Genomic DNA, 144179 nt, shown 5'->3' with positions numbered 1-144179 from the left:
ATTATTATCTTCTCCTATTTTCTATATAAAAATATCTGAAACTTTGCACATACTCTAATGTTGGCTCATGAAGAGTAACAAAAACCAAGATTCTTGCAAGTTACAAATTAAGAACAAAAGCCCAGAGAGTGACCAGTAATTTCTAGAATCTGACTCATTCTATTATGCTTGCTTTCAAAAATTAAAGTTTATTGTCCTTAATTATGAATTAATAGAGTAAAAACATTATTTTTCGTTTTGTTTACACATTTGTTTTAATAAACTCATGGGTAGTTTTTGTAACTTGTCATATTCCACCTCTGAGTAAAATAAAGGCAGCTATTTCTCATGGTATTGTAGCTAAATTACAAATGAATTGGAACACTAACAAATGAGAACATTGCAGTTATCTCACTATATTGTCATTCAATTCCTCTCTCCAAATGTTTGCTTTATTACTCAGTTCTTTTGGAAAGGGCACAGAGGCTATTTAGATATGTTCAGCAGCCCAGACTTTCATTTTATATGGGCAAAATAAAAATGTAGCCACTCAAGTCCAAAAATGACAGATAGAGGACACAGTTCTCAAGCCTAATTCTTTATGAATATTCATATATAGTCCAAATTCAGGTACTAACGTGTCAAGAACTGTGAAAGCTCTAAAATTGTTCCATATTTGTACTTACCAACAGCTTCATACACTGGCAGAACACAGGAAACTTCTGGGTCCGGAGATGAAAGACTGTCTACCTCATAAGAGCATAAGTTTGGTGTTCATTTTGGTGCCCATCTTTCTCCCACCTTGTATTAGTTTGTTTTCTTAATTAAAATTTTAAAACTTTATTTTAGGGTGAGAAATGGCTTAGCTGTTAAGGTGCATGCCTACAAATCCTAAGCACCCATGTTCCATCTGTCTCCAGATCCCAAGTAAGCCAGATGCACAAAGGTAACACAAGTACGAGGTTGCAGATATGCAGGAGGTGGCACAAGTGTCTGGAGTTCAATGACAGTTGCTGAGGACCTGGTGTGTCAATTCTCAATCTCTCTCCCTCTCTTAAAAAATATTTTAAAAATTTACATAATCCCCTCCAACCACCCTCCCTTGCTCCCCATCCTCCTCCCCCTCCACTAAGCCCCTTCTTTTCCCCTATGATTCATTCCCCTTTTTGTATTGATGCCTTTTTTGTTTCCTTCTTTCTCTCTTTCTTCCATCTGTCTCTGTCATCCATGACAACCTGTTAGTGGTGCAATATTATGCAGGTTTTGTTTAGATACCAACAGCCCCACTGTGAGATCATGAATACAACCACTTTCTGTCTGGGAGAGGATGTTCCAAAGCATTCTTCCCCATAATTTGGCTCTTACATTTTCTTTTTCAGCTCTTTGTTATAGTCCCTGAGCCGTTGAAGGGTGTGATAGAGATATCTCACTAACACTCAACTGTCACTCCTCAGTACTTTGATAAGTTTATTTTGTCAAATTTTGAATCTCCCTGGCAGTCACCACCATCTGAAAACAAAGAAACTTCTTTAAGAAAAAGTAAGAGCAGCACCAGTGTATACACATAGACATTCATATTTAGAAAGTAATCTGGTGGCCATACTATACCCATTTAGCCAAACAACAGTATCAACTTCCTCCCTCAGATCTGTGAAACTACCAGAAATCAGCTTTTTACCAGGCTTTCTGTATCAGCATGAATTCTTTACCATGGAGTAGGCCTCAATCAAATCAGAAAGCAGCTGGTTACCCCCATAACAGATGTGCCACAATTGCACTAGTGGGCTCATCTTGCTGGGTGGCCAGTTGTTCAACTTGTAGGGTCCACTGCTGGTTAAAGCCAGTAAAGAGTTTTCTCTTCAAGCAGGCTGCATAGCACTTTCTACTGCTGTTTGCTTCCAGCTCGGTTCTAGCTTGATTTCTCGGAGTCCTACAACCAGAACATGTGGTGTGTTTAGCAGTAGGGTCTTGCCATCTAGTTCTGGTGAGCAACCAAGGCTCTTGCCATGAATCTATATTATGTTGGGGAACTCAGGGGCCCCACTGACCAATAACTCACTGGGTAGTATCCCAATCCTGGCACAAAAATTCTTCTGTGACAACCTATGGCTTTTGGGAGGGGCATTTATGCCCCCATAGGTACTTCTCAAATGTTCTATTTTATTTTAACTTACTTTTTATTTTGCTTATTTATTTTGATTTTGGTTTTTGATTTTCAAGGTAGGGTTTCACTCTAGCCCAGGCTGACCTGGAATTCACTCTGTAGTCTGAAGTTACCCTTGAACTCAGGGTAGTCCTACTTCTGCCTTCCAAGTGCTGGGATTAAAGGTATGTGCCACCACACCTGTCACTAAATATTTTTTTATTCGTGATCAGAAAGAGAGACAGAGAGAGAATACGAGTATGTTAGGATCTCTTGCCACTGCAAACAAACTCCAGATTTGTGTGCCACTTTGTGCTTCAGGCTTTCAGTGAGTACAATTGCCTTCAGCCTCTGAGCCATCTCTCCAGCCCAACTTATTTATTTTTTAATTAACTAAAAAAGAAGTGGGTTTCCATGTGAGTTATTTATAACCTCTTTAAACTTGATTAACCCTCTTCCTTAGTTACTTTTATTGCTGTGACAAAATACCCTAAAGAAACATTCAGAAGGATAAAAGATGTAACGTGACACATTATTTCAGAGGGTTTAGTCCATCATGGCAAGAAGTCATGGTGAAACAGCTCACATCATGGTGGTGGGAGTGCATGGCAGGCTATCCTTCACTGTTTGGTAAATGGGAAGGAAAGAAAGAGACAGGTCACATACCTTCTCACCTCCCAACTGGGATAATACGTGTACCTCCAGTTAGGCCCACCTCTCAAAATTTCCAGAGATTCCCAAAGTAGTGCCTGCAAACACTCAAAACATAAGCCAGTGGGAAGACCTCACTGAGTGGAAGTAATGTGGAAGTGTTGAGGTTGATGAGTATATAATGGTTTTATATCACACATAGTCAAGGAATTCTCAGCTTAAGAATCCTGATTCTTTTATGATGCCCTGCCAGCAAAAGCACTCTGACATTTGCTTTAGAAAAACACATCATTAGCATTATACTAGATAATAAGCAAACCTTCTCTCGGCAACATAGTGGAATACTGTACCAATCTTTCTATCCTATATATGTATGCATTTTAAATCCTTGAAAGATAATTCACACCATAAGGCTGCCATTACCCCTACTAACCAGTACTGAAGAGAGATCTGTGGACAACTGCTGGTCAACCAGAAGGTTTATTATGAATCACTCCATCAAAGTATGCCCCAACTCATCTGTGAGTGAGTGGGAGATTTATTTCCTAATGATCCACTTCCTCCCAATTAGATCATGAACTTCTAGAATGAAAATATGGTTTGGTTCATTTTTATATTTCCCCAGTGTAACCAACAACCCTTCACCTAATAAATATATGGCAGTTATTTAATAAACGGGTAACTGACTAGCACCTCACAGCAAAATTTGCTTTATCATCTATCTACAGATGTAAAACATGTTGCATTAGGGAGAAATTAGTTTTAATATTCATATATCATTATATTCTCAAATAAGCAGATCTTTAATAGATAAGAGTGCTCAGAGGTACAAAAGCCTCTAGACAAAACTTTTCATCCAATTTTGCTTAAAAGATATTTTATGATTATGTTTTAGAATAGGGAATTTTTGCCAGGTAAATTGGTTAATTACTGTTCTGTGAAAGTAGCTGAAATAGTTCATTGGCCTATGACTCCTTTCACTATTTATAGAATCCACTTAATGGTAGGTAGTTAAATTGAACAAGTTTAATATGGCCTTAGGAAACTTTTGAAAGTGATTACTTAAAAATACTGAGTTGGCCACTAGCAAAAGAAATCAGAACACTTCCACATCCAGTGCCCTAATTGGGTGTTGATCTCTTCAGATTAGATTCCATTCTTGTGGATGATCTTAAGGATAAATAATTACTGGTAACAATTATCATATATGGATGTTACTATGTATAATGACAAAAGGATTAGCTTGTCAGGTCTTCAAGTTCTGAGGAAGCTACTTAAGCATACTTAAGCAATATGGAGCTCAGAGGCAGATCCTGAAGGTAACCCCAAGGTCCTGGTCCAGAGAAGAAGGAGAAGCAGAATAGTTAAGTTTCTATATAATCATGGCTCTCAAGATGAACCCCCAAGACAAGGCACAACTAAGAAGGAATCCACATAAACACTGTCTGGGGAGTATGAGCTATGTGGGTATTCTTCCAAAACTGTAGTGAAATTAACTTATTTCTGATTAACTTTTGAGTAAATTTGTACTCCTAACAGTGTACATGAAGCTAACACATCAAACACAAAGGTTCCTCAAGGACTTTGTTGTTTACTGCTCTTTACTAATTTCTTACTATTTCAGTCTTTCTCACCTCCACCTAAACCCTGGGGACACACAAATCAGAGAGCATAAGAGAATAATAACTTTAATCCTTGTGTGTAATCTTAATACTAAATATAAGCATTTGTTCCATTATTACAACTGTGAACACTTTTATGGAGATGTCACATGATGTTACCATTTGATTGACTTCCCTAAAATGTAAAAAAAAAAAAAAGAACAGAATTTGTTGTATTGAAAATGAATTAATAGCCTGGCATGGTGGCACACACCTTTAATACTAGCACTCAGGAGACAGAAGTAGGAGCATTGCCATGAGTTTGAGGCCACCCTGAGACTACATAGTTAATTCCAGGTCAGCCTGAGCTAGAGTGAGACCCTACCTCAAACCCTCCCCCCGCCAAAAATAACAATTAATCTCCTAGAAAAAAAGCAGGTTACTCAGATGTGGTCTCTTTAAGTCAGTCATTTGCTTTATCCCCATATTTAAATGCAATGAACATTTCTTGTATGTTGCCCTTCCCTGAGCTTTCACCAAATTATTCTTCCCATGCTACCTCTTGTTCTCTAATTCTTAGTCTCCCATCCCACATTGGGTCTCAGATAATGCCTGAACTTTATGGTATTCTGAAAATTAACCTTGTCTCTGATCAACACATAAATACTGAGGTGCCAATTGTAGTTAAGTATCCAGTGAGTCTCCTGTTCAGTAGTTCAAAAGTTCAAATGTCAAAGAATGTCCAAAGGGAGGGAGGAAACTATATGAAATTACACTGCTATCAAAATGATCTACCTTCAAAATAGCAGCTTTAAATGGAGTATATCCAATTATCATAAATCTACTGTGGAGGGGTTCTTCCTTTATAATAAGTTCATGCTTTCATCAAAAATGTCAGATGAAGAGAGCTACTTCTGTGGTTTGGGTGAGTTCTAAAAAATTGTAATTAATTTCTAACTCGATCAGTAGTTTTTGTACTGGTGCTATTTTATCAGACTCACCAAAGGTATTATCTAATTTAGAGGACCAGAAGAATTGAGAATTCTTTGGCTTGTCTTTTTTGTCATTATGGAATAAGTAATGTGCTAGTAGTTCTGATTGGCTCTACCTCTGTGCAAACGCATCTTCACTGGAAGTCTTGGGGGAAAGAAGTGCTGACTCTGCCCTAGAAGACCTGATACAATGCCAAACTGATGACTCTCACTGCTCCCCTCCCCATGTCTCTCAGCCTTCCCCCGCCCTCTGCCCCATTTGTCAGCTGTGTAATTGCCTCCTGTCTGCCATAACTTCCAGATTTGCCAATCTTTATTTTCCCACTTATGGAGGCCCCAGTCCTCACTCTTTGTCTCCTCTGATGCACATTGGCAGACTCTGCTTCATCCTTTAGGTTCTTTGCTCTGCTCAGGAACCCTCTCCCCATACCTAGGAGAACCCAGCACAACTGGCTACCTCCTTTTCAACTTACTTTGGCCCCTAAACGTCAGATTTGTATCTTTCTTAAATCTTTCTGGTATCTTCCTGAGCTTTTACACAGTTTCATCATTGTTTCCTCTTCCCTCCATTTCTTTATCCTTTATATTATTTATATTAGTTTTACTTTCACAATACCTTTCATTTTCCAGTAAAATGTTTTGACTGCCTATTTATATATGCAGGATCTTGCCCATATAATATCAGTACAAATTATTCCTATCTAAACTTTGCATTTACACACACACACACACACACACACACACACACACACACATTCTGTGGCATCGGATATAAGTTACAGGAGGAAAGCTCTACAGTTACAACAGATATCCCATTCTACTAGAACATAGGTCTGCTAATCTAGCACAGCTGTCATAGGATATATGCTAACGTAAAACTGTGTATGTAGTATTTCTTCTCACTGCTGAAAGAATGGGAAATTAGGAGGAGCGGAGAGAGGAAATTTCAGTTTGAAATAACTGATACAACCTCCCCAATTCTTTCAGAACCACCAGAACTCTATGCTAGAATATTACCCTGATCTAATTACAGAGGTCAAGACAATTAGGAAAAACAGTATCATACTTTCATAGTAAATTACCCAAATCTTCCACTGCTGAGATGCTTTGCAAATTCCACTCATCCAGGCCCTTTGAGTGTAGTGGGGGATTTTTTTTAATATAAAGAAGAATGGAAAATAATCAGAACAAGAGATTAAGAGTCAGAAATCTACTCATGCCTTTTATGTAGACAGATCTTTTATTTGGGTTTGTGCTGTGTTGATTCACATGATAAAACTGGTTTATGATCATATCAGTTCAGGAGATTTCCCTTCTCTCTTAAAGAATGTGAGGCCGCTAAGCTAATTGCTTTTGCAATTCAATAACAGAAATGTTTAAGTCAGCTCTCCCTCTCCAAATAACTGAAATTCAAAAAATAGGAGGCATAAAAAATAGAAATGCACTTCACCAAAAGGACAATTTGGGGTGTATAAAGGAACAGTTTGTACTTTTGCTGAGTTCAGAAAAGATTCATTTAGAGGGCGACTATGAAATCGAGTAGCGAACCAGCAACTTAGTTAAATTGCTGGCTGGAGGGCAAGCCTGCTCTCGCTGCAGCTTTTATCCTTCCCATCACTCATCCACAGCCTGAGCGCCCAGCTGCAGGGCCCGTGGAAGTCCTCCACTGCCATCTACAGGAGCTGTCACACCCAAGCTCCACATCCTGGGAGAGCTCTCACCACCACCACAACTTATTTTGTGTGCTCTCTTAACTGGAAGATTGTAGTTAATTTTTCATTAAGAGTAATTACTCTGTGAAAAGCCTAGGTCACTGGTTAATTAACTTCAACAATAAGCAAACTAAATAAACTTAGAGGATTTTATTTCTTTGGGGAAGGAAATTTGTTCTTAAATCCAAAAGGGCTCCTGTTTAAATAAATTAATAAATATGCAAATCATTGATTCATTCACTGAATTGTTCCTTGCTTTCAATGCACAATTGTGCAAGAGCAAACACTTATCTAGGAGTAGTAAGATTTCCTCAGTCTTAGTTCTGAAAATATTCTCCAAATAGTTAATTTTCTTCTAAGAACATACACATCTATATGAATAGAATACCCTAAAAGTAAAAAAGCACACTTGTTTTTCCAGTATTTGATTGGGGATTGGAGGTTACATGGCACAGTTTAACACAAGGTAGTTTACATAGAGTCGATTCCCAAATGGCATTCCCTCTCCCCCAACTCCAAGTGCAGATAATGCTGAATTATTTTAAAGAAGAGCCTCCTGCAAGGTTACTTTCAGTGTTCATTCACACCGTTTCTCCCTTAGACATGGCAGGATCAATTTTTCATAGGAGGCCAGAGATGACTACTGAGCACGGCAAAGCTCAGCAATCACTCCAGGGGAAGGTTAAGATGCCGTTGTCTCTGCTCTGGTGGCAGGTCTGCATGCTGGGGTTGAGAAATCACATACAAGGGGATGAGGAAATGCTCCAAATCCTCTCCTCTGTTTTCCCTGCACAAACAAATGTTCCAAGGACAGTGACTTCCAGATGTTTCAAAGGCCTGCTGACAAGGATGCAGAGGACACAGAAGATGTGGGCTTCCTTCCCCAGCTTTTCAGTTGATCAACCACACGAGCAATATGAATATATTGAAAGTGGTATGAAAATCAGAGAGATAATTAGAGCTCATTTCTACTCAAAGCAACAGTCTGAAATTTTCATGGAATTTACACAAGTAGGAGAAAAATCAGATTTGACCTTATTTCCTTCTGAAATGACTTGCTCACCCACTGAGGGTCCGTCTTCTGAGTGGGAGAGAAGAAGGGCACAGTGGTCTCGTGTAGGCTTACTGCTCCTGCCTGCCATCATTATTTTTCATCTCTTTGTTTCATCTTTTGAAATTTATTTCACCTCACTCTAAAGTGTGCATCTGTGAAAGGAACTCTAAATCCCTTTTTTAGGATGAAGTGAGAATAAAAATAAATAGGTATATAAATTTTGCTCTTATACTTTATGATTGTCTTTACACATTATTTTCTTAATCTCTCTCTAGAACCTTATGAATGGATCCAGAGAGAGAGACCAAAGCCCATCAATTATGAGCCAGTCACTTTCCATGATTGGCCTGGTGAGCGTCAGTATGCAGCTTCCTTACTCAGAAGAAAGTTCACGTGTATAACGTGCTGACTATAACCCCTGTTCCAGGAACTTTCACAAGAAATTAAGACCACAACATCTTCTCTATATTGATTTCCTGGGGCTGCCATGACCAGTTAATACCAACAAGGTGACCTGGATCAACCAAAATTTATTCTTTCATGGTTCCAGAGGCCCAAAGTTTGAAATGAATGGATTTTCAGAGCCATGCTTTCATGAAAGGCTATAGGAAAGGATCATCTCTTGCCTTTTCTAGCTCATTCTATCAATCCTCAACCTTCCTTTGCTTGCAGATGCACCCCTGCAATCTCTGCCTCCAGCTTTCACATGGCCTTCTCTGTCTTCACTTCATAGTCTTTTCACTGAATTTCCATCTGCTTAGGATACCAGTCATTGCATTACTGGTCACTCCAATGCAGTACGACCTCATCTTAAAGTAATTGCATCTTCAGAAAATCCATGTGGTTTGCAAAGGTCACATTATAAGGTACCAAGTGGGCATGGAGTTTGGGAGAGCATTATAGAACTGTGGTAGTTAACCTCAGTTGTCATTTTGACAGGATTTAGAATCACCATAGGAGCAAATATCTTGGAATTTATGTGAGGGATTCTCAAGATTAGGTTAGTTGAGATGGAAAGACTCACCCAAACTGTGGGTGGCACCAATCCATGGGCGTGGTATCCTGGACCTGATAAAAAGCAGAACGGTAACTAAGCACCAGCACTCAAGGCACTCAGCTTCCTGACTGTCTACCAACTGTGACCAGTGGCTTCGTGCTTCTGCCATGCCTTCCTCATGGTGGACAGTAACCTCAAACTGTAAACCGAAATAAGCCCTTCCTTGCTTAAGTTCTTTTGTCAGATATCCTGTGGCAACAATAAAAAGAGGTAACTAATAAAAGTACCTAACTTACAGAGATACTGTGATGAGGAGAGCACATACCAAAGTGGATTTAGTAGAAACTCTTATTAAAACCAAGCTATTCTTTCCTTTCTTATGACTGTCCATAGTAATGATCCTTCTTTCAGGACCCCAAATTCAAATTATTTTTCTTTTGTCATTTGTTTTCATTCTCATATATTTCTTTTTGAAAAATACTTTTTGGAGTGTTTTGAATGTTAAGCTTTTGTTCCTTTCCCCAAAGTTAAAAAAAAAAAAATAGATGGATATACAAATACTAAACAATACTTTTCTCCAGAAGATGAGGAACTTCACTGATTGTTTTGAGGATGGTAGAGGATAAGAGGTCTTGTTAAAGCTAGAAGAATCTACTTCAGGACCCAGTAGCTCTTTATGTCAGGATGTCCTAGACATTCTGTCCCCCACACGTAGCAGTAACCAGTGGCTGCACAGTTCACAGGCCATGCAGAGGACATTTGTAAGCATGGCCTCTCTTCATCGTGTGCTTATTCTCTGAATTGAGAGCCCGCATGTGTCAGGAAGGGCTGGAACATTCATCTTTTATAGGCTAAATTTGGAACCAAGGGTTTGATTTTTTTTTTTTTTCTTCCCATCTGTGAGGCAGCCTAAGAGTCATTTAAAGCTAATCCAAGTTCTTGTCATCTACGCCAACACCAGGAAGGAACAGGATAAGGCTGGCACTTGAGAGTGATAAAATCAGAGTTCTGTTAAGAATAGTCTTTCTTCACATAAGAGATGACTGTGTTGTCTCTAGTTGGCAGGGCTTGTTCTTCAGTTGAGAAACACTGCGTTGCAAATACATCACAGTGAGTCAACATCTTGGCACTGGCTAACGAGAACAGGACAGGATTGGGATGTTTTCCCTCTAGTGTCTGTACCTGGCTATGTCCCATGAGAACTGGGAATTATTAGGGGTACTAAGTATTCCAGGTGGCAAGGAGAAGCCAGGAAGTCATTGGGAAGCTTTTATTTTATTTTATTTTATTTTACTTTATTTAGTACTTATTTACTTGAGAGAATGGGTGTGCCAGGCCTCGTACCACTGCAAATAGGCTACAGACCCATGAGCTACTTCATGCATCTGACTTTATATGGGTACTGGGGAATTGAACCTGGGGTATCAGGCTTTGCAATCAAGCACTGAACCATCTCTAACCCAAGAAGCATTTTAATATAAGCATTTCTAATAAATTTCTTACAACGATACAAAGAAAGATTGTATCTCCAAGGCTAATGACTTTGAGTTCTTTCCTCATTTGATAATTCACATAAATTTTAATTTATACCTTTTTCTTATTTTCCTAGAATAAAAAAGTGGTTTCAAAATCATGTATTCTGCAGGCCCCACAAAAGCTGGACATGCCATTCATTTGTTCTAAAGAAATAAATGCCTAACTCTCTTTTCTAAAAATAGCGCCAAGGTAAGAGAAGAAGACCAACAGGGCTGGAAACATGGGACATGCTGCTGGTGTGGCAGACTTGACCCAGAGGAGGTTCAGAGTGCCTGATTGCAAACTTTAACATAAAAGGACGTGAAGTATAAAGAAGGTGGTAGCGGTAGCTGAAGAGAAAGGACAGTTACCGGGTGGTCTTCCTCCAGAGCTTATAATGGGTAGTTCCACCCTTTGCCTGGATCAAGAGTTAAGTAAGGGCGGGAGGGATGGCTTAGCAGTTAGGGAATTTGCCTGCAAAGCCAAAGGACCTCGGTTCGATTCCCCAGAACCCACGTAAGCCTGATGCACAAGGGGGCACATGCATCTGGAGTTTGTTTACAGGGCTGGAGGCGCTGACATGCCCATTCTCTCTCTCTACCTGCCTATTTCTGTATCTCTCTCCCTCTCTCTCTTTCTCTCTTTCTCTCTCTCTCTCTCTCAAATAAATAAAAATACAACAAAATAGTAAAGTATGACATTGAAGCTCCAACTGTACTTCAAATAGAATTTGTGAGCTTCCATCATAGTATTTGTGGGGGGAGGCAAGAGGTCCTGAGAATGGGGCAGGAGCTACTCCTGAGTGAGTGTGAACTTGGGGCCAGGAAGATATGAATGATGAATTCTTAAAAAGATTTGTGTTCCCACTCCCCACAAGAGCCTTTCATGACTCCTATAGCCTGGAAAATTCTCAAGTAAGAGACTCCATCCTCCTGAACATTAACAATTGACATTCTTTTGAGGGGAAGACAGCGTCTCCGCCACACTCATGCTCCATGTTTCTGTGACCCCACGACTTTTCCTGCTACTTTTGTATAAAGGGAAATAAGACAAGATAGTTGAAAACATCTAAAATGCAAATTACAACCCAGGTGATAATGAGAATGGGATCTTCTAGGAGGCGGGATGTGCTGGCTTATTTCTAGACATGACCATGAACACTGGGCCTGCTAATTGCAAAAGTAAATACATTACGTCCAACAATGAGATTCATAAGTGTATATCCAAGTCTTTGAAAAGTACTACCTTAAGGCAGGGCTATGATTCTATTAAGAGCCTACATTTTCATGAAAAATAAAATGCTAAATTGTTTAAAGCCTTCACTTTTTCCAAGTGTATGGTGATGCTAAGGCCTCCACACAGAAGAGATGAAGGCCATTTTTCATTGGCTGGACAGTGTGTGATGGTGCTAAGAACTCAGAACATAAACAGATGAAGGATACCAGAAACAGCTTTAGAGAACTATTAGATGGACAGATATATTGAAAAATCTATCTTATTATTAAATTCTTTTTAACATTCTATTTACTTATTTCAGAGACAGAGAAGAAGCAGACAGAGGGGAGCACCTCTAGCCACTGCAAACAAACTCCAGATGTATGTGCCACCATGTGCATCTGGCTTACATGGGTCCTGAGGAATTGAGCCCAGACCCTTAGGCTTCTCAGGCAAATGCCTTAACCATGACGCAATCTCTCCAGCCTCTATTATTAAATTCTTAATAACAATGACCTTGGTTTATTCATGTTGGTATGGCCTACTTGTAATATGATCTTATATATATATATATATAATATGATCTATACATAGTAGAAAAATAGACATTTGCCAAGTGAAGAAATTAAGTATAACAGGTTAGGCTTAATTGCACAATAGCAGGTATCAACAAATTGGGTCAATGATTGTTAGAATAATCCAGGGTACATTTTTTAAATGCATTTTTTAAAAACCTACCGAATGAGAGAAAACATTTGCCAGCTATACATCCTACAGAGGATTAATATACAGACTATACAAGGAACTCAAAAAACTAAATAATAAGAAATCAAACAACCAAATAAAAATAGGCCATGGAACTAAATAGAGAGTTCTCAACCGAAGAAATACAAAAGTCCTATAAAAATCATTTTAAAAGTTCTACATCCTTAGCCATCAGGGAAATACAAATTAAAACTATTTTGAAATTCCATCTCAATCCTGTCAGAATGGTAATTATCAAGAAAATAAATGCTGGCAAGGATGTAGATTAAAAGGAACTCTTCTGCACTGTTAGTGTAAATGTAAACTGGTATAGCCATTGTGGAAATCAGTGTGGAGGTGCCTGAGACAGCTAAAAATAGATTTACTATGTGACCCAGCTCTATAGTTCCTAGGCATATGTCCTAAGGACTCCTCATAGTACCTTAGAGATACTTGTCCATCCTTGTTTATTGTCGTTCTAGCCACAATAGCTAGGATATGGAGCCAGCCTAGATGTCCCTCAACTCAGGAGTGGATAATGAAGATATGGTACATTTATACAATGGAGTTCTATTCAGAGGTAAAGAAAAATGAAATTATGAAATTTGCAGGGAAATGGATGGATCTGGAAAGTATTATACTTAGTGAGGTAACCCAGGCACAGAAAGCCAAGAGCCACATGTTCTCTCTCATATGTAGATCTTATCTACAAATGTTTGGACTTGCATGTGAGTTAGAATAAAACTCAGTAGCAGAGGCCAGTAAGCTAGAAAGGGGCTGTAATGGGTAGGAGGAGAAGGGAGGACTTAAGGGATGGTATTGTATATATTTAAGTAGATGAACAGATCACTGGGAGTGAAATGGCCTAAGTAAGTAAAGGAAGGGTGGTAAGGAGGGTTAATCATAACCAAAGAGTGGGCTGGAGAGATGGTTTAGTGGCTAAAGTGCTTGCCTGCAAAGCCTAAGAACCCATGTTTGACTCCCCAGGCCCCACATAAGCCAGACACACAAAGATAAGGAAAGCACAGGGTCTCACATACCCACTAGGTAGCACACACATCTGGAATTCAATTGTGGTAAGTCAGGCCTTACACACCAATTCTCTCTCTCCTTCTCTAAAATAAAAAACAAGAAAAAAAATCTAAGAAGGTATGAATAAGCTGTATGTAAACCTACTTTTTTGGACAATGGCACACCAAGAAGCCATAGATTGTTACTAGAAAAATTTCAGTGCCAGGGATTAGATACTTTCCAGTGAGTTGTTGGTCTGATGTTCCCAAAACATTACAGGCCTTTCCAAGGCTCTTGGTTTCCCATGAGGAATCCATGGCAAGACCCTATCACTGAAGACTCCGTATGCTTAGGCTGTGAGGTCACTGAGAAATTTGAGCTGAGCCGAAAACCTCTTCCCTGTAAACCAGCTGACAGAAAGGTGGACAAAGCTATGTTGCATGCAGCTCTGTGGGAGAGAGAGAAGTCATCAGTGGAGATAAACAACAGTGGACACCACAAGCCTTAAGTGTGGCCAGCCAGGCCAAAGGAGCCAACAGGTGTAATAATGGCATGTCTGTTACGGAGTGTGGTGGTTTGATTCAGGTGTCCCCCATAAACTTAGGTGTTCTGAATGCTCGGTTTCCAGCTGATGGAGATTTGGGAATTAACACCTCCTGGAGACAGTGTATTGTTGAGGCGGGCTTATGGGTGTTATAACCAGCTTCCCCTTGCTACTGTTTGGCACACTCTCCTGTTCCTGTTGTCCAACTTGTGTGGGCCAGAGGGTGATGTCCACCCTCTGCACATGCCATCATTTTCCTTGCCATCATGGAGCTTCCCCTCTAGCCTGCAAGGCAAAATAACCCTCTTTTTATCCCCACGAGCTCCTCTTGGTAGGGTGATTTCTACCAGTAATGCGAACCTGACTGCAACAGTAAAGTGGTGCCAAGGAGTGGGATTGCTGCTAGATACCTGACTGTGTGGCTTTGGCCTTTTAAAGCTGATTTTCAAGAGGAATGTGGAGGGATTTGAAATCTTGTCCTAAGAGATGTCTTGCAGGGCTGTAAGTACAGCTTGATGGACTATTCTGCTCAGAGTTGCAAGACCTGAACGCAATAAGAACTATGGACTGTGGGGTTTGGATTATGAGGGTGAGAAAGAGCTTTGCTTGTGCTGAGCTAGAGGCAGTTTGTGTGAAAAGTTTGCTGTTATGCCCATATCCTGAGAAGTTGTTCAGGGTTGCCTTGCATAGAAATGAACTGGTATGAGCAGAGGGATATGGGACAGAAAAAAAATCGCGTGAACTGCTGCCCATTTAGCTGCAATTGAGAGGTTACAACCTTTGAGATTGGGCCAGTTTACCTGCACTGGGGCAACAGGAAGAATGTAGACTCTTTTGAAGGGGCCTGAGTGCTCAAGGAGTGTCTTGCTCTTTAAAGTCAGCTTTGTTCCCCCCTGGATTAACAAAATGGCACCCTACCTGGTATTATGGAGTTCAAGAAATGCAGGAAAGAGAGGGTCATTGAGTTTGCAACATGTTCTTATGTTTTGGAAATGGCCATGGGCAGTGAGAAGCAGGTTTGCTAGATGCCTGCATGGAGACCTGATGGGGCTGTGAGGGTGAACTGTGGATTGCTGTGGAGACCCAGTGGAGATGCCAGGACCATGAGATGACTGCTAAGGAGAGCTCCCAGCCAGATGAAGCTTTCCAGGACTGTGAGCAGCCTAGCTGGAGGGGTGAAATTGGAATACCAGAGATTTGTTGCTCATTAGAATTATCAAACTTGGAGATTTGTTATTGACTAGAGTTGTTGGACTTGGACCTTTAGAGTTTGATGTTTACTTTGTTTAAATCTTGTATTGGTTGAATATTTCTTTGCTATGCCTAATGCTATCTTTTGCAATGTGAATGTTTATTCCATGCCATTATGCGTTTTTTGAGGTTATTTTTTGGTATTATGGCTCAGTTAAAAGGCCTTGGATTATGGGGATGTATGAACATCATTGGAATTGATAAAAACTATGGGGACTTAAAGTTGGATGAATGTACTACATTTTATATCACATATGGTTATCAATTTATGGGGGTCAAGGGTGGAATATGGTGGTTTGATTCAGGTGTTCCCCATAAACTTAGGTGTTCTGAATGCTAAATTCCCAGCTGATAGAGATTTGGGAATAACACCTCCTGGAGGCATTGTATTGTTGGGGGCAGGTTTATGGATGTGATAGCTAGCTTCCCCTTGCTAGTGTTTGGTGCACTCTCCTGTTCCTGTTGTCTGCTTTATGTGGGCCAGTGGGTGATGTCCACCCTCTGCTCATGCCGTTGTTTTCCCTGCCATCATGGAGCTTCCCCCCTCGAGCCTATAAGCCAAAATCAACCTACTTTTTTCCACAAGCTGCTCTTGGTTGGGTTATACCAGCAATGTAAACCTGACTGCAACAGGGGGAAAGCAACCACTCTCTAATTGGACTGGAGGCCCACTCTATGGGAGGAAATACATGCCTGATACTGAAAATTATGACCGGGGTGGTCATGAGCCCTAGGGGTATAACACATGCTGGTGTTTGGCTAAATGCATATATTATGCTCATCAAACTACCCAGTAAGCACTTCTCTCAATGAGTATACACATATGTTAATGCTACTCTCACTTTTGGTTAGAGAAGCTTCTCTTTTCAGAAGGCAGTGACCTCTGAAGTCAAAAGTCACCATAGTGCTGAGAAGATGTGACAGAGGAGTGCTCAGCACTGAAACATCTCTATTATTCCTTCCAAGGCTCAGGGTTCATTGCTGAAGAGGTGGCAGGAAGAATGTAAGAGCCACAGGAAGGGTAGAACTCCATCCAATGCACTCTTTCTCACACAAAATGGCCTGGGTTTCCATGACCTTGTGGTGTCTGGTACTACCTACACAAGACCCTCATAATAGGAGGAAATTCTGATGACACCAAAATAGAGACTAATTGAGAGGGGGGAGGGGATATGATGAAGAGTGTAGTTGTGAGGGGGAAAGTGAGTGGGAAGAAAATTATCATGGTTCATTGTCTATAATTATGGAAGTTGTCAATTAAAAATATTAATGCAATGTCCCACAGACCAATGAAATCTGGAGTCACTAGGGTTGGAATGCAGGCATACATATTTCTCAAAATTCATTAGCTGCTCCTGAACATCAAAAGCAGTGATCAGCATTAAACTGAGTAGTGTGTCAAGGTGCCTTCCAAGGACAAAATTGTGTGCTCTATAAAAATGACCATTGTCTTTAGAGGGTATATCACTATACATGACTAAAACTCTTTTAACTATGCCAAGACCTATTACATAGTTTGCAGGGATCATTGCAGATGAAAATGCATGGCTCCTTACTCAAAACAGGATTTTAAATTATTAAGTTTCAAGATAGCAACAGCAAGCATTGGGTCATGTGTAATGTCCTTATAAACGCAAAGCCATGCGTGACAGCCCATATACCCACAGGGCCAGCTCTGTCTGTAGTGTGCAGTGCTAGGAAATGCCCACCGTATTATCTCTATCTGTGTCACTGTTACGGTTCTTTGTTCTTGTGCTAGCAAATGGAATGACTCTTGGAATGTTCTCTTGCTCCAAGACATTTTAAGAAATAAAAGACGTTGACGATGGCCTAACTTTATATCTAGAGACAGAATTTCTTTCTAGTTGCTACAGATATAGCAGAAATCAAACAAATTCCATCTGATTAAGAAAAAGTGACTTGGATTTCTGCATGACTCATTTTTTTTCCTCCTCTATAAATGAGACAATGTTGCCCCCTTCAACCCATTGTGGTGAGAATTAATTGAGAAATGTGAATTTCAAAAGTATAACATATGGGGCTGGAGAGATGGCTTAATGGTTAAGCACTTGCCTGTGAAGCCTAAGGGCATTGGTTCAAGGCTCAATTCCCCAGACCCCACATTACCCGATGCATAAGGGGGCACATGCATCTGGAGTTTGTTTGCAGTAGCTAGAAGCCCTGGTATGCCCATTCTCTCTCTCTCTCTTTCTCCTTCTTTCTCCCTCTGTCACTCTCAAATAAATAAAAATAAACAAAAAAATTTTTAAAAACGTATAACATGGGCTGGAGAGATGGCTTAGCGGTTAAGCGCTTGCCTGTGAAGCCTAAGGACCCCAGTTCAAGGCTCAGTTCCCCAGGTCCCACGTTAGCCAGATGCACAAGGGGGCACATGCGTCTGGAGTTCGTTTGCAGAGGCTGGAAGCCCTGGCGCGCCCATTCTCTCTCTCTCCCTCTATCTGTCTTTCTCTCTGTGTCTGTCACTCTCAAATAAATAAATAAATAATTAAAAAAAAAAACGTATAACAAATGTGTTATTTTTCACTGGTCCACCATGGTTTCTCTGAACCAATTTTAGGACCATATTCAGCACTTTCTTCTTTCAAAAAATATAATCAAAACCATAGTTTATTAATAAGTCAACATTTTGCAGAAGCTATGAGTCTCTGTGTTATAGACCTATTCATTCAGTAGATAGTAAAAATCTCATCAACTTCTTCATTAGACATCTTTGTTCTTCCCTCAAATTTTTCTCTCCCTTGACAGCTCCCTCATCTCACATTGTTTGCTTCACTAAATCAATCTCCTTAAAAGACTTCATCTTCTGCTTCGGTTTGAAAGCAGAGTTCTACAAAGTAAAAGATTCCTAATCATGACCATCTACTGTCTCCCCAGCATGTCTTACGGACAGCTCAACACTACTACCAACCTAAGAAATTTTTCACAATATCCTCACCCCCAGAAAGATAGCCAAGGTTTAAAAAAGTTGGGTTGGAAACAATGAGTTGCAGCTAAATGCTGCTTCCTTCTTTCTCCCCACCCTTGTCAGTCTCCATCTGAACACCTAGACGAGAGAGCTCCCTCATTGTGAAAGCCACTCTGCTTTCCAGCAACTTTTACTTGCTGGAAATTTCTGCTGTGTGTCCATCCAAAATCAACTTGCCTGTAATTTGGCCCTCACAAAGCAAATAAAGGCTACCTGAACACAAGGAGGGGAGGGGAGGGGAGGGGAGGGGAGGGGAGGGGAGGGGAGGGGAGGGGAGGGGAGGGGAGGGGAGGGGAGGGGAGGGGAGGGGAGGGGAGGGGAGGGGAGGGGAGGGAAGGGAAGGGAAGGGAAGGGAAGGGAAGGGAAGGGAAGGGAAGGGAAGGGAAGGGAAGGGAAGGGAAGGGAAGGGAAGGGAAGGGAAGGGAAGGGAAGGGAAGGGAAGGGAAGGGAAGGGAAGGGAAGGGAAGGGAAGGGAAGGGAAGGGAAGGGAAGGGAAGGGAAGGGAAGGGAAGGGAAGGAAGGCAGACCAAACCAGGGCCTCTAGCTGCTGCAAACAAACTCCAGGCTCATGTGCCACTTTATGTATCTGGTTTTATGTGGGTACCGGAGAACTGAACTTGGGTCAGGCTTTATAAGCAAACGCTTTAACCACTGAGCCATCTCTTCAGCCCAAGTTGTGGGTTTTGATGATAACAATCAAAAGGCTACAGATAACAATAGGCTCTGCTCAGGCAGAGAAGTGCAAAGGAAAAAAATAATCCCACTTTTAGTGACCTAGAGCAGATCCCATCAATTAAAGTTTTGTAGCCCTGAGCTTGAAGCCAACAAGGAGATTAGCCTCTGGAGCTACCTGTCTGCTGGAGAACCCTGGAGTTCCAGCCGTGGGCTTGATATTCTTGGTTTGTTTACTCCAACTGGGTGATGAATACTCAGGAAACAACAGTATGGAGACAGGTCCACTGCCTGTACAGACCCCAGTGCTGTGGTTGTTTCCACTTACCCAACGTGCCTGGGACTTGAAAGCATGGAGATAGGCCCTCCACCTATGCAAATCTTCATGCTCTGCTTACGTCCACACTGCCAACGCATCAGGGGACACACCACAGCTAGAACATTAGTCACCACAGGGGCTTGGGGAGTCTCTGGACCATTAGAGAACATGCCCACCCCACAGAATACAAAGCAAAGTATGCCTAGCAGAGGCCTGTGTTACTCAAAGAAGGAAAATGACCAAGGTGAAGACAGATTTGCAGGACATTAGAAACTTGACCAGAACAGGCTTAGTAGCAGCATCAGCTAATACAAAAGCCACCCACATATTCACACACAATTCTTATAACTAGCAGTTTCCAATCTTTGAAGACACAGAAGGGTGGTAAGGTAATGCAATATTCAATCATTTCTACAGTCAGTGTGTGTTCTGTTTTCATGGTTTTTATAACCCTTAGCAGTACTTTTACTTTATTGCTTTTTTAATTTATGTTTTCATCATTTATCCCATTTTATGTATTAACATAATTTCTTTATGCATGGTTTCATTATTAAACAACCTTTTCCCTTGTTCTTTTTTTTTTTTTTTAACTTTTGTCTTTGTGTTTCATCTTTTTTCCTTTCTACTTTTAGAAGTGTCTTCACTTTACCTTATGAGTTTTTTAATTCCACTCATATTTTTTATATTTAGTACCTTTCATATTTACCTAACTTCTAAAAAATATTTTATTTATTTATTTAATTATTTGGGAGAGAGAGAATGGACATGCCAGGGCCTCCAGCTGCTGCAAACAAACTCCAGATGTATGCGCCACCTTGTGCATCTGGCTTATGTGGGTATTGGGGAATTGAACCTAGGTCCTTAGGCTTTGAAGGCAAGCACATTAACCTCTAAGCTACCTCTCCAGTCCATGAACATTTTTTGTTCCTCAGGATTTTTTTAATTTTTGGTTTTTTTTTAGAAAGAGCAAGAAAGGGAGAGAGAAATTGGCATGCCAGGGCCTCAGCCACTGCAACCAAACTCCAGACGCTTATGACTTGTGCTTGCTTTGCCTTTTGTGCTTCTGGTTTATATGGGATCTGGAGAGTCAAACATGGGTCCTTAGGCCTTGCAATTAAGTGCCTTAACCACTAAACAATCTCTTCAGCCCTCAGGAATTTATTTTATTTTATTTTTAATTCTTTAATTTTTAAAAGCTCTTATTCTTTTTCCCTTCCACAATATATTTCTCCACTCCTTTTTTCTTTCTTTAACTTAACCATTCTACTCTAATTCTCCACTTTGCATACCACCTTACTTTATTTCATTCATTTGCTATTTCCACAATCCACTATTACCCTAGACAATTTTTTATTTAATAGTATGTTCTACAGTAATTTTGCCAGTTTTGCTTTTATGGTCATTAGTGATATATTAGTGGGATTGAAGTGATTTTTAAAATATTCCTGTATCTTATATGGTTTGATGTGTCACTGTTATACCAGTTTGTTTTCTCTTCTATGAATGGTATTGGGGAATGTACTTTCTAGAGTAGACTGGAAGAAATATCCAAACAAACATGTGTAGATCATAACACAGAAAAATAAGAAACATGAAAAAACAAAATAACATGATTCCTTCAGAAGATCATTGCTCCTCAACTACTAAGCTCTAAGATACTGAAAGAGATAAAATATCAGATAAAGGTTTCAAAGGTTTACTGGAAAAAGAGATCAATGACCTGGAAGAGGATATAAGCAAGCAGAATACAGGGGAGGAAAGTCAGTGAAACAGGAAAGAGCAAAATGGATGAGAAAAACATCAGATTGATGAAATTATCCAAAATATAGAAGGAGGCTAGGGATACAGATCAGTAGGTACAAAGTTTTCCTAGTATACAGGAAGCCCTGGGTTCAAACCTCAGCACAGAATAAACCAGGTATGGTGTTGCATGCCTGTATTTGCAGCACTTGGGAGGTAGAGGCAAGAGGATTAGAATTTAAGATATTCCTTGGCTACATAGCAAGTGTGAGGCCAACCTAGGCTACTTGAGACCCCTCCGTCTCTCTCTCTTTCTTTTTCTATCCCTGAAACCACCTTATTATTGTCCTCGGTGGTTCCAGCCCTGGCTATGGCCTCCACTGCCCCACTGAACCATTTGTAACTGCCATCACTGCCATTTACTTTGCTGATTCACAGCTAATAATTGATAAGAATGTCTTGGCCAAATACTCAATGTAGTATGCCTGCAACACTGTGAGCGGTAGGGTTTGTCTGCCTCACTGGATTTCAGGTCCCATAGGGCTGTTAATCTGGACTTCCAGTTCTGTTGATGCCAAGGTGGTACTGCCCTCTACAGCCCCCTCATGACACTGAGGTGCACAGATAAATGCAGGGCTTCCCTCTCTTGGCTCTTTCTGTCTTTGGCTGCCAACCGGCAGCTTGCCATGTGGGTATCAACCTGGAGTGCTTTGGAAAGGGGAAGGGCAGGACATGTGATTATCCCCCCACACTGGAATGAAAGGCTTTGCAGGTGTCTTGCCCAGGCTCAGGTTGGCAGTCAGCTTCCTGGTTGAGATGCCAGAAGGGTTTTGGGGACCTGAATAAACTCCTCTTCTAGACCCTAATCTTGCAGACTCCCCCACTATTGCTCTTGCATGGGACCTTCTGGTATGAAACTCTGCTCCACGGGATTTGACAGAATGAAACTTATTTGGAGAAGAAGCCCTAAGGGGCGAGGTGAAGCCCCAGCAGGCAGTCTCAATCATGAGTGTAAAGAAGGAATGATTTTCATGAGAGGAATAGCTGAACAAAGGAGAACAAGAAAGGATACCATCATAGCCAACACAGAAAATAGCAAGCCCCTAATACTAATAGAGGAAAAACTAAAGAACCAATGATGATCTGATCAACTAGAGAAACAACAAACAACATAACAGAATTAGAAAGCATCTCTCAGTAATAGCCTTGAATATAAATAGCTTCAACTAGCCCATAAAAAGACACACTGGCTGACTGACTAGATTAAAAGTCTAAATCCAACTATCTGTTACCTCCAAGTAACACAAAAAGAGACCACAAATTTAGAATCAGAAGATGCAAGTCAATATAGCAAGTGAAGAGAAGCTGAAAGCAAGCTATCATGGCTATTCTGACATCTGAGAAGTGGGCCTTCAAGCCAAATTTAATCATAAGAGATAAAGAAGGACATTATGCATGAATACAGAGAGCGTTCGTTTCATTAAGAATATTTAATAGTGTAAATATGTATGTAACAAATTTTGGAGCTCCTAATTTCTGGAAGCAAACACAAATTGACATAAGAGGTCAGATGCTATGATAATTAATCTTAGTTGTCAACTTGACAGAATGTCCTGAACTGTATGAAAAGGAAAAGGTGAGGTGTACACCAGAATCCATCATTCTCTGCTTCCTACACGTGGATGCAATGTGACCAGCTGCCTCCTACTCCTGCCTCCAATTCTTTTTCACCAAGATTGGCTATTCTCTTAATATAAACCCTCCTTTCTTTTTTAAACAAATATTTTATTTTTATTTATTTGACAGAGAAAGAAGGAGAAAGAGAATAGGCACACCAGGACTTCCAGCCACTGCAAATGAACTCCAGATGTGTGTGCCCCCTTGTGCATCTGGCTAACACGGGTCCTGGGGAATCTAACTTGGGTCCTTTGGCTTTGAAGGCAAGTACCTCAACTGCTAAACTATCCCTCCAGCCCAATCCTTCCTTTCTTAAGTTGTTTTTTGATAACTTAAAAAAAAATATCTGCTGGGTATGTAAGGTTATCTTGGGTAGATTAAGGTTAGGTGCTGTAGATGAGTGAGACTATGTGGTGATTTTTTTTTTTTCTGTGATTGGGTAAGTTCACTGAGAATGATCTGTTCTAGGCTCAACCATTTTTCCTCCAATTTCTTTGTGTCATTTTTTCTTACTGCTGTATAGAATTCCATTGTGTAGATATACCACATCTTAGTTATCCATTCTTCTAGTGATGGACATCTGGGTTGATTCCAGTTCTTAGCTATTATGAATTGTGCTGCTACAAACATGGTTGAGCAAATCTCTTTGGCCTGTTATTTGAAGGTTTTAGGGTAGATGCCCAGTAATGGAATAACTGGGTCTGTTGGTATCTCTATAGTCAGCTTTTTCAGGAGTCTCCATATTGCTTTCCAAAGTGGTTGTACCATCCTACATTCCCACCAACAGTGGATGAGTGTTCCTACTTCTCCACATCCTCTCCAGCATTTATTTTCGTTTGATTTTTTGATGTTTTCTGTCCTTATTGGGGTAAGGTGGAATCTCATAGTTGTTTTAATCTGCATTTCTCTGATGATTAGGGTTGATGAATATTTTCTTAAGTGGTTGTTTGCCATTTGTGTTTCTTCCTCTGTGAACTGCCTGTTCAGCTCTTTGTCCCATTTTGTGAGTAGGGTGTTTGATTTCTTACTGTTTAGATTTTTGAGTTCTTTGTAGATTCTAGAGATTAGGCCTCTGTCAATTGGATAACCCATAAATATTTTCTCCCATTCTGTGGGTAATCTATTGGCTTTGCTTATTGTATGCTTGTCTTTAAAGAAACTCTTCAGCTTCATGTGATCCCATTGGTTGAGTGACTGTTTAAGATCATGAGCTACTGGGGTTTTGTTCAGGAAGTCTTTTTCCATTCCTATATCATGGAAAGTACTTCCTAAATTTTCTTCTAGTAATATTTGAGTTTCTGGTCTTATATTGAGGTCTTTGACCCATTTGGATTTGAGTGTAGTGTATGGGGAAATGTGTGGATCAAGTTTAAATTTTCTGCATGTGGTTATCCAGTTTGTCCAGCACCATTTATTGAAGATGCTGTCTTTTTTCCAGCCTATATTTTTCAGGCCTTTGTCGAATATCAAGTAGCTATAGTTGCTTGACCCAAAGTCCGGGTCCTGAAGTCTATTCCATCGGTCTATACTCCTGTTTTTATGCCATTACCATGCTGTTTTATTACTATGGCTTTGTAATATAGCTTTAGATCAGGTATGGTGATGCCACCAGAGGTATTTCTTTTGCTGAGGATATGTTTGGGTATGAGAGGCCTCTGCCTTTCCATATGAAATTTGAGATCATTTTTTTCTATCTCTGTGAAGAACACTGTAGGGATTTTAATTGGAATTGCGTTAGATCTATGTATCGCCTTTGGTAGGATTGTCATCTTAACAACATTAATTCTGCCTATCCAGGAGCATGGGCGGTCTTTCCATTTTCTCAAGTCCTCCTCAATTTATTTTTTGAGTGTTTTTATGTTTTCGTTGTATAGATCTTTCACTTTCTTGGTTAACATTATTCCAAGCAAGCATCTCATGGACTAGACCCTAGGATGGAGGGGGAGGGAGGGAGGGCATTGAAGTGGTGGGAAACACTAATCTAGACCCAAATGGCAATGGTACCATAAAATTCTACTTCCTAAAAGGCAGACCAAATGGCTGAACCTTCACCAGGCCCTTACAGGAAACACCTAAACCACAACACAATGGAGAGGGTAGGATCAAGTCTAACCTAAATCTTCTACATCCTCCCCCCCTCCCTTTCACCCTCCATCCCCCCCCCCCCTAGCCCTTATATATTAGTTATCTTTTTCCTCATTTCCTTAGTGGGTACTGACCTGTAACTCCCAGTACTAGCATGGGGCTATCATCCACAATGAGCTTTTGATCAGAGAAACCTACAAGGTATCCTAAAAGAATGACATATTTATGTCAGAGTACTTGATGACCCACCAAAGATCAGTGGTAAGACCCTATTGCTGAAGACTCCATATGCAGCTGACACATAAAATGGAACAGCATGGCTGGAAGCCAGGAGAGAGTCAGTCCCCAGACAGTCAGCGTGTCTAGTGCCAGAAGGTGCTAGGTGCTACATGGGCAACTGGGAGAAATGACCAATGTCTGTCCAAGCAACTCATGGTCTAACCTACTTAGCAACAAATAACCTGTTGTGATGCCCACACAAGTGCAATAGTAGCACACAGCCATGGTGGGGAACCAACTGCTCTTGATTTGGCTAACTGATCCCCTCAGTGGTGCGGGACCCATAGCTGGAGCTGGGAAACAAGTCAGAACCATATCCAAACATAAGCCCACTCTCCAATATCAAGCTACCATCAATCATGGGGTACAAGAGGGCCTACACCTATTAAACTCTGTATTAAAAAATAAGGGTTATCTCAATTTTCTGGGTGCTAACTTACTCTCTGTTGGAGATGCTGCTTCTCTTTTTCAGATAGATACAGGTCCTAAGGAGAGAGCCACCCCATCATACCTCTAAAAGGCCCCGAATGAAACTAAGGAAAATTGGCAAAACAAGCAAAGGTGCTATTTTCCTGATGAACCAGATACCAGCACAAGGGGGAAGGAGACCAACACAGAGAAAAATCAACTCCTACCAAATCAGAGAGCCAGAGCCTCAGAGGCCCCCAACACCTCATCGATGAAGCAGACCAAAAATAAACCCAACATAGCTCAGGGAAATTTTGCAGAAGAGGGGGTGGAAAGAATGTCAGAGCCACATGTAGGGTCATGATATGCAGAGACATTTATCGTACCAATAACTGTGGGCTAACTCCACAATGCACGACCCATATACATCAACAAGGAGGAGCCACTGGAGAGGGGGTAGGTCATGGATGAGCCTAATAATGGTACCAAACTGCCTGTATTTGCTGAATAGAAAACTAATAAAAAAAATTTTTTTAAAAAAAAGCAAATCAAGTCCAAAAAAAATTATTTATTTGAAAAAGAGAGAATAGGTATGCTAGGACCTCTAGCCACTACAAACTCCAGACACATGCAACACCTTGTGTTACATGGGTACTGAGGAAACAAACCTGGGTCCTTAGGCTTTGCAGGCAAACACCTTAACTGCTAAGCCATCTCTCTAAGCTGTAAGTTACTTTTGTCAGGTATTTTGTCATAGCTATGAAAATGACTATTAATATAGGTCCTAGTTCAATAAACTGGCCATTTTATTTTTTTTTAATTTAATTTATTAGTTTTCTTTTCAGTAAATACAGGCAGTTTGGTACCATTATTTAGGCTCATCTGTGATCTACCCCCTCCCATTAGACCCTCCTTGTTAATGAAAATGGGTCGTGCATTGTGGAGTTAGCCCCCAGTTATTGGTATGATAAATGCCTCTGCATATCATGACCCAACATGAGACTCTGACATTCTTTCCGCCCCCTCTTCCGCAAAATTTCCCTGAGCCATGTTGGGTTCCTTTTTGGTCTGCTTCAGTGCTGAAGTGTTGGGGGCCTCTGAGGCTCTGGCTCTCTGATTTGGTAGGAGTTGATTTTTCTCTGTGTTGATCTCCTTCCCCTTTGTGCTGGTATCCGGTTCACAGGAAAACATCACCCTTGCTTATTTCGCCAGTTGTCCTTAGTTTCAGTTGGGCCCCTTTTGAGGTATGTTGGGGCAGCTCTCTTCTTAGGATCTGCATCTATCTGGAAAAGAGAAGCAGATTCTCCAATGGAGAGTAAGTTAGCACCCAGAAAATTGAGATAACACTTACTTTTTTGATAGACAGTATGGTAGGTGTAGGCCCTCTTATACCCCGTGATTGATGGTAGCTTGATATTGTAGAGTGGGCTTGTGTTTGGGTATGGTTCTGACTTGTTTCCCACTTCCAGCTATGGGTCTAGTACCACTGAGTGGATCAAACTGGCCATTTTAATACCCTGTTTTCATCTCTAACTATCATCAAAGGTAAAATTCAACAAATAAACATCAAAATGAAACTACACCTTTAATCAACTATACAAATATATGCAGAGTACTCTATCCAACAGATAAAGAATGCACATTCTTTTCAGAAGCTCATGGAAACTTCTCTAAAATAACCACATTTTGACCATAAAGCCAGTTTCAATACATACAAAAGAATCAAAGTAATTTGTCATATCTTGTCAGAACATATTCAAATAAAAGTAGAACTCAGAAACAAGAGAAACTATATAAATATCAGTGCACTGTACCATACATTCTTGAATGGCCAATGAGTTGTTGAGGAAATCATGAAGGAAAATAAAAAATATTTTGAACCAAATGAACTGAAAGCATAATTTATCAAAACCTTTGGAATATGGCTGGAGAGATGGCTTAGCTGTTAAGCACTTGCCTGTGAAGCCTAAGGACGCCGGTTCAAGGCTCGTTTCCCCAGTACCCACATACGCCACATACACAAGGTGGTGCATGCATCTGGAGTTTGTTTGCAATGGCTGGAGGCCCTGGTGCACCCATTCTTCTCTCTCTCTCTCTCTCTCTCTCTCTCTCTCTCTCTCTCTCTCTCTCTCTCTCTTTCTCTCTCTCTCTCTCTGTCTATAGTTCTCAAATAAATAAACAAAAAATAAAAAATAAAATAAAATAAAATCTTTGGAATCTAGGTCATCCTGTTCCAAAGGGAATGTTTCCAGCTATTAATGCTTGTAATAAGAGATAGAAAGATTTCAAATCAATCATATGATGACACAACTCAAGGTCCGAGAAAAACAGAACAAGCTAAACTCAAAAACAGCAGATGGAAAGAAATAATAAAAATCAAAGCAGAGGCTGGAGAGCTGGCTTAGTTAAGCGCTTGCCTGTGAAGCCAAAGGACCCCAGTTCAAGGCTCCATTCCCCAGGACCCATGTTAGCCAGATGCACAAGGGGCGCATGCGTCTGGAGTTCGTTTGCAGTGGCTGGAGGCCCTGGCGCGCCCATCCTCTCTCTCTCTATCTGCCTCTTTCTCTCTCTCTGTCACCCTCAAACAAATAAAATAAACCAAAAAATATTTAAAAAAAAAAATCAAAGCAGGAGTTAATGAAATGGATACTCAAAGAACAATATATAGAATCAAAAAAATTTGTTATTTGAAAGAATAAGTAAGATTGATAATCCCCTAACCAAACTAATGAAAAGAGAGAAAACTGTTACACGTTTGAATACAGAGGCTCTAGGACTTTGCAGCTGGTATTTCATTATTTCTTATCAGCAGCTTCGGGCACAGTTTAGGAGGGGAGGGAAAGAGCAGGCCACAAAAACGCTAGAGAGGGACATGGCTTCCAAGTGGCAAACCCCACCCCTGAGTTGTGGTGCTTGCTGAAGAAGGTTAAGGGAAGACGGTAAAGGAGAGACAGATCTGAGCCAGGAAGTGAGGGGAGAGAAAGAGAGAGGGAAACATGAGAGAAACAGAGAGGACCGGTGTGTGTATGTGTGGAAGGAAAGCAGGTGGGAGGCTGAGACAGAGACAGACAGAGGGGGAAGAAGACATAGCCAGGAAGAGACACGTGTACCTTCAAGGGAGGAAAAAGAAAAAGAGTGAGAAAAGAGAAGAGAGAATCTGGGGGTGTTTATACCCATGCCTTTATGGGAGAGGGTGACTGAGAAGAGAGGAGCTCGGGACAGTGTGGTGTGGAGGTGTGGGCTTGGATCTAGAGGTATTCTCAATTTCCATGCCAGAGGGTCCCTCCCAGATCCTGGAATGGCCAGGCAATAGGGGAGAGGGGACAGAAAGAGCCCAAGACTGCAAAAAAGACCCAAATTAATATTAGAGAGGAAAAAGAAAAGGTTGCTGCAGACTCCAATGAAAGATAGAGACTCATCAGGCAATGCATAGAAAACCTATTTTAAAATGTTGGAAGATCTCAAAGAAATAGATAAATTTCTCAACATATAGGACCTACCAAAATTAAATCAATAGGATAAGAACAGCTTAAGATCTGTAACAATCAATGAGTTGAATCAGCAATTAAAAGACTCGCAACAAAGAGAAGCTGAGGAATGGATGGATTTGCTGCAGAATTCTACCAAACTTTTCAAGGAGCAATGCCACCAATGCTCCTTAAATTGTTCCATAAAAGCCAAGGGGAAGAAACTGACAAATTCATTCTATAAAGCCAGCATTACCCTGACACCAAAACCAGCTGAGGCCACACCAAAAAAAAAAAAAAAAAAAAAGAATAAAACTATGGGCTACTATTTCCAATGAACATAGGCATGAAAATTCCAAATAAAATTATTGCAAACAGAATTCAAGAATACATTAAGAAGATCAACACCATAACAAAATTGTATTTATTCCAACAATACAAAGTTGGTTCCACATATGCAAATCAGTAAGTGTAAAACAAGATCTAAATGTTCCTAAGGACAGAAGTCAAACAACCATCTCAGTCAGTGCAAAAGATGCCTTTATGATAAAAGCCCTAAAGAAACTCGGCATAGAAGGAAGGCACCTGAACATAAGAAAGGTTATAAGCCTATAGCCAACATTGAATATGTGTGTGTGTGTATGTGTGTGTGCACATGCATGTGCAGGCCAGAAGACAACCTTGGGTGTTGAGGTGTTTTGGGTGAAATAATATGTCCTATAGGTTCATGTGCTTTGAATCCCCTTTGGGAGATCAAGCCTTGCTGGAGAAAATTTGACACTGACTGCAGGCTTTGGGGTACTGTATCCCAGCTCCAAGGCCAGTACTTAGACTACGTGCTACTTGCCATTATGGAAATACAATATACAACCGTTTAGCTCCAGTGTCATGCTTTCCCCACCATGGTGAAACCTCTCTGGGTATCATAATCTGAAATAAAACCTTTCCTTCCTTACCTGCTTCTGGTGGGGTGTTTGTCCCACAATGAGGAGACTGCTACAAGTATTGTCTTTCTCAGGTGTCATCCATCTCTTTTGTTTTCAATTTTTTTAGACTTTAAAATTATTATTTTGCTTTATTAGCAAGCGGAGAGAGAGAGAGAGAGAGATAAAGAAGAGAGACAGACAGAGAGAATGGGTACACTAGGGCCTACAGCCACTGAAAATGAACTCCAGAATCATGTGCCACTCTGTGCATCTGGATTTTTGATTAAGTCTCTCATTGGCCTGGAGCCCAACAATTAGGATACAATGACAGGTCAGGGATCTCCCTGTCTCCACCTCCCTAGAACTGAGATTACAAGTGCATACCACCATGCCTAGCATTTTGATATGAGTTCTGGCAATTGAACTCAGATTCCATGATTATAAGCAATACTTTGCCAACAGGGCTATCTCTTCAGCCCAGCAACCTAATTTTTGGCAAGCTATCAAAACTATACATTGGAAAAATGGTTCTTGGAAAATTGGATTTCTACATATAGAAGAGTGAAAGTAGATGTCACCCTGCACACACCCACACAATATCCCTTAGTTCCAAATGGATCAAAGACATTAATGTAAGACCTAAAACTTTGAATCTGCTATGGACAAACTTAGACAAATATCTTTGTGGTATAGGCAAGGATTTCCTGATAAAGATTCCAATAGTCCAGGAAGTTACCCAAGAAGTAACAAATGTGACTGCACGAAATTTAAATTTTGCCTAGCAAAGGAAACAATCATGTGACGAGACACCCTACAAAATGGAAAAGAAAAATCTTTGCACAGTAGGCAGGGAGTTAATATCCACAATATCTAAGTAATCTCAAAACTTAAGCACCTAAAAAGCAAATCATCCAATCACTAATGGGCTAATGAACTGAATAGGCAGTTCTCAGAAGAAGAAATACAAATGCCCAATAAATGCTTTTAACAGAGTTGAACATCATTAGACTTCAGGGAGTTGCAAATTAAAACTGCTTTGAAATTCTGCCTCACTCTAATCAGAGTGGCCATCGCCAGGTTAACAAATGTCAATAAATGCAGGTGAGGAGATGGGCAAAGAGGAACCTGTATACACCACAGGTGGGACTGTAAACCAGCGCGGCCACTATGGAAATCATGATGAAGGTTTCAATAGCTACAAATAGAACTACCATATAAGCTAAATATACTGCTCCTACACATACACCTAAAGGAATCTAAGTCAGCAGACCACAGAGACACTTGCACATCCATGTTTATTGATGCACGTGCAACAATAGCTAGGAAATTGAACAAGCCTAGATTTCCTCCAATGGATGAGTGGATAATAAAGGGGTAGTATATACATATAATTTTGTTCAGCTGTAAAGAAAAAATAAAATTATGATATATTCAAGAAAGTGCATGAAACTAGAAATCATTATGTTAATGGAAATGTGACTCAGAAAGCAAATGCTACATTTTTTCTCTAATATGCTTACCCTACATTTAAAATTATGTAAATGTGCTTGTGTGTGTGTGTGTGAGCACTCGCACGTGAATGAGCATGTGCAAGTCATGAAACTAGTAAGAGGATCCTAAGAGTAGAAAAAGATCTTAAGTAAGGGCAGAGGGTAATGGAATACAAGTGACCTAAAAACACAGGAGAGGATTATTTAGGGGGAAAAGAACTAGCCTGGATGGCACGGATAGGAATAGGGAAGACACTGGGGAATGGGGATGAATTAGAATAAAGTATCATGGAACACATGTAAGGAAATGGCATAATGAAACCCATTACTTTTCATGATAACTTAAAAAAAAAAATCTTCATTTGTGAGAGGAAAAGACAGAGAAAGAGTGAGAATAGGTTTGCCAGGGCCTCCTGTCACTGCAAATGAACTCTAGATATATGTGCCACTTTGTGTATATGGCTTTACTGGGGAAATCAAACCCAGGCCATCAGGCATTGAAAGCAAGTGTCTTTAACCACTGAGCTATTTATCCAACCCCTAACTTAATAAAAGAAGAAGAAGAGGAGGATGATGAATATCCATGCCAAAACTTGTGATTTAGTTAGCAAGCACACTAAGCAGGCCACCAAAACTTTCAGAAATCAACAATGAAATGGATGGACTTGGGGCAAAGCACCAAGTGTGTTAATTGAAATAGCAAAGTCCCAAATGATAGATTTCTTGCTTTAGTGGAATCCAGAGAATGAATATTACATTACAAAACAGCCTGCCTGTTCCCATGCCTCCAGCAATTCAAAAATTGAACACCTGCTGTCACTCAGGTACTTGCTGACACAATCCCATTCTCAAGTATATTAGAGTCTAATGATCCACAAGCAATTGAACTGATGAGTATGTGATTAGAACTGAGATGAAAGCTATGAAAGCAAATATAATAAAGTTTAACAAAACCAGAATGGAAAGAAGAACCTACTTTAAATGTAAGTAGTCAGAAAAGATGTCTCTGAGAGGTTATTTACCCCAGGAAAGTTATCAAAAGAAAGAACTAGACAAAGAAAAAGGAGGTGGAGAGAGGTTGTTGCAACAAATGTTCCAGAGGACGTGTGCACTAAAATTGCCAAAAGAAAAATTTTGATGTGTTTCATGAATTGAAAGAATAACAGTGAGGCTGGAGCTTAGTGTCTCAGAGGGAGGCATTCCAAAGATGCAAGATGAGGTCAGGATGGAAGATGGAGCAGGGACCAGGTCACATGAGCCGTGGACAAACAGGATACAAAGACTGGCCATTGTGGAGTCCCTGCTATGAAAAAATGTCCGAAGAGCTTCAACTCACAGAGTAGGATGACATGATTTTGACCTCTGAAGGTAACCTTGGTTAGAGGGTGACAAGATGGAAGTGTGACATGAAAATGGAAAAGAGGCTAGTAAGGGTGAAAATGTGAAAGGGGAGTCAGGGAGAAGGAGGAGAAAAATAATCAGCAAAACAAGTTTTGTTTGAAAATATTATAATTAAACTTAATACTTTGTATACTAATTTAAAAATAAAATTAAAAATTAAACCTAAGTCTTTACTGATACTTTTCAACACATGCATTATTTATTTATTGTTTGTTTGTTTGTTTGTTTTTTGAGGTAGGGTCTCACTCTAGCCCAGGCTGACCTGGAATTCACTCTGTGTACTCAGGGTGGCCTCAAACTCACGGCGATCCTCCTACCTCTGCCTCCCTTGTACTGAGATGAAAGGCGTGCACCACCATACCCAGCTACGTCCATTATTTAGATTGATCATAATTTCCTCCCATTGCCTTCTGACATTTTCCTGCCTCACCGAACTACTTCTTTCTAGGTAGTCCCACTTCTATTTTGTACTCTTTTTTGTTCCTCTATCATCCATGCCAAAATGTTAATGGGGAGGCCTGGAGAGATTAGTGGTTGTGCTGCCTACAGACCTAGGTTTGATTCCCCAGTACCCACAGAAAGCCAGGTGCACAAGGTGGCAAATGTATCTGGAGTTCGTTTGCAGTGGCTAGAAGCCCTGGTGTGCCTGTTCTCCACCTCCCCTCTCTCTTTCTGTCTCTCTCTCTCTCTGTCTGTCTGTCTCTCACTCTAAAATAAGTAAAATATTTTTTAAAATATGTTAATGGGCCCAATGCGATACAGGTCTGCTGCATACAGTGACAGCAGCTTTCAGGCCATGAATGCAAAGGCCAATGCATACTAAGAAAACTCTTAACATTCTTTCCACTCTCTCTTTCATAATGTTCCCTGAGCCTTGGAGGGAGAGACAGAGATGTTAGTTATAGTTATTCACCCCCATAACAGCCATGCCACTATTGCCACAATGGGCATATATGTCTTGCCTGGCATGTGACTTGTGTAGGACACATACATGATGGATCTACCGCTGGGTGACTCTTCCCCAGTCCCCAGCCACCAGCAGCTTGTGTAGCTCCTTCAAGTCGTGTGACAGCAGAGAGGAGCTTCCAACTCAGTTCTAGTTTGATTTGTCAGTATCTGGAAACCAAAATATGTGGTGTCTTCAAGAACAGACTTACCATTTAGTCATGGGCTACTAAGCTCAGGTTACCAAAGATAGAATTGTACAAAGAGACTAAGGAGAGAGAAGGGTGAGGAAATTCAACACAAAACTAATTTTGTTTGAAAATGTCATAATGAAACCTAATACTTTGTAAACAAATTTTAAAAAATAAAATTATAATATTTTTAAAAAAATTAAAGTTGGGAATCAATTGAAAAGCTGTTGTAATTTGAGTGAGACTAATGGTGGTTTGGATAACCACGATAATGATAATAGCAAATATGGAAAGACATAAACTAAACAGTTCATTTATCAGAATCTTCACAAGTAGAACTCTTCAGATCCAGCAATGTTAACATCACCCAGAAACTTCTCAGGAATGTACATCTCAGGCTGTGCATCAGACATACTAAGTCAAAAACCTTGGAGCCTCCTAATTCAGGTTTTAGCAATCCCTGCACATGATGCTGATGCCTGCTAAACTGTGAGAGCCATTAACCTTGAAGAATAAATAAACCGGGGCTTTCCAAATGTCATCAAATATGTATAGGGATTACTCAATCAAATCCTACAGAATCAAAATGCATTTACTATGTAGTTAATACTAAAACAACAGACTGAGAATATTACAGTCATGCCATGAACTCAATTTTTGGTGTGTGTGTGTGTGTGTGTGTGTGTGTGTGTGTGTGTGTTTTGTATGTATGTGCATATAAAGATGTGTGTGCCCTGTGAGCATGCATGCAGAGGCCAGAGAAGAAAGTCAGGTGATCTCCTCTATTCCTCTTCTTCTTCTTTTTTTTTTTTTTCTTAAGATGGAATCTCTCATTGAACCCAAAGCTGCTGTTTCTTAGTTAGACTAGCTTCCCCTCCACCAGCTCTAGCATTTCTGTCTGCTCTCTCAGGATTATAGACATATGTGGCCCTGCTTGTCTTTTTATGTGGGTGCTGGGGCTCAAACTCTGCTCCTCATACTTGTGTAGCAAGCATTCTTATTGCTGTAGCTCTTACTCAAGCCCCTGAAATCAAATTCAGGTTACTATATACTAGGGATTATTTTGTTTGTTTGTTTGTTTGTTTGTTTTGAGGTAGGGTTTCACTCTAGCCCAGGCTGCCCTGAAATTCACTCTGTAGGCTCAGGGTGGTCTCAAACTCACAGCGATCCTCCTACCTCTGCTTCCCGAGTGCTGATATTACAGGCATGCATTAAAGGCATGCACCACCATGCTCACCTAGGGATTCTTTTGACCTTAATGGCTAAGTTAAAAAACAAAAAAACAAAAACCTTAGCCAATCAGGCTGGAGAGATGGCTTAACAAGTAAGGCACTTGCCTATGAAGTCTAAAGAACAAGGTTGAATTCCCTAGTATCCATATAAGCCAGATACACAAGGTGGCACATGTGTCTGGAATTCCTTTGCAGTGGTTGGAGGCCCTGATGTAGCCATTCTCTCTCTCTCTTTTACTGAAATAAATAAAATGTTTAAAAAATTTGTTTTATGTTTATATTTATGCATACATTATACCATATGTCATGTTATATATGTTATAATTACATGTTATATAATACTTATTTTATTTATTATTATATAATAAATATTGTTATTTATTTTATATATATATTTGACAGAGAAAGAGAGAGATAGGGAGAGATTGGGCCTATCAGGGCCTCCAGCTATTGCAAATGAACTCCAGACACATGTGCCACCTTGTGCACCCGGCTCACATGGGTCCCAGAGAATTGAACCTGAGTCCTTTGGCTTTGTAGTCAAACACTCTAACTGCTAAGCTATGTGTCAGGACAGTTTATTTTTTCTGTGTATCCTTACATTGTACCATTTATGCTTCTACTATTATTTTTCCATGTTTTATATGATAGTTGCATCCCTGTTTCTAGTCTTAGGTTTTGTCTCCCTTCCTTTCTCCTTTTCTTCTTTCCTTTCTTTATTGTTTTCTTTTTTTAGACAAAATTTTTTATGTTGACCAGACTAACCTCAATTTATAATCCTTAGTTGAGTGCTGGTATTTAAGGTGTGTGCCACCATTCCTGGGTCCAATCTGTTTCTAATGTCTGCTTGCCAATTTGTTCAAATATACAGTTTTCATTATTTGGTTTCACTATCTGGACTTCTGATATACTGTGAGAGATATTGAGTCTCTGTTTTTTAATCATTGGAAAATCACTCTTGCTCTCCTTTGGTGTTTTCTTGTTCTGGAGTGGAAGAGTTGAACATATTCCATTGAACAGAAAAAACAAAAATCCCTACCTGAGAGGTATAAATTGCAAGTGTTTGTCCCCATATGGAATCCAGTGGCGCTTCCTTTGGCATTCCATTAAACAGCCCCCTGTATGCACAGGCTCAAGGATCTCACTGGTACACTGTTAAGCTGTTTCATAACCCTTTTGGTTGTTGGTCTTTTCCGTGATTTGCATAGCTTATTAGTAATTACATATTTGTAGCATTATCAAAAGATCAATAGAGTTTCAAAAAGAGACATTTTTCTGTGTGGAAGCCGAGAGTCAAGGTAAAATGATCCAGCTCCCAGTGTGGAAACCACAAAGGAGCTACAAACACTGCTATTTCCCAGTGGGAATGTCTGGCCTCTTGTACTGTATGGAACACTAGAAGGCCTTCAGAAAGTCATTGTTCAGCCTTAAAAAAGTGATTGAAATTGGGTTATACACAACATGTTGAACCATAAAAACATCATGTTGAGTGAAATAAGCCAGTCAAGATAGATAACTTCAGACAGTATGAAAAAAATAGAAGTTGCACTAGGGGTGTGGGGGCAAGAAAAATGGGAACTATTTTTTAATTGGTTCTGTTTCCCTTTGGAAAGACAAAACTGCACTAGAACTGGACAGCATTGTGAGTGTGATTAGTGCCGCTGCAAGCTTCTGATAAATTTTGTATCATATGTGTTTTAACATAATAGAAGATTTTAGAATAACTGTTCAAAGAAGGCACTGAGTAAACATTTGCTTAATCTTATCTACACAGTGCTACTATAAGAATAAAATACTGTGACCTAACAGGATATATGAAATTACTTTAAATATTTATGTCATAGTAACTATTGCATATTCTAAAATTATAATGTCTCTCTTTCACATTATCAGAAGACCTAGGAGTTGGAGCACAAGATATCTATATTAGAAAGAAGGCTTGTTAGCCGTAGTGTTATGCCATTACTCATCCTTGCAGCTCCTAGACCACATGCTTCCTCCATGTTGCCTCAAATATACTAGATGTCAGAAATCAACTGACTATATGTCATCAATCTGCTTCATACCATGTGTTCATCTGCGAAGGGAATAAAAATTTGTATTGTGAATCTCTACTTTTTTTCATATTCAACCTCAGATGCCAATATAATGTAAAAGCTAAGCAGTTTCTAATTTGGTTTACACATTTTCTGTAAACTTGAAAAGCTCACCAGAGGAGCGTTTTATGCATAATAAAAAAACCTGCATCATTTTCTCAGAAGGGGGTTTCATACCAAAAGATTTCCAATGCTCTAGAAAGAAAATGCAATTCCTGATCTGTGACTGCTATCACATCCACCGTCCCTTTTTCTCTAATGCAACAGAATTATAAAGGGAGGGCAATTCGCAAATACCCTCTCATTGGCTGATTTATGCTTCTATAATGTGTGTCAAACTCTTTCTGAACCCTTTGTGCAGCGTATATGAGAAGACATTCAGAAAAAGCTTTTGGAATGCTTCTAATCTTCTAAATCAACAATAAAAGGAAAAAAATGAGGCAAAGGTCAAAATGTTGATACACTGCTTCTAAAATGCACCTCACACTGAGTAAGATGGCCTGAAATCATCTGTCAGAAGCAACTTTCTTCCGGAGACTACATCCCAGGAGCATGGAGAGCCGCCCAGCAGCTACTGAGGGTCTCCTTAGATTCCAGTGCACCTTAATCATATTCACAAGACTCTATTTTTTTTTATCACAGCAGGAACTGACAGAATTTTGTGACAATTCTAGGAAATGCCTTCAGATGGGCTCTTTTATGAATTATGAATGATTCACAGAGCTCTTCACTGAGAGCCTTGTTCTCCCCAAGTACTGGACTCATTAGGAGGTGAAATCCCTTTGTTTTGAAATTTAGAATCCTTGTTTTCAAACTTTACATTGTATACAAACACAGAAAATAAACTTGGATGAGGGCAAGTAACCTCTAAATAGTTGTAAATGACTATTTTATCTCACAAGAATTTTCTAAAGTCAGGTGCCATATTATAGCATTTTATTTATTTGATAAAGGGAGAGAGAGAGGGGGGGGGAAGGTGAGGGAGAGAACAGGTTGTCAGGGCCTCCAGCCACTGTAAAAGAACTCTATATGCATGTGCCACCTTGTGCATCTGTCTTACACGGGTACTAGGGAATTGAACCTGGATTCTTAGGCTTTGCAAGCAAGTGCCTTAACCACTAAGCCACTCTCTTCAGCCCTATGGCATTTTAAATCAACCATGGACTGCATTCATGACAATAGCCTGGTAAGATACATTGTCTAGTGACATTATAACTACCATTAAACAATGCATGACTGTAAGATTATATACATTTCATAATTTTCTTCCAACAATGTGCTTAAAGTAATTGTAAACAGGCTTATAAATTACTCCTGTGAGTGCTAATACAAAAGCCAATTCCCATTATTCATTCTAGTCATGTTCTATAATGTTGCCACAAACACTGAATTAGCAAATACGGAACTAGTGTCCCTAGGGAAAAGGCGAGATTAGGATCCTGAAAATGTCTACTCACATTTTTATTAATCTTATTTCAATTGTCTCTGTTTCAAGACACCTTATTGAATATATATTGTTGGCTCACTGGCATTGAATTCACAGCCAGCACAGCACTATCATTCATGCTTGAATGAAGTTTGTTAACACACATATTCTCTCTGTAAGACACATCACAGTCTTCTTGTACTTAAGAACAATAGATAAACACTTCAGCACTGCATTTGAGGGCTCCATAAACACTGAAGTCACTGACAAGTAAACACAGACATGGTGAGCCCTTCCCTGACTGGACTGGGCAAGACATACTTGTTTATTGTCTGAGAGCTAAAACCAGAAGGCAGACAGGGCAGGCCGCTAGACCATTGCCTTGTTTGCTGAAATTAGAAGACAGCATTGTCACCTTGTTTGACCTCATCTGTGAGCAAACGCATCTGGTAACACATTTATTTTTTATGCTCCACATGTTCTCAAATGACAACAAAAGCACTGGAAGTGTTTGTTTTTAAGGTTTCAGCAAGAAAGAATTCACAAATACTGATCATGCAGAAATGAGATCCAACTGTATGCACATGCACCTGAGATGTCTCTCAGCTTGGAGACATTCCTCACTGCATACCAGGGGCCAGATGTTGGGCCACAGTGAGAAAACCCACCTTGTTAGTTAATCATAATGTTGCTTTCACTCTTCCATAGGCTCCAGGTGATCTTAAAATAAGTTTCTTATTTCTTGGCTATGGCTAGAAACTGCCCTGGTAATGATGCTCTTCCTTGCTGAAACAGGCTTGGAAGGTCTGTCTCATGTTCCAAGGTAGGCTGGCAGAATTTGTATCTGGCACAAGAGAGTCAGTGTGATGACCATGCACAGAGTCAAGCTGAAAGAGTAAACAAAAAGTTAAAAAAAAAAACAAAACTGAGAATAATGCAGGAACTGAGGGGATGTAAACCAAGAAGACAAACTTTCAAGGTTCAAAGAGCTTCAAACCATGTCTGCATTAAGTCACAAGTGCTGAGAGTTCTGAAATTTCTATTTTCTGAGGTGTTGGGATGCGAGTCCCATCAGAGTGAAACTCATTTGGAAAGAATCATACAAAACTGGCATAAAATTTTATTTAATAGCACCTGATTCTGCTCACACTTAGTAGATTCTCAAATATATGACTTTGGGACATACAATGTATGCTTGTCACCAAAATAAGTTTGCCACAGACAGTGATAGGAAGTCACGCAGCTAAAATGGCATCCCACAATCACCTCCCAGCCCTCTGCTCACCCACCGCTCTTCACATGTGTGTCGATTCTATACGTAAATATTACAAGTGAAAACCCTTGGTTCCCAATTTGCAGCTGGATAGCTCATTTCTGAGTTTTATCTCAATAAGTCCACATCATAAATTTGCATTGGCTGACTATAAATCATCATTTTTGTGACATGTAGATAAATATCCAAAAGACTCCCACACACTATTCAAGTCTTAGTAAGCCACTTGAGAAATTCCAGGAGAGGAATTTTCTGTCAAAGGAATCCTTTCTTCAACAGGAATGGGGCTGCAAGTCTACTCAGCACAAAGAGCACGGCAAGCCTCTTCCTTGTTTTCTTCAATAATGTTCTACTGACGCCTCCTTCACAGCAGTTTTCTTTGTGAGAATTACATGTTTATATTTCATTTTTCTCCAGATCCCAACCTGCATCCATGGAGAAGCTGGTCTCTTTGTTCCAGAAAAAAAAAAAAAAAAAAACATAAGTATTTTGACTGGAGAGATGGCTCAGTGGCTATAACATTTGCCTGCAAAGCCTAACAACCCAACTTCAATTCGCCAGTACCCACATAAGGCCAGATGCACAGTGGCACATGCATCTGGAATTCATTTGCACCAGCTGGAGGCCCTGGGGCATCCATTCTCTCTTCCTCTTCTCTCTATTTCTCTCGGCTTACAAATTAATTAATTAACTAATTATGTTTAAAAAAAATCAGTATTTTGGAGCAGTGTAGGAACAAGCTCTGCGGGCGGGCCGGGTCTCTCCTCCGCAGGCAGGGGCAGGAACCCGACTTCACTAGTTTGTCCCAGCGGCCGCCTCGTAGACGGAGCCGGGCGTCCCGTGAGTCCGCATGGCGGTGGCGGCCCGCAGGGCCTGGCGTCCTCCAGCGGGGGCCTGCGCCTCCCCGAATCCCTGCCTCCCTCAGCCCAGGGGCCCGGCGCCGACGCGGGCACCGAGCGGTCCCTAACTGCTAGCAATTTGGAAACTGGAGCCTCCTGCAGAAGGCAGGAAGGTTGGTAACTGTAGGACTAGGTATTGCAGCTTTTGCATTTGCAGTTACAGCTACACTGCATTGTAGTTATATGGAGGGCGCTATGCATTTCAGATCTGGAAACCTTTAGAACAAGTAATAACAGAAACAGCAAGGAAGATTTCGTCTCCCAGCCTTTCATCCTACGATAAAGGAGGATTTGAACAGAAAACGAGGAGGCGAGAAGCTATTATCTTCGGTGTAAGCCCATCTGCTGGCAAGGCCAAAATTCGAACAGCCCATAGGAGAATTATGATTTTAAATCATCCAGATAAAGGAGGATCTCCTTACTTAGCAACCAAAACAAATGAAGCAAAAGACTTAACTGGAGGCAACCACCAATCATTAATGGACACTCAAGGACCACAGTGAAGACTTACTGGAGGCAACCACCAAGCATTAATGGATGCTGAAGGACCACACTGAAGGGAAAAAATAAATCCAAGATTTAGAATCCTAAAAACTAGTGTAAACCTTTTCTTCTATCAGTAAACTACGTTACAAGATGAATAGCCAAAAAAAACAACAGTATTTTATTACACTATTTGATAGTAGGGATCCAATAAATACTTTATGATGGAATGAACCCAATCTTATACAAAGTCTGCTTCCATGTACACGTATTATCAGCTAGATTTCTGGTTTCATCAGCAAATATTGTGCAGAAGTATACACCCAATCTTTCTATAAATTTGCCCTGTCCTAAGGTTTTGCTGGGTATCTATGTGCAGGAACCAGAGTCTCTGTATCCCTTGATCACTGGACTTCCTTTCCAGACCAGACTTATATGAAGTAATAGATTGAGCACTAGAGACCAGTTCCATCTCTATGGCCCATTGTAAGTGCCTTCTTCTTGCAGGAGTGCATCTGAGAGAGAGACTATCCTATAACTGAAGAAAATCCTGCCAAGAAGCCAAAGATCTCTATTCCACACCCAGACCTATAACAGCAGATTATGACTGCATCATTCTTTGAAGTCTGGGAAAAGTACTTCACTTAGGGTTTAATATCTGAGGTTCTCAGCCAAGTGTTCTCTCTGTGTCTTTCTCTTCTCTCCCCCATCTCTTAGAAAAGTCACTAGTTGAGCTTAGCGTTTCCATTTTCTCATCTCTCAAGTGGAAACAGTAATAACTTTATTTTTCTGACTTGCAAATGAAGCAGGTAAAAGATGTGAGTGATTTGATGAAGTAAAAATATTCTGCCTATGGCACTGGCACTGGGTGGTGGCTCATCCCTGTAATCCAGCACTCAAGAAGCTAAAGCCTAAACTGCATAGTGAGATCTGGTCTCAAAGAGCAAAGTTGCGCAAATACAAATTCATGTATGTTAACATAATTCTGTCTACATAGGCCTTTCACCTGTTCCTTCAATTCTGTTGCTGCCACCAGGTCCTGTGTCCTTGCTGTTCATTCTGCCTGTAGTGCTGCCTGTTGTTCTCTGGGGCTAATGCCTACTGCCTCATCCTTACTCAAATGTCATCTCTTACACCTCCCAAATCATTCTCACTAAAATAGCCCCAAAGGCATTTGTCATTTTAATCTTCTAGACTTCTTTCTGCACACCACTTCCTGCCTATGTTATTCTAGCTTGTCTACTGCCTTGCATTCTCCCACCAGAACACAAAAGTTCTGAGGGTAGAGACTTGGTCCTCTGCTGGATAGTCAAAAGGTAAAATGACAAACACAGTAGGTGTTCATTGAGTATTTGTAGGATGAATGAAAAGACGTACAAATATGAGCACAGAAACAAAATGTCTGGAGACACAAACCAGAGTAGTAGTAAAAGTGAATGGGAAAGTCATTGATGTGAAATTCATTCTAATAGGAATTTTTAGAATGATATAAATGAACTTTTGTTACTTTTCTAAAAGTATAATTATGAACATCTTAAACTCACTTATAAATAATAAGCTTTTGCAGCCAAAGAACTTGTATTTATCTCTTTGTATGCTTCCATTCTCATTGTCAAACACAATACCAAGTGAAACTGAACAAAATGTTAATTTGTTTACAGAGACATCACTTCCATGAAATGCCTCTGACAGCTTACTGTATGTTGATCTAGTACTAATTCAGAGAAAAGATAATAGCCTGTAGACAAATTATAGAAATTATTTATGCCACAATTTTATTTCTTGATCATGTCTTTCCTAAATAACACAATGCTTGTGAAAAATCTGTTAAAAATCATACCCAGGGATAGAGAAGAGGGTAAAAGAATTAAAATTTATGAAGGGAAACTGTTATTCTTGTACAGTCACAAAGTGATGAGAATAAACTAGGGAGGGAGGATTCCAAGAGAGGGAAATAGAAGACAGAAGATATAAAACAAATGGTAGTGGATGACCATGGCACCATATCTATGAGCCAGAAAGATCTGCACTGAATGTGGGTCTTGTCAGTGACCAATAATGAAAACCAACTGAACAAGAACTCCTGTAGACAATTAGGGGAAAGCCATGTTGTATGTGTATATAAATTCTTTATATAGGGGTGGAGAGATGGCTCAGAGGCTAAGGCGTTTGCCTGAAAAGCCTAACAACCTGAGTTTGATTCTCCAGTACCCACATAAAGCCAGAAACACAGTGTCACACCCATCTAGGGTTCATTTGCAGCAGCTGGAGGTCCTGGCATGCCCATTCTCTCTATCTCTTTGTCTCCCTTCTATCTCTATCTGCTTGCAAATAAATAAATTAATTAACTTGAAAAATTCTTTACATAAACCATCATTTTAGTCCCTTCATTTTGTAAATATATATTAATTATGTTCATAGATCCCCCTGAACCTAAGGTATAACTTATATTAACAAGAATTACATTTCAGGCTGGACGTGGTGGCACATGCCTTTAATCCCAGCACTTGGGAGGCAGAGGTAAGAGGACTGCCATGAGTTCAAGACCACCCTGAGACTACATAGTGAATTCCAGGTCAGCCTGAGCTAGAGTGAACCTACTTCAAAAAAAAGAAAAAAAGAATTACATTTCCGACAATGCTTTGGACTGTTGCTCACCCATGCATGTACATTTATCCGTATATCTGCTAGCAATTCATTTCAGCAATATTTAATTAGTACTTTCTACACTGAGAAGTCAACATAGACAGCTCAGGGTATGACTTCCTTGCTTAAAAAGAGCACACACTGGCATGGACAGAAATACATCCGCAAAATAACTGTAGTTAGTGTATCACTGCATGTAATTGGGATAGTTTTCTAGTTAAGGAGATTGCCCATGAGTTTCTGAGAAATTCTCCTCTTTCTACCTCCCTTCTGCTGTAGGCGTTCTCACATACCACACAGCCTCTGGTTTGGTGTGAGTTCCGGCAATCCAAACTCAGATAAACACATTTTCAGGCAAGCACTTAATCCAGTGAGCCATCTCGCCAGCCTCTATTTCTGACAGCCATTTATAAGGAAAGATGCCTGTAGCTGTAGAAACAAACACAATTAGCAGACAAGAAGCCATGAGGCTGCCCATGCCTTGTGATATCCCTTGTCATGGAAGTCCCTTTCTCCTGTTTATTGGATAATACCACCTACATGCCATCCCTGCAGAGCACTTGAGAAAGGCTTTGATGATGAACTGCAGACAATTGTAAGCACCCCTTGGTTTTGCCTGCTCCCAGCACCTCTCATATGCCCCTTGCTAACAGCACATCTTGGCTTTAGCATGCTTTCGTGCACATGCTTTGGAGGTAGCATTGTGTCTTTCCCTCTGGGGAGGGTTTCTTCCCATTCTCTTACAACGCATTTCAAACACCACCAAGTACTCAGTCACTGCTAGCTAGACTTGTGTCTGTCACATGAGTGAGCATGAACAAATCCTACCTGAGTGACTCTTACCTAATAGCCTAATTGAAAGCCTGACTTAATTTGGAGATGGAAGCCTGTTCCTCTATGAACTTATTTTAAAAATAAAAATAAAATATTTTTAAGAGGAATATGGTTGATGGGTATTCAAGTTAAGTATCTCATCAGTAAATTCTAACAGACCATTATCACTACTGTTAGGATTATACCTTTAATTAAACCAAAGGTGTTCAGGGAGTGTTTGTAGTTTTTAAAAATGTTTCAGATCATTTGAGATCTACTTTTTATAATACACCCCATCAAATTTACCCTTTCAAAATCTGTGATACAAGATCACCAGTAGCTCTGAAAATAAAATGTTCTTGGTAATTGAAAAAGGCAGGAATAGCAAAAAGGGCACTGGATGGGGAGTTGGCAAATAGTCTCCAACAAAGATCTTCGACCACCTCCAGAAGCAGAATAATGCCAGGAATAATGACTGACAGCATGTACCAAATGCTTACCATGCACCAGAGCCTAATCTGTGTTTTATATTTGTTAGTCCTCACCAAACCTCCCTGAAGTAGGATAAATACCACTGCCCAAATCACATAAACTTTCTGACCTTCAGAGTTTTCATCTGCATTAAAAGTTTCAAAGCAAAACATAACAAGAGACAACTAATTGCCATGCACATTTTTAATGCTATTTCATCAGTGTTATTTGATTCATTATTCCTGTTACCCTAAGTTTACCAGAAACTCTCCTGCAGGCGACCTCCTCATAGCAGGAGACCTGAAAGTATACTAATCAGTTTCCAAAATTAGTGCAGAGTTATATAGTTTCCTTGAAACCTCTTGAGGAAACCCCACAACCTCCACAGCTCACTACTATTTTCTCTCAAACCTCTTGGCTTCTCCAGGCACCTCCTTATCTCTCACAGTGGCAACCTGCTTTCATTACTTAACAGAAAAAGCAAAACAGACAAAACAAAATCAGTAATTGATCAAAACAATTCCCATCTATTGAGATTCATGCATGCTCAAGGGGAACTGTTGTGTGAACTTCTCCTGGGGAGAAGTACAAAACAAACATCTATTCACCCCAGATAGGGCACCAAGACAGGTCAAAGTAATGATTCCACTTAAGTCTTGGTGGATGAATGAGTTCAGTTGAGGTTCCTGTGCTCCTGGACATGAACAACTGACATGTGGCTATACCACTGAAGAACATATCTTTTAACTACCTATATACTCTCAGGAACAGGCTCCGTCTGGTGATCCTCCCTCCCTCTCTTGTGACAGGAATATTAATGGTCCCAATCTTGAACAGGTCTCCTCCGCTGAGAGTTCAAGAGTGTCACGACAGAGACTTTGACTCATCTTACTGCACAAGCTTCACTACTCAGTAGGATAGCCAAGGCAGATGCCAGGAGACAGATGGCTAAGACCATACAAGACTTGTGTCCTCTTTTGCACCAACACCATGTTATTTCTACACATCTCCAAACGACCCATAAGAGCTCTTCCATCTCTGACATGCCGATTCTTTGAAATGTATAGATAAACATGACATGACAGCACAAACGAGGACCAACATGTGTAGTGTTCTTCATCATTTTAGAAAAACAGTCTCACTAGGCTGAACAGAGCACACAGGCTGAACTTGGGGTGACTGCAGGAGGCAGTCCTGTATGATGGTCATGGTTCAAAATGCCTGTGGTCCCTTTCAGACACTTACATTCCTGCCTCCTAGGTGAATTCATAAAAAAGTTAAAGGAAGGAATTAGCAGCATTTGAATGTCCAGAATGGGTCAGGCATAATGCTTACTGTAAGGTTCAGGATGGCCAAGACCACAGAGACCACTCTGAGGCAAAGATAGAAGCTTTTATTCAGGAAAACCACAAGCTGCCAGGACTGACTCTCAAGATTATAGCAGTCAATTTAGGATTACTGATAGTGGGCTATATAGAGCTCCTCAGCTGGGGGAAGGTAAAGAAGGGGGAAGTTAAAAAAGGGGGTTTCTTTTTTTTAAAATATTTTTTATTTATTTATTTGAGAGCGACAGACATAGAGAGAAAGACAGATAGAAGGAGAGAGAGAGAATGGGCGCGCCAGGGCTTCCAGCCACTGCAAACGAACTCCAGACGCGTGCGCCCCCTTGTGCATCTGGCTAACGTGGGACCTGGGGAACCAAGCCTCGAACCGGGGTCCTTAGGCTTCACAGGCAAGCGCTTAACCACTAAGCCATCTCTCCAGCCCAAAAAGGGGGTTTCTTAAGGAGAGGGTGACTTGAGAGATAAGGGGGCAAGATAATGGGGCAGGGAACCTAGACCTGGGGTACTGTATGGCAAGGAAGGGATAATGGCTGGGGGTTCCTTGAGGAATGTGGACGGCCCACTTCCTTAAGTCTCTGTTGCCCTCCTGCTATCCTCTGTAACCCCTTTTTGTCCTGACCTAACACTTAGCACTTACACTATCCTTTCTCCAGCAGATATGTTTCCAATTTTGCTTATTTGAATATTCACTAGTCGGAACCAGTAGTCAAAGTCCACATAATTTGTAAGTGATGAGGCTGGATTTTGAATATTTTATACAAAAACCCTAGCACATCCTCTGTACTAGAAAACCTTATGTTTTACCTATTCTAAGAATTAACAAAGTTAAACATACTAATAGGCAAATACATTCTGTACTCTGTTCCTTCTCAGCTGGGAAACAAAGGTTCAATAGCAATAGTTAAGAAAGCCCATTCACAAACATCTTAGTTCAATTTTTTTTTTTTTTTCTGTCTAGTGTTCCTAGAAAAGGGGCAGCTCATCGTCCCTCAGCTTGCCAGGACAAGACAGGAAAGTATTGCTCCAGGTGGGACATGTGATGAATTGAAGTAATCCATAGACATATTAAAATAACAGAGGAAACATGAACTAAATTGAAGTGACAGGTCCCACTGATGAATGAGATTCGGAGAGTAGGACGGAAGGATCAAAGACAATGGAGGGATTAGTGCTGAAGGGTAGGCGCAGGGCCAGTGTTTAGGGTCTGCAGTATCAAAGTCATCTGAGTCGTTAGGGACAGAAACAAGCCTGATAGTTTCCATGGGGAAGAAGTGGGGGAGGGAACGGAAATGGAAAGACAAGACTTCAGAGTTGTAAAGAAGCAGATCATGTGGGGTCTTTTAGACCTTGCTAAGGAATCTGGAGTAACAGAGAGGAGTTTGAAGACATGAAGACTCTGACCTGGTAAATGTTTCTAAAGAATGACTCAGACCATGAGTCATCAGTGTTCCTCATCACTCATATCTGAGAACAAATATAAACAAGCAAGAATGTTTTGAGCATTATGTTTGCTTTCTTCATATATATAATGTATTGTAGGGACTGGGAAGAGAGTTCAGTGGATAAAAATGCTTAATGCACAAGATTGACAATGTGAACTTGGATCCTCAGAACCCACATGAAGCCAGGCACAAAGTGACATTTATAATCACAGCTACCCAATGGCAAGATGGGAGGCAGAGACAGGAGAATTCCCAGAATTGCTGGCCAGCCAGCTTGGCATACACTGCATTGAGCAAGAGACTTTACTTCACACAAGATGGGAGGTGGGATGGAGAGATTGCTTAGTGGTTAAGGCACTTGCCTGCAAAGCCTAATAACCAGAGTTCAATTCCCCAGAACCCATGTAAAGTCAGATGCACAGAGTGACAAATAGACCTGGAGTTCATTTGCAGTGGATGGAGGCCCTGGTGTGCCCATTATATCCCTCTGCGTGTCTCTCTTCTCTCTATCTCTCTCTGCTTGCAAAAAAATAAATAAATAGATAGTTAATTTATTAAAAATTTAAATCAAAAAGGTAGAAGACAGGACCAACACCCAAGAGTGTCTTCTGACCCCCACATGCATTTCATGTCATGTACAACCCACATTCACACATACTCACTCACAGACATATACACAAATATAATTTTTTAAATTCCATTATATTTTTTCCCATTGAATTGAAGGTGCAGTGACAGATTGTATATCTCGGCTATAGACTAATTCTCTTACCCAGAAACTATTACATATTGGCTGCTCAAATGTCTGTTAAATGAATGTTTCTCTAAAAAGTCTCTAGGATTGAGTCAATATCACCCTTGTCCCTCATTTATTTCTAGACCACAGTTTGACAGCCAACTTTCAATAATCTTTCTTTTTAAAAGTGTGTGCCATCTGCTGATATCCAGTCTTGCTTCTCCATCACTTCATTGTTTCCTTTGTGGTCCCATTCCAGCCAGTGCTCACACTGATGAGTGTCCAGTGTTCTTATACTCTGGTTACTTTAAGTTCCTTTTACTGTCATCTTTGCTTTGATTTAGCTCCCAACAAACCCAGCCACATACTTCTGCCTCCGTCTTCACATCTTACTCACTCACTCCTCTGCAGGCTTAGGTTCAACACCACAGTTTCCAAGGCCCCACCCCTCCTTGTTTTGTTTTCTCAGCCCATTAGCCCTGTGCTCAATGCCATCTCTCCCCACCCAAGTTAAGTCAGCCATGCATGCAATGCTCTCAGGAGAGGACTGTGTGCCCTTGCCCTCTCATTACCTCATACCTTTGCCTTTCATGCCCCATGATATAGCCCTCTGTGTTCCCCAGCTGCCTCACTGGACTAAGTGTAACTGGCAACATCACAAACATGCCAAGTCCACTATCTCCCTTCCGCCCTGTCAACTGTGCAGGTGGCCATGCATGGCAGGTATGTATGGAAGATGGACCTTTGCTCCTGTCCTCCAGGATTTAGCCAAGACCTCTTCCATTCTAGCCATGGCCCACATGGTCTATAGGCACTGAGGTCTATTACTTAGAGATGAAATTATCATTCTCTAACTTATATCCTATCATCTCCTCTCCCTATAAAATCTGCTGGTGCTCAGCCTTTCACTAATGCCTCATATGTCTATCTCAGAGAAAGAATTGTCTTGCTTCCCTTTGCCCTGAACCTCTTTTCTAACATTGGTCCCTTTCTTCTCACAAGGTGTTGATTCTACCTCTCTGTGTAATATTTTCACATCTTTTTATGTTAGCTCCTTTACTGTGACCTATAAATTCTGTCCTCAATCTTAATTTTTTTAAGAGCAAATCTTTCTGAGAATTATATCTTTCCAACTCTCCTCTGCAGTTCTTCTCATGCTTCATTTATAACATAGTTGAGACTGATTTCCAAGCCCATGGCTGCAGAAACACTTCCTCAGCAACCACGAGGACCCTCCAGCAATCAAATCCAGAGTGTATTTCTGTCCTGATTTCTCTTAATCTCAGGAAAGTTCATACTCTTCATCACCTCTTCCTATGCAGAATTTATTGCCATGATATTCAATAAATCAGTTAGTCAATTAAGAATAAGTGTAATGGAAGGCAAAATAATGGTGTTCCAAGGAGTTTTACCATTTACTCACTGAAAGCTATGAAAGAGTGAATGACATTACGTGGCAAAGGAGAAGTAAGGTAACAGATGAAATTAAGGTTATTAAACAGCTGACCTTGAGATAAGGAGATTATCCTTGAGTATCTAGGCAAGCTCAAAGCCATCATAGGCACCCTGAAGTGGGGAAAAGGAGGCAGATGAGTCAGAGATAGCAAAGCACAATGTGAGAAAGTCTAGGTTTGCCTTGCTGGCTTTGAAGATGAAAGGGAACAATGGTCCAAGTGATGTTAGCAGCCTCAGGAAGCTGGAAAAGGAAAGAAGATGAACTTGCCTCTGAAACTTACAGGAAGAATGCAGGCCATCTAACACCTTAATTTAGCCCATGGACATGTTTTGTTGAACTGCTGCTTTAAAAAAAAAAAAAAAAAAAAAACCTTTTTAAAGGAAATTGGGTTGAAAACTAACCAAGAGAATATTCGTCCAAATGTTGTCCATTTACAGTTATTAACAAAGTTATTGGTTCTCATTGGTAACTAATAAAAATGGAAGCTCTCCTCCATTACAAAATGATCATTTAGAGAACAAAACTATAAACATAGGAATTATTTTTCTTTTTCAGTGGGAATTACACAAAATGAAAGAATATAGAATCCCTATATTTGTAAAGAATATACTTGTAGTTGTTCAGAAAACAATAGCTGAGAGAGATCATTTGCTTTATCAGTCCCAATTACTAAATTTTTTTTAATTAAGCATACCAGAGGGAAGAACAAAATATATTTATACTTTCTGTAGATAGTAAAACTAATTACTACCATATGATAAAAATAGGATCAAACAGTATGTAACTCCCAGAAAACATAAAAACTATTTCAGAAGTATATCACATACTTAATAATATATACTGATATTTTTCAGGGTCTTTTATTTTTGTGGTATTGACTTTTTTAAAATTTGTAATTTGATATTTTTCTTCATTCTAAGTTAGTTTTTACTGTTCTTATTGATTTTTACTTACAATATTGTATTTCTTAGAGGTTCCTTCAAACTTTTATATGCCTTCAACTTCAAAGAAACTGCATCAACACCCAATCTTCCTACATACAAACTAATATGTCTTCAAGTCATTACCTATTTGTGCAAATTAATCCCAATCACCCACACCTGAAATGTAGAAGTGGAACTTGTTGGAAAGAAGAAACACTTCAATGGAATGGAAACAGGGGAAAGAGAGCAAAAGAAGATAATTGGGTGGTGTTGGGTATTAATGACCAAAATATGTTGTATGCATTCATGAAAATTGTCAATTAAAACTGCAAAATAAAATGCATTTACGGGGCTGGAGAGGTGGCTTAGCAGTTAAGCGCTTGCCTGTGAAGCCTAAGGACCCCAGTTCAAAGGCTTGGTTCCCCAGGTCCCACGTTAGCCAAATGCACAAAGGGGCGCACGCGTCTGGAGTTCGTTTGCAGAGGCTGGAAGCCCTGGCACGCCCATTCTCTCTCTCTCCCTCTATCTGTCTTTCTCTCTGTGTCTATCACTCTCAAAATAAATAGATAAATAAATAAATTTTTAAAAAATGCATCTACAGGGCTTCTTTTGGTGCTATTGTTAATATACATAAACGACTCACCAGACAGAAATATATCAGCTGAAATGAGGTTGGAAAGAAAGAGGAAGAAAGAATCCCAGAGCATGGCAAAGGGTCAATTACATGGCACCTCACAATACTCACAGTATAAGAATTGAGCCAAAAAAATATATTTTTGCAACTAATCAACTGAAGAACAAGAGTCAGAGAAGGCATGGCCACGACAGAGGGAATGAAAAGATTGATCCCTTCAGCAGAGACTTTTTGCCCAGCATTTCTGCTAAGGGTTGTGAGCATGCTTCATTTCTAGAAGAACCAGAAATTGACGACCTTCAATCCTTTCTCTTGACTTCTTCTATCTAATCTATTGCCAAATCTCATGAAACTGACAAGCTCTATCAAACATGTCTCTTGTCTTCTATTCCTACAGTGGCCACACTTGATCTGACCTCAGGGCTTGCTTTCAGGGTCAGTTCCCCACCTGTGGCCCTACTTCTGTGCAGTCGTCAATCCAGGGTGTCAGTTCCCACTCTTCGTCTGGCTAGAGAAAGCCACACTGGGGGAAATGCACTCCCTGCCCTGCCTCAAGCCTCCCCACTGCTCCCATCACTGATCTGTACAGATTTCTGTGAACTGAGCATGTCTGAGTCAGAGGAGTTTTTCATTATTGGTTATGTTTTCCCTTTATCCTGTAGTCAATTGGTGACTGGCTTAATGCTAAGCTTGCCAAGAACCTAGATATTCCATATGTGTGTAATTTTTCTTCCTGCTTCTGCTAAATTTCACCTCCCTCCCATTATGTTTTCATTATACACACACATACATGCACACACACACGTGTGTGTGTGTGTGTACATATGCATGTGCTAAAGCAGGGAAGGATAGGGTCATTCACAGCACATGTATTCTTTTTGTAATTTTAATATTTTTATCTATTTGAGAGAGACAGAGAGAATGGGTATGCCAGGGCCTCCAGCCAGTACAAACGAACTCCAGACATATGCACCACCTTGTGCATCTGACTTACATGGGTCCTGGGGAATCGGACAGAATAGATATGGGCTGGAGGGATGGCTTAGCGGTTAAGGCATTTGCCTGCAAAGCCAAAGGACCTAGGTTTGATTCCCCAGGACCCACATGAGCCATATACACAAGGGGACGCGAGTGCCTGGAGTTTGTTTGCAATGGCTGGAGACCCTGGAGCACACTCTCTCTCTCTCTCTCTCTCTCTCTCTCTCTCTCTCTCTCTTTCTTTATTTCTTTCTTCTCTGTCAAATAAATAAAAGTAAATATTTTTTAAAAGGAGTAGGAGAGGAGGATCTGTCAAAATAGCCAATGTGTGAAAATGTCAGGGTAAAGTAATGTTTTGCATGTTAATTAAAAAATACACAAAGGACAATGAAATAGTGTAAGAGAAAGAAGTGACATTGACACAGCAGCAGTGTAGACTCTATAAAGGAAACCCCACACAGGCCCTTAGTAAATGCCTCCTACCCCAAGGTGTATGGGAGTACGTGAGGCATATGCAAGGTTATTTCTGAAACCTCTGAGAAACAGCTGTCAAATGATATAGCATGTCCTAACCCCACCACATGGATACAAAATGTAGTAAGAATCTCCAGGAAACAGAATTTTAGCAAAGCAAATATTTCATTCTACATGTCAAGAGTTAGTAACCAGAAAGGACAGCTAAGAGTCCAAAAGCTTCTCTCCCACACACATTTCTGATTTCGATTTACATTAAAACCATGAAATTCTTGCTTAGAATCTCATACATTCTGAATTGTTTTTCTTCTCATTTAGCATTATGACACATTTCAGCTGACCTCTCTTTCTCGAAGTAAATTAGAGAAGAAATTATTTCTTCCTGATTAGCATCAGTGAAATGACATCTACTTAACTTTGCAGCACGGGCAAGGCAGACATACAAAAGAAAGTGAGACACCCTTCTGCTAGAACAATTAGCCCCAACACCAGCCCTGTGGACACATGTGGATATCCACACATGTTGCGTAAGCAAGGGATCCAGTTCCCAAATGGAGAGCATGGTTTAATCTCTCCCATGATGCTGCCAGGAATCAGCTAAGGGGCAACAGTTGCTAATAAAAGTGTACAGCAGTAACTTGGCTTAAAGAGTTGCTGTGCACCCCTCTCCCCGACTGTCACACACATTCATTCATAAGAATGCACACGAGCAAGCATATGTGGAAAAGGATGTTTTGCTATGCCAAAAGCAAATTTTCATGCTGTTGAATTTATGCATTTCCTGCTGCTACTCAAAATGCTGTCTGAACGTTCAGGCAGGGGAGAGAGTGCTCTCTGAAAATGCTCCTCTCCTGTTTGTGTCAAAAGGTCTGACCTGCACTCCAGTCTCCAGGCAGAGCTAATTTTCAGACTATGTTAGCTAATCTTAACAACAACAAAAATGAAAGGATAGTAGATTACTACTATTATTATTTGCTTTAAAAGAAAAGGACTACACGAAGTATATTAGGAAGAGAAAGAATGGGAATCAAAGCAGGCATTTGGGGAAGGTAAATGCAACATTCCCTTCACCCTCAGGAAATGAAATTTTTCTGACAGGGTCAGAGACTCTGCTTGGCTAAACCTTCTTAAATTAATTACCTTCTTGACATTTTAAAGGAAGGTTTCAGATTGTAAATTTAACCCAGACAAAGCATTCTTTTTAATCTTGTCAGTATGCAAACGACTTTGCACTGCAGTCTGTGAATTATTTATCAGAGCAAGGACCCCAAAGGGGAAAGGAAAAGGCAGGCATATTTGATCTGAGATTCCACAGATAGATGTAGTGCTTCGCCTTAGATCTGTACCTGTTGAAACTACTTAACTTTTTCTGCTTTTGATGTTTTTAATTCCCTGAGCCTTCCTTGTCTCTGAGAAGAGATCGAGTACTATTGGATAGTGTGCTTATTAAATGAGTAAAATATATGGCCAGACAGGTTTATGTGGCAGCCACAGTCTGTTTAGAAAGCGGCATCACAGGGTTGCTTTTCAGCATACTTCCACATTCTATATGCCAGACAAGCAGTGTCTTGGCTTATTTTCATGCCCGTGTGAAATGGAGCCTGCAGAGAGACAGATTGTCGGTGAAACAGACTCATCAAATATCGATAAACTGGTGTACATGATATCTCAACAAACATTAACAGATTAGTTTCAAGCTTAAAGAAGACTGAAATTTACAATGCTCAAAAGCTATAGAACAAAGTGTGGCTTTAGTCCTAGCATTAAGGGTTCTTTGATTAAATGATTTGGGATGAAGAACTCCAGGCTTCTCCCTCCTAGAATGTTATCATGTTCACACACAGCAACACAAGAACAGCCTCGGTGCACGTCAAGTTAGAGGATGGTCCATGTAGTCTCAAGGGGAATGGTGCGCAGAGTGACGGCATGCCTCAGCTTTGCAGAGCAGCCCAGGGGCTTATTCCTAGAAGACGGGGCATATGTACAGATCATAATGGTTTATCTGCTAGGTCTTCAGAGCCCTTCAACTGCTTCTTCTGTGAGAATCCCCTGGGTTTCCCTTGAGAGAAAACTAGTGGAGATAGCCTCGCTTTCCCATTCTACCACACATAAATGTTTTACTTTCAGTAGATATTCCCAGCCCAAATCAAAACACTGGAAAGTCCCTGACAATTGTAAATTCAAATTTGTAGCATGTACTACATTTCTCCATGGGAAACACCTTCTGTAATTAGTAAAAAGAATAAAGGTATCACTAAAGCCTGGAGAGATGGCTTAAGTGGCTAAGCACTTGCCTGTTAACCCTAAAGACCCAGGTTCAATTCCCCAGTACCTACATAATCCAGATACACATGGAGGTGTATGTGTCCAGAGTTTGTTTGCAGTTGGTAGAGGCCCAGGTACACCTGTTTTGTTTTTTTCTCTCTCTCTCTCTCTCTCTCTCTCTCTCTGTCTCTCTCTCAAATAAATAAATGATAAAAATATTTTAAAGTATCATGAAAGTAAGCAAAATTATGCGATAAATTAAAATAAAAATATAGAATAGCAGGCAGGGTGTGGTGGCACCTGCCTTTAATCTCAGCACTCGGGAAGATTGCTGTGAGTTTGATGCCAGCCTGAGACTACATAGTGAATTCCAGATCACCCTGGCTTAGAGTGAGATCCTACCTCAAAGAAATATAAAATAGACATAACTTTTCTATTTGAATCTTCAAAATACATGGGGTGATTAATTTTTTCACAGTATTTATCTGTCATCCTAATAGTGACCATTCATTGAGCAATTTCTATTTACTATCACTTATGACATAGATTTTATTGTTTGCTTTCATCTAAGTAGCTAAGGACATAAGGCCTGGACAAAGTTTAAGTCTGGAGCCTAATATCCTATAGCTAATAAAACTGAGATTCACAGCCAGGTCTCCATCACCCCTGTTCCCATGCCCTTGCTGCACATCGCCAAATGTGGGCTGTGATCTTAATTCTACTTGGTGGCTTATAAACCTTCACACATATTTAAGTCTGACAGAAGTGTGATAAATTTGACATGGACCGCTGAGTCAAGACCTGTGGTTTATGTCTTGTTTTGGGGGTTGTGATAAAAACTTTTCAAACTTATGTTCACATCCTTACAATATTTCCTCTGAAGACACTCTTGTGTGTAGTTTATTTCATCCTAACAAATTAGAGTTTATAAATTTGGGCATCAGTGAAAACATTTTTTAGAAAGCTAAGATAAGAATCTATCAAGGGGGCTGTAGGTGTTTCTTAGTCAGCTTTCTAAGGCACACAGGTTTCCCTGTTTAATAGGAATTACAGAAACAAATCCCCTGAGCATGAATGAGAGAAACCAAGGTCCAGCCCTTCAGAAAGCTGCCTGGTATACTAATTCCAGAACTGGAAGTGGCCTGCTCACTTTTTAAAGAATTCATTCTTTCACTCACTTCTTGAATATGTACCAAATGCAGAACCATGTGTCCCCATGCTGAGGTCCTTACTACCTGACTGATACGAAAATGAGATCTGGAGAGGGTCCCTTTGTAAAGTCATGGGATATTGCATTTCAGAACTAGATGGAAATGGAGATCATCTAATCCAACTCTTTTATCTAGACAGTGAAGTATCTTGGCCAGTGTGGGTTGCCATACCATAAATAAGGTGGCTTAAGCAAAAGAAGTTTATGCTTTATAGTTCTGGAGGAGGAAAGCCAAGAAAAAGACACTAGAAGATCTAGTGAGCCCTTTTCCTGATTCACATGTGACCATCTCCTCCTGTATTCTTGTGTGACAAAGAGAAAAGTAAAGTAAGGAAGCAAGATACACCAATCTTCTGATCTAGTCACTTCCAGAACCATGGCAGGTTGGGTGACTTCAGCATAGGAATTTAGATGGACATATTCAGTTCACAGCATCAAGAAATAGGACTACAAAACAAGTGTCTCAAGCCACAACATGACTTTAAGCAAGGCAGATTTAAAAAAAAAATAATACCTGCATTTGTCCCTTATCTATGTGTGTGCATAAAACATACATCATATGTACACACATATATATTATATAGAGATACACAATATATACATATACATAGAGAGAAGTAGGCCAAGACGAGGAATTTTGACTATGGAGACTGAGAATTTATATAATCTATGGAGTGGAGCAGCAAGCTTATCAATTCAAGATCAATGATAGCATTCCAATCCAACAACAAGAAGGCTAAGGACCCAAGAAGTTCTATTTTTTGCTGTAGTCCAAGGCAGGAAAAAGTCATTCCAAGGCCACTGCATAGGAAGGATGCTCATTGATTTAGGGCACATTCAGTCTTGTTATATTTTACAGAACTTCAGCTGATTAGATGAGGTCCACTCACGTGAGGCCGAGCAAGCCACTCTACTCCACCTACCAATTTCAATGCTAATCTTATCCAGAAACATCCTCTTAGATACACTAAAGGTAATGGCTGAACAAGCACCTGGACACCCTTGAGGTCCAATCAAGTTTACACATAAAATTGACCATCACACAACTGAATTAGAGATTATTTTCTACTGCTTTACATATTTATTAGTAAATGATTTCAGAGTTAAAAGATAAGCCATGGGCTGGAGTGATGGCTTAGTAGTTAAGGTACTTGCCTGAAAAGCTAAAGGACCCAGGTTAAATTCCCCAGGAGACATGTAAGCCAGATGCACAAAGTAGCCCATTTATCTAGAGCTTGTTTGCAGTGGATGGAGGTCCTGGTATGCTCCCTCCCTCCCTCCCTCCCTCTCTCTCTTTCTCCCTCTCTCTCTCTCTTTCATATATATATAAAATGTTAAAACCCATGCATATATTTGTAAATTCTATAATAATTATGAAAGCATCAAATAGACAGGACTTGGCTACTCTATTAAAAGATCCCTATTTTAGCCGGGCGTGGTGGCGCACGCCTTTAATCCCAGCACTCGGGAGGCAGAGGTAGGAGGATTGCCATGAGTTCAAGGCCACCCTGAGATGACAGAGTTAATTCCAGGTCAGCCTGGACCAGAGTGAGACCCTACCTCGAAAAACCAAAAAAAAAAAAAAAAAAAAAAAAAAAAAAAAAAAAAATCCCTATTTCAGTGTTGAAGACAGTGTACATTCAACAAAATTAACAGTGGTGTTTACTGGCTCTGTCCATTGTCTTAAACTGGATATTTAAATTATTCTCTCTTATTTTCTAAAATATAAGAGAAGCAGTTGCTGACATAAATAACGAATCTTAAAATCTAAGTTCAATGCTTGCTTTCACACCTAAATCACTTAGCTTAAAATATAATGAAATCTATGTTATTGTAATTTGCTACCTATTGGATTTTAAGAGCTGTGAAAAGCCTCCTTGGATCAAACAAATGAATAAACATATTTTTTCTAGTACCCTATGAATATTTAATTCAGAAGGAAACATAGCAAGCTTTCCATTTATATCTTAGGTAAACTCATACAAATAGATATTGTATATTCAAGGTTAGATGGGTGTTGGTTATTTAAAAAAATTCTACAAATTCTTCGGTACTTCTCTCTTCTGTTAGAACATAGGTATGGCCACTTTAAGAGTCGCCTGCTTCCCAGAGACCAAAGCTGAGGTAAAGCCATACTCTGCCTTCTGGTACCAAGAAAATCCAAGATCACCTTAAGTTACAGCTTTTGATCCTACGTACTTCTTCAGTGGCTCTTGGTACATAGGCTGAGCCATGTAGAGTAAAACTATTCTCCCCTTCCCTGAAAACACACAAAGCAAGCCGCTTTTCTTGTTCTTTGGAATCTGAGCAGCTCTCTGCATTCACTGGTCCCATCATGCTCTTCCATGGTGTGATAGCATCCCTAACATCCCCTAATAAACCTTCTCCCCTCTCCCCGGAAGAAGAAACCCACCTCAGCATTTCTCTCTCCCGAATCAGCCTTTTTAGTAAGTCTTTTATTACTTTTACATTTTCAAGAGATAAAACCTAATTCGCTCTGGCCTGGAGTGAATGCTCAGTGATTTACTTCCCACATGTAGTATATGGCTGGAATGATGGTGTACAACTTCTGACATTATGCCATAAGGAATAGTGTGGCTTTCCTGGATTTGTCTATGGGAGAAACCATTACTGTATTCAAACAGCTCTACAAAGAGGTCCAAGAGTGAGAAATCCAGCAAGAGCTGAGGCCACCTACCAATGGCCAGGCAGAAGGAACCATGGTGGAGTAGACCTTATGGCTTCCACCCTCAGATGACTGCAACACAACTGAGGTTTTCAGAATTAGCTGATGGTATTGAGAAAGACCCTCAGAATCCTCTTACCCAACTTCTCCCAAATTTCTGATCCAGTGAACCCATATGACACAATATATTTTGGTGGCTTCTATTGCCCCATTTGGAGATAGCTTGTTGCATAATCATAGATAAAATTCAGACCTATGAAATCCATAGTGCCATCATCATAAATTTTTTGTCTATAAATTTTGGTTCACTTTCTGAGTGTTTCAATCTTAATTTTTAGATTATGCATTTTAGATATTTCTTTTTATTTACTTATTTGAGAGAGAGGAAGAGGAAAATAGAGAAAGAGAATGTGCCTCTAGTCACTGCAAATGAACTCCAGACACATGTGTCACCATATGCATTTGGCTTACATGGGAACTGGGGTGTCAAACCTGAGCCCTTAGGCTTCACAGGCAAGTGCCTTAACCACTAAGCCATCTCTCCAGACCAGAATTTTTATTTTATTTTAAATAAAAACAGATTTATGTGTCTATCTTTAGAGATAACACTTTAAAATATATTTTTTAGGGCTGGAGAGATGGCTTAGCGGTTAAGCGCTTGCCTGTGAAGCCTAAGGACCCCAGTTCGAGGCTCGGTTCCCCAGGTCCCACGTTAGCCAAATGCACAAGGGGGCGCACGCGTCTGGAGTTCGTTTGCAGTGGCTGGAAGCCCTGATGTGCCCGTTCTCTCTCTGCCCCTCCATCTGTCTTTCTCTCTATGTCTGTCACTCTCAAATAAATAAATAAAAAATGAACAAAAAAAATTAAAATATATTTTTTAATTTTATTATATGAATATCACCCTGGGCATAAGTGACAAGAAGTTTTTGTAATGGACACAAGGCAGCTATAGAAAAAGGAAATAGCAATGCAATGATTTCCAACTAGCATAAGCTTGAAAGTTACTTTGAACCTACTTTAATCTTATTCCTTTCTTTTTTCTTTCATTTGTAATATTTAATGAGAAAATATAAATAATTATCCATAGTTTAGTTTTTGTTTACAAAGTTTAGACATAAGTTAAATGTTCTAATTAATTCTTCTAAATTCATCCACTAGAAGAAAATAATTAAATATTATCCATGATTATTTCCCCACGATTAAAAATCATTCTTCATGTTGTCTCAATTCATTTTCAAGCTTTCCTTTCACTTACCCTTTCATTACTCACCTCTTCTTTCTAATCAAGACTTATTTAACTGATTTTTATTCTATATGCAATTCTACATTATCATTCTAGTTAAACTAACTGCTCTTACTTTTACCTCTTCACTAATGTTTTCATTCTCTTCTTCCATCCAATAATAGCCCTATCTTTCTGTACACTCCAATGCCACTTTTAATATAGCTCATATATAAAACTATTGATTATGTAATTTCCAATGATCTTCGTTATGTCATGCTTATCTTTCAAACAATATTGTGCACACTTTCAACTTTTCTCTTTTGCATGTGTTGGCTCCACACAGGCATAAAGGAGCACAAGGGCAAATGGTGGTGCATTGTACTTATTTCCTTCTCTAAATGGCCATTGCATCCAAGGATCTTACTCTGCTTTGTGGTCATACTGGCACTAGACACACTTTCCAAGAAAGCTAGAGTGCATTAACCAGAGGGCAGCAAGATACAAAAACAACGAGTACTAGAGACCTGAGCATGCACTCTCACACCTCCTGGATACATTCCACAATGGGTGCATTCGCTCCAGAGACACAGAAACCACCGAGTTGCTTCTCTTTTCTTTTTACTTTAATTGTAATATTGACATGGTCGAAAAATATAGTGTCACTTCTCCCTTTCAGTAAATCTTCATATTTGCCCAGCCAGCTGAGTTCATCATCGTCTTCTATTTAACTGTATATTCATACATCTTTTAAAATCTCAGTCTTCACTAGTGCCCACTGCAATGGATTTTTCTGACACTTTATATTGTTTGTAATAGAGTTGGTATACAGTGGTGAGTAGATTTACCTTCTGTATGTGTTTTTGATCATTGCCCTTCCTAATCTGACATCCAGTATTTATTTTTCATCATTGGAGGTGACTCCACTGCTTCAAATATCTGAGAATGAGAAAATTGGGAGAAAATATGGGGAAATTCCCATAATCTAGATTCGGGCATATTAACTATAATTATTTTACATAAGAACAAAAGAGAGATAAAGATGAACAAAGCACAGCCAGGGCAGACCTGCACCCTCCACGCTTTATGTTTTGGCTTAATGATTGAAAGTATGCTGCCTCTAAAATGATCATGACATTAAAATAAAAGAGAGACTGATTGAGATGGAGAGGGGATATGATGGAGAATGGAATTTCAAGGGCGAAAGTGGGGGTGAGGGAGGGTATTACCATGGGATATTTTTTATAATCATGGAAAATGTTAATAAAAATTGAGAAAAAAAAGAATGCTGCCTGTAGTCATCAGTACAGAGGAGGGTTTGGGGATAGAACTCTCAGGTCAGAACTACATAGTCACATGATGATGGACTTTGTAAATATAATCTCCAAACGTTCTTCCTTTGTAGGGTCATTTGCCTTTAGAACTTGTAGTAGCTTATTGTATAGAAATTTCCTCCAAATGGAAACATCTCTTCTGGGGAGAGGAAAAGAAGTTCGGGAGACTCAGGAAGTCATCAAGTCTCAGAGAAAGATTACAAGACCTCACCCTGTGGTGATATAAAGGGAAAACAACTGCTTGGGGATGAGTCTCTCCAACTTAGCTGCCTGCACGTCATGTGGCGTGCTCAAGCCTCTCCAGTCAGCCCAGCTGCCTGCAGGCTGTGCCCTGCACCTCTGAGATGCAGGGTCTGTGGGCCATCACCTATGCTGAGGTGGGCTTCTTGGTGCTGATGCTGCCTTTGGGTCACCCATCATCTCCTTATTCTGCTCTGTAAACAACCCCAACAAACTCATTGATCCACCCAAACTGGTTTTGGTGTAATCATATTTTGTTCTGTTGTTTGTGCCCTGAAGTGAATAGATGTGTATTCATGTCACCCTAGAGAAAAAGCGTCCCATGACACTTGGCATCTGATGTGGGGCATGGCACAACCAAAGAAGACTTTGGGAGGAGCAATAGCATGATCCCAGCTATAGTTAGCAAGGCATGCAACTAAGACTGAGGGTGGATCATCCAGTGGAGTAATCCCAATATGGCCATCCCCACCTGTGCGGTGTGTGGTGATTTAGTGCTTGTGATGGTAGCAGTGGTTGCATGGATTTTACTATGGGTAGTAGACATGTAACTAAGGCTATGCCATCAGGAAGAAGAGTGCCTGTGGGAGGGATCCCAGCATGAATTTCTTCCTCTAGGTGGTATGGGGTAGCATGGCTCTTTGACAAATGGGGTCTACCAAGGAAGTATGGGGATGCCCTGAAAACAGTCAAAGGATTAGAGAATATGCCAGAGATCCCAATTCTGGCACATAAAGGACGAGGATGCTGGCAAGCTGCCATGGAAGTAGCCTGGCCATTGTTGTGGGTAATAACGTACACAACTGGAGCCGAGGTGGCTATGCAGAGAGAACTTGTCTATGTAAGAGCTACAAAGGAAAAGGACATGAGGCTGACATAGTCTGTGTTAGTCACTGATGTGACAAATAAATTAGACAAAAGAGAGAATGAGGTAAAGGTGGGAGATCAAGTTTTCAAAGTGCTAAGGCATTCTAGAAGAGATGAGAGAGGACCAAGAAGACAAAAGGGTCGATTCAGGTCACTCAATCGCAAATGTGGCAAGATTTGTGTTGAGCTGGGCTTCCTAAATTAAAAATTGACAGCCAAATGCTGTGCTGGTGAGACTCTAGAAGGGCTTAAAGCTGGAAGAGCGATTCTCAAAAAGTATAAATGATAAGCTAATGCTGGTAAAGAGAATTAAGTTTGTCCCAGGGATGAACAATGATGCTCCCATTGGGAGGCATGTGTATTTCTGTTTGGTCACCACATATGCTAGGGGTAGAAATTTCTCACTAGGCCTAGGTTAACACAGCAACCATATGTGGCGGAGAGAGAGAGACAAAGACCAAGGTGGCAGCCTCAGTGTTAGCACCTTAGACCCTGTCAAACCAAGAGAGTGGGGGAAGCCAACACAAAGGGCACGCACCACACCAGACTGGACAGCAGCCTCACTCTTACTTGCCCCTGGGTTGGGCCAAGTAAATTGAGTGGGCTCATCATGGGTGAGGAGATGGCAAGGCAGCCCAACAAAGGTACCCCAGGGTAGGGAAATGGGATGTTCTATGAAAAATGTCTATTGATTATGGAAAGGCTAGGGGAGAAAATAGTGACTCTAATATTGCCCTTTTGAGGAAACAATCGATACAGGAAAAGAAACCTTTCCATTTTGTACTGGACCTTGTTAACACTCTTTAGTATCCCATTAGGGGATGACTTCTGAAGATCAAACTGGTATCTGCTTGAAACAGGTGACTGTGGGGTTTCAAACACAGGCTTTATATAGGCGTTATAAATGTTATAGTGCTAACCTCTGGGTGTCTTGCATGTTACTAAAGGTGTCTGAGGACAATACCCTACATGGATGACCAGAAAGGGCCCTCCTAAAAGCCACTGTGGAATAAGTATCAGTGGCAGGGATAGGCCACTTCCCTAAGAGTTGTTGGTCAGGAAGGATCCATCCCTAAAATGAAAAAAAAAAAAAAAAAACAGCCATTGCCACTGTTGATGATTGCATGTCAGAATTGAATTGTAAGACCATATTGCTGAGGAGATAGCATGCTCTAGTTATAGGATGTGGAGAAATCAGGGTTGGACTGAGCTGGAAGCATCCTCTTTGCTATCTGGCTTTCATAGTGCTGGAATGTAGATTGCTGGGGAAGAATGGTTATCAGTGGTACTGCCCAGCTATGAACACTGTGTGCTAAGGAACCAACATTACAGACAAGATGTTCCAGCTTGTGTGTTAGTGGCACAACTGTTATGGGTATAGCCAACAACGTTTGGATTCGACTTCAGGCTTGCTCCCCAGTTCATGTATGTTGCTGCTAACCTAGTCAAAAGTCTATGATTGGGAAGGCCATAGGCCCCAATAAGAAAACCACCGCTGCTATTATTTTATTAGATGGATGTGAAGATCCTGTCAAACTGCCTGCTAAACACCTATGCCTGCACCCATAGAGTATTGCTATTGCTACTACTGTCCATCTTGGTTGGAGGAGAACTTCTTGTAGTCAATAGTGGTTTCTGATGGAAAGACAACTGGCCAAGCTCCTGAGACTACGTGACTATTGTTGTGGTATAGTGACCCAATTCTTAGCCATAGACATATATTTATCACACAAAACACACACATAAAGGTGAAAGAGGGGGAAGAAAGAATATGAGGTAGATGATGGGGTGGAATATCTATAGCAATTGCCTCTGAATTGAAACATTCCCTCATGGGAGTGAAGAAAGGAAGATCAAGATACTGAGGAAATAGGGCTGGAGAGATGGCTTAGCGGTTAAGCGCTTGCCTGTGAAGCCTAAGGACCCCGGTTCGAGGCACGGTTCCCCAGGTCCCACGTTAGCCAGATGCACAAGGGGGCGCACGCGTCTGGAGTTCATTTGCAGAGGCTGGAGGCCCTGGCGCGCCCATTCTCTCTCTCTCCCTCTATCTGTCTTTCTCTCTGTGTCTGTTGCTCTCAAATAAATAAATAAAAAATGAACAAAAAATATTAAAAAAAAAAAGATACTGAGGAAATAAGTCTTGGGAAAAGGTTTCAAGACACCCTAAGGTTATATAAAGGAAAACAACTGCTTGGGGATGAGACTCTTAGACTCTTAGACGGAGTTGCCTGCAAATCACGTGGTGTGCTCATGCCTCTCCAACCAGCCAGGCTTCCTGCAGGTTGTGCAGTGAGCTGCAGCGTCTGAGAGCCACCGCCTATGCTGGTGTCGTGGTGAGGCAGCTGCCTTCGAGTCAGCCATTGCTCTGGTAAGAAACCCCTCTCCCTGTTCTGTAAGTCACCCCAATAGACTCATTGGTTCACTAAAACTGGTTTCAATGGGATTAAGTAGGTCTGTCATCTGTGCCCTAGCTGGGGTGCATAGACATGTATTCACATCTCTTCAGGGGAAATGTTTTCTAAAACACAGATTTCTAAAACTTTCCCCTCCAAAGTAGTCTTATATGAAATTACAAATTCATAAAGCAAGAAATGGTGAACAAATGTGTAAAATTTTATTATAGCAGAAAAGATATGTATATACGGCAGGCAACCACACAGCAATCCACGTACAGTAGTCTTGTCATTTAGTGTTTTAAGATCCTTTGAGAGATTTTAAAGAATAAGGAAGACATGGCATAAAGGGAGAGTTTACCCCCTTCAGAGAAGTGTGAGTACATGGCACAGCTTCAGGTGCCACGCTGAGGAGTGGTGGGTGGGAACAGATTCTGATAAGGTATATTCATGCCAGGTTATGAAAGACTTTGAACTCAGTCAGTCATTCTAAAAATATAAATACTCACAGATGACCAACCATGTGATCTGTAATATAGAGATGAGATAGTCACAAGCCTGAAGCAAATAACCTTATGATCCTTTTTATGACAGGAGAAAGCTTGAATGTGGCCCTCTGTGGGGATAGCTTACTAGACTTTGCTTGATCCTAGCTGTGGATTTTTACTACAACTTTAGTGGCTCATAACACTGCAAAGGTGCTTAGCATTTTCTGGAAACAAGGAGACTAATTTGAGGTCTGTGTCAATGGTAAGCTGATAATTTTTTTTTTTTTTTTTTGAAGTAGGTTCTCACTCTGGCCCAGGCTGACGTGGGATTTACTATGTAGTCTCAGGCTAGCCTTGAACTCAGATTTTTAAAGGACTTAAATAAGATAATAACAAGAAGGGAGGAAAAAAAGGTTAGATTGGGATGCATTTTTGAAGTAGAATCATTGGGATTATCCCACTAATTAATATAGATGGACTGTAAATAAGGAAAAGATCTTGGCATGGTGGCGCACACCTTTAATCCCAGCATTTAGGAGGCCGAGGTAGGAGGATTACGCAAGTTTAAGACTATTCTAATGATACAGAGTGAACTTCAGATCAATCTGGCCTAGAGCAAGCCCTACCTCAAAAGCATTAAAACATTAAAAACATTAAACATTAAAACAAAACAGTGAACCCCAATGCTGCCAGTGTAAAAGGCAGAATAAGCGGAAGAGACTGGCAATGGACCAGGAGAGTTTGACCTAGGAGTCAAAGGAGTTGGCTCCTGACTCACTCTGGTGTAGGAGTAGCCCTGCAGAACTCCTTCCAATGTTTAAACTACTCTCGTCCTCAGAGCTACCCTTTCTCTCCAACTGGAAATGTGGGGAATGGAGCAGAATGTGTGGGAATGATGGGTAAGCCTTGAAGCCCACAGCCACAAGTGCAAAACATCAGTGGCCTCCGGTCCCTAATCTGCAGGATGCTGAACAGCAAGATATTTACAGTCATTTGTCTTACTGGTTTGGATTTCTTAACTGGCTAAGGAGAATGGTGCTGTGGCCAGTGTGTATTCAACATCCTCATTTGCTAGCGGCAAAGGCTCTAAGTTGTTCCTCACTTTGGTCGTGGGCGGGGGTGGCCAATTGTACACACAGACATATTCTCACCTCAACCAGGAAGGGGGTCTGCTCCAAATACCTTCTTTATAGTTTGAAATTCCAGCATGAAAAAGCCCATTATTTTGTCCAAACAGCATCACCCTATAAATATGCCACAGTACTAATGTGCTTATAACAGGGATGTCATGCATCCAGGTTTAATTCTTTATTCCTACTCTTTCTTGCCTTAAACATTATTCTCACATAGCTGCTTATTTTTCAAAGCCAGATAAAATGTCACTCCCTCTACATACATTTCCTTAACTTCCCTTATATGTACCCCCAAAACAACACACACATGTACCCACACACAACTGCCCCTGAAATATTTCTCCCTCACTATATGTGCCTCTATTGTAACAAATATCATGTCTTGCTAACATTTGGGATGTCGTCAGCTGGTTCACTACCCCAGTACCCACATAAAGCCAGATACATAAAGTGGCATGCATCTGCAGTTCCTTTGTAGTGGCTGGAGGCCCTGGCACTCCCATTTTCTCTATCTCTCTCTGACTACAAATGAATAAATAAAAAATATGTTATAATAAACTCTTGGTTGGGCCAGACGTGAATTCCAGCACTTGAGAGGCAGTAGGATCGCCATGAGTTCAAGGCCACTCTGAGACTACAAAGTGAATTCCAGATCAGCCTAGGCTAAAGACAGACCCTACTTCAGAAACCAAACCTAAAGAGTTATTTGGGGCTTTCTTCCCCACTACAGATGAACTCAAAGAGGGTGCAGATGTGAGCCTGTACTGTGCTGAACTTTGCAGCACACTGAATGGTAATGAGTAGATTGAATGTTTATTGTTGAATTATACCCGGTATAGAATCCCTGGATGGGTAATACCCTAGGCTTAGCCAAGAAAATATAATAGGGAGAGGAAATAGACTTCAAGTTATAAACTTCAGGAGATGACTCATGCAGCCTGGAGCTTTGGTGGGGAAGGAGGCCATGCCCCCATCTGACTTCAGTGAGAAAGAGCTTCATGATCAATTAGAGACATCTGCCACTACGTAAGACGGGGCAGTGACAGCACATTTATTTCCTATCCTTGAACTGGGATACGTTCTCAGCAAAGTCATCATTCATTCAGCTGACAGCTATCCATCATGCGTCTGACTCTGTTGCTAAGAACCAAAGACACATTCGTGCAGAGAATAAACTTACATCCCCTACCCTCAGGGATCCTAGACATCAAGAAAGTAAGTGATGCGACACCTGCAATTTACACAATTATATAATCATAGTAGTGTAATAAAAATAATGTACCAGAGATGAGGTAAAGATGACAGAAGAGGAAAAGGAGGCAGAAGAAAGCACATGTCATCTATCTCTAAATCAGGAGATGAAAATTAAACAAATAACCACAAATCAACTTGTAGATGCAAATTATGATGAGTAAGATCATCAGAATCATGGTGCTTAAATTCCTTACCCAACAATCTTCTAAATGTGTTTTTATTCTCTATGTGGACTTCTCTAATGAGATAGGAATTCATCAATCTGTGCATAAATATTCATTCTGGCTTTTGCAATTCACTAGTAAATGGGCTTACTAAGACCATGAGTTTTAAGTATATGGTTTTATGCATCAGTCCTCCTAAGTTCAACCACCTGTTTGTTAACTGCTCAGTACATTTTTTTGGATAGAAAATCTATGGGTCTCACATGGATGATTTTTCTCTTAGTAAATCAGTCATACCCAGAAACTATCTAAAAACTTCATTGATAGTAAATAATATTATGTTCACAATAAGTTATAATAATCTTATAAAGACATGAAGGAATGTATGTACCATCTAAGATTGTCATATGCTCCATTTTGCAGATATCATTATTCACATATGTTCATATATTTTAATCATTCTGTTTCACTTACACAAGTTTGTATTGTCTGCTCCTTCTAATTGTGTCGGTGATTCACCATAGCAGCCTGCCCATGACACTTCCCTCCATGACACTTTTCTCTCAAGACCCACCTATATTCAATACTGTTATGCTACAGCCTCCCTAACCAAAACAATACTGCAGTATTCTCTCATTTTCTTAGAATAGATGTTATACAAAAGGACAGTCCATAGAAGCATCGACAATCACAGAATCATAGTGATGTCTGCTTCTTTCAGATTCTGCCTCCCTCTTAGGGTAGGAATAGCCTCCTCAATAGCCTCTTTTTTTCTGGACAGTGGCCCCGTGGAGCTAAGGAAGTTCCTTAAAGCTGAAGTCTTATCTGGGTCCTAAACAAGCCCCTCCTTACAATAGGATTTAGTTCCCTTTCATGCTTTCTTTAAAGGCTTGTTCATAATATGCATAAAGGCACCTTGTGTGGTGTCAGATATTCTACCAATGGGACAAGGCTAAGGATGTCCAGAGTAGAGTAACCAGGACAAAGCCCAGCCTCTTTCATGAGTACTCTGAATTCCTTTCCTCTACTTGGCGTCTTCGGATAAGTAATGTAAGTCTCCTCGCCCACTGCCTGCTCATTTGTGCCATCGGGGTTATAGTGCTTGACTTGGGCAAGGGCTACTGCGAGAAATATACAGTAACACAGATAACATATGGAGGTTCCCTAGGTTTTGCATACTTATCATTTCATTTTCTTGTTTTATAACTGCTAGAAGCCTCTGTGATAATAACCCAAAACATTTCTAACACCCTTTCACATGGAAGTTCTTCCAATGTACACAGGGGGGACTATTATGACCTTACCATTCATTTTTCCACTAAATTTTTTTTTTCTTGGATTTTGCACCCTGTCATACTCCCATCAAATTCCTGGGTGCCTTAATATTCATCCAATTCTCGGCTCTCTCCAGCCTAAGTAAGACCCCTCTCCAGAGTCAGCAGGGCTGATTTCCAGCTGCAGTAGAAGTGTTTTTGCTTTCTGGTGGTGATTGCTATACCACATCTGTGTTTACTTTAGAACCTGTGCCTAAGGTAATTAACTGGCAGCTGGCTAAGCCTTGGATAGTAATGAACCTGGCATTCTCAGTATCCTTTTCCTATATTTTTTTTTATTTTATTTCACTTACACAATCAACAGACAGTAATGGCAAATTGTTCCTATGTGGACCCCAATTAGGAGTCATTTGCATTGGAGAGATTTGCTTTTGAAAATGTGGTTGAGTTCAAATGACTGCTTTTACACACAGAGAGTTTTTTTGGTTCAGTGGTTCTTAACTTATTCACCAAACATCTATGAAGGGCCTGATATGCAGACAGCCCCAGGTATAGGTGCTAGGGACAAAATGCTGCTATGAAATCTTGTGAGTTTGAGGCCACCCTGAAACTACATAGTGAATTCCAGGTCAGCCTGGGCTAGACCAAGACCTTACCTCAAAAAAAAAAAAAAAAAAAAGAAAAGAAAAGAAAGAGAAAATAAAAGAAAGCTTGCTTTTCCTCAGAGATTTTGAAGTTTAAAGAATGTGGGCAATAAACAAGCATTTATGCATGGTGTTGTCAGGACAAATGAGGGAACACTTGAAAGGATCCCCATGCGCAGAATCTTAGAGGGAAACAGTTGTACAAATGTTTATTGGGCATGCTGCAGGGTACAGATGATAATGTCACTAGAACAAGGGATGTAAACATGGATGAAAGCTTCACATCACTAATGTAATATGACTTGCTTACCATCAAAATCCAAGGCTAGGGTGAAATGAGCTGGGCACCAAGGGCACAGTACTTAAGAAGGCACTGCACGTATAGGTGAGATGAGAAAGAGTCAGTTATGACACCCACCTGCAGAGCTTGGGCATGCATGGACCCTTCACTGTTGCCTCTTAGCATTTCTCATCATATCATAGACCTACTCCTGTGGTAAAGGTTCTGGGTGTGTTCTGTATAGCCCCTGAGTATTTACTGTTTTATTTAAGGGCACAGGTGATCAAATCTCCTGTGATGGTTAAGCATCATTACCAACATGACAAGAGTTGGAATCACCTAGGAGACACACCTCTAGCACTTTTTGTGAGTATAATTCAAGAGAGGTTTAACTGAGGAAGGAATGGCCACTTTGTTTTTGGGCGGCATCGTCCCATTGACTGAGGTCCAAAACTAAATATAAAGAGAAAGCGAAAGAAGACAGCTGAGCTCAAGCACTCATTGCTCTCTGCTTCCTGACTGCCGACACGAGATCAGCTGCCTATCCTCGTGCTTTTACCACCATGTCTTCTGTGCCATGGCAGATTGCTTCCTCCCTTAAATTGATTTTGTCAGATATTTTGATCATAGCAATTAGAAAAGTGATATAGAAAATTGGTAGCAGCAGTGGGGTTCTTGCAGTACTAAATCTAACCATGTGGTTTGTTGCATGAAATTCCAAGACACATTGAGACTCAGAGATGTCTGGACAAAGGAGAGGAAGATTTATTCGTGCTATAATGGTGCCAGCCCCAGACTTAGGCATGAGGGCTTTTTATACCTTTCATTTATAGCAGAAGCAAGAAAGCGAAAGTTACAGAAGTATCTATGGCATGAGCAGGCAGTTACACAGTTTAAATTTCTTGTAACTCTTGTTCCAGTTAGTTTCAGTCTATCAGTAACTCTCAGAGTGGGTGGAGAGCTTATCTCTGACCCCTGGTTTCTCTCTGTGGATAACTTGTGGGCAAGTGAGGGTTTATGTCTATTCTTTATGGGTAACTCCTGGCCTGTTAGGTGCCCTATTGCTATTTTCTGCTAGTTTCCCTCCTCTTCATCTTCATAATCCCTCATGGCACTTTTAATGGGATCCTCTGATACTGGCGGATGACTTGTAATCTTACTGCTTTGATCCAATTTCTGATGAACCGAGTTAGGATGTTAACCATGCAGGGCCAAACAGTAGAGTCAAGAGGACCATAACCAAGGGCCCAGCTACGGGTGTCAGCTAAGGGCACCAGGAGCTCCAAGTGTTCTGCCATTAAGACATTCCAGCCCTCTCCTTTGTCTTAATTCTTTCTAAGAGTTGTTCTGCATTTTCTCTTATTACTCTGACTGATTTGCATAAAAGCAAAATTCTTCCTCTAAGAAAACACAGATAACCCTTTTTCTGCCATCATCAGATTTAGCCCCCGCTATGGTTCTGCAGCATGACTGAGGTCAGGGAATCTCTCTGGTTTTTCCGGGTAACTCTATGTGGCTGGACTAGGCTGAGATCCTCTTTAATCTGATTAGATAGTTGACTTGTGTTACACCCATTGGGGCCCTGTGTCAGCTGCCCCAGTAGCTACTGTCTCCATAAAGGCCATGCCCAGGAGGATGGGGAGAGGACCGGGGTCCTCTTCTGTGTAGAGTGGTAGACAGATATTGGAAGACCTAATTTCCTGGGAGTATATCTAAGTCAGGGGTCAAGAGAGTTAGGGTACACTCATCCCTGGGTAGCAGGTGTAGGGACCATCCTGACAGGCAAAATAGGCACCATCTGGGGCCCTAGTCCTGGGAGCCAGTCTGGTGCAGTTTTCTTCTCCCCCAGACAGTTTGCTTCTCCTGGACTCTGTACTAACGGCCCTGCCACACAAGTATCATCTTTGGTGACTAGATTGTCTCAGATTTTAAACAGGGTTAGGTTGGTAATTCCTACTCCTGTGTAGGTCATCTGGCTAGCTCTCAAACAGATCCAGCAATCTTTACCAAGCTTCAGGTCTGTTTGCCTTATTAATTTATGGCTTTTATTTGCCAACTGAAGCATTTTTATCAAGGAGGGGAGCATCTTGGTTGACCCCAGGGGGATTAGCATTGCCCTCACAGGTTTCTGGGTTAGAGTTTTGCTGGGAGCCCAGAGACTCTGGGTGTTGATGTTACTCATGGGCAGTTGTCGGGAGCTGCAGGGAGCTGCAGCTGCTCTTTGACTTTGGGAGCTACATGTGGTCTCTCTCTAATCTCTTAACACAAAGGCCTTATTGATAAGGTGCCCGATACAAAGGCATTATTTAACATACAGCCTAGGTGGAGTGGGTGTCAGACACAGAGGCATTAACATACAGCCCTGGTGAAGCTGACCACAAGCATGTAGACATTGATGAAAAAGTTTTATCTTCTGTATATAAGCTTGTGTCTGCCTAAATAAACCTGAGCCTTGATCAGAACTTGTCTTGGCTCCATTCCTTGCGTTCTTGTCTCAGATTCATTCCCACTCCCTCCTTCGAGGCCTGTTTCAACTTTCGTGCTGCAGGCCAGAACATCGGGCAGTGACATGTTAGCAGTCTTGATAATTAGTCTGTGTGGCCAGAGGGTTAGTTCTCTGACAGTGGCTTTTGATGCACCAACCCATACCAAATTTTGAGAGCCTCAGTATTGGGGCCTCTCTATAGTCAGTTTCCAGTTCACTCCATGGCCTCCCCCTAGCTTGAGATGGACATTTTTTTTTATTTATTTCACAGAGAGAGAGAGAGAGAATGGGCACTCCAGGGCCTCCAGCCACTGCAAATGAACTCCAAAAACATGTTCCCCTTTGTGCATCTAGCTAACATGGGTTCTGAGGAATCTAACCTGGGTTCTTTGGCTTTGCAGGCAAATGCCTTTACTACTAATCTATCCTTCTAGCCTGAGATGGGCATTTTTACCACATATCAAGACACCTTACCCTTTTTCAGGGGCTACTTCCCATGACCCCAGAGTGGCAAAGTCCATGCAGGACTAGTATCTAAGGTATGACCAGTATGCTCCCCCACAGTCCTCGGTGTTTCTTGGTATGAGCCATTAGACCACATATCCCCATTTATCTCCTGTGTGTCCATACTGGTAATTTGGATAGGGTTCCACAGTACAGCACTTCTGAGCTGGGGTAGGGAGAATTATCACATTGTCAGAACCTCCTCAGAAACCACCTGAACGAGAAGAGACAAGAACCCTGTAGGGGGCAGTTAGTCTTGTTGATCAGTGCCAACCTATGGTACAGGGACACTTCCCAGACTACCTTGTGAGTTTGAGGTGCCAGTAGCAGGGCTGAGTGGAGGCTGTTCAGCCAGTGCAGGTTCAGAAGCAGCAAGGCCCTCTAAAGCTAGACTGGATTCCTAAAGGTCATCTCCAGGTCTTCTGGACTAGGTCAGCTTTAGGGGTTGGTACAGTCCTGGTCTGGATCAGTGGCAGGCTTTGTATGGGTGTAGTATATCCATAGATTAACACCTGCAACGTTAAGAGCTGAGGGAGTGGTTAGTATAATTTGATATGGTCCCTTCCCCTTGGATTCAGGCTTCTGCTCACGGGGACCTTGATTCAGACGCAATCACTTGGATTCCAGGGATGTAGACCTTGAGCCATGGAGGGAGGTGGGGAGATTGAAGTGTCCAGTTATCTCCTTTGCAGTGTTGACCAAGTCCTTTAGATACCACTGGAGATGAGTCTGATTGTACGTTCTGGGACTGGGGGTGGTCACTAGAGTCCCTTGACCCTTGGGAGCAGCAGAGAAGGATATCCAAACAGGACTTCAGAAGGGGAAAACTTAGCCGGGTGTGGTGGAGCACGCCTTTAATCCCAGCACTCGGGAAGCAGAGATAGGAGGATCACTATGAGTTCGAGGCCACCCTGTGACTACATAGTGAAATTCAGGTCAGCCTGGGCCAGAGTGAGACCCTACCTCAAAAAAAAAAAAAAGATGGGGGGACTTAATTTGCAGGGTGTGCCACACACTCTGAACAACATAAGCAGCAAGGTTTCTGGCCAAGCCAGGCCTGTCTCTTGGCAGTGTTTGGCCGTGGCAATTTTCAAAGTTCTGTTCATTCTTTCAACTCCACTTGAGGACTGAGGGTGCTACCAAGTGTGCTGATCCCAAGTTAGTCACTGATTTGGACATATGCTAGACAATTCTACCGACAAAAGCAGGACCATCATCTGATCCAGTGCTCATTGGGACACTGAAGCATGGGATGAATTCTCTGGCTACAGCCTAGAGCACTGGACACCTCTTGGCTCTCTTTACGAGTTGGGAATGCTTCTATCCAGCTGGAGAAAGAGCAGAGTTGACCAGCACCTACAAGTCATCTGAACTAAGCCGGACATCCATGACATCCACTTCCTAATGCTCAAATGGATGGGATCCCTGCTTCTGAGGTAACGGCGGGGCTCAGGGCCCTCATTGGGGATTGTGCTGTGCATATCGCAGACACGCTCTGCAGGCTTGCTTAGCTGGCACTGGCAGCCTTGGGACCACCATGTGCCTCTGCTGTAGGGCCTGCAGTGCTGTTTTCCCCAGCTGGGTCATCTCACGGGCCTGCCTTACCAAGCCAGGTGCGGCCCAGGCTGAGGTTATTATTCTGCCATCATGGGTGTTTAGCCATCCCTCTGAGTTTTTATTCTTCCTCCTCTTTGAGGCAGAATTTGGACTGTCCAGGGAGGACTGAATGGGCAAAACATATTTTCTGGGGTGTCAAAGGAGTAGGGCTACAGTTCACTTCCTCAAGGAGGGCTGCCTTTCTGGCTTTCGGGTCTGCTAGCCAGTTTCCTAAGTTCACTTTATCTCGGTTTTGAGTGTGAGCTTGGTAGTGAACTACTACCATAGCCCTGGGAGGCCCAGATTTTTTTCCAGAAGCTGAAGCAATGACCTAGGGAACCAGTCATTCAGTTTAAGCCACCGAGGTGCACAAAGGCAACTAGAGTGGCAGACGAAGAGGCCATATTACATCTTGAGCTGGGAGCACAAATGAGCAGCAGCATCCCTGTGGCTTTGCAGGTACGCAAAACGTAAGAGTTACAGAATGATGGAGCTCACACCAATGTTCCTGACAGCCACAGATGCCAGGCACTGAGTAATAGAGCTGAATTCCCTGCAAAGAGGCCGTGAGTAGCCATGAGTAAAGCTATAAGGGTGAAACCTAAGTTGTAGTAGAGAATCCAGAAATTGGAGATGCCAGGACTGTGGCATGCCTACTGAGGAAAGTGTCAAGCATAGAATAGAGCTGTCCCCACGAAAGAGGCTACATGTGCTTAGAGGCAGTAGAACTTGAGAAGCAGGACTAGTTAAGCCCGTTGGATCCCGGATAATGTCACCACAAGCTAAACATGGGTCTGCAGGAAGTGGCGTTTTCATCTATTGGGTTTTGGTACTGCTTTAGTCTGGTCTTTCCTTGTTACTCCCTATCCTTCCTTTTGGACTAGGAATGTTTTCTCTGCCATGGTTCACTGAAAATCCATATTTTTTTATTTTATAAGGGCCCACAGATAAGAGATTGCCTTGAGTCTCAGAAGCAGTTTTGGAGTTGAAGCTTTTCAACACATTTACAGATGAACATATTTCATACATGAGTTGGCCATAAGCCTTTGAGGACATAATGTGGAATGTTAGAGTTATAACTGATGCAATTGTGTGTGAAGGCTAATCTCAGCTAGATTTGAAATTATCTAAGATATATATCTCCGGACATGTCTGTGAAGGTACTTACAGAGTTATTCAACTGCAGAGGTGAGACATGCTATAAAAATATGGGTGGCACCATCCTGTGGGCTAGAGCCCCAGACTAAATAAGAAGAGGAAAAAGAGGAAGCAAGCTGTGATGGTTAGTCTTCACTGTCAGTCTAAGTATATTTAGAATCACCTTGGAAATATACCTCTGGATGTCTCTCTGATAGTATTTTCAGGAAGATTTAACTGAGGACAGAAGACCCACCCCTGAATTGCAGGGGCCATGATCCCAGGGCAAATGGAGAGGGGAAAGCAAGCTGACTGCAAGCATTCTTCCTCCGTTGGTGTCTGAACACAGATACAATGTAACCAACTACCTTACACTCCTGTTGCCATGTCTTCCCCACCAGGAAGGACTAGATATACCCTCTTAAGCCATGAGCCACAATAAATTCTTCAAGTCTCTTTAAGTTGTTTAAGTTGTTTTGTTGGGCATTTCTTCACAGCAATGCGAAAAGGGACTTTTATGCAAGCTGAGCATCAACCCGTATCTCTATATGCTTCCTGACTTCAAATATAATGCGAATAGCTGCTTCATAGTCCCACTGCTGTGCCTTCTGACATCATGGGCTGTATCCCCTTCAATAGAAAGCCCAAAACAAGTACTCCCTTCCTTAAGTTGTTTGTGTCAGGTATTTTGTCACAGCCACAAGAAAAGTAATACATTGCCAAATCACTCATTTTGTTACCTCTCCTCACAATGAGGCTCGTGTCTAACCTCACTTAACCCAATAAGAGGAACCCATAGCAGGGAAAGGAGAAAAAAGGAAATTCAACTTTGAAATGTATGTGACACTAGCCATAATAACAATGATTCATAACCACCCAAAACTTTCTTTGTACCTGAAAAACTATTTATACCCAACGTGCTCTAAATTAAGTCTTCTGGGTAATTTGGTACTAAGACCTAGAACGAAAAATGAAGTCCTTTATTCCTGTGACTAAAAATATAGATTTTTTTTTTTTGTAGGAAAGAGTGGTAAAGGATATATCTGTGCAGTGATTCCACAGAAGGAAAAGGGAGGGTTGACAATGAGTCTGCCATTACACAAGTCACATATTGAGACATAATAATTATCTCAATGGCTTGGGCAGGGTAAATGTGCACGATAAAATCTTATTAAGATTGCTGAAAGGGTAGAAATCACACAATTAGATAATTGCAGAGTAAACCTGCATGATGGTAATAGCAGATGGGTAATGCTATAGGAGTGCTTTTGTACCACCTGATGGGATAACAAATATAATATTTCATTTCTATTCTTCAGCTCATCCTGTGCCATAATTGCCTAGTGATCATCATGTGAGACGTCCATATGTTTTCCAGTTCACTCCACTGGATATCAGTGATTTGTTAAGTGGAGCAATTATTCAAATTTGACACTATTCAAAATTTGTCACTTTAAAGTTTAAGTGCTCATTATCATATTGAGATATATGTGATACTTTTTCCAGAAATGTTTAACAGCTTTTGGATTTTATTTGACTGCCTATTATAGAGGTTTTGCCAGTATAGTCTCCACACCTCCTTCCACAATCCCCCACATCCTCAAAGCTTATATCTATCATGGCCTTGTATCTTTGGAAACTCACATTCTTGTCATAAATTAAACTTTACCTGGGGAGCTGGCATTTGCTCTGGCTGACCATGATCTCGTAGCTCACAGCTCTGTGTCTTCTATATAATAGGTTCTTAATACCCATCTGCTGAACAAATTACGACAGTTATTATATATCAATGTGCTGAGAGGATATATCTATTCTCCTCAGCAGCCAAAGTGATTCTTTAAACATAAATGGGTTCATGCTCCCTCTGATAAGAATTCTCCAAGCACTTAACATCTCACTCAGAGTAACTGATGCTCAAGCCTTTGCAGTGGCCTACATATCCAATGGGACCCAACTGACACGACCTTTCCACTCCATCTCCTAGTACTCTCCTCTCTTTGCTCTCCTCTGGGACCACACTGACTTTCTTGAAGGTTTTTATTATTATTATTTTAACATGCCAGACACTCTGCCTCCTTGGGGCCTTTCCCCCTGTCTTCCCAGCATCTCCTAGGCTCACTCATGCATTTCTTTGCTCACATTTTGCCTTCTCAATAAGGCCACTTGGCTGTTTTACTTGGAAATCTATCTTATCCCTCAACCCTGGCATTCCCCATTTGTGTTCTTCCTCTTCATCTTCTATTACCTTGATTTTTTTCAAAAGTGCTAGATAGGGCTGGAGAGATGGCTTAGTGGTTAAGCGCTTGTCTGTGAAGCCTAAGGACCCTGGGTCAAGGCTGGATTCTCCAGGACCCACGTTGGCCAGATGCACAAGGGGGCACACACATCTGGAGTTTGTTCGCAGTGGCTGCCTCTCTCTCTCTCTCTCTCTCTCTCTCTCTCTCTCTCTCTCTCTCTCTCTCTGCCTCTTTCTTTCTCTGTTGGTCACTCTCAAATAAATAAATAAATAAAATTTTAATTAAAAAAAAAGTACTAGATAATTTACCTACCTTTTCCCTCATACAAAGTTAAACTCATTGAGGTAGGGATTTTGTTTCTTTTGTAGACTGACTCATCCTTGTGCCTAAAGCCATGCCTGAACCACTGATGTTTATTGAATAACATATGGCAGCTGAAGCACATCCATCAAATTTTATGTGATACTTCATAACACATAGATACTTAGATATTTTTATTTTCTTACTTTGCCCCAACAGTAGCTTTCAGTGCAGGTGCTTTGTTATTATTATTATTCTCCTTTTCAGATGAATTGGGCTAGTGAAGTCGAACAGCTTGGACTTCAGCTCAGCTAGTGCCGTACTCAACCCGCGAGTCCCACCTCCTCTCTAAAGCTGCCTTCCCGCGTCCTTCGCACCGCACGCTGAAGGCACACTGAGACGTCGCAAGTGAGGTGGAGGCCACATTGATGCAGTTCTTCTTTCTTCCTGCTGGCCAACATCTCTGTAGGGACACGGGCGTCTCTGTAGCAGCATCCTATCCCATTGGCCCATTTTCTGTGTGATAAGAAACAATATTGGACATGTTAACGCAGCAACACATCCTGGTCTGGTTTCCTATGCACCGAATCGTGGCGATGCCTTATCCTTTAGTCTCCTTAGCATTCGAGGTCCTTGAACAAACTGCATCAGGGCTTTGACTCTACATGACCCAAGGATGTAATAGCAGTTTTTTTTCTCACTGCTGGAACAAAACACCAGGCTAGAAGGAGCTCATGAGAGGAAAGGGTTTATTTCAGGCTTACAATTTGGAAGTTTCATCATGATGGAGAAAGAATGAAAAGTGGCTTCTTCATATATCGGCAGCAGCAGAGAGAGAGAGTCTGAGAGACAGAAAGAGCACTCTAAACATCCACTGGACTATACTAATAAATCTCAAGGCCCACCACAGTATCATATGACCTCCAGCAAGGCTTCACTAGCTGTGTACTAATCAGGAAACTTAATCACAAATACTTGAGGTTACAGGGAGCATTTTAGTTATAAACTTGAACAGGTGGTCTGAGGAGACAACTCCAGGTACACCCCCACAGTAGGGCAGTTTTGGATTGTTCTCAGAGTTAGAACTTGATCTCAATCTACAGTATCTCCTTCATCCTTTACCAAGGTCAGGCAAGCCCCTAAATCTCTATATTGAATCCCTGCCTAATTAAAACATCTGAGACGTTTTTCGTTTCTGTTTTGAGCCTGAGGGATAAGTCTTCAAACCCAACCCCATAAGGTAAATCCTCCTACTCATGCCATTCAGCTATCAACAGACTACTTTCTGAATACCTTCAGTCTACAAGATTCCGGATGAGGTCCAGAGCTACAAATGCAGGTATACCATCGTGTTTAGTGGCCAATCTCAACAGTAGAATTTTAAGTTTCTCACAATTAGGAAATTTCCAAGTTCTGTCTCACCTTCACCTCTAAATGTCATCTTCTATTTACCATTGTCAGCTTTCTTCTCCTTATGACCAGTTGTTACTACATAACAGTAACTTACGATTCCTGACATAGGTGAAAAATAAGGAAGTCGTGAGTGCCAAGCTGCAAAACCCACCACCATCCCCCCCCAAATGGCTTCTGCTTCGTCCCACCCGCCACTCCCACTTGTACTTCACTATAAAGTCATAAAGCAGCTCCTAGAAAAATGTGAAAATGACCGAGAAGCAGGGAAGCATCTGCTCACTGATTCTGTGAGATCTTAAGTTTATTTGTCATTATAAACTTCAATACCCTCAGCAGTGAAATATAATCAAAAACATATATTCTGCAACAGATGTTTTGAGGATTAAATGAGAAGAGAGTTGGCATAGTCAGCCGAGGCTGCTATAGTAGAATACCATAGGCTGATTAGCTTCAAGTACTTACTTACAAGTACTTACTTCTCACAATTCTGAAGCCCAGAGAAGTCCAAGATCTATGGTGTCAGAAGATACAGCATCTGGTAAGGACCTACGTCTTGGTTTTCAAATGACCATCTTCTCATCACATGACAGAAAACAAAGAAAAATAACAAGCTCTTCTATCTCTCCATATGTGCTGGTTTTAAGGTAAAAATGTCCCCCATAAACTCATGTGTTTGAATTCTTAATCCCCTGCTAGTAGTGGTCTTTGGGAAAGCTGTAGAAACTTTCAGAGGTGGACTCTTGCTGGAGAAAGTGTGTCACTTGGGAAAGGCCATTATGTTCCATGGCCCAGTCCCTCTTACTGCCTCCCCCTCTTTTACTTCCTCCATGCCAATGTGACATGTGACTGCAGTTGCCTGCTCCTGCCATGATGAAACTTTCCCTCAAAACTGTAAGCCAAAATAGACCCTTTCTTTCCTGAGTTGCTTCTGTAAAGAAGCACTGTCCTAGCAATAAAAAAGCAGCTGATACATAAGATAAGGCACATATGCCATTTGTGCAAGCTCTACTCTCTTTTTTAAGTTTTTCTTAGCACACATATTAATGATGCATAATATGTTCCTTTGTGACATTTTAACATGTGTCTGTATTGTGCTGTAATCACATATACCTTCCATTAGTTTGTCTCGTTCCTCTTCCACCAGTACTGATATCTTCTTCCCAGATAGCTCCCTTTCTCTTTCATATTTATTTATTTGCTTGTTTATTTACTTACTATAGTAGTTTGAATATATGTCTCCCATTGACTTAGGTGTTAAAATTAAACTTGTAACCTGGATCTCCAGCTGCTTGACTGAAGGAGGTGCCACTGGGGGTGGATCCTGGAATCCAGTCCATAGGTGTCACTGGGTATGGGGTGGAGCTCTGGTAGAAGGGGAAGGGGCTCCTGCTTGCTACTGGTTTTGTGCTTGCTGCTTTTGGTGTTTGTTCACTGGAGGTGGTTTCTTTCTCTGCCTGAATTTATGAATGGGAGCCAACTTTTTTCACCATTGATGAAACTTCCCCTGGGTCTGTAAGCTTGAATTCATTCCTCCCATAAAACCGTGTTTGGTTGGTTGTTCATTCCAGCATTGTGGAGCTGTCTACTGTACTTACTTACTTGTTAAGTTTGTTATTTTGATGGTCCAATATGTTTGATTAGGGTTACTTACTTGCAGGAGCATGAATGAGGGGTTATTTAAAAGAACATGGACAGCATTCAAATGGGTACACCACTAAGGAAAATGTCTTTCTGCCCCACCAACTCTAAACTGCCTACAAATTCTCAGAGAGAGGAATTTTGTAAAGTGGGAAAACTAATATTTCCTATAAATAGCTGCTACTTATTTATTTATTATCATCATTATTCTATACTTTTGTGTTTCTCATACATTCAAATGAAGTTTCCAGCTTTGACAGAACTTTCTTTTCTTATAATTTTCTGGAAAGAGATATGTGAGCCTAAGCAACACTGACTTTGGGACAATATAGCCTCACAGCCTTGACATATTCAAAATACTCTGTCCACTCTCCTGGGGGAAAGCTTTTGAACCTTTATCTTCCTTTCTGACATAATGGGAAACATCTCAAGAGTCCTCCTGGTCACTCATGTACACTGATATTCATCTTGCACCTGCATTGAATTGTAGCTCTTAAAATGTCAAACATTTCTGAACTCACAGTGGTAAACAGATTGGGTCATAGCTGTCTAATACCCACCACCACCAATCTTCTCTTTTCTCTACACAAAAAAAAAAGTAACATATGACCTCAAGAAGATGATACGCTATTATGAAGATAAGGAAAATGAATATGATTTGAAAATCTGTTCAAGAAGGATAGCAAGGACATATAAGTAATAATACTGAGAATGCATGTTCTGAAGTTGAGAAAGCTACATTTTACATCTCTGATATGTTCCATTGGCAGGGCCATGGGGAATGTGTGGACAGTTGTTCTCACCTTCCTCACTGAAGAATTCAGCATCTATGATGACTCAATGAAATGAGTACATAGGGTATTGGGCATGGTAGTAAATACTGAGTAAATAGGGGCTCTTACTATTTTCTCTAATGCTGGTATATGAAAACTATCTACAAAGTGGGGTGCAAATTTTTGTATCTTATAGGTGAGACAATGCCCAATACTGTACAGAGAAGCAATGTGAACCAAACCTTTGAGGCTTTTCTCTTTACATACTTGTATCACACTCGAAAAGATATGATATATAGTATAATTTTAAATTACTTGTGTAGCTTGTAATATTACAAAGTATTGTACATGGAGAAATACCAAATATTGACATGTTTGTTATTGTTCAATATTTATGCCTCAAAAGAAGAAATTTAGGTATTGAATGTAGTCTAAATCAATTATTCTTTATTATTCTTTCTCATAATAATTTGCAAATGTTCCAGATGAATAGATTTATTTCCAACAGATTCACTCCCATTTGCAATTATATTTTAATGTTTGTTATGTTATGTGAATTTTAATTATTCTCAACTTAGTTACTATAATGAGCCCATCACAATTTAAAATTTTTATCAGCTTTTCATCCTATGCACAGACATGTGAGGGAGATAAGCTATTGATAATTTCTGTCTGTATAGCTTAGAATTAAATGCTGGTAATGTATACTACATGCAGTGTAAAGAGTAATTACCTCGAAGAGTCTGGGTCCCCTGCCTCTGATTGAAATGCAGTTTTCCTATTGGATGATTCAGTGACCCAGGTTCTAAGATTGAAACAACAAACCTCATAATATGGCCCTGTGTGGGGGTGGGAAACAAGGATTTTTAGGGAGTGAAATTTAATAAACACCATGTACTTTATGAGAATTAAGAAATTATTTAGAAAGAAAGAACTCTGTATCATTTCTTGGAAACTTCTTTCTACCCTCTTAGTTTTTTATCATCCAGACTTAAAATTTATTGTTGCCTGGAAACATCTTCTTTAACACACCCATAACTTTCAATCAAACACAAATCCTTTTCCTTCTTTTACCAATGTTCTCTCTGCCTAATTTTTTCTATAATCTTTACCCAGTGTTAAATTCGGAGTACTTTATGGCAACAGACTTCTGCTGATCTTCCTGTCTCTGACTTCTGACCCTTCCAGTTCTCTGGGCACATTGTCATCAAATTAACCTATAAGGAAAAACAAATGAAACACCACCCAGGATGAGGCGGGAAGAGAAATCAGTGGATAAAGCCTTCTGTGCTCACACTGGAGTACCTGATTTTGATCCGCAGACATCATGTGAAAAGCCACGGTGGGCTTTAAACAACATACTGACACTGATGCTGGCGGGCAGTGAGGTGGGAGGCAGAGGCAGGAGAATTTCCTAGAAGCTCACGGTGAGAGCAGCAGAGAAATAAACCCTGCTTCAAGTGAGGTTCACAGATGAGAACTGACCCAAAAGTTGTCCTCCAACCTCCACACACCATGATATTTGTACACCTACATAACACACACACACACACACACACACACACACAGTAAATATCTATGCATGTGGATATATTGAATCAGATCTTTAATAGTTTTTTTCAGGTTACAAAAAAAGGAAATACTCTGCAGTTTACATTTTGAACGGTTTCTAATTAAAATGAACAGTTTTCCTTTAGGATGTTACAATTACCAGGTTCTAAGACAGAAATTCCAGGTCTAGAATCCAGAAGGACCCTGGTACCCAAACCAAACATGAATACACAAGAAAGCAAGCTAGAAACCAAAGATGTATAAACACTAAACAGAATGCTAGCAAAGTAAACCTGGCAATAAATAACAATGGCAATGTATTATCACCACATTTGGGTTATTTCAAGAATAAGATATTGACTTTAACATGAGGTAATAAATGTAACTCAATGCATTAAAAGAATATAGGAGAAAACCATGGCCATCTTCACAGATGTAGGGAAAGCACTACACACAATTTATTGTCCATTCATTAAAAAATTATGAAAAGATCTCCTGAATCTAATAAGGAGTAGCTATGAGATATAGCACATATATCTAGTGGTGACACATAAAAAGTTTATGCAAAAATGAGAGGAAGTTGATTACTATATCAGTTATATTTAACATTGTAATAGAGGTATTCACAAGACATGAAGGCAGAGGAAAAGGATTAAGAACTAAAATAAAAGAAATGTAGCTGCTGTTATTTCTAGACATGGTTATATGTACAGAAAATTCAAAAGAATCTTCACATAAGTATTAGATTTTAATAAATGAATTAAGTAGGACTACTGAAAACTAAGTCAACACCCAAAATCAGTTGTTTTTCTATAAAGATGCAACAAAGAAGTATAAAATGAAATATCAAAAATAATGATGTAGAGAGGAAGAGTACATTATAATGTTTTACAGTACAGTAGGGTAACTATGGTTCACAACAAATTATTATATCTTTTATAAAGAACTAAAGTTTGAACTGGGCATAGTGGCTCATGTCATGAATTCCAACACATGGGAAGCTGAGGTAGGAGGATCACTGTAAGTTTGAGGCCAACCTGAGCTACAGAGTAAGTTTCAGGTCAGTATGGGATAGAGTGAGACCTTATTCAAAAAATAAATAAATAAGTAAACCAAAGAACTAGAAGAAGTTTAAAGATTCCCAACACAAGGGCATGATAAATAATTAAGTAGGTAAAAGGCTAATTATCCTGATTTGATAATCATACATCACCATGCACATCTCAAATCATTACAGTATAGCTCATAAATATGTACAACCCATATGCAAAAGAAAGCAGATAAAAATGTATCATTTGCAATAGCATTTAATAAATACAATAATAAATGAATGTGCAAAGCCTTTATGGAAACAACTTAAACATTACTTGGAAAACTATAGGATACTGAAATGGAGGGATCTATCATGTTAATGAATTAAAACACTTGCTATTGTCATAATGTAAATTCTTTTCAGATATATACAGATTCAATGTCATCCAGATCAAAAGTCTAGTATATAGTTCTGCAAAAAATTACCACCAAGTTCTAAAATTCATATGGAAAAGCAAAAGTACAGAAATACCCAAACAATATTTTTTCTAAGAAAATCACGAGGGTTATATTTCCAAATATCAAGGACTACTTTAAATATAGTTATTTGCTTATTTACTTATTTATTTATTTAACAGAGAAAAGAGGGAGAGAAAGAGAGAGAGTGGGCACACCAGGAGCTCCAGCCACTGCAAATGAACTTCAGACATGTGCACCCCCTTGTGCTTCTGGCTAACGTGGGTCCTGGGGAATCAAACCTGGGTCCTTTGGCTTTACAGGCAAATGCCTTAACCACTAAACTAACCCTCTAGCCCCAAGGACTACTTTAAAGTTATAATTAAGCCAGTGTTAAACTGTGTCTAAAGTATATAAATAAAATAGAACAGGGATCCCATAAACAGACAACCACCTATCTGGACATTTCTTAAAAAAATAATAATACTTATCATTAGGGAGAAGAATGATGTATAAACAAATTATAACTTAACTACTTTAGAAAAATTTCAATCTACATGAAAAACAACTTGAATCTTTATCCCTTATGTCATATCATACCATCACATATGAATTGTAGCTCTTAAGGTTACATAATTTAGTTTGAACAGTAATGTAAATATATATTTCAATGACATATAAAATTGAGTTCAAAGTTCTTATTGATTCTGTACCTTATATGTCAAATTCTGTACTATGTACTTTACATAGATTACATCATTTAAACCTTACTACATCTTTTGAATGTCAGCCTAATCACCTGAATTTCATAGCTAAGGAAAACAAAACTATAATAAAGAAAGACAACACAGCTGTGACATTGACTCCAAAGCCAGGTCATTTGCCTCCCTTGTGTCTTTACTATAAACCTCCTGAATTACATATTAATTAATATTATACACGAAGAATGACTACAACAAAGCACATTCTATTCAAAGGAAGCATTGCATCAGAGTTTGTGATGAGAATCTTACTGAAAAATATTCATGATTTTACAATTTATAACTTTATTAGTAGGAATTTATTTTGGCTCTTGAAACTAAAGACACGATACCATATTCACCAGTAAAATGGTTAAACTCTTTTCAAAAATACATACTACACTGCCGGGCGTGGTGGCGCACGCCTTTAATCTCAGCACTCAGGAGGCAGAGGTAGGAGGATTGCTGAGAGTTTGAGGCCACCCTGAGACCAGATAGTTAATTCCAGGTCAGCCTGGACCAGAGTGAGATCCTACCTTGAAAAACAAAAACAAACAAACAAAAAAAAATACTACACATATTAGGTTTTTCTGGTTTCCTACATGTCATGAAAAGTCCACATATTGAGAATTACTATTACATGACACCATCTTTAGAAACCTCATGGTCCTTCTGCCATCGGTAGAATTTGTGCATACAAAGGCAAAACCGACCCTTCCAGGGTTCCTTGGTCCTCACATAAGGTTTTGGTAACTCTGATAAATAAGGAAATGTAATCTGTGTCATTCTGTTTGGGCCATTCATCAAAATGCTGTATAGTGGGTTGCTTAAACAATAATTATTTCTCACAGTTCTGAAGGCTAGGAAGTCCAAAGTTAAGGTGCCAAAACATTGCACATCTGATAAAGATGTGCTCCTTTGTTTAGAGATTCCCTCATTCTCACTGTGGCCTCACATGGTCTTTCTTTGATACATGCAGACAGAGAGAAAGAGACAGAGAGGGGGGAGGGAGGTTTTTTCTTTTTGTATAAGTGCATTAGTCCTATAATGATGGCCCCATCCTCATGACATTAATGCTAATTACCTCATGAAGGCCCTACCTGCAAATACCACCAGGGATTAAGCATTGAATGCTGAATTTGAGGAAGGAGCACATAGCCTTTACTTCTGGGAGCTTAGTTTATATACAGTGAATTAAGATAAAAGCATGGACATAATTTCCACCAAGGAAAAGAACTTACAATATGTATTATGCCTATTGTTATGGCTTCTGCATATTATATTTAAACAGATCTTCATTACTCTTACTGAGTTAAGCTGCAGAAATTTAACAAGTAAAACAGTTTATCAGTTAAAAATTTTAAACATGGCTAGGTGTGGGAGCATGCCTTTAATCCCAGCACTCAGGAAGTAGTTAGGATCACCAGATTACCATAAATTCAAGGCTACCTGTGCCGGGGTCCAGCCCTGGCTTGAAGGAGGGTCCCCGAAGAGAGGTGTGAAAGGGAGCGGCGAAATAACGACTCGAAGTCAAGTTCTGGTACAAGCTGACAGGCTAATGCTAAAGGCAGCTGAGTTTTTCTATCTTTTTCTTTCTCTCTTTTTCTCTTCCTGCCACAGCTCTTAGCCTCAGTCTTTTATTTTCTGATCACGTCATGCAAGAACAAACTTCAAGAAAGGTACAATTTCACAGAATTCATAGAAACTTTTTGTTATTCCTTATCATCAAACAATCCCATAATTATTCACCTCAAGTAAAGTCGTCAGGCCCCTGTAATGATTAACTGTTTTCACATTTTCCCCATGTATGTGTGGTCAAGCACTTGTGATTTCCTGGACTTCTACTTTCAATTACTCTATTAAAGGTGAGAGGCAAAACAACCACAAATGGGGCTTCCCATCATTAATCACTGATCCAGCAGATCCATTTATCCTTTAATTATTTATTTTGAAGTTTCCTTTTTACGTCCCTCCAATACTTAGACTTTGGTCCCCCCTTGAACTATTTCTGACTTTGGTTGTTTTTCTGTAAGGATTCCTGGTAAAGAGTCAATTGCAATTGCCACCATTTAGAAGAATTAGTCATATAACAATGTTTACGTTGTTCCAGGAGGTTCATTGTTTCCTCCTAAGTTTACTGTACTCCACGCCTGACTTTCTTTAAGGCCTTTAAAGAAAACAATTATCTTTGACCCATTTTCTTGTTTTTCCAATTCTATGCCAGAGCCTCTTTCAGATACATTGACCAACACTTTACCGACAACAATTTTTACTGGAAAAGTAAACTTAGAGATTGGGACACCAAGTGAAAGACAGAGAAAGACAAACATTATACAGAAAACCACATATTTCTGTGGTGTAGAGAGCCAAAGATTTTTCTATAGAGGGGCCACATCGGACTTCAAGGAAGAGACAGCTGGGCTGGAACTGTGTCAAGCAGCTCTTCAGCGCTCGATTCCTCATGATCCTGAAATGGCATGCTTGCCATCTCCGGCATACCTGGAGACTGCAAAGTGAACTCCAAGTCAGCCTGGTCTACAATGGACCCTACCTCGAAAAAACAAACAGGAAAGTTAAACATGAAGGGAGTCAGAGTGGTTCTCTGTACTCTTCTAGAAGGAGAGAAGCAAAACCCTTGCGTTAATGCCCCGAAGCCCAGAAGATGAAAGAAAAGCTGGGGCTTCAATGATAAGGACTTAGTTTCACTGGGAATAGAGATGGTCTCTTGTTGACAGCTAATTGAAAAGGTATGGTTTCAGACAAAATGTCAGTGAACATCCTCTGTAAGTTTAAGTGGGGCAATAAGAATCAAGGAGCACATTGTTATGTTGTTAGATAATACCTTTGAAGTACAGCTAAAAGTTAAAGTGGCATTCTTGAGTGAAAGTTATTGTCAATTTTTAATTAGGTCAGAAAAGCCCCAGCATTTGTGTTAGCAGTAATTTTAACATGACTTTTCTGGAAGTAAATGATGCATCATGCAGCTGGGGGACACTTATGAGGACAGATTTAATATTAAGCTTGTGGCTTTCCATGGAATACCCACCTGTCTCCTAAAGATATAGTAAACATTGCTATTTTCTTTCCAAACCTCTAATCTTTAAAATGTTTATTGCATACAAGCAAGTCTTCACACTACCTATGAACATCAACTCAGATTCCTGATTTTTATCCACAGTAAATCTTTACTTCTAGGACATTTACAAGAGTACATAGAAATGACAAGTGATGGAGTTTAGCATCAAAAATTTGAATTTCCAGGATCTCATTCCATTTCTACAGCATTTCAAATTTGTGGTTTAAATTCTCTAGCTACATCTTGCACAAAGATCAAATGATCTCGTGCTGTGCTTTCATAATTGCTTTGCCTTTTATTTATATGCACCCTTTTCTATTTTAGTAAGGATTAAAAGTGGCTTGTTCTTGAAATATAAAAACAAGTAGAATAAAATCTAAGATAAGAAGATGATAAAGGAGGGGTAAGAAGAAATGGTAAGATAAAGGCAAAATTCAATTTACTTACACAGTGTAGGACATTTGTTTGTGAGAAATAGGACATAGGTTTTGGAGCTTTTGTGCATGTGACTAATACAAAGAGATTGTCAGTGTCTACAATAAAGCAGGCATGAACCACACAAGAAGCATGGTTATTATTGACTTGTGGCAAAAAGAATTACGCACCTGAATTCACTATGAGGCTATGAGACACCTCCTCAACACCCTGGGAGTAAATACAGCTCAGTCCACAGCGCGGACTCTTTATAGTTCTCAGTGTAGACAGAGGGAATGCACTGGGGTATTAAGAACTAATAGCACTGGACATTTCTTTACTTTCTATAAACACAAAATGCTGCAGTTGTCCTCCCTTCTTACTCAGAGAATATTACTTGTCAAAAAAGATGCTGAGACAGAAGCCCCTGCTTGACTGAGGCTGTCAGCCAGGCTGGCCCTAAGCAACCACCTCTTATTATCAGTCATGTTTTTTCCTTCCCTGAGGTTGTCAGAAACAAAGAGGGTCAATTCATGGTCACCTCTGCCAAAATTGTTTTCTCTGCCAGTCAGAGATATGAAAGTCTAAAGCTATAAATGTAGGCAGGTGTGGCTTCTTTTTTTTTTTGTTCCAAATTCAATTTTCTTGAAAGAAAATACTGTCAGTGGGGAAAAGAAGCAGAAATTGGGGAATAATTTGGTCCTATTTCAGAACAATACTCCACTAGTGAGAAGCACAGACTGAACATATATTGCAGGTAAACATAAGTGTTGCACTAATTAATAGATATGGTAATGTGGAGATTAAAGTGCAGCCTTATTTGTGGAAGAGGCAGGTAGTGCTTGATAGCTACCGCTGTCTAGAGCTGCTGGGTAAACTGTGCTGGTAACCAGAACTTGAAGACAAAGGCAGAGCATCACAGCCTCTGCCTCTCAAAGACATTTTCCCCTCTCATGGGCTTCTCTCTAGCTCCCTAACCTCTACATACATGTTGAGAGGATGTTGGACCCATATCATTGACTGAGATGTTGAGGCATAAGCAGAGCTCTAATTCAACATGTGAAGATTAGAAGTAAAAGGTAATTTCCCTGGGCCTACTGAAGAGAAACAGTCAGAAAGATGCAAGTGCGGTGGCCTCAGGACATTAAAACTATCTGCTGATGAAATGTGGTCCAGGGAATACGGACTTTTACTAATCTACAGAGCCACTCCTCCCTCCCCAGGAAACAGAAAGGAAAGCACAGAGACGGAGAGGGAGGCAAGGGTAACCAGTATGTTCCCACTCACAGAGTCAAAGCAGAAGCTCCTCACTCATGAACATCATAAAGGAAGTGAGCCATGGTTTCCAAGCAAGCAAACCCAACCTTATTGGTGTGACCCACCCCACATTCAATGGATCAGGAAGCCCTACTCACAGGGACCCTGGCTTTGCTTTAACACCCTCCATTGCTGTCCTGCAAGGCTTAACATTAACAGGAACCTGCATTTTCATGGAGCACCAAGTCTTGCAAATGATGTAGCTAGGCCTGCAACCCAGAATTAAGATAATGGTAACATCAAAGCATGTGACTGGGAGCTGAAGCAAAAGCTGATTGAACATGAGGAAAACTGACACGAGGGTCAGCACATGACAGCACAAAGGAATCATGGTTAATATAACCTGATGGCATGAACATCAAAGAGGGGGCAGGGCAGTGATGGTACGAAGGAGCAAGACATAAATGTAGTGAAATGCTTGGCTGTTGTCTTGTCCACGACCTCCTCTGACACATAAGGGAGAAAAGCAGCCAGCGCTTCAGATGACTATAAGGGAAATGGGGTCTTCAGGAGAGAATAACTGGTGTGTGTGTGTGTGTGTGTGTGTGTGTGTGTGTGTGTGTGTGAGAGAGAGAGAGAGAGAGAGAGAGAGAGAGAGAGAGAGAGAGAGAGAGAGAGAGGGAGAGAGAGAGACTGTTTTCACATCCAGAGAACACAGAAGAAAGCACAACACATTTTTTTATATAACTACATGAAAACTTCCTTTGGAACCCAGTCCCATGTACAATGATAACATGCCAATTAGTAATATTATTAAAATTAGAAAATAATCCAGAAATGTCATACCAGCAAGTGGTGATGTAAGAAACGCATGGTGTAAAATTCTAGCTATATAGTCCCCATAACAATTATAGTCCTAGAACTAGTTGAGATAAAGAATTCCAGTGTAGGAGAGATTGAGAAGGGGGACAAAGAAGGGTGGTGGGAGGGGATTAGGATCCAGGTACATTGGGTATATGTATGGAGGTTGTCAACAAAACTTTAAAAAAAAAAAAGAATTATAGTCCTATGTGGTGGTTTGATTGTTAATGTGTATACTACATAGACTCAAGGGTTTTTTATTTGTTTTGTTTTGAGTTTGGGGTTTTGCACTAGCTCTGGCTAACCTAGAATCCTCCAACCTGTTGATTCTCAAGTGCTGGGATGAGAGGCATGTGACACCATGCCCAGCTCAGACTCAGGCTTGTTTGTTTATTTGTGTTTGTTTATTAAGCTTCCTACTTAGTCTTCAGCAGGCAGAGCCCTCATAGAGTAGGTGTGTCACTGGGCGGATCTTGAGTCCAGCCCTAGGAGGAGTGCCAAAAGCCAGCTTGCGTTCTGACTGTCCTTGTTGGTGTTGGTTTTTTGTCTCTCTGCTGTGGATGGATGACGGAGTGAGTCAGCTTCCTCCACCATAATGAACCTTCCCCTGGATTTAAACTGTAAGCTTGAAATAAACTCTTTTATCCCATAGGCTGCTTCTGGTTGGGTGCTTGGTTTAGCAACACAGAGGTCACTGCAATACCCCAGTGGGAGGGTAAGGCTATACTTGTGGTCTTTTTTTTTTTTACACATATGTGCAGTGTGCATGCATGTGTATGCATATTCATATGTGGGTGGGTGAGCCAGGGGTCAAAGTTGGATGCCTTCCTCAATCACTTTCCTCCTTTATTTTCTGAGACAAGATTTCTTACTGAGACTCAAGATCACCATTGGGCTACTCTAGCTAGCCAGTAAGCCCTAAAGATCCTCCTCTCTCTGCACCCCAGTGCTGGGATTACAGGCTAGAACCACTATTCCTGGTTTTTATGTGGATAGTGGGGATCCAAGCTCAGGTCTTTGGTCTTGCATAACAAGCACTTTACTGACTATATCTTTCCAGATTCATATCCCTGGTCTTCCAAAACAAAACTTTGAACATCTGACCTTGAGGATCTGGAAGAGACATTAGGAAGTACTTGAGGGCTCAGCTGAGAAAAAAAATCCAGATCATTTTATTGTTTTTAATTTGAATATAAAATTTGCCAAAGGAAAAATCCATTGAAATTATGTTTAGGATGGTTCAGCAGTTAAGAACACTTGCCACATAAACATGGAGCTTTGAATTCGTTTCCCAGAACCCACATACAAAAACGCTGGGTGTGGCCACTTTTGCCTTTCACCCCAGTATGGAGGGAGGTGGATGTCAGAGAATTTCTGGGGCTTGCTGGTCAGCCATTTTGACCAAATAATGGCAGCTCTGGGATCAATGAATGACTCTGTCTCAAGGGAACAATGTGGAAAACTGAAGAATGAAGATTCCTGATATTCCACTTTGGACTCTACAAGCATGCATACAGACCTGCACATCTGCATATGTGCATACAGTATGCAAACACATACCACACCATATGTACTGTGTACTAAAAGGAAGAAAATATGTCTTTAAAATATAGGGAGATAACTATAAGACAAGGTTAAATAGATAAAAGGTCAATAAGAGTAAAGGATAGCGTCTCATTAAATTGTTTTACTCCATCTGTTGCTCAAAACCAGCACGTAGTGACCCTTGGACTGAAGCAGACAATATGTTCTTCTTTCCACCACAGGGGAAAGGTGCTGTTTTCTCTTCAGTGGGTCTTTGATGACATATAAATCACAAGCAAACAAACAACAATAACAACAAAAATTACTAAAAGCACCAAGGATAAAATTCAGGCAAATTAAGGAGGTCTCTATAAGGTGGTGTGCTAATTCTTCCAGCCCAAGATAACTCAATTCTACACAACTTGCTAGTGTGGACACTTACTGAAAATTTAAGCTACCAATATAAATAATATATATATGAATGCACATATGAGCATAAATACAAAAAGCACCTGGACATGTGACATGGAGGTTGAGCTGTTTCAAAGACTAGTTAGAACAAATTAGGAATATCTGTATTCTGTATTCTAACTGAGAATGGTCTAAGTTCTTGATTTCTTATTCTTTTCTACCTTCTGTAAATACATGCGTAGTTTTAATTTTGGGGGGTTTATTTTTATTTATTTATTTGAAAATGACAGAGAGAGAAAGAGGCAGATAGAGAGAGAAAGAATGGGCGCGCCAGGGCTTCCAGCCACTGCAAATGAACTCCAGACGCATGCGCCCACTTATGCATCTGGCTAACGTGGGTCCTGGGGAATCGAGCCTCGAACCGGGGTCCTTAGGCATCACAGGCAAACGCTTAACCGCTAAGCCATCTCTCCAGCCCACTTGTGTAGTTTTACATATACTTTTTTTTATAAACATGGAAATGAACTATCACATTTCTCCAGGCTATCCATTTCATACACTAATACTTGCAGGTAACTGCTTTGTATTCCCATAAACTAAGCCATTTTGTTCCCCACCTCTCATCCTGTTACCTTGATTTTAGTCTCAACATTTTCTTTCCACAGATATCCAGTTTAATGATTATAATTTCTGTCAAGGTCATTTACTCCTGAAAGTTCAAATGAGCACACCTAAGAAGTGGAGACTTTCATCTTGACTCCTGAAAGTGTGTACCATATATTTTCTCCCAGGCACATCTCCAGCAAGCACAGGCTGCCTTATTTTTTTTTTTTCAACATTTTTTTGTTTTGGTTTTGATCTCACTGCTAGAGAAATTCCAGCATCTCTCTTAAGGCTTCTGATAAATTCCTCAAAGTAATCTTCTTTCCCTCTCCTCTCCACATGATGCATGCATTCATCTCAAGGCATAGCCATATCCAGCCATTTATTTTCATTTCATGACTAAGTGCTCAGTAATGGCAGAGAGAGTTTATAAGACCCTGTTTTTAAAATATCACATGAGCTTCTCGAAATGGAGGGTTATTTGTAACCTATATGTGTTTAACTTATATGCATGTTCACGTGTGTGTGTGCACATTTGTGTGCAGGTGTATGTGTGTGCATACACAAGTGTGACAGCACACAACTTCCTTATTTATATTGGAAGCAAATAGTTTTTAAGGGTGGATTTTACATTTTTGTTCAAATCAAAAATAAAAATAGTAGAAATCCATTTTAAAAATGAAAACAAGGATGTTATTCCACTTTCCTCTTTGTGCTTGTGTCCTTAGCAATGTTTTAGGCTACAAAAGGTATCAAACATGTCTTTGAACACTCCCGTCTCAAACCAGCCATGGTTAGTATCACTTCATTAGATTTTACAGTCAATACCACCATTACAGGCTTGATTAAATGAACTCCACTGGGTTCTATAACATTAATTATAGCTACACAATTCCTACAGCCATCAGAGAACATTCATTATGCATGACTCTATCTACAGAAGGAGAAATCTCTGACTGTTTGGGAGATGTCTATTCAGAAAAGATCTGCAGAGCCTTATTGATCTTTGCCAAGATAACCTATATGAGTAATATATCTAATAGTATAAAACTTTATGGAGCCATCTTAGCCGTCAAAACTGAAAACTGAAAAAGCAATGTGTTCTGGTTCTAGTGAGCCCAAATCTGTATCAACTTTGCCCCACTAAGTAGGTTTCCCTCAAATTAACAATTTGCAATGCTATTATACTGCTTATATATATGTTTATATTTTACATTTGCAATATGAAACATGAAAAGATAATGTCTCAATATCTTCAGGCTGTTATAGTAGCTATGTACAAAACTATCAAGTTTATAGTGTGTTTAATGAAGAAAAAAAGAGCAGATTCAGGAATAACAGAGCTCCAGAAAGTATTGTTATCTTTTCCTTCTCTTCCCATATAGGGATGGTTTACATTTACATCAAGTGCTGGGGTGAATACATGGAGCACACAAATCTTTACATCTAATATTACTTTGATTCCACAAAGTGACCTTCTCCAACATAATGAACTAATTCCTCCAAGATTGGGATTTTTTTTTTTTTCTGCTTGTAGAAGCATTCTAATAGAGGAGATGCAAAGAAATTGGTTGAGAAGACCTAAAACTCTATGAACAAGAGAAATATCAAGTTGAAAAACTATTAAAACACATTTGTGTCCATCCTGTTGTTTCTACCTGGATCATACAGCATGATTCTTGGTTTGCTACATAGGATGACCTAGCCAGAAATTTGTAATCTTTCTCTAGCCAAGGACACCTGGAACAGACTTGGTTCTGCTTGGGGTCTTTCACATATGCTTGTAGATCATCCTCTTAATTCCTGACTTAAGTGCCCATTTCTTGAATCAAAAGTGACTTTTTCTTTATTGGTAATAGGGATATATTTTATACTCTGGAACTAATTAATTGTAATAAGATCTTGAACTTCAAAAATACCATTACTAGGGCTGGAGAGATGGTTTAGCGGTTAAGCGCTTGCCTGTGAAGCCTAAGGACCCCGGTTCGAGGCTCGGTTCCCCAGGTCCCACGTTAGCCAGATGCACAAGGGGGCGCACGCGTCTGGAGTTCGTTTGCAGAGGCTGGAATCCCTGGCGCGCCCATTCTCTCTCTCTCCCTCTATCTCTGTCTTTCTCTCTGTGTCTGTCGCTCTCAAATAAATAAAAATTTAAAAAAAAATACCATTACTAGTACAATATTGTTTTCTTTCTACTTTATCAATTATTGTCTCCTTTACATCTACTCTCTAAATGCAATGCCAAGAATTTTACCTTAAGTGAGAGATCATTTTATTTTCATTAGAAGAAACCAACTCACCCCTGCCTTTTTTTCAGTAGAGAAAGCAAAATTTATCTGACAAATAATTTGGCAAGTATTATCTCTCCATTTTTACATAAAAAATATTGTGATAACTTGTGACAGTGATAATGTCTGCTGTAGGCTGCACCTCTTGGCTTCAGACCAGAAGAAAAAATAGTTACCTGTGGTGGTTTGATTCAGGTGTTTTGAATGCTAGGTTCCCAGCTGATGGAGATTTGGGAATAATGCCTCCTGGAGGGAGTGTATTGTTGGGGGTAGGCTTATGGGTGTTATAGCCAGTTTCCCCACACCAGTGTTTGGCACACTCTCCTGTTGCTATGCTACACCTTATGTTGGCCAGATGATGATGTCTATACTCTGTTCATGACATCGTTTTCCCCTGCCATCATGGAGCTTTCCCTTGATCCTGTAAGCCAAAATAAACCTCTTTTGCCCACAAGCTGATCTTGGTTGGGTGATTTCTACCAGCAATGCGAACCTGACTGCGACATTATCCTTTCTTGCTCCTCATACAAAAATCACACTAACAAATGGCTTCCCTTATCAATAAAGCAACTTGAGCCACAACATCTAAATAAGTCAAATTCATCTTGGGCTCAGCTAAACAAATGGCAAAGAAGAGTTTCACGCATGTTCTATTTTCCATCCTCATTTTCACACAGAATTCTTGCCCCCAATAGTTATCTTATTAAACAAGTTACTTTAAACAAACATGTTAGGAGAGTGTCTTCCAGGAGAGACATCGGCTTATTCTACATTTTCCACAAGTTCAAAGATCCCCATCTCTCTGCGGCCTCCCTGTGAAGTGCTCATTAGAAGCGCCCTTCCCAGAATGAGTGTGCAACGTGTCATCTTCACTACCTCACCCCTGTGTCACTTCACCTGAGCACTTGCCCCAAGGAAATTTTCAAGTGCCATGCTCAGCCATCCCCTAAGATTCATTCTGTTGTAGTGACCAAATTGCCACTCAACTCAAACAGCCTGGAGTCCAGAGAGATGCATCTGCAGCAAGGCAGTACCTGGACCCAGAGCTCATCAGCCCACTAGGAACCAGGCACGTGAACTTCTGTGGGTCTTTTTATTCAACTGAGTGCATTTTTCTAATGACAACTTAGAACATTTAGATAAGGAACATGACAGAGGACTATGAAGAGCAAGAAAGTCTTAGGTCCTGTTTTTGCTAAATTTGTCTGTTGGGAAGCTTACTGAGGGAACAAATAAAGATTATAGAATTCCATGCCAAATGAGATTCACTGATTCTGCAAGGGAGAGTGTGATGATCAGTGTTTTATAAATGTCTCAGGTGAATCTTAAGTTCAAGTAAAAATAGAAAACAGCGATTAAGCTAATCAGCAGGGAATTCAACAAGAAAGACCCATTCAGTACTAAATAAAGCTAAGAGCGTTTAGCTCAACATTTAAGGCCAGTGCCATTTGACACTAGCCTAGCATCCATCTGTGCTGATCTTAAACAGAAAGGCACTTACGATACAGTGTGATGAGCAATGGAATCAGAGCCTCACCCCTTAACTGCTGCTTCTGAATTTACCTAGATTTATGACCTAGAGAAAATTATATAAACTCATGGAATTTACACTTTGTAGTATTATGAATCCTTATCTCAAAGTATTGCTTTAAGAATTAAATATCACAATATTTAAGCAGTATTTACTAAATGTGTGCTATCTGTCAAATTATATGCTAGTTACTCTTTCTTCTGGTATTTTATATCAAACACACATAAAAGTATTCATATTTGAAAGAACTTGCCTATTTGAAACCCAACAATATGGGAAATGCATATATATTAATAAAAATTGAAAAATAATTTAATAATTATTAATGGAACCAATTAAATATACTATGTGGATAAACAATAGATTATTAGCATGAAATATGTAAAGACAATGGTAATTTGTTATATGATATGTTAATAGTTTAAACATAGTTGCAGTGCTTTAAATTTACATTTTATGCCAGGTGTGGTGGCACACACCTTTAATCCCAGCAGTTGGGAGGCAGAGGTAGGAAGACTGACAAGAGTTCAAGGCCACCCTGAGATTGCATAATAAATTCCAGGTCATCCTGGGCTAAAGCAAGACCCTACCTCAAGAAACAAAAAATATTACATTTTGAAGTATTTGTGGAAGAAAAGAAAATTTGGTCGTGGAGAGAAGCACCTCATCTTAGACTTGTGCTTCCATTTGTGTACAGGGTCCATTCAGGATGAGAAAACAATTGACATGGACTGGTCAGTGCTGGCCTAGCTTCTGAGCATAAAAAGGTATGAAACACAGAGGTTCAAGGCAATCTGGTCAGGAGTCAGCCAAAGAAAGAGTCTCATTGTACTGCATTTCACCTATAGAGTGTTTTATTTCTTTCCTAGTGTGGGACACAGAGTTGATCTAAGAGACTAGAAAGGCTGAGGTTGTAAATCAGCAAAGAAAATGCTGCTGAATTTCTCTCAAATGCTACTAGTAGAGTGACTCATTGAAAATGCATGGTATTTTTCTTCAAAATACTCACTAAGCAATGACCTCAAGAAACCCAAGTTCTGGGTGGGAGGAAGGCGGGTAAACAGAATACTGAATTTCAACATAGTACTACCATGTTCTTTCAGAAAATGAGCATGGTCTCTCTCCCAGGATATAAAAAAAAAAAAAAAAACTCTTGATCTGGACTGGAGATATATGGTCCAGTGGTTAAAGGTGCGCTTACTTGTAAAACCTGATTGACAGGGCTCAGTTATCCAGCACCCGCATAAAGCCAGGTGCGCCAAGTGTCACACGGGTCTGGAGTTTGTTTACCATGGCAGGAGTCCCTGGCATGCCTACTTTCATTCTTTCTATCTGCCTCATTCTCTCTGTGTTTTTCTCAAATAAATTTCAACTTTTTTTTTTTTAATTCTTGGTATGGCTGGTCAGAGGTGACATTTTAGAGACTGTTTTCCTGTAATGGCACTCTCAAATGTAGGTAAAGTTCCATAGATAGTTTACCTTCCTGTCCCACCCAAGTGGAAAAGCAGTAAATTGGAAAGCTATCTAGGAGTACATCAATCCATTATCTCTTCCTATAGGCATGGTCTTCTTCCTGTTGGCTTCAAGGCTAGAGACACTGGCCATGCCTGGACTCCACTGAGCACTAGGATTCAGAGGCAAGTTTGCTGTCTTTGATGTAGTTTATTCTCTGAAACTGGTGTGGAGAGTGTTAGACACTTCCTTGTCCTTAGTGTTGACACCCAGTGAATTAGATAGTAGCAAGTCTACTGGAAAACATGTGATAACCTGCTTTATATTGAAGTAATTAAAGCATATCTACCTTAGGGAGAAAATAGAGTTTTACATGTGGCCAACCTTATCTATTACACTTCTACACTGGAGTATAGAGCCAAGCATTCATGAGCTTTACAAAGGGGGAAAGAAATCACTGAGAAAGGTGTGCCCTCCTAGCTGGTCCTAGAGAAGAAACAATGAGGAGGACTTACTTTTTATAAAGAAAGCTTAAATAGATGTCACTTGTCTTGTAGCGGTAACAAAATATCTACCTGGTGGGATTAAAAGATGGAAGGTTTATTTTGGCTCACAGTTTCAGTCCATCATACTGGAAAAGACATGTTCATGGCATTGGGAGGACATGTTAGTGGTTCCTCACAGCCTGGAAGATCAGGAAATGGAGATCTGGCACAAGAACTAGGAGTGAATCAATGTTCCCTTTAAGACCTGCCCCAGCAACCTACTTTTGATAAACCACAAATGTGCGACATCCTCAATAAATAGAATTGTCATCTGGGAAAAAAAAGATGTCTAAACTCATGAGCCTATGGGGGCATGCCAAAATCAAACCATAATATAGACTTTGCTTTGGAGGGTATCATGAGGTTGTTCTCACTTTCCGGGGGATGGAATTAGCAGTAATGTGAACATGGATTCTGCTCAGTGCAAAGAAGTGCCTCCTATGGGATCTGCATCACAATGCGAGACTGGCTTCCCTTGGACTTCAGAGGACATACCTATGGCTGGTGGTAGCTCAAGGTACACACAGCTCAAGTTTTCCCAACTTATGATGCCAACACTAACTACTTCATGACTGAATTCCATGCCACCCCCCCTTCCTCTTGGAAGGAAGATATGTATTAACTGAAATCTATATTAACTGAAATAAAGAAAAGCTTCACTTATCTTGCCTAGGACAAAAAGTAATTCAGTATTTTCTTAGTATCTATAGGTACTCCCAATGTTTCAGAGTCTATTTTTTTCTTTATAAGCATCATAGCACTTAGAGAATTATACTATAATTTGCCTCTCAAATAAACTATACACTCCTTTAAAGCAAGGCCTTCAATTCATCTCAGTATCCATTATATTTCCAAGTACACTGAAAGTTCTTAGCAAATTAATGAATCAATCTTCTAATAATCACAAATTTTTCTGTCTGTCACCTCGTAATGTATATGCTACAAATAGAGCTCAATGCAATGATGTTGATAGAAATACTCATTTTCTGTATCTCTACAACCTAGTTTTCATTTTTCTGTCGATTATGATTCAAAGATAAGGACTTTTCCACATTGAAATCTCAAGTGTCTTATTCAAACCTTACCTCACACTTGGTTTTTACAAGTGTTGGTGATTTTGTGTGTGTGTGTGTTTTAAGGTAGCACATTCCTTTAATACTCCTTGTAATCTGACAGGTGCAGTAAAATCTGTAGCCCCACTAAGCGTAGGTATCTGTAAGTATGGGTATGTGTAGGGCATGCATGTAAGCTTCAACCACCTTTCCCTGGAGCTCTGATAAGTTCTCTGAGGAATGACCAGCTCTGCTCACTGAGCGATGCTATCTGATGTATGATTGACTAGATCATTTACACATTCTTATCTGGCCTGTTTGTTTGCATACACTGTGAGCTTAGCTAGGATCAAATTTTATGTCAAGTCTCTTTAATGATTTAGAACATTCAATTTACTTCCAGCTTGCAATTTTGCAAATTGTGTGACTACTGTGGGTTTTTCCCCATGACAACATGACATAGTTTATACAGGAGCTCAATGATAACAGTCCTCCCTCACATCTCTGCAACTGCCTGTCATCTTAGGACCCTCATTTCCCATAAACAAGAGGAGTCATCACACTGAACGTGTGTGTGTGTGTGTATGTGTGCATATACATACATACATGTATACACATGTGTATATATATACATATATATGTGTATATATGTATGTATATATACATATGCGTGTGTGTGTGGTTTCTGAGGTAGGGTCTTTCTCTAGGCCTGGAATTAGTCTCAGGGTAACCTCAAACTCACTGTGATCCTCCCACCTCAGCCTCCCAAGTCCCAAGTGCTGGGATTAAAGGCATGCGGCACCACTATTACAGAAATTTATTTTTGAAAAAGATATTTATTTGAAAGAGAGTTTGGGTCCTATGTGTGTGAGGCATCAGGTTTTTTTTTTGAGCCTGTGGCCTCTAGGTGGGTGAAGGGTGCAGTGTGTTTGGGACCTGTGCATTCTTGGCACCACTGTGGAGCCTGTGTGCTCCAGAGGGACCTGCTCTCTGGGACGTGTGAACTCCAGGAGGGTGAGGGCTGAGGTGTGTATTTGGGACCTGTGCTTTGGAGAAGCCAGCTTGCTTGGGGCCTGTGAACTCAGAGCAGGTGAGGAGCATGGAGTGTACGTGGCCTGTGGGTTCCCCTCCCCACCCTGTACCTCCTGCCTTAGCCAGATCTTTTGGGTCTTGTCCAACTGCTCTCATCCTACCAAGCCATGCTGCTGGCTGCTTCCTCTTACCAATCAATACACCTACACCCAGCAACTCAGCGGACCTAAGCTCCAGCTGGTCTATGGAGCCCCGTGCCCCACACTCTGTCTCTCCCCTACTTCCCTCCACTGCTATTATCCATCTACCTGTGCCGCCTTGGGAAATTGCTTCTGCCGGAGGAGGGGAGCACCAGAATATCTGGTAAGCACCAAGCAGGGGGTGCCAGTACGTTCTATATAACTTGCTCAGCTGGGAACAGTAGGGGAGCAGGCCAAGTGCTATGGCCCCTGGGACCAACAGGCAAAGCACAAGTGTGATGGCGGCTACAGAGATTCCACACCTCCTTTACAGCTCTCTTACCATCACCAGCCCCAACCTGTAGATGCGCTTGCAAACCTCGCTTCTGCGGATACAACACATCCCACTTCTTTCTGGTTCAAACGCAAAATAGAATACTCGCTGAAGATCCTTGTTTCCTCCTTGATAAAACACTTTTACCCAGAGATGTGTACACCCCAAACACAAGAAAAATAACAGGAGACAACAAACAGAACTGAAATCACTTTTTCTCCAGTTCTTTAACATAACCAGAGAACCGGAAATGCTCCCCAGCTCCTTCTATGAAGCAGGCATCACCCTAATACTCAAACCAGACAGAGATACAACAAGAAAACTACAGACCTATAACCCTGATGAACTTAGATGTAAAAATCCTGTACAAAATCCTTGCAAACCAAAGTCAACAACACATCAACAGCATTGTCTACCTTAATAAAGCAGGCTTTATCCCAGGGATGCAGGCAAGATTCAACATGGAAATAAATTAACATAAAACACCACTTAATTGTAGACACAAGGACCACATAAATGATCATTTCATTGATATATAAAAGGCCTTTCACAAGATATGAAACCACTTCATGCTCAAAACACTGGAGATTTTTATGGAAAAAATAAAAAAAAATCCACTTGAAAGACAAGGCAAGGAGGGATTATATCTCAACATAAAGGCTGTGTAAAAATCTTCTAAAGCCCAAATCATACATAATGGGGAAAGAGTCAGAGTTCCCACTGAGATCAGGAGCAAGACAAAGGGATGCCCACTCTCACCACTGCTCTTCAATACAGTACTAGAAGTCTTTGCCCAAGCAATAAGACAGGAGACTGATGTCAAAGGGACACAAACTGGAATGGAAGAAATCAAACTAGCCCTATTTCTAGATGACATGATCCTCTACATAAGAGGCACAAAGATCCTATCAAGAAACTTCTAAAGGTGATAGATATCTTCATCAAAGTGGCAGAGTACAAAATCAAAACACAAAAATCCCATAGCCTTCCTATATACAAAAGACAAATGTACAGAAAAAGAAGTCAGTGAGGCTGTCCCATGTTAAATAACCTCAAGAAAATCAAATGCCTTGGAATAACCAAGGAATTGAAAGACCTATATAAAGAAAATATAAAAACACTCAAGAAAGAAACTGAAGACATGAGAGGATGGAAAGATCTTCCATGCTTCTGGACAGGTAGAATTAATATTGTGAAAGTAGCAATTCTACCAAAAGTAATATACAGATTCAATGCAATACTGATAACAATCCTGACATCATTCTTCACAGTGATAGAACAACTAACCTCAATATTCATATGGAATGATAGAAGGCCTTGGATATCCAAAAATGTCCTCAGTAAAAGAAACAACTTCTGGAGGGATCACCATACCCAATCTAAAGTTACACTACAATGTCATAGTAAAATGCATGGTACTGGCATAAAAACAGACATGTAACCAGTGGAACAGAATTGAAGACCTAGCTCTTGGTTCAAGGTAACTACAGCTACTTGATCCTTAACAAAGAGCCCATAATGAACACTGGAGAAAAGACAGCATCTTCAACAAATGATGCTGGGCAAATCGGATAACCACATGCAGAAAAATGAAACTAGGCCCACTCCCCTTACCATGCACAAAAATCAAGTCTAAATGGATTAAAGACCTCAATATAAGACCTGAAACTCTCAGACTATTGTATGAAAAACTAGGGGGAATTCTCCACAAGCACAGAAAGACAAAAGCCACATGTTCTCCCTCATCTATGGTTTCTAACCTGGAACAGCTTGAGTTTCAGGCATATCTGACAAGCAACTCTAGAGACAGATAAGAGGGATGGGAGGGTTTGAGAAGAGGGGAAAACCAAAATGAATTGGTACCATAGAAACCTTCCTCCTGGATAGCAGACTAAAAGATATAAACTTCAGTAGAGGCATGGATGGTAATAAAGGCCCTGGAAAGGATGGGATGAAGTCTAACCCTAAAATATTGGCCCTGGCTTGTAATTCTTGTACTAGAAATTGGTTACAACCCATGTTGAGCTGTTGATCAGAGAGACCTATGAGGTCCCCAAAATTAGACAGGCTTCTGTCAGAGCACTTGATTACTCACCTGAGGTGAAAGGTGAGACCTATTGCTAAAGACATAACATTCTGCCAATGCAGAGCATGAAGAGATCTGGCTGAAGCTGGAAGGAAGCCAGATCCTAGATGGTTAGTCAGGATAGTGGTGGAAAGCTCTACATGAGTCTGGGGAAAAGTGGACAACAACGTTGCAATCAAGCAGGAGACCCTGCTATATGAAAGCATACAGCCAAGGTGGGGAACCAATGACTCTATTAGTGGTAAACATATCCAGTCATTGGAAAGAAACCCATAGCTGGAACTGGGAACCAAGTCAGAGTCCTATGGAGACCAAGATTACAAACTCCATTGAGAAGCTTCCACTAGTCATTGGCCAAAAATGAGTCTACCCCCATTAAAATACATAAGTTAACAATGTTTAGCCCCTTTAACCTATGCTGATCTCACTCTCCATTGGAGAACCAGAATTCAGAAAAGAAGGAGAAATGAGGACAACCAAAAGCTATCAACAGGACAAAAATAGGTAGCAGACTCCCTGTCAGCAGATGAACCACCCCTTGGCACAACAACGAGGGCTCAGGTGAAGCCACAGAGGAATTGGCGAGATGAGCAAGAGCGCTGCTTCCACCGAGAGCCTGACACCCTGTACCAGGGTGATTGAGACACACTCTGAGGAGACTCAAAATGCACCAAGGCAGAAACTCAGAAGCTGCTGAGAGCTCAACACTAAAATAGACCTAAAGCACACCCACCTTTGTGGCTGGGGGAATTTTGTGGAAGAGGGAGCAGAAAGAAAGTAAGAGCCACAGGACGGGAGGGACTATTCAGTGGCATTGCTCCTCCACACACACACACACACACACACACACACACACACACACACACACACACACAATGACTGGCTGCCACGCTCATGACTTACAACCCAAAACTCCATGGTTCATATCAACAATCAACAAGGACATCCCTCAGCAGAGTGGGGGCAGAGAAGAGGAAAATGATGGTACCAATACATGATGTATCCATATAAAGTTTCTACTTAATAAAACAAATTGGGCTGGAGAAATGGCTTAGTGATTAAGGTACTTATGAAGCCTAAGGACTCAGGTTCAATTCCCCAGTATCCACATAAGCCAGATGCACAAGGTTGGTTGGTGCATGCATTTGGAGTTAATTTGCAATGGCTAGAGGTCCTGTTGTGCCCATTCTTTCTCTCTCTGTCTCTCTCTCTCCTTATTTCCCTCTTTCTCTCAAATAAATAAATAAAATGTTTATTTAAATTGTTTTATTTATTTGCACTTGGGGAAAAGAGCATCCCAGATTCTCTTGCCATAGAGTACCAGATGCTTGCAACACTTTTTACAACAGGGTTTATGTGTGTGGCTGGGGAATTGAACCCAGGCCATCGGGCTTTGCAAACAAGTGCCTTTAACTGCTGAGCCATTTTTCCAAGTCCCTGAACTTTCTAAATTCATATCCTCTGCTTTCTTGTAACTAGATAATGGGATTTGCCATATCACATTCCAAATATGGCTCTTTTTCTTGGAAGCTTTGTTAGCCCCTTATGCCTTCTTTGAATGTTACTGAGAACATTAGGTTTTCTTCATATGCTGAGCATGGTGCCAGGTGGTGGAATAATAGGTAGCAGCCACTATGACCTCTTGTGCCTCTGACACACTGGTACTTACATCATTACTGGCATGGAAAAAAAATAGCTAGAGGCAAACAGAACCAAATTAAGATCTTAAAAGGCCCTCTCTCTGTGTCCATCATAACTTCCTGAGTTTATTAACAAGGTTTGCAGATAGTGGCACACATAGTCAGATAAAGAAATACACAGAACTTCATGAGAATATATCACGACAGGACCACCTGAATACATAAAACACTGACCATAAGATGACAAAGCAGTAACTCCTCTGGATCATTATCGCCAGAGATAACGCCAAGGCAATAGGTATGAAAGAGCATATATTAAACCACAGGAAGAGTCACTTCATGAGAGAACACAAGTTTTCACAGCCAAGTGAGAAAAGACAGCCACACACCTAGACTAAAGGACAGATTCACTACAAGAAACACCTCTGCCTTTATTTATTCAATGGCCTTGTTCAATAACCCCAACAGGTGTCTTCATGTGTGCCAAGTACTAAGTTAAACAGTCATCACACATTATTTTATTTAATCCACACAAAAACCTTTTGAGAAAGATATCTCTGTCCCTAGAGATGAATAAAGTAAGGAGCTGAGAGGTGAAGTAATTTATCCAAGGTCACCACACCATAAGTGACAGAGCTAGTCTACAATCCTTATTTCTGTTTTGCAAAATGCCCACTTTTTATGCTGTACCAGGCTTTTAGACAAGTAAGGCAAGCAATGGGAATTCTGCAGAGCATCTTTGAGAGAACTACCTTAGTAGAACCAAAATTGTTATTCTGTATAAACTTTGAGTCTTTTAAGATGCAATGAATAAGAGCTTGGTAATTAGAGTGCACTGCAGAGAGAAGTGTAGTCCCAAGAACATACGGCTGGATTCTCTTGATGCCAATTAAGGGTCACATGTACAGAATTGCAAATTCCAGGTAAGCGGCACACTGTCCTTGTGCCATCTTTGCACAGTGTCTTCCTGCTTGAGTTGCTATACATCAGAGCCATGTATACAATCATCATTTTGCATAAAAAGTAGGCTGATTCTGGAGCATCTGATTTGAGCAGCTTCTATTGTAACTCACTCTGCCTGGAAGAGATCCTTATTTGTTACATGGGCTTTAATTTCCCTGTGGACTTAAGATATTGGCACTGACTTTATAACCAGAATTCCAAACTCCATATCTTGAGCACTTATATTCTAAGAGAAGAATTTTCATAGCTCCGTCAGTAAAGTGCTGGCTTTGCAAGTATGGAGGCCTGAGGTCAGTTTCCAGTACTCATGTAAAGTGGTGATCATGATGACACAAGTTTATAATCCCAACACTGGAGAGACAGGGTCAGATGTATCCCTGAAGCAAATTAGCCAGTTAGTCGAGCCTAATTTGTGAGTTCCATGAGAGTGACAGACACTGACTGAAAGGAAATAGGCAGGATTCCCAAGGATGACAGCGCATATTATCCTCTGACTTCCACATCCACGTTCATACATTTGCAAGGTACCTGCGCATACATGTACCCGCTCATAGCCATTCACCTCCTCACACATATGAACATGCACAAAGGGACACACGTGCAGAAAGAGAATTTTCTCTCTTCCATGTTAGCATTGTTCTTCTAAGAACTGGTGATAGCTCTGTGTAGAAATTTCATTTCAGAGATCAGATATATTGATAGATACAGTTCTCTGTAACAAAACTGTATTTGCTCCATGTTTTTAGATAAATGAGCCCTTCATTAAAATATCTCTGAAATGCCTTTTGATTCAAAGCTTATGTAGCTTTGGCAAACAGGATTTAATCCCCTTTTCACGAAGCTTTGATGGTAATTGTATGGATGAGTCTCACTTTATTCTAGTCCCCGGACTGTATTCTGGTCCTCTCTTACCTGCCCCAGTCCCAATTAACCTCTCCCAAGATATATGTGGGGCTCAAGAGCTCTTGGCCATCCCTACAGCGGAGATCTTTATAAGCGCATTGACCAAGCTAAGATCCACTCAATGATTACTACTGAAAATTTTTAGGTACTTTCTTCTTTCTATAGCAGAATCCCAAAATTTGAACCAACATCCCTTGCCTGAATCATAATGTGAACATTAATGTATATACTGTTGATGACAGTTGTGTTCTCTGAACCAACTGTAGAATCAGACACACCTACTCATTCACTAGCAGCTATTCAGTTAGTACCTGGCTTGTTGTGCACTGCCCCATAGTACTAAAAACCAAAGAGCCCCCCACCCCTTGCAAAACCAAGTTCCTGCTCCAGAGGAACATGTATTCCATTAAAAGGCATGGCTAGAGGGATGGCTTAGCAGTTAAGACACTTGCCTACAAAGCCAAAGGATCCAGCTTCAATTTCCCACTACCCACATAAGCCAGATACACAAGGTGACACATGAGTTTGGAGTTCACTCATAGTAGCTGGAGGCCCTGTCGCACCCATTCTCCCCCCCCTCAAATAAATAAATAAATATTTTTTAAAAAGAATTAAAAGACAAATGCACACTGTCGGATGATGGTATGTACTATACAGGAAAAATGAAATGTGATAAGGAAGATAGTTAGGTGAAGTGGGGAGCTGCTGTTTTAAACAAGTGGTCAAAACAAGTGTCACTGATATTCAAGTGGAGACCTAAAAAAGTAGAGAGAACTTCCCACACGTAGACTTTAACACAGAAGCATGTCCAGGGGTCTCAAGGAGTGGCAGTGAGACCAGTGTGGTCAAAGTAAATAAGGAGTAGCAAGAGAGGTCCATACAGACGTGGCGTTCTTGCCAGTACTCTGTAATCTTATAAATACTTAAAAGAGGACAGCAGAAATTTTGCTGACTTCCACATTGAATTTGAATTGTGACTTTGATAACTACATGTTGATGACCAAGAGAAAATGAAAAAAAACAACCTCCATGCCTTGATGTAAGCTGACACAGATCTAGAGATGATATGGTTAGAGAACACATTACTCCTCAGCCTTTGGTTAAGATCTAGTGTAGGGAAGCATGACAGACACCAGTACCTTCTTTGCATTGAGTTCTGTACCAACTGCTAAGAAAGGCCCATGATATCACATATTGCCGTCTCGCAGATTCTTTTGCATGCTGGGTGTGGTAACACATGCTTATAATCTCAGCATTTCTAACACAGAGGCAGGAGGGCTGCAATCCAAAGCCAGCTTGGACCAAGCATAGTGGTCCATGCCTTAAATCCCAGCACTCAAGAGGCCAAGGTAGGAAGTGCTCTGTGAGTTTAAGGACAGCATGAGACTACATAGTGAATTCCAGGTCATCCTGGGCTACAGTGAGACCCTACATCAAAATGCAAGAAATAAAAAATTTTTTAAAGTACATGAAACCAAAGCCAGCCTGGGGTATATAGCAAGGCCTTGTATCAAAACAAAACATAAATTTCTACCTAAAAGCATAATATTCCATATGACTTATGCATTTTGGTTGGAAGAGAATAACATTTATAATAAGTTATATATTATAATGGGGAGAGATGGGTTGCATAAAAAATGCCCAGTGATTGACAGTCTGATACATGTGTTGCTGAGTCCCACACTGATTTTACTGTTACTGTAAGGAGCAAAGCCTGTTTTCCTTTCCAAATCTTTTTTCAGCTGCCAAGTAAATCAAGGTTAAAATGTGAAATACTTTACCCCTTCACAATTGACACATCATCTCAGGTATCTATAGCTACAGTGGAAAATAACGCCAAAATTAGTGTTTCAAAGCCATAACATATAGTCTCCCAGTTTATGCATGTCTGCTGGGCTCAACCAGGGCAGTTCTCACATGGAGTCTTTCATGAGGTTGAAGTCAAATGGAAGCTGAGATCAGAGTCATCTGCAAGCTTCTCTGGGCTGGATATTCAAGATGTTTACTCAGAAACCTGGACACTGCTAACTGGCTGTTGGCCTAGCAACACACATGCCATACACATGCACACACACACACACACACACACACACACACACACACAGACACCTCTTCCCAAAAACAACATTAGAATTTTAAACATCAAAATAATCAGAGCTTCCATTAAAGCTCCTACATGCAGCCTCTGCACATAGGTTCATTAAGGAAGTATACTAAAATCATGTGTTCCAAAGAAAGTTCAGGCAGAAGCTAAAATATTTTAAAGTGAGCTTTATAAAGCCCCAGTCACTTTCACTGCATTGTGCCCACATTCAAACCAAAGGGGCTTGAATTCCATCTCATGATCTTGGAATCAAAGGGAAGCAAAGAGGAGCAGCCATCTTGGAAACTGTCCCACAATGCAACACTCCGAAGTTATTTTCGAAGCTAGTATCTTTTATCATGAAACATTCTTGTATAATACATTTAAGTAAAGTAGTTTCAGTAATGATAGAGATCTTAGAATTTATGTCAACTTCTTTTATTCACAGCATCCTATAGATTAAGCATGGAATATATGTTGTTAACATATGGCCAAGTGCCCATTCCCATTGCCCATTTGTTGTGATTCTATAAGAAAATTTTGGATGCATGGGATCCTTATAACTTTATCCAGCTGTGATGTACCTCTTACATGCAAGCATAAGAACATAGTAAAGTAATAATTATCATATGAAACTTACTATTAATATAAAGACAGGTTGCTCAAAGTAAAGAAAAAGTGAGAATTTTTCAATAGCTTTTCTCTTTTGCAAAAACATTTCTATTCATCAATTCATTTGATTTTTGACAACTACCCACATGAGATAAGTAGTAAAAACAGTATTATTAATCTAACATAGAGTAAAATCTCGAGAATTAAAAGAATTATATAGTACACAGGAATAAATTATGGTACCTGAAACTTCAGAACTCAAATCAATATACTTACTACTAAATCACATTATCTTCCCAGCATGTATCTTGGGAATGTTTGATTACCACTCAGGAAATTGGTATAACAATGAGCACTTATTAAGCACATGAGTGTCAGGCACAGCACCAAGCACTCTGGGAATGGTGATTCATCTACCCCAACTACCACCATACCATGAGGTTGAGTACCTTTATTCCTGTTTTACAATCAGAGTGGCTAAGTTCTCACCACTAGAAAATGGCACATCCATCATTTTAAACTAGGCATTCTGTGTTACTCTTAGTCATTTACACTTTGTTAAGATATTATTGAAACCATGAAATTTGTCTAATATCTCCTAAACTCACTATATACTCAAGAATTTGAATGCCTCTTCAATCTCTTTATATTTTCAACTTTTCTTTCTTTTTTTAATTTTTTATTTTATTTTTTTCTCAATTTTTATTAACATTTTCCCCTTTGAAATTCCATTCTCCATCATATCCCTTCCCCATCTGTCTCTCTTTTATTTTGATGTCATCATCTTTTCCTCCTCTTATGATGGTCTTGTGTAGGTAGTGTCAGACACTATGAGGTCATGGATATCCAGGCCATTTTATGTCTGGAGGGAGCACATAGTAAAGAGTCCTACCCATCCATTGGCTCTTACATTCTTTCTGCCACCTCTTCCACATTAGACCTTGAGCCTTGGAAGGGGTGATAGAGATATTGCAGTGCTAAGCACTCCTATCACTTCTTTCCAGCACCTTCTGAGTTGTCCCAAGGTCACTGCCATCTGAAAAGAAAAGATTCTCTTCCCAAAGTGAGAGTAGCTTTAATATAAAGGTATGAATATTAAGAGAAGTGCATACTGGGCAGTTTCATAAGCATAGTATATACACTTATCCAGACATCAGCAGATGTTACACCCCTAGGGCTCATGACTACCCTGTTTTAGGTTTTCAGTATCAGGGATGTATTCCCTCCCATGGAGCGGGCCTCCAGTCCAATTGGAGGGCAGTTGGTTTCCACCATGATAGACGTGCCACTATTGCACCCATTGGCTCATTGACCTGGTCCAATTATAAGGCTTTCAGTGTCCACTGCTGAGTACCTTCACTGGTGGTATCTCTTTCTCCCATTGAACTGCATGCAGAATGGCTTCTTTCAGCTTTCTGTCAGCAGGTCTGCATGGAGGAGGTTATCAGCTCAGTTCCAGCAGGATTTCTCAGTGGCCTTGCAGCCCAGGTATGTGGAGTCTTCAGCAATAGGGTCTTACCATCAATTCCTGGTGGGAAACCAAGGGCCTCAGCAATGGCCTATAATGTTTTGGGGGCATCACGGACCTCCCTGGCCAACAACTCAGTGGAAGGTATCCCATCCCTGGCACTGAAAATTTTCTAGCAATGATCTATGGCTCATGAGTGTTCCATTGTCCAAAACAGGAAGATTCCATATGATTTATCATATCTTCTTAGATTTTGATTAGCCCTCCCTCCACCTTTCCTTTACTCAATCTCCTCTCCTGACCTCACTTTGGGCCTTTTCACCCCATTAATCTATTCTTCTACTTACATATATACAATGCCAACCTATTAAGTACCCTCCTCACTTCCTTCCTTTTCCCTTTCTATATCTTTTTTAGCTTACTGGCCTCTGCTACTGAGTTTTTTCCTTCTCACACAGAAGCCCAATCATCTGTAGCTAGGATCCACGTATGAGAGAGAACATGCGGCACTTGGCTTTCTGGGCCCTCTATTATATTCCTTTGATCTACATGTCTGCTTTTGTGCCAGAACCATGCTGTTTTTGTTACTATGGCTCTGTAGTATAGATTAAAATCAGGTATGGTGATAGCACCAGCCTTATTTTTGTTGCTCAGAATTATTGTAGTTATTCGAGGTATTTTGTGATTCCAAATGAATTTTTGGATTGTTCTTTCTATTTCCATGAAGAAAGCCTTTGGAATTTTGATGGGTATTGCATTAAATGTTTAGATTGCTTTTGGTAAGATTGCCATTTTCACAATATTGATTCTTCCAATCCAGGAACAAGAGATGTTTTTCCACTTCCTAGTGTCTTCTGCAATTTCGTGCTTGAGTGTTTTAAAGTTTTCACTGTAGAGATCCTTTACGTCCTTGGTTAGGTTTATTCCAAGGTACTTTATTTTCTTTAATGCAATTGTGAATGGGAGTGATTCTCTGATTTCATCCTCTGTGTGTTTGTTGTTAGCATATAGGAACGCTACTGATTTCTGTGTATTTATTTTGTATCCTGCTACATGTCTGTAGGTGTTTATCAGCTCTAACAATTTGCTGGTAGTCTTTAGGGACCTTTATATATAGAATCATGTCATCTGCACATAAGGATAACTATCTCATCCTTTCCAATTTGTATACCTTTTATGTGTGTCTCTTGTTTTATTGCCATGGATAAGACTTCCAGTACTATATTAAATAAAAGTGGGGGCAGTGGACACCCTTGTCTTACTCCTGATTTTAGTGGAATAGCTTCCAGTTTTTCCCCATTTAGTAATATGTTGGCTGTAGGCTTGCCATAAATATCCTTTATTATATTGAGATATGTTCCTTCTCTTCCCAGTCTCTGTAGAACTTTTATCATGAAGGGATGTTGGATTTTGTCAAACGCTTTCTCTGCATCTAATGAGATGATCATGTGATTAAGTATGAAAATCTGAAAGAAATGGATGATTTCCTTTGTGGAGTACATGCTTTTCTAGTATGTCCCTATGATTTTTTGAATTTCTCTGGTATCTGTTGTGATGTTACCTTTTTCATCTCTAATTTTATTAATTTGTGCCTCTTCTCTCTTTCTCTTGGTCAGATTTGCTAAGGGTTTATCTATCTTATATATCCTTTCAAAGAACCAAATCTTTGTTTCATTGATTCTTTGGATTATTATTTTGGTTTCTATTTCATTAATTTCTGCCCTAATCTTTATTATTTCTTCCCATCTACTGATTTTTGGTTTGCCTTGTTCTTCTTTGTCAAAGGCTTTAAGGTGAAGCATTAGGTCATTTACTTGCGACCTTTCTAATTTCTTAATATAGGCACTTAAAACTATAAATTTACCTCTTAGGACTGCTTTCATTGTGTTGAAGAGATTTTGGTATGTTGTGTTCTCATTATCATTTGACTCTATAAATTTTTTGATTTCCCTCTTGATGTCTTCATTGACACATTAATCATTTAGTACTGTGTTGTTTAATTTCCATGATTTTGTGTATACTCTATAGCCTTTCTTGCTATTGATTTGTAGTTTGATTCCATTGTGGTCAGATAGAATGCAAGGAATTATTTCAGTTTTCCTGTATTTGGTAAGATTTTCTTTGTGTCCTAATATATAGTCTATTTTACAGAATGTTCCATGTGCTGATGAAAAGGATGTATATTCTGCAGCATTTGGATGAAATGTCCTGTACATATCTTTTAGGTCCATTCCTTCTATGACCTCATTTGGCCAAATGCCTCTCTGATTATTTTTTCCTGATATGACCTGTCAATTGATGAGAGTGGGGTGTTAAAGTAACCCACCACCACTGTGTTTGGTGTTATCTGTGACCTTAGTTCTAATAGTGTTTGTTTGATTATGGGGCCCAAATTTAGGTGCATATATGTTTAGGATTGTAATGTCCTCCTGTTGGAGGGTGCCTTTAATCAATATAAAGTGGCCTTCCTTATCTTTCTTAACCAATGTTGGACTGAAGTCTACCTTGTCAGATATTAGGATAAGCAGCCCCTACTTGTTTTCTAGGTCTTTTTGCTTGAAATACTATTTTCCAAACTTTCACCCTAAGATAGTGTCCATTCTTTATAGAAAGTTGGGTTTCTTGGAGGCAACAAATTGAAGGATCCTTCTTTTTAACCCAGTCTGTGAACCTATGTCTTTTGGTTGGGACTTTGAGGCTATCAATATTAAGAGATATTATTGTAAGGTATGTATTCATTTTTGCCTTTTTTTTTTTTGTAGTTCTTCCAGTTTTACCTTTGCTCTCTTGTGTTAACTAGTACTTGAGTATTGTTTGTTTTTTACCAATTCCTTATATGTGTGCTTTTCTTTTTTTCAGCATGGAGGATTCTTTCAAGTATTTTCTGAAGAGTTGGTTTTGTCTTCATATACTCCTTTAGCCTGATTTTGTCATGGAATGTCCTTATTTCTCCATCTATGGGAATGGATAGCTTTTCAGGATAAAGTAACCTTGGATGACCGTTGTTATCTTTCAGAACTTGGAATATATCACTCCAAGCTCTTCTGGCTTTTAAAGTTTTGTGTTGAGTAATCTGCTGTAATCCTCATAGGCTTGCCTTTGTAGGTAACTTGATTTTTCTCTGGCTGCTTTCAATAGTTTTTCTTTGGTTTGTGTGTTTGGTAGTTTGAATATAATATGGCAAGGAGAGATTATTTCCATGTTTTGTCTGGCTGGTGCTCTAAAGGATTCCTGTATCTGTATTGGCACCTCTTTCCCAATTTGGGGGAAGTTTTCTTCTATGATTTTGTTGAACATGGCAACTATGCCTTTGGAGTGAAATTCTTCTCCTTCTACTATGCCTTGAATTCTTATGTGTGATCTTTTCATAGTGTTCCAAATATATTGAAATTCCTAGTTATATTTTTGTATTAGTTTGTCTTTCTCCTTGTTGGACTGTATTAGATCTGTCATGTGGTCTTCTAGCTTAGATATTCTGTCCTCTCCTTCATCCATTCTGCTGGTGAGATTTTCTACAGTTTTTTATTTCATTAACTGTGTTCCTTATTGCTAGTAATTCTAACTAGTTTTCCTTTATTATTTCTATTTCCTTATTTATGTCTATTATTGACCTCTTTATTTCATTAAATTGGCATCCTGTGTCTTCTTTGCTTCCTTTGATTTCCTCTTTCATTTCTTTGATTTCTTCTTTAACTTGTTTGAACAAATTTAAATTTATAATCACTATTTGAAATCTTTCTCAGGCATTACCTCCAACTCATTCTCAGTGGAGATCATTTCTGATGCATTAATACTTTTTGGTGGATTTATATTGTCTTGACTTTTGGTGTTTCTTGTGTCATAATGTATATATTTTTGCATCCTGGATTATTTAATGGCTGGATTTTCTAGTTAGCTGGGTGTTATGAGATGTATCAATCAATCTGATGTTATATATCTTCAGGATAGGAGTTTAAGGCACCAGGTGTGGCTCTCAAGACTCTCAGAGTATCTACAAAAGTGACCCTAGGTGTTGGGCTTGCCTGCTATGAGAGTATTCAAGTAGGCTGAGTGGAAACAAATCCAGATATTTTCTAAAATTTAAATATACAACATGCACTTTCAATGAAAAACAGCAACAGCACAGAGTATTTATCCAAGTGTAGGTATTATGACAAGAAGCAATAAATATCAAGCCCAAAATACAGCTTATTTAAGAATGGCAAATTTGACCATCGATCCAATTTAACATATAATTTATCCTGATGTGGAAGGTGCAATTAATCCTTCTGGTTCAGGCCTATATACCAGGTTTATTAGGCAGGTACTGACCTGGTGTAATCCCAGTTACCTTTTGGGATGATTTTGGTCACAGTTAACTGCCCTCCTGCTCAGGTCCCTCTTTGGTGTGCTTTCTGTTCAAGTTGGCATGGCCGGGTCCCTGAACTGCTGCTCTGTTCCTGGGAGCTGGGCACTGGTGGTGGGGGAGGGGAGGGAGCCGCAGCTGCTCTAGTACACTCATTGTTCCACGTGTTCTTCTGCCTTGTGATCTGCTCCTCCATTGTTCACTGCCATTCTCCCTTCATGTTTCCTGAGTTTGCAGAGAGCTCTGGTGCGAGTGGAAAATCCCTCACCTGGCTTTTCCTGCAGGTCAAGCTGAGCCTGGCAGCTGGCTGGCATGCCACCTCGAGGGTCCAGCGCACAGACCTGCCAGAGCCACTTCTGCTGGTCTTTGTGGGCTCTGGATGCTCTGGATCTCTCCTACCGCTCTGCTGCAGTTTCAATTTCCTATACACCTCACTTTTTAGTTACTGCTCTGCTGCTGTTTCAATTTCCTATACACCTCACTTTTTAGTAAAAGTGTGTATTTTTCTGTTTTTTTTGGTGGGGGGCCTTTCCCCCCCATAGGCTGTTTTGGCACAGTACCTTCACCACCATCTTAACCAGAAGTCTCAACTTTCCCTATCTATTATAAAAAAAGCTTACTAAAAGATTGACCCTGTATAGTAGACAGCTCTGGGTTCACTGAGATGAACTTCCAGACCAGGCACAGTTATGGAAGGAAGGGACTTATTGAAGCTTACAGATCCAGAAGATGTTCCATAATTTCAGAAGAAGCTGGCCTGCTTTCATAGGACCAAACAGAGAGTAAACCCACAATCCAAAAGCCACACAGCACAGCACACTTTACATATCTTTAAACTGGAATCTCAAACACACCATCACACCTTAGGGCCGGACCCTAAGATCCACCCAGTGACACTGCCTCCAGCCAAGTTGCTGCACATCCAATCTACAATCTAATAAAACACAGAATATATTGAGGGCCATTTATTCAAACTACCACACACTGCATATGAAAATTAGAAGTTTGGCTCTCAAATAGAGCATTTGTTTTAAAGTACATTCATATGTACTTTAAAAAAGTTTATTTATTTATTTGACAGAAAAGAGGGGGAGAGAGAATGAGCATGCCAGGGCCTCCAGCCACCACAAAGGAGCTCCAGATGTGTGCATCCCCTTATGCATCTGGCTAATGTGGGTCCTGGGGACTTGAACCTGGGTCCTTTTGGCTTCGAGTCAAATGCCTTAATGGCTAAGCCATCCCTCCAGCCCTCATATGTACTTTTGACTCTGAGTATCTAAAAATGTAAGCACTCTACATTACAAGTGAAATTTAGAACACAGAATGGAAGGATTGACAAACTTCTATTAATCACTTAGTTCTGAAGTCCATTTTTTTTCATATAAATATTTGAGCTTGGAGAAAATGTTCTGTGAGGCTCCTTTCAAGTTTTGGGTCTGTTACTGTGACAAGGTTTATGACCTCTTGCTGACAGGTCATTAAGACACTTGCGTCCAGCTACATATAGAATTTCCTTATAAGGAGTGGTTATTTTCTTGCACACTGACAAACAGAATGTTGAAAATTCTAGCACTATTTTGGGGAAGGGGTGTGTGTGTGTGTGTGATTCCATGGATCAAATCCAAGCCCTTAAACATGCTTGGCACATGTTCTATCACTGAGCTACATTGTTACTCCATTAATATGGGTGTATGTAGGCCCTGAATATAGATTACAAATATATTTGTGGCCAGAGAAAAATAACTGAGAATGTGGCTCTATTTTGCATGGTATTCTGAGGCAGTTTTCTCTCCCATGGTTTAGACTTAAAAGATATATAATGCAAAGGAAGAATTGAGCTGACAATTCAAAGCCCTCAGCCAGGGCTTCATCTTAATGCCTGTAACCTTGGACAGGTCACTCTCAAGTTGTTTCCCCACCTGTAAAATAGGAAGCATAGCCTCATTCAGTTTTATATTCTACATTTAAACTTGTTTTGATAGTGAGAATTTGAGGATAAGAATATAAATGAGAAAGCACACTGTTTTCTCAGTAATTTGTATGCTATTTTGTACAGCAGAGTTGTGAATACATCTGACATAAGGTGAAATGAATAGATATTATGTTACTCTATAAAAAGGCTTTCATGTTTTCTTGGGAAGAGGAAGATGGGGAAGGGGACAAACCGAAATATCTTCTGTCACTTTAAAAGGCTCTAAAATTATTTTAAAATTAAGAAAAGAAAAACATTTTATGAATATACATTATAAAAATGAGCTGACTATTATAATTCTTGCTTTAGAATGATTTAAGTTTTATTCAAGACACACTTTTTGGATAAATAAATATATTCTTATAAGCCTAAATAACTATGTAAAATATTATGGGTGAATCTTCATAATTTGTCCATATGTACATGGAGCCATTTCCTAAGTGAGTTCATTTCCATTGTTGTTAGTCACGGCAGCTGCACAAAATGATGTGCAGTGAAGGAGCAGGTCCGCATGGGCCTCCCGTGGTGTCCACGCCAGCTTCCCTTGAGTTCCCCTCGCATCCTGCAGACATATCGCAACCTTGCTTTCATTCTCCTTTAGGGTTACAAAATCAATTTGTTGCTGAGATCCTTGAAAACCTTGTTCTTCGTCTTAACTTTTGGAATTACAATAGCATTGTTTTCCTGACCAAGAATCCTTCCACCCTATAGCTCCCCTTTACTTTCCCTTTCTCCCAGCTTTTCACATCCTTGCGTATTTCCTGGAAATCATACAGTCATGAGTAGTACAAAGTGCACTCTGTTATAATTACATAACCAAAGTTAAGTAACATAATAAGTGCCATTAAAATAACACCTAGGATATGTGGCTCTGGGTTTTTAAGTAGAAGTTAGTCGTCCCCACACCTAAAACAATCATAAAAATCCTAAACTTAAAGAGCAAATGAGTTGGCTAATTCACCAGCTGAAATTTTAAGTCAGCTACAGACACTTTGTGGACATGTTAATTATTACCCTCCCAATAGCTTAAAATAAAAAAAAAAGTGGTTTGATATTATAGCTAAACGCAAAGGGATGAGAGACATTGCTTAGACATCGGGGGAAATAAAACTTGAATATAAGGTGAACATTTTTGTGGTAGTTATGTATGGTTTGAATCTTATATTAAATTTCAGATTTATTATTTTTCTAGCTCATTTCCAAAGAAGGAAAATTATGTTGTAATTTTCACCATTTTACCAAACTTGGAGCATCTACAACAACCTTCTCCTAATAGGGTTTAGAAGACATTTAGAGGACAAGACTTTTCCTTAAGCAGAGGCACATGAGGTAAGAACTTCCTTTACAGCCGGTGTTAATAGCCACCATTGTTTGATGCTGCTCCTTCCCCATGCCCTTCTCTAGTTTTTCAATTAGTGCATGCAAAAGTCATATTTTTGTTGAAGTACTATTTGTTAACCATCCTTAGCAGGGGCTCTTTCTTAGGAAAAAAAAAATTGTATGATTTTTGAGCCCTTTTGTTTAAGAAGTTTTTAAAACATGATGGCCTATGCCTGTTATCCCAGGACTCAGGAGGCTAGGCAGGAGGAGTCTCAAGTCAATTCAGGCTACATAGTAAAATCTTGGAGGTGGGGGGGGGGGTTAATAGAGGAAAATGAATGGACATCTCATTAAAAAAGAATCATACCACACACCTTCATGATTAAAAGAAGGTATAGAAGGGTCATATCTCAACATAATAAAGGCATCATACAATGGAACTAATGCCCATTTCATATTAAATGAGGAACATCTTCAAGCATTCCCTTCAGGGTCTGGAACTGGTTGGGGTGCCCACTCTCACCACTGCTCTTCAACACAGTACCTGTCTCAACTCCAGAAATAAGACAAGAGAAAGAAATAAAAGGGATTCAAGCTGGAAAGGAAGAAGTCAATTTAGCCCCGTTCACAGATGACATGATTCTATACATTAGAGAACCAAAAAATAAAAAAATAAATCTATCAAGAAACTCCTAGACATGATAAATACTTTCAGCAAAGTGACAGGCTGTCGAATCAACACACAAAACTCAGTAGCCTTCATATACACCAATGACAAACATATGAAGAAAGAAAACAGGGAAGCTGTCCTATTTACAATAGCCCCAAAATTTAAATATCTCGGAATTTCTCTAAGTCTGGTGGTTTTAATACATGACCTCTACAGACTCAGGCTTGAGTCCCGAGTCTCTGGTGAGCGAAACCCTACTGGGGAGAGGTATGTTACTGCAGGCAGATCTTGGAGTCCAGCCTTAAGATGTGGAGAGTAGTTGGAGCTCTGATGCTTCGTGCTTGCTGCTGCTGGTGTTTGATGGTGTCTCTCTACTTAGATGTACAGAAGGGAGCCAACTTCTTCAACCATAGTTGCTATTCCCCTGGAATCTGTCAGCCTGAAAGAAACCACTTTCCTCTTATAAGCTGCTTTGGGTTGAGCATTTGTTCAGCAATGTGAAGCTTACTGCAACACCAACAAAATGAAAGACCTCTACAGTGAAAATATAAACACAGGGAAGAAAGACCTGGAGGAAGACATAACAAGATGAAGTGACCTCCTATGCTCATGGATCAAAAGAATCCATGTCTCTAAAATGGCCACCATGCCAAAAGAAATATGTAGATTCAATGCAATTTCAATCAAAATTCCAGCAAGATTCTTGACAGAGTTGAAAAAACAAGTCTCAAAATTTATATGGAAGCAAAAAAAAAAAAAAAGAAAGAAAGAAAGAAAGAAAAACGGCCTTGGATACCCAGAAATATCCTCAGCAAAAGGAATACCTTAATATTATTATACCTTATTTCAGTATATACTATAAAGCTATAGTGATGAAAACAACATGGTGAAACTAGAGAGATGGATTAGCGGTTACAGGTACTTGCCTGCAAAGCCTAAGGACTCAGGTTTGATACCCCAGTATTCACATAAACCAGATGTACAAGATGGCGCAAGTGTCTGGAACTCATTTTCAGTGGCTAGAGGCTGTGGCCATTCTATCTATCTATCTATCTATCTATCTATCTATCTATCTATCTATGTATCTATCTATCTATCTCTTAATTAAATTTTTAAAAAGCATGGTAGTGGGGTACTGGAACAAAAATATAGATAAAGGGAATAGCATAGAAGATTCAAGTAGAAGTTCTAACAACTACAGCTACCTAATCTTTGACCAAGGGACCAAAACATTTTCACTGGAGAAAAGACAACTTCAACAAATGGTGCTAGGGAATGAATTTGAACCCCTATCCCTCACCTTGCACAAAAATCAACTCCAAATGAATCAAGGATTTCAATATAAGGCCTGAAACTCTAAAATGACTAGAAGAAAAAATATGGAGAACATTCCAAGGTATAGGCAGAAGGAAAGAATTTCTGAGTAGATGCCAGTAGCTCAGGAAATTATAAAACACTCAACCATTAGGACCTCATGAAACTAAAAAGCTATTGTGCATATAAGCAAGCCATCAACAGTCAGTAGACAACCTACTGAATGGGAGAAAAATATTCACCAGCTATACAACCAAAAGAGGCCTAATATCTAGAAACTACAAAGAACTCAAAAACTAAATGATAAAAAATTAAGCAACCAATTCAAAAATGGTAAAGGAAATTAAATAGAGTTTTCAGAGGAAGAAATACAAATGGGACATTGAACACCTAAAGAGATGTTCAACATCTGTATACATAAGGGAAATGAAAATTAAATGACTTTGAGATTCCATCTCACTCCAGTCAGAATGGCAATCATTAAAAACTCAAATGGCAGCAAATGCTGGCAGACGTGAGGAAAGGGGAGCCTTTACCCACTGCTGGTGGGAGTGAACACTGGTTCAGACAATATGGAAATCACTATGTGGTCTCTGAAAAAAGCTTTAACTATATCTGGATTAGATCCAGGTACACCTCTTTTAGGTATGCCCTAAAGATTCTACTAAAGAGACATTTGCAGGACCATATTCATCATTCATTGCTCTAGTCACAATAGCTAGGAACTACAATCTGCCCAGATTCTCATAAACATATTAATGATTAATGAAGATGTGTCACATTTACACAGTGGATTTCCACTCAGTGATAGGAAAAAGCCAAATAATGAAATTTGTAGGAAAATGGAGGGACTTGGAAAAGGCCACACTAAGTGAGGTCACACAGGCTCAGAAAGAGAAATGCCACATGATCTTCCTTATATGTGATTTCTAGAACAGCTTGAATTGGTTGTAAGTCATACTAAGCATCAGGAGTATTGATATGGAACTAGAATAAAGCTAGAAAGCTGGAGAAATAGGGAGGTAGGGGATGAGAAGCTCCTCAACAAACAAGTTGAGGGACAGAAAAGAAAAGATAGAGAGATTAACAGAGAAAGAGAGAGAGAGAGAGAGCCTTTGCTCTACCTTCCAGATTGAAGAGCCCCTGGGTCTCCATTTCTCAGATCCCCTGCTCCACAGGGAGTGAGTAGGGTAGATATCCCTGCCCCCGCCCAGTTACCCAGTCCTGGTATGTTCCCCTGTGACTGACTGGGCCTGCCTGGACCCTTCCAGCTTGCTGCAGGAAGCAGGCCCCTTACTCTGCCTTCCTAATTGAAAGGCCCCTGTGTCCTCCAATTCCTGGATCCCCTGCTCCACTGGGTGCCTGCACAGGGTGAGTAGGCCAGATCTCCCTGTCCCTCCCCCTCCTTGGTTCCCTGGTCCCAGTATGTTCCCCCAGAATGTCTCATGGCTGCCCAGACCCAAGGAGCTTGCTGCAGAAGCCCCTTGATCCACCTTCCAAATCGAATGGTCCATAGGTACCCACCTAGTGGATCCCCCACTCCAGAGGGTGAGCATGTTGAGTAAGTCAGAGCTCCTGGTTGGTTTCCCACCTCCCAGTTCCCTGGTGCCAGTACCCCTGCTGCTACCTGGGGGTAGCCTGGTCCCTGTGGGTGGCCTGCAGAAGCAGACCTTTTCCTCTGGAGTCCCTTGGTTCCCAGATCCCTATTCCAATGCCTCAGAGGGTGCTCAGGCCACTGTAAGAGCTGGCCCCTTGCCCCTGGCTCTCCAGATTCCTGGCTCCTGGTTCCCCAACCCCTGATCCCTGTGTGCTGAAGAATACTTGCAAGTAGAGTGAATAGGCCATAGCTCCAATTTTCCCACCTCCCAGTTCCTAAGGTAATTTTGATGCACCTGTAAACTCCACAATCTGCACATCTATGGTTATAAGCCCATGGTACACAAATCCACTTCACATTTAAAACAGAACATATTCTGATGATCCAGCAAGGACAAATATATGCTTTATCCTCAATAGAATAAAGTGTTTCCCCAAGATGGTAGAAAAAAAATCCAGTGAAAGTCAGAAAACTGGGAGATCTCCACCAAGAATGCATACTCCCACAATGAAAGCCTCCAATGAATCATAGAGAAATCAACAGAAGTTCAATACCAAAATGAAGACACAGCAACCAATGAGGCCCTGATCAAAAGAATTGCTAAACTAGAAGCAAACCATCAAAAAGTCAATAATGGTTATCAATGAAATTGAGAAGAATCATATCTTAGAGCATTCAGCTTTTGTTAGTGGGCTTAAGTTAATTGAAGAAAACATTGTAAGCTTCAAAAGAGATATAAATGAATTGAAGGTGAGTCAACAAATGGAAGATCTCAATGACCAATTGATTAAACTAAATGAAGACTTGATCAAATGCAAGAATGAATTCCAAGAAGCATCAATAAAATCAGAATACAAAGTGAAATCATACCTCAAAAATGAGATGGACAGAAAACAAAAATCAAATAGAGCTTATAAAAAAACCTTTCTACAACCCCTCACTAACAGAGTTACTCATGTGGAAGACAGAACCTCTGACCTGGAAGACAAGACAGAAGAAATTTATCAGGAGGCAAAAAACATTGCTGTGTTAAAAAAACAAAACAACAACAACAAAAAAACATGTGAACAGAATATGAGGGAAACATGAGATACTGTAAAATGACTAAACATCTAGATAATGGGTATACCAGAAGAAGAGGAAATTCAAGCTAGAGGCATAGAGAACATATTCAACAAAATTATTGGAGAAAATTTTCCCAATCTCTTGAGAGAGGTCCATCCAGATATAAGAAGACCACATAACAACAAACAGATAGGACCAAAGAAGAAACTCTCCAAAGCACATCATACTTAAAACTTTTAACAATGAAAACAAAGAGAGAGAGTGCTAAAAGCAGCAGTAGAGAAACGACTCACTACAAACAAAGGCAGTCCCATCAGAATTATGTCAGATTTCTCAATGGAAACCCTGAAAGCCTGAAGGGCCTAGAATGGAACACTTCAAAATCTAAAAAACTATGGCTTCCAACACAAAGCTACTCTACCCAGCAAAAACATCCCTCAAAATACATGGTGAAAGGAAACTGTCCTTGAAAAAAGTCAACTCTATGATTATATGAACACAAAGTTAAGCCTACAGAGAATACTTCAGGAATACTCCACACAGAAGAATCAAACCACCAATCTCAAGAATGATAAAGAAAAAGATTACAATAACCAAAACCAGACCAGGGAAAAAAGTACAAACACAAGAAAGCACCAAATCACGTCAAACACCTCATCACCACAGGGATTAAATTGAACCTCATGGTTATAAACTTAAATATTAATGTTCTTAACTCACCTATCAAAAGACACAAGTTAACAGGGTGTATCAGAAACATGAACCCTTATATGTGCTCTCGTCAAGAAGCCCACCGCATCACTAAAGACAGACACCTCCTCAGAATGAAAGGATGGAAAATGGTATTTCAAGCAAATGAAAGAAACAAGCAGGTGTTTCTATACTAAAATCTGATAAAATAGACTTCACACCACTAATATCTGATAAAATAGACTTCAAACCAAAAGTAATAAAAAAAGACAAAGATGGCCACTTCTTACTTACTCATTAAGGAAATGATCCAATATAAGGACATCACAATCATAAATCTATATGCACCAAACACAGGTGCACCATAATTTATAAAACAAAACCTACTTGACAACAAAGTAGAAATAAATACTAGCACCATCATAGTTGGAGACTTCAGTATACCACTCTCATCAATAGACAGATCAACTAAGCAGAAAAATAATAGAGAGATAGATAATAGAGCTTAACAACACTATGTATCAACTAGACCTAATGGACATCAACAGAACTTTCCAACTCAACTCTACAGAATGCACATTCTTCTCAGCATCCCACAGAACCTTCTTCAACATAGACCATATATTAGGCCATAAAGCATGCCTCCATAAATTCAGGAAAATTGAAGTAACTTCCTGTATCACATCAGATTTCAATGCTTTATAGCTAAAAATTAACAAGAGACACATCAAGAACTACACCACCTCCTAGAGACTAAACAGCACACGTGTAAACAACAAATGGCTTGTGGATGAAATCAAAAGAAAAATTATAAATTTTTGAGAATTGAATGATAATGAAAACACAATTTATGAAAACATATGGAACACAATAAAGTCAGTCCTAAGAGGAAAATTTATAGTGCTAGATAACTTCATAACAAAGACAGAGATACCAAATGGATAACCTAACTGTCCACCTAAAGGCAATAGAAAAAAAAAAAAGAAGAAGAAGAAGAAGAAGAAGAAGAAGAATCCAACCCTAAGAACTCCAGATGGAAAGAAATAATGAAGATCAGAGCATAAACTAATGAATTGGAAATTAAGAAAACAATTAAAAAACTGAAGAAATGACAAGCTGGTTCTTTGAAAAAATAAACAAGATTGATAAACCCTGGTCAATTTGATCAAGCAAAAAAAATAATAATAAACGAGAGCATCAAATTAAAAAAATCTGAAATGAAAGGGGAGAGGACATAATAAACATCCATGAAATTGGAAGAATCATCAGGACATACTTCCAAAACTTCTACTCCATGAAAGTGGATAATCTGGAAAGAAATGGAAGAATTCCTAGCTACCTACAACCTACCAAAACTAAACTCAGAAAAGATTGATGTCCTAAGAAATCCTATCACATCCATGGAGATTGAAAAGATAATCAAAAACCAATGCTGGGTGTCATGGCACATGCCTTTAATCCCAGCACTCAGGAGGCAAAGGTAAGAGGATTGCCATGACTTCAAGGCCACCCTGAGATTACATAGTGGGACCAGAGTGAGAACCTACTTCAAAATCAAAAAAATAAACATCCAAAATAGAAAAGTCCAGGACCAGATGGCTTCTCAGCTGAATTCTATCAAACCTTCATTGAAGAACTAAAATCAATTTTTCTCAAACTGACAGAGAAACAACTCACCCACTACTGCTCAGGGAATTTTGCAGAGAAGGGGGCAGAAAGATTGTAAGATCCACAGGTTGAGATATCGTGCTCATAGATTTATACATCCCAAAATACATAAATCATTACTCCATGGGAACTATCTACAACCCCACTGAGGAGCATCCCCACTGGAATGGGGGCAAGGAAAAGAGAGTACCAATACATGATGTATACATATGAAATACATTGTTAATAATAAAGAGAGAAAGAGAGAGGGGGGGAAGAAAGAAAGAAAGAAAGAAAGAAAGAAAGAAAGAAAGAAAGAAAGAAAGAAAGAAAGAAAGAAAGAAAGAAGGAAGGAAGGAAGGAAGGAAGGAAGGAAGGAAGGAAGGAAGGAAGGAAGGAAGGAAGGAAGGAAGGAAAGAAAGAAAGAAAGAAAGAAAGAAAGAAAGAAAGAAAGAAAGAAAGAAAGAAAGAAAGAAAGAAAGAAAAAGAAGGGAGGGAGGGAGGGAAGGGAGGAAGAGTATTTGGATAGGAATTACACAAAACTAATGTCAAAATGACTCAGTACCAGAGAAACATTTCTCCTGGGGACAGCATTCCACAAACTATAACTCAATAAGGTGTGGGGTGTGCTGACAGAAGTGCCCTGTAGAAGATGTAGAAAGCTTAACCCTAAAACCATGGATTGGGCTGGTAATTCCCAGGTTCAGAATTGAGCTAACCCTCACAGTGAGCTCTTGTTCAGGAAGACCCATGAGGTTCCCAAAATAATGCAGGCTATTGCCAAAGAACATGGTTACCTACCAGAACTAAAAGGTAAATGCTGAAGACACCACAGCCTATGGCCACAGGATATCAAGTGATCATACTAGAAATGAGGGTACCGGTTCCCTCCTGCTAGCCCTCATAGTGCTGGAAAGTGTGGGAACTGCTGTGGGATAATATCTAGCAACAATGTGAGCTAGCAAGAGATCCTACAAGCTAACAAATCAACCAACCAAGGAAAATGTATACACCAGTGCAATAGTGACACTCAGATTATGTGGGTAACCAACTGTTCTCAGATAGGACATGAGACCTGCCCAGTGGAAAAGAACACATACCCGGTACTGAGAAACCAGTCAGAAGAACCCCAAGGATAGGAAACTCCAGAGAGAACCTCCATTGCTCTTTGGCTAAGAAGAATGGGTATACACATCAAAAACTCTCTCAAATAACTATGCTTATCCCTTTTAATCAAAGCTGCTCTCACTTTTGGTTGGAGAATTGGTTTTATCTTACAAATGACAGAGATTACTGGAAAGACCCAGGATACATTAATACAGCAAGAAAAGATAGCCAACTGTCCACCATGATGGGTCCACTCTGCCACATCTGCCAAGTCATTGCAGAGGAAGCAAGAACATGAGTACTGATCTCACCGTCAGCCTGAAAACCATCCCCAGGGAGATGGCCACACACACTGCACTCACTCAAATCTCATCAAAACAGAAATTAGAGGCTATAGAGAATTCAACACTAGATGATATCTCTAACATGCTTGCCAAGGCTCAGGGAACATTGCTGAAGAAGGGGTTGAAAGATTCTAAGAACTTCAGGGTGGGTAGTACTAGCCTGAGGCATGCCTTTGCCCACAGGTGGACAGAGGCCATCAGAACCATACCAATAACTCCACAGAAGAGGGCTTTCAGTGGGATGTGGGCAGGAGTGAGGCAATATAAGAGAATAACCTTTTAAAAAATGAAATTTATTCTTAAAAAACACTAGTGTTGGGCTGGAGAGATGGCTTAGTGGTTAAGCGCTTGCCTGTGAAGCCTAAGGACCCCGGTTCGAGGCTCGGTTCCCCAGGTCCCATGTTAGCCAGATGCACAAGGGGACGCACGCGTCTGGAGTTCGTTTGCAGAGGCTGGAAGCCCTGGCACGCCCATTCTCTCTCTCTCCCTCTACCTGTCTTTCTCTCTGTGTCTGTCGCTCTCAAATAAATAAATAAATAAATAAATAAATAAATAACACTAGTGTTAGCCACACTAATATTCACTTTATTTCCATTTTGAGTCTCAGTGGAATAATATTATGTGACCTCTTTTCTAGGGAGAAGTCAGTAAGTGCTTGCTCCCCAAGGCAGGGCACCACAGAAAAATTAAAGGCTAATTTTACTGATGTGGATGGGGGGACTCATACTTGTTTTTTTATGCTGTAAAATATGCCTTTAAAATCCCATTCAAAATTTTACAACTCATTTCCCTTCACAGTTACAGTGCTGTGTATGGTTCAATAACTGGGAGAGGAAGAGGGACAACATGGGTCAAAGCAAGCATCAAAGACAAACAGAAAGCAAGAGTCCAATAACAGAGTCTAGCATGAGAGCTTCTGATGAAAGAGGAATCCTAGCCAGGTGTGCTAGTGCGTGCCTTTAATCCCAACTCTCAGGAGATTGAGGTAGGGGGATTGCTGTGAGTTTGAGGCCAGTCTAAGACTACTAAGCCTACATGGTGAATTCTAGGTTAGCCTGGGCTAGAGTGAGACCTTACCTCAAAATAAATAAATAAATAAACATGCAAAAAAAGGGTGTGGGGGGAATCCAGTCACCAAAGCTAGAAAGCTAGAGGGAGTCAAACCAAGGACAGTCTGTGATGGTGGTAGCAAATAAAACAGACCAGGCTAAACTAAAACAAAGGAATATGGAAAACCATAATGGCAAACTGGGCTGAGCACCTCTGGGGTCTTGCAGAACCTTGTAGGATGACTTCCTCTAGCCTTATGGTCTCTATTCCCTCAGAAGGTAATTTCTGAACATAGATTCCTTTATAGGTCACTAAGTGTCCTTTACAGCATCAGAGCAGAGTAGTAGAGAGTCATTGCATTCTCCTCTGTGTTATGTCTTACTTATATTATAAGCATATTTCTTTGGGAGAGATCATTCTGTATACAAAGCAGTAAGTAATAAATGATGAGGCTCTTTAAGGATTGAAATGTTAAGCAAATAGATGCAATGATACTTTTCAATTGGAGGGTCTCTCAGAAATATCATCTCCCTGTCCTGTTTATTCACCAAGGAATCTGAAGTGTCTTTGTGTAAGCAGGTACTGGTTTTGAGAGTTCAAAATAAAATAGAGCTTACCTTCAATTGTCCTTCCAAGGATAGCTTTAGCTCAAATTCATTCTCAAAAGTTGAGCAAGGGCTAAAGAGATCAATTAGTGGTTAAGGTGCTTGCCTAAGAAGCCAAAGGACCCAGGTTCTATTCCCCAGTTCCCATGTAAGTCAGATGTACAAGGTGGTGCATATTTCTGGAGTTCACTTGCAGTAGTTACAGGCCCTGGCATGCCAATTATCTGCCTCTACCACTCTAAATAAATAAACAAACAAACAAACAAATAAATAAATAAATAAATAACTTGCCTGAAAGCTTGACCAACACATTCAAATGTCATTTTTTTACAAAGGAAAATAAAGCTTTACTGAAAGTATTCCTGGTCACATGCTTTATTTTAACATCCACTCAATTCAATCAATGAATATATTCTATGCATTTCTTAGATTTTTCATTAAATTTACCAATTGAAAGCAACTTCATCTCTTTGAAGGGTCATGTAAAATTCTAAAGCAAATGCATATAAAAGGTTATGTATATTTATGCCTTATAATTTTGTTCACAAGAATGTTACCTTTGCAGAAACACTAGATCAGGATTTCATTTGCTATTAAGATAAGACTTTTGCATGATCCATCTAAAACAAAATGGAAGGTGATGTGTAGTTTGTAATGTTTTTATACCGAAAAGTAGTACATCATGTATGGAGAGATCTAACCTAATGAAAATTTACTGGACAGAATTCTAGTTTCAGCTATCTAAGAAGCACTTGCTGTCCCTTCAACAGCCTGCATGGTGGTGTCAATAAAACAGTAGACGTGATGACATCTGGATCTCTGGGGTTTGCATGGGAAGGTTTATTGCCTTCACAGTAGGAACACCCTGGAATAACCCTGAGAAGAGGCAATTCATTTCAAACCCCAAACACAGTTACCTTTAAACAAAACTCCCCAAGGATAAGGACCATGGGCAGAACACACATGAATGAGGAGAGGGCAGAACTCTCACTCCAGGGTACAAGAAAGGAGAAGAGACCATCAAACAAATACCTAGCAAGACAATCCCTGGGTAATAAAATTCCAACAAGCATATTGTATCCACTCCAGGACAGAAATGAAATGCCCTTAGTAATAATACCATGAAAGGATTCAGTCCTGAGACTGGAAAGCAAAAGCACCCAAGTCAGCAGGGATGATTCAAATCGATCCCTTGATTAACCACAGTGGGAATGTTCCTGCAGCCCAGAGGCTATGTTCCTTGCATCTGTACACCCTTCATGATACTTAAACCCTTATACAGCAGATATTCCATAAAGTTGCAATTCTTTTAGGAAGATTTACTGTTCTTATCATTACATTTTTTCCAAGTGAATGTCATTCTTTTAGTAATTAAGTTTCAATCTGCAGCATGATATGATTTTCTTGTTAATTTGTTTTGTACAAAATAAAAACAAAGTCCAGTGTGGTGGTTCATATCTGTAATCCCAGCTCTGAGGAGGCTGAGGCAGGAGGAATATGAGTTCAGGACCAGCCTAGGCTACTTAGTAAGATCCAAGCATGAGAACAAAAACCTCACAAACAGCAAAAACAATAACTTCCAAGATTTAAAGACAGTCTGTCAGGGATGCAGGTACCCATGTCCTGAAGAATCAAACTTTTCATAGAGCAGACCTGTCAACATTGCCACTCCCACCTCTATCACGGCCTCACTATTGACTGATAATATTTTTGTGAATGACACATATTTTTCTCATGCTATTTGTTCATTGAGGGAAAATGGTACATCTTAAATGTATCTACTTGCCACCCTCCCAGAATCATTAACAATCTAGTGATGCTTAAGAAGGAAGAGAAAGTAGCCTTCATTGTATTAAACAGAGCAAGTCTCTTACTAAGCTTGCTTTTTCAGTTCATAGATCATAAAGTTATGTAAAGAGTTGGTCCTATGTGTGTGTATGTGTGTGTGTATGTCAGTGTGTGTGTGCACATTACACACACACTCTTTTTCCTTGTAACAGGAAGCATTATTATCCTCTGAGTATCAATTAAAAGAAAGGAATATTTTTACTGAGAAACATTAAGCAGACATATTTGTTGTGATATTTAACATATTATAGAATCAACTGATGAACCACAGATCACTAAAGTTTGTGTAAAATATTAAAGTTCATGTATAATTCATGACCAGAAAATTGCAGATGTTTGAAAGTAAATACTCCCAGGATCCAGAAAGTAGTCTACTCAGAAAATTCAGTCTCCACACCTGGAAGTTCAGCCTGCCCCTTGCATCTCAAAAGGACTCACAACTCTCCACCAGCAGTGATTTCTGCTTTGGATTCCCATAGTAGCTAATCATGGAGGTAAGCCTGAGTTGGGATAGCAAACTCTATTCTAATGAACATTTCTTTTTTTCTTGAGTGAATGCCAGTAGTCTTATTGGAGGAATGATTAATTATGTGGACTTTTCATGGCCACTGTACCTGCTTTGGCTTTGAACTTTACACAGAAAGTATTGACACAAAAAGTTATTAGAAGTTTTCCTCAGAACTTAAAAATTTGTCATATGAATGAAGATATGGACAAGTGCCTAAATGTAATATGAATCGAAGATGCCAACCTTCAGAAGCTTATTTTTATGTGACTTTCATGAATCTATTCATCAAGAGTATTATAGAAAATGCACTGAGAGATGGTCTGATTTCAAATTTCAAAGATCCACAATAAGTATTTTTAGAGTAATGAGGCCATCTGTAACCTTTGAAACTGAGAAACCAAACAGAGGGGGTTCTGGAATTTTCTATAAAGGATAACCTCAGGCAGCAATCTGTTGGAATTCTAGAAATGATTTTGATGACATGAGTCTTAGCAAGCACATTCTTATTCCTTGGGTGGCATACTTATTGATAGAGTTTGGACGTTAGGAATGGATGTAGATTATGAGATACTCAAATCCCCCGCCCTTGGCCACTACATGAAACACTCTGGATCCTTTCCTAAAAGCCGAAGTGTATACACCACCACTTCTTGACACTCTGTATGAGCTTCACAGATGTCTGGTACACACACACACACACACACACACACACACACACACACACACACACTACTGCTCAGGCCACATCCACCATAGCAGACAGGGCAGTGTGGACTACAGAGCAAGCACTGAGTGATTTGGCTTAAATCATTACCCTAGCACTTGCCAGCTGTGTGATGTTGGAGATGACTCAGAACTGACAAAGGAAAAGGGGTGACTTATTTGTCTATATCTATCTAAACAGTGACGACCTTGTCTGTTTTCTCATGTAAAGAATGAGAAAATTATATCATTTTCCTTTGGGAGGATTAAATGAATACCTGATAAATAAGCATCAAATGAATATCAGTGTTTTTACAGATGATGGAGGAACCACAGGATTTGAGATCTCATGTTTCTAAATAAACAAAGCCCATGGGATGCAGGATGGTGCACTATAAAAAGTGTGTGGGGGGGGGTTTTGTGACCTAATAGTTCTTAAGGTTAAAAATTCCAAAGAGGGAAATTAAACAGTCAACCAAAGAACATCTTATAAAGCAGAGGCTAAAATTCTGTGCCTACCCTATAATGGTAAAAGACAAGTAGAATACATAAAGCTAACATATACTGGGAGTTATTCACTTAAGATTAGCTGTATAAAAACAATGAATTCAATGTGTTTTCTTTTATTCCTGTGTCCTGTACACTGATACATATACAAAATATGACCATTTATTGAAATGGCCAGTATTATAACCACTGAAAAAATGTGGGTCATTCCATTGAAAAGGCATATCCTGTACAAAGAAACAAGGAAAGACCCAAGACAACATTGCATTTGTTACCATAGCAATAGGGAGAAAGACAAGAAGAGCTGATGGGCACAAAGCTAAGAACTGAAGCTATGGTGCTCGAAGCAGCTAGACAGGGCCTCTCTTGAGCATGTAACAAGGTGGAACTCCAAGATAGAAAGCAAGGTGGGTATCTGAGGCAAAGGCCAGGGGATGATGACTAAAGGGTGGTAAGGAGCCATGACAGCATGAGCTGAGTTTTCAGGACATTCAGACACTGGGGAGTCCTAGAGGAGAATAGACGCTGGGATTGGAAACAGAGAAGACCTAATGCATTGTGGTGTATCCCATAGTCTTTATTTAGAGTGAGCTGTAAAGTCTCAACATGGTGAATGTATGCCCAAAACATCTTGCTAACAAGCGAAACAACTCTTGTGGGTTAATGTCAAGAAATAGCTTTTGATCTCACTTTTGCACCTGGAAACAATTTTCAAAATTTGTATACTCTCAAACATCATGCTTTTATTTCTTCTAAATTATGCTTTGAGTTTTACTTTTAGCAAACATGTGAATTTAATTTTTCCTTTTTTTAATTTTAGTCTTAGATTGTTTTATATGTTTCTCAGAGTTGGTAAAGAAAGGAAAAAGAAGGGTGACTTGTTGTTTTTATAGTTCTGGCAACTTCCCACCACTAGACCTTCTAAACAATGATTGATTGAATTATAATATATGAATGTGGTGGTTTGATTCAGGTGTCCCCCATAAACTTAGGTGTTCTGAATGCCAGGTTCCCAGCTGATGGAGATTTGGGAATTAACATTTCCTGGAGGCAGTGTATTATTGGGGTGGGCTTATGGATATTATAGCCAGTGTCCCCTTGCCAGTGCTTGGCATACTCTCCTGTTGCTATTGTCTACCTTATGTTGGCCATGGGGTGATGTCTACCCTCTGTTGATGCCATAGTTTTCCCTGCCATCGTGGAGATTCCCCTCAAGCCTATAAACCAAAATAAACCTCTTTTTTCCCCACAGGCTGCTCTTGGTTGGATGATTTCTACCAGCAATGAAAACCTGACTGCAACAACATAGTAACCTATATCCTCATGATTCCTAAATGCTGTATGTTCAGCTACTTTTATCAATTGAGTAGTGTTGCCCCATCATTTATTACGCACTGACTACACAGAGCTATAAAGCCAAATCAAGAGTCAAAATTCTACCCTGTAGTTTTGAAACCTACTTATAAAAAAGTGAGCCATACATTATATGCTCTGGACTTGTATAGTTGGATCATATGGAAGATCTATTTTTAGTTTTTCAAGAAAACTCTATAATGATTTCCATAGAGGCTATGTCACTTTATATTCCAACAAACAGTGAACAAGGAAGGGTTCCTCTTTCCCCATAGCCTTGCCAATATTTGGTAGCATTTGATTTGGGGGGTATGACAGCCATTCTCAATTGAGTGAGATGGAATCTCAAAGTAGCTTCCCTGATGGCTAAAGATGTTAAATATTATTGAATATTTTTAAATTTTTTGACCTTGTGTATTACTGTTTTGGGGTATTCTCTGTTCAGCTCTATGACCTATATTTTTATTGGATTGTTTTGACTTTTATGGTTTAGGGTTTTTTATTCTTTATATATTTTAGATATTAATCCTTTGCCAGACATATAGATGACGAAGATTCTGTAGGCTGTGGATTCAGTTGATTGTTTTCTTAGCTGTACAATAGGTGTTTTTGTTTTATTAGGTCACATTTGTTGCTTGTCTTACTTCCTGGGCTAGTGGAGTCCAATTGAGCAAGTCCTTCACAACACCTGCATGTTGAAATCTTGAACTGTCCTTCCCTCTTCTTCCTCTAGTTACTCACGATTTCATATCTTACACAGAGGTCTTTGATATATTTGGGGTTTTTTGTTTTGTTTTGTTTTGGGGCTTCTTTTTTTGGGAGGGGAGTTGGTTTTTCTAGGTAGGGTCTCACTCTAGCCCAGGCTGACCTGAAATTCACTATGTAGTCTCAGGGTGGCCTCTAACTCATGGCGATCCTCCTACCTCCACCTCCTGACTGCTGGGATTAAAGGTGTGTACCACACACCCAGCTGTAGTTTAGTTTGTGTGTGTGCAGAGGTAAGACAGTGAGAAAAGCATCTAGATTTTTTTTCTCATCTTTTTTAAAATTTAATTTATTTTTTATATTTTTATAGTCAGTGAATACATTCAAGTTGGTACATTGTTAGTCTCCTCCCTGTACTCCCCCCTCCACTGGGACCCACCTTGTTGGAGTATATGGGTTGTGCATTGTGGGGTTAGCCTTTAGTTTCAGGTAAGAATAAATGTCTCTGTGTGCCATGACCCAATGTGTGGCTCTAACATTCTTTCCGCCCCCTCTTCCACCATCTTTCCTGAGCTATGTTGAGTTCATATTAGGTCTGCTTCCCTGTTGAGATCTTGGGTGCCTCTGTGTCTCTTGATATCTGGTTTGGTAGGATCTGATTGTTCTCTATGTCTATCTCCTTCACCATTGTGCTGGTTCTCAGTTCACCAAGAAAACAGCATTCTCACATGTTTCCCCAATTATTCTTAGTTTCAGCTGGGGTACTTTTGAGGTATGATGGGGTGGTTCTCTCCTAGGATCTGCATCTATCTGAAAAAGAGAAGGAGATTCTCCAACAGAGAGAAAAGCTGGCACCAAGTAGATGTGCTAACCATTGATTTTAGGGATAGTTTAGTGGAGAACAGATTGATTCATCTTTGGATATAGTTCTGACTTGTTTCCCAGCTCCAGCTATGGGTTCTGTTCCACTGAGCAGATCAGTTAGCCAAATTGAGAGCAGTTGGTTTCCCACCATGTCTATGTGCCACTATTGTACTTATATGACCATCACATCAGGTTGTTTGCTGCTAAGTAGGTTAGACCATGCGTTGCTTGGGCAGATATTGGTCTTCGTCCCCCAGTCACTCATGTAGCACCTTCCGGCACTAGATGTGCTAATTGACTCCCTTCCAGCCATGTCATTCCATGCTACATACCAACAGTGTATGGTGTCTTCATCAGTAGGGTCTTACCATTAACCTATGGTGAATCCTCAAGTACTCTGACACAAATCTGTCTCCCTTTGGAAAACCTTGTAGGTCTCTGTGACCAAAAGCTCATTGTGGATGATTACCACCTGCTGGTACCAGGAGTTACAGGTCAGCAGCCAAGAAGGGAAGGAAGTACCAGATAAATGATATAAAAGAGATAGAGGAATGAGAGAGAAAAGGGAGGAAAGGAGAGACAGAGAAGGAGAAGCAGAAATCGTCAGCAAATGAAACACCTCTAGAGGCATCACCATACCTGATCTAAAGCTATATTACAAAGCCATAGTAATAAAAACAACATGGTACTGGCATAAAACAGGAATATTGACCAATGGAATAGAATTGAGGACCCAGACTTTGGGTCAAGTAACTACAGCTACTTGATATTCGATAAAGGCTCTACCAATATAGACTGGCAAAATGATAGCATCTTCAACAAATGGTGCTGGACAAACTGGATAGCCATATGTATGAAATTGACACTTGTTCCACACATCTTGCCATGCACAACAATAAAGTCAAAATGAATCAAAGACCTCAACATAACACTAGAAACTTGGCTACTACTGGAAGAAAAGTTAGGAGGAACATTCCATGATCTAGGAATGGGAAAAGACTTCCTGAACTATCCCCAGTAGCATAGGATCTTAAACAATCAACCAATGGGATCTTATGAAACTGAAAAGTTTCTTCACAGACTAACATACAATAAGCAAAGCCAATGGATTATTTTTTCTACATGTAGATATCCAGTTTTCCTAGCACTGTTTGGTGAAAATACTATCTTTGCTCCAATGTGTGATTTTGGCCTCTTTGCCAAAAATCAAGAGGTTTAGTTATTTGAATTTATACCTGAAACTCCTATTTTATTGATCTATGTGTCTGTTTTTGTACCATTACCATGCTGATCTCATTACTATATTTCTGTAGTATAACTTGAAATATTTTTGAGAATATTGTTGGCTATCTGAGATCTTCTGTCCTTACATATGAATTAAAAAAAATGTTCTGTCTATTTCTGTGAAGAATGTGTCTGGAACTTTGCTGCATTGAATCTGTACATTGCTTTTGGTAGTATGGCTATTTTTAATTATATTAATTCTTCCAACCTATGAGCATGGGAGACCTTTCCATCTTTTTTGGTATATTCCTCAATTTCATTCTTCTCTGTTTTAAAGTTTGCATGATAGTGTTCTCTCTCACTTACTTGGACAGAGATATTCCATAATATTTGTTTTTGGGGATTTTTGTGACTATTCTAAGTGGGACTGTGTCATAGTTACCTTCTTATTTCTGGGACAAAGCACCCAACTGAAAGCAGTTGATGGGAGGAAAGTTTTATTTTGGCTTACAGTGTGGAGGGGGTTCATTATGGCAGGGGAGAGCATGGTAGGAGAAGAGGCTGGACATCACCTTCTTCAGCAGGTAGAAAACAGTAGCAGGAAAGTGAGCTGAACTCTGGCAAAAGACAGCAGGCTATAACATTGCTAAGCTCAGCCTCAGTGACACACTTCCTCCAGTAAGGCTCCACCTCCAAAACTGTCACCAGCTGCTGACCAAGCATTTAGAACACATGAGTTTATGGGACCACCTGATACACACCACCACAGACTACATCCCTGCTTTCTAGATTTCTCATTATGTTTGTTATTGGTATGTAGGAAGGCTACAGATTTGGACATATTAATTTTATATCTTGCCATTTTGATGAAAGTGATTATTAGCACTTGCCACAGTCTTTTCCCCTAGAACTTAGTAGCTGTTTATAAGATACCATGACAACTGTAGTGTAGCACAGTAATTATAAGGTCAGGGGACGGCTCTAAAGCTAGAAGAGTAGGTTTCAATTGCAGCTCCGCCTCTCACTGCCATGAAGCTTTGGTCCAGTTACCTTCAGTTTCTACACTGGATAAAAAACACTATCTACCTCATGGGCTCACAGAGCACCTAGTACATAGTAAACCCAACAGGTTCAATTTTAGCAGGATTTTTTTTTTATCATTGTTACTACTTCTATTATACTCTTCCTTATTTCTAAGGCATAGTCACCATGTTTGGCCCCCTGCCCAGACCTCAAGTCCTGATTACAGAAACCCTCTATAAAACCTAACACTTGAAAGATAGGAAGGGATACTGTTAAAACACCAGAAGAGGTTTAACTAATGAAAAGACGAGAGTACTCACTTCATAGCACATCTGAGGAAATTTAAAATATCCTATCAGAATAGCACAGAACCAAAGATTAGCATCACATCTAGTACATAGTAATAGTACAATAAGCAAAGAAGATAAAGGGAGAGAGGAGACAAAATGTCCTGTTTGTTGATAATTTTTGAAGTTAGGTAATAGGTACAGTAGTATCTGTTTTTTTTTATCCTTGAAAATATTCATTTAAAAAAGGTTAGCTGTGCATGGTGGCATACCCCTTTAATCCCAGCACTTGGGAGGCTGGGGTAAGAGGATTTCTGTGAGTTTGAGGCCACCTTGAACTACATACTGAATTCCAGGTCAGCCTAGGCTAGAGCAAGACCCTACCTTGAAAAATCAATCAATAAATAAATAAAGTCAAATATTCTTGTCTGAGGGACCATTGAAAATCAAGGGTGATATTCTTCTGGCCTTTTACTTATGACTGAATCACTGGTCACCACACAGTTCCCCACAGGAGTGGAATGTAGTCATATATGTTGACTGAACATATGCCAGGTTCTCAAGGTCCAAAGCAGCAGACACATCAAGGGAGAGATGTATGCATGTATATATTTGCACACACACACACACACACACACACACACACACACACACACACACACACATACACACATCAGAGGCAACTAGTAGAAATTTTAGGACCTGCCTGCCCTCAGGAAGCTTTCCCTGCTCCTTCACAATTTTTTCTCTTTATCCTTATTCCTACTTCAAGTAGGATCTGTGGGGAAGACACATTTATAGGAAGGGGCTCTGGGAGAGAAATCAACTATTTAGGCTTCTGTTTATAAGACTACAAGAAGATTAGAATTGAGATCTGGCTCTGCTCCCAGCCCTGTATTTGGTTCATTAGAATTTCTTCCTCTATTGAACATTGATCAAGCTTTCCTATCGATCTCCTCCTACATCACTTGGCGATGAGATGCATAACTCAGGGACAGGAGAACAGGATGGCCAGTGAGTCTCTATTATTGATTCAGATTCAAAAATTGTGAGAAAAAGTGTATCTACCTAGGGGCTTATGTAAAAAAGCTACTATTGAAGGTAATTCATTTACCATTTGAGGATGTTTTTAAACACAAGGGGAATTTAAGTAGGGAGACTTGTTTTCTTGAACCTAAGTTTATTGCAGGTTTGTGATTTGGTGATTTGTTCTGGTGTGCTGAGGGAACAGGGTTGTTTTTGATGTCTAATTTATATCTCTGATCTTTTATACTTGTGAATACAATAATAATATATCTTTCTCCATAAAGGTTAGCACGCAATCAAGGGAATATCTCCACAGCAAAAGTATTAGTTTCCAGCTAAAACCATAGATGAGAGACATCAGATATTAATAACATTGAAAAAGTAAATAGGGGATGGTTTTATCATGAAAATGTCTACTAAGTATCTGATGGAGGACATAGTAAAGTGTAAGATAATTTATTGTAAGGTATATAGTGTAAGATACTTTATTGTTACTTTTTTATTTTATTTACTTATTTGAGAGAGACAGAGAAAGAGGCAGAGAGAAAGAGAGAGAGAGAGAGAGAGAGAGAGAGAGAGAGAATGGGCACTCCAGGGCCTCCAGCCCCTGAAAACCAACTCCAGACACATGTTTCCCCTTGTGCATCTGGCTTATGTGGGACCTGAAGAATCAAACCTGGGTCCTTAGGCTTCATTGGCATGTGCCTTAACTGCTAAGCCATCCCTCCAGGCCTACTTTTTTTTTTAAAAAAATAAAGACAACACTACTAAACTTTAATCAAAATATGTGCAAAAAGAGGCAACAATCACTATTTTGTTTTAGTATATGTCCACCACGTGGCTATTTTCCTAAGTAGCCAATCTTTCTTCAGAGTGATGCCATCATCTCATTTGCTCCTCTGGGGAACTCTGTTAGCTGTTATGACATCATCACTCTTTTACATCTAGAAAAGCTACTTTGGAAGTGTTGTGTGCCTTTCTCTGGAAAGGTGATAAACTAGGATTCGAGCTTAAGGTGCTAGGAAAGAATTTTCTTTCTTCTGGCCTCTTTGATGAGCCAGGGCATTCCTTGTCCTGTGGTAGTGATGCAGGATTTGGAACCCAAGGAGAAATTAAATTCCATAAAGTTACAGGATATCCCAGGCACATGGACCCCAAAATTTGGGTTCTTATCCAAGTTAACAAAGAATTGAAAATGTGGACTCTGAGAAAGGTAAATTATTAATTACAAGGTTTACTTTAGGGGGGTCAGAATCCAGAGGGAAGGCAATCAAGAAGCCCAAACACAAGGCCCCTTCACCAAAGAAGGAGAGAGACCTACACACTTGTGTTCAGGTGGATCTAGAGGACAAAGAGGGACCAAAAACCACATTCCACATGTGATTGAGCTCCTTTATATGGATCAAACAACCAATTAGAATAAGCCTTATCACCAGATTGAGGTGTGTAATGAGAGAGACCAGATCTGTTGTTGGGCAAAGAGAATGATTCAGAAGAAACCAGCCCAAAGGTTTATTAAGCTGAGGAAGAAGCAGGAAGCTGAGGAAATGCTTGCAGCCTTCTGGACCAGATTGGATCAGACACAGGTTCTAGTCCTGCCAGGGCAAGCAAGAACATATCCATATTCTCCATGGGCCTCTGTCTTTGCCTGACTGTGTATAAAAATACTATCTTGTTCCTGTTCCTCCTTCAGTAGAATAACTTTAATTTCTACCTCCAATTCTGGCCTTCTCCCCTGTATGTGTCTCTGTGGACTCTCTTTTTCTTATAAAGCTCACCTTTAATTCAGAATGATTTCACCTTGATGCCTAGTTAGATGTACAAATGGCTTTTCTAAATAAGGTCACATTCTGATGTTTCTAGCGAACAATGCCTTTGGAAGTACTTGATCTAATCCATGACACCAAAAAGCATCACTCATCCCAATCATGATTCAAATTTGGACTTACCCCCTTTGGAAGTCACTCTCCATATTTTTCAAGCTAACTAAAATAATGAGCTAACAAAGATAATAAAACTTAAGTAAATATAGCCCACTGTGAGACCTTCTGCAGAACAGTCTTTTACTCGTTGTTTTGTGATGAAGAAAAGAAAAATGAGGCAGTCAGTGAGGGAAATGAAGGTCAAATAGAGGATACTGATCGGGTATTTAAATTCTTCAGCCCCTAGGCAGGTCCAATCAACTTTGGCAGGCACCCCAGTACCAAGTAGCTATAGCACTGGGAAGCAATCATTTCTTCAAAAGGCCACCTCTGCTAAGGTGAGAAAGCTGTTTAGCATACTTGCAATAAGCAGAATCCACTGTCTACTTGAGTGTGAAGAAGTTTGCAGTGTTATTCAGTCATGGTAAAGCCTAAGGCCATTAGCAGAGATTCATGGTTAACTCTAGAAATGGTGTTTGTTGTTTGACATAAAGCCATAAAAAAAACACTTTCTCACCATCCCTTGCATTGCCATAAAAATATTACTTTAATAATGCTCTTTACTCCAGAGGCATAAAAACAAAGCCAAACCTATGAATTTGATTTCATAAAAATTAAAGATTTTTTTTGTTCAACAAAAGAAGGCATAGACAAAGTTAATAGAGACATCTGTGATATATTTGGAAAAGATATTAGTGATGCCTAAAACCAATAAGAGGTTCTTGCAATTGTTGAGGAACAGGAAGGGGTCCAATAGAGAACACAAAAACAAAACAGCTGTTTAAAAGGATGCAACATAAAAAATTTCATTAGTAAAATCACAAGTTTAAAATATTGAAAGTTAAATCCATAATGGTATATCGTTTTATACAATGACATTGGCAAAAAGAAGAGATCTGGATGTAGCCATGGAAGTAGAAATGCAGGGATGTCAGAGCCATCATCATCAGTGCTCAGGAGAAGATGCTACAGTCATATGGGAGATGAGTAGGGCTAATAAAATACTGATTTTGTACTTGCACCCTACAAATCCCACTCCTGGCCACTTATGTCATAGCACTTACCATATATTTCTCTACAGGGGCAAGTACCAGGATATTTCCCATATCTCTTTTGGAGAAGGACATCAAAAGTAGTGTGGGTGTCGACCACTAAAGAATGAATACATCAAATACACGTTCCTCCTTACCTATTTCCACTCCCCCACAGATGCCTGCATGCATGGTGTGATTGCTAATCTTAATTGACAACTTGATGGGACTTGGAATCAACCTAGGTAGAAGATCAGCTGAGGCAGGGACACACCCTGAATGTAGGTGGGTACCCTTTTATGTGCTGAAGTCCTGGAGGGAGAAGAGAAGGAGAAAGTGAGAGACATGCTCATCGCTCTCTGCTTCCTGACTGTGGGTGCAGCCTGGCCGCATGCTCCTACACCGAGAGCCTTGCTTCCCAGCGGGCCTTCCCTGTCATGCTAAACTGTGCTCTGAAACCACGAGCCCAAATACGCCCTTCCTTAAGTCCCTCCTTGCCAAGTCTT

This window comes from Jaculus jaculus, chromosome 6 (genome assembly GCF_020740685.1).
Source record: "Jaculus jaculus isolate mJacJac1 chromosome 6, mJacJac1.mat.Y.cur, whole genome shotgun sequence".
NCBI lineage: Eukaryota > Metazoa > Chordata > Mammalia > Rodentia > Dipodidae > Jaculus > Jaculus jaculus.
This window is presented reverse-complemented; position numbering follows the sequence as displayed.